The sequence below is a fragment of the Rattus rattus genome, chromosome 11 (genome assembly GCF_011064425.1).
Source record: "Rattus rattus isolate New Zealand chromosome 11, Rrattus_CSIRO_v1, whole genome shotgun sequence".
Classification (NCBI taxonomy): Eukaryota; Metazoa; Chordata; class Mammalia; order Rodentia; family Muridae; genus Rattus; species Rattus rattus.
This window is the reverse complement of record NC_046164.1, coordinates 15227790-15371968: the sequence shown is the minus strand read 5'-3', so window position 1 is coordinate 15371968 and position 144179 is coordinate 15227790. Positions and strand designations below refer to the sequence as shown.

Sequence of the window (144179 nt, the reverse complement as noted above, 5' to 3'; positions counted from 1 at the left end):
TTTCGAGAGGTTTCTTGAGGGTTGAGAGAGCTGGCTCAGCAGTTAAGAGCAATGGCTGCCCTTCCAGAGGTCCTGAGTTCAATTCCCAGCAACTACATGGTATCTCAGAACCATCTGTAATGGGATCTGGTGCCCTCTTCTGGCCTGCAGGCATTCATGAAAACAGAGCCCTTGTATACATTAAGTTAAAAAATAAAATAAAGGACTGGAGAGATGGCTCAGCAGTTAAGAACACTGACTGCTCTTCCAGAGGTCCTGAGTTCAGTTCCCAGCAACCACATGGGGGCTCACAACCATCTGTAATGGGATCTGATGCCCTCTTCTAGTGTGTCTGAAGACAGAGGAAAGTATACTCACATATGTTAAATAAATAAATAAATACATCTTTAAAACAAATAAACAAACAAAACCAAATCAAGGTGTTTCTCTTTATTTACTTCCAGCCAGAAACTCAGTTTCCCCCGGATGTCTATGAGCGCCATCCTAAATGGCTGGTGTGCGGAAGGCTGGCAAGGTCAGCCAGGTTCTGACCCTCTGACCTCAGTCTCCGTAGGTTGGTGTGGGGGACTGGAAGGTAATGCTCCAATGTGAGGCCTTCCATGTGCCTTACCTCTGGTCCTCCTGTAACCAACCTGGCAGGATAATGATCTGAAGAGAACGTTCCCTTCCCTCTGACTACTGAAACAATGAATGGTTCCTGAGAAGCAGAATTTGTCTAGGCGTCTTAGAATGGGAACAAAAGAACAGGGCTGCGGCTGAGGCCAGAGATGGAGCTCATTCCCTAGAAAGAGATTTCACACTGGTCTGGCAACTTGTGGGATCACCTTGGGGGAGAAGCTGCAGCGTAGACAATGATGCTAGGTGAGATCATATCTTCCCAGGACTGCTGAGTTACCCACACCTCTTACCCTCATTTTAAAACCTTAAGTCAGGGCTCTAAAGATGGGTGGGGAGTGGCTGGACCTCTACGGTATTGGTCAGATCCTACATTAACTTCTAGGTCTTTTAGCTATAGAACCCACTGACATAGTCAATGTACCTTGGAAAAGAGTTCCTATGTATTTTATACCTTATGCATTGTTGTGTACCCAGAACCTGACTGATTGGATTCACCGTTTCCTGGAAATCACTGTGCAAATTGTTCCGTGTTTTAAATATGCGGCGATGAGCAGCCTAATATTAGACTCCCCCAAATCTGACCCAGATTAATAAAATAAATATAAATCCCTGGGCTTTCAGTGGTAGAGGCTTGCTCATCTCAAGGCCCTTAGCAGAGTTGTTTGTACCCAGAGTTTTGGACTTTTCTGACACTGTTTGCAGGGATGCCCCCCTAACTTAGAAAATCTGACCCAGATTAATAAAGTCAATCTGCCCTGGGTTTTCACTCTCATCTCTTAGTAGAGTTTGAGTTTCTTTCTGACACTTTCAGGGATGCCCCCAACAGAAGTCTGACCCACAAGTGACCTAGGATTCTGTGGACAGGGAAGATCATCAGGAATAGAAAACCTGGGGTAGGAAAACCCCGTTCCTTTTCCCAATGTGGCTACACTGCGTAAATCCCCACACTGGGTCTGCTTTTCACTCTTACTGATCTGATTGTCCTACTGAGAATGGCAGGCCCAGTGTGGCAAGCACTGCCAGGACCCATAGACTCCCCACCCTAATAACCCCAGCAACACAGTTTCCTGCTCCCTTCCTCCCCCTTGGTAAATCACAGAAACTAGAATTTCTCATCTGCCAAGGGGCTGGAGACACCTCCACAGAGACAGTGCTTACCTAGCAAGTACACACCGTGAAATCATGGCGGTGTTCGTGTCTCTCTGCAGGTGGAGAACTTGATCGGCTACATAGTCGGCCTCAGCTGCATTCGACATTTTCTCAAAGACTGAAATAGAAAAAGGTGAATTATATGAATAAGCCTGAGACCCCTCCCCATAAAACTAATCACCTGGCTAAGACACAACGCCCTAACATGCCAGTGTCTGCCTCTTTGTCTTGGAAGTGACTGGAGAGACGTTACCCATCCACCTTTGTCCGATGAATTGCAGCATCATAAGACCAGAAGACCTCTATTTCAGAAGGGATCTGGTGTCAAACCTAGGGGGAAGGTATCACACAGAGGCCTTGAAGCAGAATTGCTAGGTTCCCCCATCAATCTGTGACAGATAAGTCCGTTTATTCTTTTGTTGTCCAATCACAGAGCTACATGTCTGTCCGAGCTTCATCTGCTTAGGAAAATGGACGACTCACCTTGAGTCCTTAGGTCTCAGTTTGAAGGCTTCCATATCAGTATCATGGGATCAAATGAACCCATTTTGTTTTTCTCTTGTTAACTTACTTGAAGAAACAGCTGATGAAGGTGAAGTCAGGTCTGTAAGGAGAGATGGGCTGGAGGCTGGTTGAGGCTCATTCAAAAGCCCAGTTGAAGAATCGTTTACGTGGTTCTGAGCCGTCTCCTCCCATGGGAACCAGGGCTGATGTCAGGGTGAGCATGACAATTGATGATAGGGGTTGCTACTGTTGGAAGGTGCTTGGCATGTGGCAGATATTGGATACATGTTAGCATGTTAGCATGTGGCAGATATTGGATACATGTTAGCATGTTAGCATGTGGCAGATATTGGATACATGTTAGCTTTGACATTAGATTGTTGGAATTGGGAGGAACGACAGATTTTATGGGGAAAATTCCTTAGCTGATCTCTGGTGTGTGTGTGTGTGTGTGTGTGTGTGTGTGTGTGTGTGTGTGTGTGTGTGTGTGCATGTGTGTGCATGTGTGTGTGTGCATGTATGCCTGTGTGTGCATGTGTGTGCACATGTGTGTGCATGCCTCAGATGAACCTCTACTAAGGTTTGTTTATTTTTGCGTGTGTGTGCATGCATGTGTGCGTGTGTGTTAAGAGTTGTCCCCAAAGGGCTTCCCTGTGGTTCTTTTCTGCCCTTTCAACCCTGAGCTGGGTTCTCTCTCTCTGTGCTTCTGGTCTGACTTCATAAAGACCCACTTTTATGGCCTCTGTTGAACTTGGCTGTAGCTGCACAGACTGCTTCCACTGTATTCACGCTCTGAAGTGTGAGGGTCTAGACATCAAGACATGTTGAGGGATGCACCATTCACCGCCTGATGCCAACCAAGTGGGACTGGTTGGACGGGAGGAGAAATGGAGTGGATCGTCACCCCGAAAGCTCACTACTGCACGGAAGTGTGTCCGGGTTTCCTCTGGAGCACCAGTAGTCATGCGATGATAGTGTCTTAGTTCTATCACTGTGACAAAACACCATGACCAAAAGCTAGTTGGGGAGTAAAGGGTTTGTTTGGCTTTCACTTCTATATTGCTGTTCACCATAGAGGGAAGTCAGTTCAGGAACTCAAACAAGACTGGAACCTGGAGGCAGGAGTTGATGAAGAGGCCCTGCTGTTTTCTGGCTTGTTCCTCATGGCTTGCTCAGCCTGCTTTCTTATAGAACCAGGACCACAGCCCAGGGGTGGCACCACCCACAAAAGGCTGGGCCTTCCCCCATCAACCCCTAATTAAGAAAATGCCTTATAGCTGGATCTTATGGAGGACTCTTCTCAATTGCTGTTCCCTTCTTTCCTGGGGATGACTTTAGCTTTTGAATCAAGTTGATGTGAGACAGTCAGAACAGATAGTATCTTAAAAATTTCAGGAAATGAAAAAGCAAAACCTCAATGATATCATCTAGTCAGGAGAGGCAGGTTACTTTAAAAATAAACGTCTGGTGGCACACGTTGGGGTGAGCCTCAAGAAAGGAGTAGTTTATTAGTAAGGAGAGTGAGCTCTCACCTGGAGAACTGTAGCTGGAGGATGACAGCATCTGGAGGGAACAACGCCTGCGGGGAGAAGCTCAGCATGAAATGTGTTCCTCCCTGGATTCCAAGGGGAACAATTTAAGACTTGGAATGCAGACAGCTCTGCTGGGCAGAGTTCTTGCTTTGCTCACACGAAGCCCTGGGTTCCAACTGCGTGTCAGTGTGCATTTTTGATCCCAGGACTCCCGAGTTGTTGGCAGGAGAGTGAGAAGTTTAAGGTGATCTATGAATTCAAGTTTGAGACCAGACTCTGCCTTAAAACCTAAAAGGGTTTTAAAAGGTCTTAAAAGACCCTGCCTTAAAACAGAGAAAGCAAAATGCAGAGAGAACAGGTAAACCTGGGGTGGAATTATCTCAGCAGAGGGCTGCAGTTCATGGTTCCCAACGAATGGCTAGAGTAGTTTTCAAATTCTGCTGGCACATCAAAGGATGAGCAAAAGGAGCCAAACATGGACAAAGCGATAGAAAGAAACCATAAACTGTCGTATGAGAATCTGAACATTCAACAGGTTTCTCACTTTTTTTTTTCTTGTAGAAATCCTGTCTTAGGCATCCTGGACCCGGCATCCTCAGCTGAAACTACTCAGCTCGCTGTTAGAGTGAGAAGCAGCCCTTGGCACTTGGAGAGTGAATAGTCATGACTGTGTTTCAATAAAACTTTATTGACCACACCTGGCAGCTAGCGAGGCATGGACGGGGCTGTGATCTGCTGTAGTGAACTGTAGCTCTCTGCACTAGTGCAGTGTGAACCTGGGGGGTGAGGGGGATGCTGCAGATATGATGTACAGTCTCTGAGGGCTGACTCCAAGGAGCCCTGTGAGCAGGAGGAAGTTACAGAAAAAGAGGGCACAATGTTGAAGTTGGGGATGTGGAGCACGGGGTGAAGGGTAGATGGAGGAGGAGTTATGGGGAGGAGTCAGGAGTGAATAAAAAACAATCGGAAACTACAGCCCACTTAGTTGGGTCCAGAATTCTGGGCAAATGACTAAGGAAGCCAGTGCCACGAGTGCTGTTGGAAGATGTTTTACACTGTTTGAGGTTTTCAGTGCTGAATCCAAAAGACCAGACCAGACCCCTTACTCTCAAGGAATTATTGGTTTCAAAGGAAAGAGAAAGAAATCTTGTAAAAGGTAGTTGCCAATGAATTAAAAGCCCTCAACAGCTCTTTGAGAGAATCAACAAGATAGATGAACCCCTAGCCAAACTAACTGAAGGGCCTGGAGGCAGGATCCACATTAACAACATCAGAAATGAAAAGGGAGACATAACAACAGAAACAAGGGAAATTAAGAAAGAGCATCAGATCCTACTACAAAAGCCTATACTCAACAAACCTGGAAATTTAGATGAAATGGATGGTTTTCTAGACAGATACCACATACCAAAGTTAAATCAAGAGCAGGTAAACTATCTAACCAGGCTCATATCCCGTAAAGAAATAGAAGTCATTAAAACCCTCCCAACCAAAAAAGCCCAGGGCCAGATGGATTTAGTGCAGAATTCTACCAGACCTTCAAAGAAGATTTAATACCAATACTCCTCAAACTATTCCATAAAATAGAATCAGAAGGAACATTGTCTAAGTCATTCTATGAAGCCACAGTTACTCTGATACCTAAACCACACAAGGACCCAACCAAAAAGGAGAACTTCAAACCAATCTTGCTTATAAATATCGATGCAAAAATACTCAATAGAGTTCTTGCAAACCAAATCCAAGAACACATCAAAACCATCATTCACCACGACCAAGTAGGCTTCATCCCAGGGATGCAAGGTTGGTTCAATATATGAAAATCCATTAACATAATCCACCATATAAACAAACTTTAAGAAAAAAATCACATGATCATCTCCTTAGATACAGAAAAAACATTTGACAAAATACAACACCTCACATTCTGACACTTCCGTTTATATCTGCCATTGTTCACAAAGGGGCAGGAAACAGGATGCTGGTGGTTCTTTGTCAGGGCGATGCCCCACCCAGGATGCCACCTGTCTGTAAGTCATGAGCAGCTTCTGCTCCTTCATCTTGCCACAGGCAGATTCAACAGGAGCTCATAAAGACTATGATAAAGGCTCCTTAACTTCTCTTCTCTTGCTTGGTGTCCCACATGACCAGACGGAAGTACAGATGAATGGACTTGGGGCAACGTGGGTCTCCCGACAGTGTTAGCCCGTGTGGTTAAACCTTGACTTTTGACTCCTTGGACCTTTGGGCTCCTACAACTAGATCAGCTCAGAGGAAGGCTAAAAGCCCGGTTCTCAGATAGTTTCACTCTAGATCTTCCCTGTTACAATTGTTTCCTTTACAAAACAAAAGTCCAAGCGAAACAGGCTGGAGAGCTGGCTCAGTGGTTAAGAACGCTTGCTGCTCTTGCAAGAAATTCAAGTCTGGCTCCCACACTGGGCATCTCACAACCATCTGTAACTCCAACCCATATGGGATTTGAAATCCTCTTCTAGCCTCTGAAAGCACATGGGCTTTTACATACATGTAAGTTAAAGTGAAAATAAATACTTTTAAAAAACATTAATATTTATATAGAACTCTACTAGTCTTTTCCACTGTGTTTATAATATCTCAAGTCCAAAGCACAGTGAAGATAGTCTGAATTCTGCCTTTCCTTTGTGTGATGTGTGATGTGTGATGTGTGATGTGTGATGTGTGATGTGTGATGTGTGGTGTGTGTGTGTGTGTGTGTGTGTGTGTGTGTGTGTGTGTGAGAGAGAGAGAGAGAGAGAGAGAGAGAGAGAGAGAGAGAGACTGACTCACTATGTAGCTTAGACTGTCCTAGAACTCAGTACATAGAGCAGTCTGACCTTGAACTCACAAAGATCTGCCTGCCTCTGTCTCAGAAGTGCTGGGATTAAAGGTATGCACCACCACTGCCCAAAAGCCTTTCCCTCTGCAGGTGAGGAAATTTATTTCCTGCTGCATGCTGTGTTGTTGCAAACAGCATTTAGAATCCCCTAGATTGGGTTAGTAGGTAAGTGTGGCAACTGGGGCTTAGGTCCCCAGCACAGGAGTAAATCCATAGATGATGGGTGGGTGGCAGCTGATTTTTAATCCCACCCAGCATGCAGAAGGTAGAGATGGGATCCCAGGGGCAAGACAGCAGCTAGCTGAATGGGTGAGTGGGCTGTAGGTTCAAGGGAGAGAACTTGCCTCTATTAGTAAGGTTGAGTGAGAATGAGGAAAATATTTCCTATCAACCTCTGTCTTCATATATGTGTGTGCACACATGTACATATGCAGTACATATTACATATACATACACATTATATATGCTAGCAAAAAACCCATCTTTATACTGATTAAGTGAATAAAGCTAGACTTGGCTTTCAGAGACAGTTGGGGTTTGGTCTGTTGCTATGCGTTGTAATGCTCAACTCTGTACCTGAAGGTCTAGGCCTTCGAGCTTTTGTTGTGCAAACCTTGTTCCTTGATTTAAAGCTATTGGCTAAATAAAACTGGCTACAGCCAATTGCTGGAGGGATTAGAAGTAGGTGGCTTTTGAGTTCCCCAGTTGGGGGCAGAGAAGAGAGAGGAGTGAGGAGAGAACCAGAGAAGGAGCTGGAACAAGAGAGGAGGAAGCTGCTATAAGGAGAGATGGACCGTGAGCATCTACAGGAGAAACAGCAAGTGTCTGGGGTACACTGGGGAGGTAGCCAGGCCAGCGGTTAGAACAGTAGATTAGGGGTGACTCCCAGTAATTGTCAAAGCCAAATAAAACAACCATAACCGGAGTCTGGTTTATTTGTAGCTAGTTGGGGAGACACTTAGATTGTACTACAGGAGACCACTGCTAAGTTCCTGGGCTAAAAACTCTGCACTTGCTTCTTCAGCATAGCCCTCTTCCGAAGTCCCTCTTCCAGCCCTCATTCTTTGGGCACGGATAAGAGGACAGCAGGAGAAAGGAGGAATAACAACGCAAGATTTCCAGTCAACTCTTTCCAAGATTCTGGCGGGCAGGATGGAATTCCCCAAGCTGGACTTGGCCCAGGCACTTGGGTAAGAAGAGAACATTAGAAAAATAAAGTTGGCCACTGACAAAATGGTTTTGTGATGTGGAAGTGAGAGACGTTCAATTTATTTTGTTTTAGAAGCGTTTTTCTAGAAGCTGTGGGGCTTTACTGAGCCAGGACCCTAAGGGGTAGCAGCAGACGGGGCAGGTAGTCTGTTTTGTTGGCAGCCATTGTGTTTAAGGACATAATAGACCAGTTGTGCTGTTTCCTTTTGCCAAAGTCTGGCTTCTCTTTTTGAAAAATCACCAACCATCGCAGCTGGCCCCGGCTTTGTCAGCTGGGGTGCCTGGATCAACACCTGTGATCACGAGAAGAGCCCATTGAATTCCTCCTTTCTCTTAACCTCCCCATGTAACATCCCCAAAGCATCGACTGTCCTTGGTTTACCATGGAGGCTGACACTGGAGGAGCTAGCGGTCCATCATACACTCCCAACAAGTTCAGTGTGACATCCTGGGACTCTGCAAAGACATATCTGTGCCATGCTGTTCTAGGGTGGTTCGTGCTATTTGCCCAATTTTTTGACTATGCAGTTGGAAGGCAGGGTGATGACAGAGAGGGCTGAAGGAGACGTGAGGAATGGAAGGGGGCTACGATGTGTCTCTGCCACCCACTCCCACCCCCCAAATCCACTCCCACCCCCATCCCCAACTCCACCCCCCATCCCCATCCCGCTTTGGTTTTATTTTTGAGGCAGAGTCTTAATTATTTTTGAGATTCTGGGGGCACTGAATTTGACATCAAGGTGTGTGTTTGTGTGTGTGTGTGTGTGTGTGTGTGTGTGTGTGTGTGTGTGTGAGAGAGAGAGAGAGAGAGAGAGAGAGAGAGAGAGAGAGAGAGAGAACACAAGGCTGCTGCTGGCTTGCAGAGCCTGTGCATTTAGGTACTGGGAGTGTGTGCTTGTCATAGCACTGGGAGCCCCATGTCTTCTGTTTTTCTCCCCCAGGCGCTGCCTTTTCGAGACCCTCAGCCCCGCTGTTGCCTCAGCCTGCTGCTCTGCTGTCTCTCCAAACCTCTGTTTGCTACCTGTTACTGATGCAGTATCCATGCTGTTGGTCAGGGATAGCTCTGGACCTGTGTCCCATGTCCTTCTAAGCATCCAGTGAAATACATTCCATTGTGTTATGCTCATGCTCAGAGCCCCCGTGGAGGTGTAACTGGCTGGTATCAGATCTCGCCCTGGGAGGCAAACCAGAAGCTGAGCTGTTGATTAGAGGGCAGCTGTCTCTTTCTGTGAAGCTTCCACAGCATGAGGACAAAGGGCCGCCATGTTGCAAGCAGCCCCCTGAGTTATTCAGAGCCTAGGGTGAAGCCGTTCACATTTCTACACCAGTATGTTTTCAACCTTCAACAAAATGTGCTATTTTTCATCCCAGCACTTGGGAGGCAGAGGCAGGTGGATCTCTGAGTTTAAGGCCAGCCTGGTCTAAAGAGTGAGTTCCAGGGACATCCAGAGCTACACAGAGAAAGTCTGCCCCCCCCCCAAAGAGCTTGTGTTAGGTGTTTGGCTTGTAAGAGACTTTATGATCCCATTAAATACCTACCAAGGACATGTTACACAATGGAAAATGTTTCCAGTGCTGTGGATACATGATAAAACATAAAATCCCGGCCCTGGTAGAGTCAGGAGATTTGATGTGGAGATGATGACAGATGTCACAGGCCAAAACAAGGGAAGGCAGTGGCAACAGGGGGATGAGGTGGGGACATCTTCGACAGGAGTGGATCCATGTAGCAGTTCCATAAAACAGTGCTCCTGCAGTGGTGTCTGGTGTCTGTAATCCCAGCACTTGGGAGGCTGAGGCAGGAGGATGGGAAGTTTGAGGTCAGTCTAAGCTACTTAGTAAGAACTTGTTTCAGCACAAAGTTGCAGACAGTGTTACTTTATTTTACAGAACCAGAGTTGCCAGTGGCTGTGAGTGCAGGACATTTGGAAGACCAGCCAACTGCTGAGCTGTCTCTCTATCCAACAAGAGATCTATTCTATATCTTATTTATCTCAGCCAACTTTATTTTTTTTTAAAAAAATAATTTATTTATGAGTACACTGTCACTGTCTTCAGACGCACAAGAAGAGAGCGTTGGATCCTATTATGAGTGGTTGTGAGCCACCATGTGGTTGCTGGGAATTGGACTCAGAACCTCTGGAAGAGCAGTCAGTGCTCCAGCCCATCAGCCAACTTTAAAAAGAGGTTATTACATAGATTGATCAATTGAGTGATTTTGTGTGTGTGTGTGTGTGTGTGTGTGTGTGTGTGTGTGTGTGTGTGTGTGTGTGTATGTGTGTGTGTGTACTCAGAGGACAACTTCCTGGAGGACTCTGTTTTCTCTTTCCACCATGTGGATCACTCAGGTTGTCAGGTCTGGAGCCAAGTGCCCTTACCTGCATCAGGCAACATCTATCTGTCTGTCTGTCTGTCTGTCTGTCTGTCTGTCTGTCTGTCTGTCATCTATCTACCTACCTATCTATCATCTATCTATCTATCACCTATCTATCTATCATCTATCTTATTACTATTACTATTATTTATTTAGTTAGTTAGTTTTTTTGAGACAGGATTTGTCTTTGTAGTCCTGGCTTTCCTAGAACTTGCTCTGTGGATCAGGCTAGCCTCAAACTCAAAGATGTCTACCTATTTCTGTCTCCTAAGTGCTGGGATTCAAGCTGTGCCTCACCATGAGGCTCACCAGCTTTTATGTTAAGTCGAATAGAACAGTTTGTACCAACACTGATCAGAAAGTAGAGGTTTCCGACATACCTGATCTCTCACACTCGCAACAACCTCCCCACCACTGATGTCTCCCAACAGCCTGTGTGCTCCTTTCTCACGAATCTGGGCTAGGGTTGCAGTAGTTTTGAGCCCTGGATTGAGTCATGCTCCCAAACCCCAGCCACCTAATATTCCATGAATCTACCATTCTCCCTTGGTAAAGGATGTCAGATGGACAACTGATGCAGACAGATGGAAGTCACAGCTCAGAGAACTGATGTCTACCTTATTTTCTTGCGGGGTCTCTTCAGCTCAAATGTGCTGAGAGCCAAGAGGAACTTGACTGTAACCCTGCCTCTGCCTCCTGAGTTGGGGTCACAGGCTTGAGGTGCTGGGAACTCTGTCTATCTATCTATCTATCTATCTATCTATCTATCTATCTATCTATCTATCTATCTATCTATCTATCTATCTATCTATCTATGCAAGGACCCCTGCATGCTAGGCATGGTTCTTTCAGGTGAGCAACATCCCAGCCCCCAGGCCACGTGTGTTTCTCTAGGATTTCCCCAGCCCTGGACTTCACCAGTGACTCTCGAGTTTCTCTCTGGGGTTGACTCAGACTGCCCTGCAGACTTTGTCTAAGAGCTCCCATTTAATGTTGAGTCTAGAATTAATTCTCATCGGTCACCACGCTGAGTCACAGGGCCTGTCACCTCGGTGGCTCATGAGCTTTCAGACCAGCAGCTTGGCCCCGTGGCTGACTGGAAGTAGCCCCAGCCAGACACTCCCACTTTAAGGCGGAGCTACGTTCTCAGAGGCTGTGGTGTGGAGGGTGGGTCATCTAGGCCTGGAGTTGGGAGCAGCTGAAGAGTGGAGGAAAGGCTCATAGGGAAGACACAGTGGGACCCGGGGAAGGTTCTCACCTCACTGCACGGATGCCATGTCTGGTTTGAGCCTTAGTAACAGGAGGTAAGATCGCTCATAGGTAGGGGATGACCTCATGTCATCAGCCTTTGTACTTTTTGGGTAAAGAATGAGACTGTGCTCTGCTTCCCATATTTTTGTTCAAGAAACAAGGGGACAGGGAACACCAAGATCAGCGTACTAGGCAATGTTCTCCGAGATGAGCAACATCCCAGTGCTCAGCTGGGGAGGTGGGGAAGTACCCAGCAGGCTTTCTGTTCTCTGCCTTGTGTGTGAGGGAGCAGATCCTCCCCAGCGTTGTGGTGCTCCCTAGCAACAAGGTGCTCCCCAGTGGCGAGATGCTCCCCAGCAGCCAGGTGCTCCCCAGTGATGAGATGCTCCCCAGTGGCGAGATGCTCCCCAATGGTGAGGTGCTCCCCAGCGACGAGATGCTCCCCAGCAGTGAGGTGCTCCCCAATGGCGAGGTGCTCCCCAGAGATGAGATGCTACCCAGTGGTGAGGTGCTCCCCAGTGGCGAGGTGCTCTCCAACCACACGATGCTCCGCTGGTTTTGCTGTTTGGGCTCAGCTGCTCAGGGCCATTCTCTTGCTTTCATGAACCCTAAAAGTTTTCACCTTTATGAGCTCTTTCCTCCAATAAAGAAAATAAAAATCTGATTTTACAACTATGTTGTTATAAGGTGAATATAAGCCAGGGTGGATTCATTATGTAAATAATATTCTTTTTCTCTTGTTTTGAGCTGGGGGGGTGTCTTAAAAAAAACCTATTTGTTTGTGTTTATGAGTGTGTTTGTGTGTGTGTGTGTGTGCGTGTGCGTGTGCGGGTGTGCACACATGTGTACCAGATGGAAGTCAGAAAAGAGTAGAGTCTTTGTCTATCACTTTCCTCCTATTCCTTTGAGACAGGTTCTCTCCCTGAACCGAGGCCTTGTGTTTTCTTCTGTAAGCTGGAAACCAGCAAGGTCCCAGTGATCCTCTAGACTCTGTCACCCATGGAGCTGAGGCTGCAGGTATTTGAGACAGGCCTGGCTTGTTGCAGGGATACACAGTCCAGTCAGCAAGCACCCTTAGTCCCTGAACACTCCCCAACCTCCTTGTCTGTGTTTTATGTAGTGCAATCTGACCCTGGACTCCTTATATATGATGTATATATGTATATATGGTGACCTTGAACTCCTGATTGTCCTGCCTCTTAAGACCTCCAGTCATGGTTTTACGAGCAGTGGTGATCACACCCAGGCTGTGTGCATGCTAAGCAAATTCTGTGTCAAATGATGCACTTCTGTAGCCTTTCCCCCTGCCCTTTCCAAAGTTGCTTTGGAAAAAAAAAAAAAGAACAAAATTTTGTTTGATGCCAGCAACATCGAGTGGGTAGGGAAACATTTTTATGGTCCCCTGAAGCTTTCTGGAGAGGCCTTCTGCACCTGTCCACTTAGTGACTACGTTGACTTGAGGTCCACTTGTGATTCTGTCTCCTTCACGTGCAGAACAGTAGCAGACACACCAGGCCTCTGTCCTTGCTTTATCTGGATGTTCTGTGAGAGACGTCCACCATGTGCTGTGTGGGAGCTGGAGGGCTATGGAGAGGCATACTTGCTGAGGACGCTCAGATTTGGGGCCTGAGGCTAACTAAGGAATTCAACAAGCAAGGCCCTCCCTGGTCACGTGTTCAGGCACAGGCAGAATACAAGGCAGGTTTGGAAAATTCAGTGTCAGATGAGTGACTGCTGAGGAAGCAACCCAAGAGGTGGAAGAGATCATGGGGGCTGTCTGCATCCATCCACTCTGTATTAGCTACTTCCCCTGTTGTTGTAACAGAACACAACTCAGTCAGCCAAAGGAAGCACAGGCTGAGGGTGCCGTCCGTCACTGAAGGGCAGTTACAGCATCAGGAGTCACACTGCATCTGTAGTCAGGAAGCAGAGACAGAGAGGCGGCTGCTGGTCTCATAGCTTTCTCCTTTTCCCCTTTAAGTTTTATTACGTATGTGCGAGCTTTTTTTGCCTACATATGTGTTTTGCACATCACATACATGACGGGAGCCTGCAGAAGCCAGAAGATGGTTGTGAGCTGTAGGATGATGTCATTATGCAGGTGAAGGCAGGTACGAGATAGAATGAGGCCTGTCATTGGACGAGAAGGAAGGATGGGCGGGAGAAAAGTTTTAGAGAGGAGGAGGAAACTGGAGCGAGTGGGAGAGGCAGCTGAGAGAACATGGAGGCTGATGTTAAGATTCCTCTCTGCATATTTACAGGTTGTTATGAATATTCTTAAGGGATGGATGTGTACAGGGCTTTGTATGTCTAGGTGGGCAATTATGTCTTATCAATTGGATGAGAGGTTATTGTGTTGTGTGTTCTTTCATGTGGCGATTTAATTGAATTCAAGACTATGTGGTGGGTGGAGACACTGGGCCGCCATGGAATTGGATTGTGTATGTCTGGCATGGTGGCAACCTGCCTTGAGAACTAGATGGGTAGAGAGATTGTTGCCAGGCTCAGAGAGTAGCCATTGGCAGTGTGATATGGGATGGAGCAGAGCGGGTGAGAGGCTTTGCTGACTGAGATGATGTCATGGGGCACTATGGTGCTAGACCTAGTGTGGGATAAAGAAAGCATTTTTATTTTAATTTTACCAAAACAGTGAGCCGCCACATGGGTGCTGGGAACTGAGCCCTGGTTCTCTGCAAGAGCGACAAGTGCTCGTAACCTCTAAGCCAGCTCTCCAGCAAGCTTCCTCCTTTTTATTCAGGCTGGGACCACAGCTCACGGAATGGCACTGCCCACATTCAGGCTGAGTTTCCCCCTACCCATTGCTCATTTGACTTCCTAAGGTGTCTATTTATCACCACCGAGAAGTTAAGGAGAAGAGGAAGGCAAAAATGAGCTATTGGGAACCTGTCATGTGACATGCAAGGATCCTTCACATGCCCTCTTAAAGTTCCTTCTCTGCTATGAGTTAGCACGACCTCTACAATTAACAACTTTAATTCTGAACTCTATTCTTGTTAAAATAGCACACATTTCCATTGTAAAGACATAGACTTTAAGAACTATAGGGAAGAATAAAAAACTCCATGATTTAACAACTGGGGTGCCTGTCACCTTTGGGCACCTGAAGGTTCAAGAATTCATGACCACGTGACTCAAAAAGGGAAGTGGTTCATTATTCTAAAGTGGAAGGTTTCCTTCCCCTTTCTCTTTACTTGTTTTATTAGTCCATGTTTTAAAAAAAAATATTTATTTATTTATTATGTATATGTCATACAGCTTTCTGCCTGCATGTGTGAAGAGGCATCAGACCTCATTACAGATGTTGTGAGCCACCATGTGGTTGCTGGGATTTGAACTCAGGACCTCTGGAAGAGCAGTCAGTGCTCTTAACCACTGAGCCATCTCTCAGCCCACTTTTACATTTTTATTCTTATCATTGTGGTTGTGTAAGGATCCATGATTTGCAGAAGAATGTTACTCTGGACTCAAATAGTATGTAAAAGCAAAGAGCATTTTATTCTGCAGAACTCCAGCATGCTGGGGTCTCCCATTACCAAGAAAGACAACCAAGTACGCTCACAGGCCTGACTTAAAGCACAATAAGGGAATTATGGGGTAGGTGACCTTTATCTTGGTCTATCTCTACAGACATTCCTTTATTAGGGTGTGGGAGCTGGAAACTGTTGGTGAGGAAGTCTGGGAACTGCCAATGACCCATTGTCCTTGTCTCAGGCCAAGTGGCATGGCAGACTCTGAGGCCTGGACTTGCCTGAACTTGCCCTGTTCTTGGAACCAGAGATTCAGGCCTTGTTTCCTGAACAGCTAATCTGAAGCCTGTCATGGAGTCAGCCTAACCTTCCCAGTTGGTTGTGTTCCCTGCAGAGGTGGGAGGACAGCTTGTAAGAGTGTTCTATCTCCTTCTACCACATGCTCTTGAGGATCCAACTGAAGCCATCAGCGTTACCTGCTCAGTCAGGGTTTCTTCTGCACAAACATCAGGACCAAGGAGCAAGTTGGGGAGGAAAGGGTTTATTCAGCTTACACTTCCACATCGCTGTTCATCACCAAAGGAAGTCAGGACTGGAACTCACACAGGGCAGGAAGCAGGAGCTGATACAGAGGCCACGGAGGGGTGTTGCTTACTGGCTTGCTTCCCCTGGCTTGCTCAGCCTGCTCTCTTATAGAACCCAGGACCACCAGCCCAGGGACGGCACCACCCACAATGGGCTGGGCCCTCCCCCCTTGATCACTAATTGAGAAAATGCCTTACAGCTGGGCCTCATGAAGGCATTTCCTCAACTGAGGCTCCTTTCTCTGTGGTAACTCCAGCTGTGTCAAGTTGACACACAGAACCAGCCAGTACAATTGACCCCTTGTCAACTTGACACACGAACACATCACTATTAAGCCTCAACCCTCACTTTCTAACTCATCCCCAAGATCTAAATAACATTGAGTCCCACAGTCTTTACAAATTCTTACGTATTCACATTTCAATCCCTCTAAAATATCCAATCTCTTTTAAAATTCAAAGTCTTTTTACAAATCAAAGTTTCTTAACTGGGGAGCTCCACTCAAATACTTTTTTCCTTCAAGAGGGAAAAATATCAGGGCACAGTCACAATCAAAAGTGAAATCAAACTAACCATCCAATGTCTGGGATCCACTCACAATCTTCTGGACTCTTCCAAGGGCTTGGGTCACTTCTCCAGCTCTGCCCTTTGTAGACGCTCCCTGTCTTCCAGGCTCCAGCTGCCTGTACTCCACTGCTGCTGCTGTCCTTGGTGCTCATCTCATGGTACGGGCATCTCCAAGATGCTGCTGTCTTGCATTGCAACTGGACTTCACCAATAGCCTCTCACAGGCTCTCTTCATGGTGCCAAGCCTCAACTCCTTTGCATGGCTTCTCAGTGCCAAGCCTCAACTCCTTTGCATGACCCCTTCAGTCCTGAGCCATCAACTGCAGCTGAGGCTACACCTTCACCAATGGCCTTCCATGGCCTCTCACAGTGCCCAGCCTCAGCTGCTCTGCTTGATCCCTTCATGCCTTCAAACCCAGTACCACCTGGGTGACTGTTACCCATTACCAAGTCTGCCACAACATGAAGTACAGCCTTAGCATCTCTGGAACACAGCTCTCAAAAACCACTTCCCAGAAGATTTCACCTCAGTGATGCTGGTCTCTTCTTAATCACCACTAATTTCTTAGCTCCAGCTGACCAGCATCAATAGTCCCAGGAATGCAAAGGTTTCGCTTTAGTAGTTCTGGGATCTTGTTAATCACAGCTGATTCTTCAGCCCCAGCTAACCAAAACCACAACATCTTCACAACCAAAGTAGCAACAGTCCTGATAAGAGTCTTTAATCGTCCCCGTGAAATTTCACAAGTCAGGCCTCCATTTTCTGCACTGTTCTCAACATTATCTTCCGAGCTCCTACAGAACATCCCACACAGCTCTTAATATCCCAATGGTAGCTCAAAGTTTCAAAGTCCTTCTACAGTCCTCCTCCAAACATGGTCAGGTTGTCACAGGAATAGCCCATTATTCTGGTACCAATTTGTCTTAGTCAGGTTTCTATTCTTGCACAAACATCATGACCAAGAAACAAGTTGGGGAGGAAAGGGTTTATTTAGCTTACACTTCCACATTGCTGTTCATCACTAAAAGAAGTCAAGACAGGAACTCAAGCAGGTCAGAAAGCAGGCGCTGATGCAGAGGTCATGGAGGGATGTTATTTAATGGTTTGCTCCCGCTGGCTTACTCAGCCTGCTCTCTTATAGAACCCAGGACCACCTGCCCAGGGATGGCACCACCCACAATGGGCTGGGTCCTCCCACCTTGATCACTAGTTGAGAAGCTGGGGTCTCATGGAGGCATTTCCTCAATTGAGGCTCCTTACTCTGTGATAACTCCAGCTTGTGTCAAGTTGACACATAAAACCAGCCAGTACAGCCACCTTATTGGCCCCATATACCGTGCTATATGAATGATAGTTTATGTTAGAGGGAAATTTAGTTTTCTCACAGATTTCTCAGTGTATGCTTACAGTGCAAGTTGGACACACCCTCTTTTAGCGCTGGTGAGGTAAATTACGTGAAAATGAAGCTAAATCATGCAGGAATGGGAAGAAATTATGCTGGGATGAGGTCCTCTTGGCCTTTCTGGGCTAGAGGGAAAGAAATGAGAACTTAGGGTCTCTGAAGTCTGGGTAGGACCAACTGCCAAAGGGGTCAGGTGGAGAGATTTAGCTTAGGAGAAAAACACACAGGTTTTTACATAGCGAGTGGAATGTGTCCGTCAGGCATGGTCCTGTGCTCTAGACAGCATTTCTGCCAAGGATGGGCCAGATAGATATATGGTGGTGGCCACCCATGTTTACAAGGCCTGGTGGCATTATACGTGTTCTAGTTTCTGTAACTTTACAATCTTTGTATAGTGATCAAATCACCCAAGGGTGCATTTCTCAGAACATATCCGCATGCCCAACTGATGGATGCACTTGCATCTATGCTGCCGCCCGAGACGCCCGCGGTCAGTCTTAGGAGTGAAGGATTGAGAGGGAAATTACTTTGTAGCGTGCACAGGGTTGTCTTCTCTGTGCTTCCGGAAGTCCACTGAAGCTCTTGGGATGTGCTTGAGAGAGGGACAGTGTGGACTGCAAACAGAAGCCAAGTTTCAGTGGGAAAATCCAACCAGGATTTTATATATATCTAATATCTAATATCTAATAAATATATAATATATATTATATAATATAAAATATAATATATAATATATAACATAGCATGTTATATATAATATATAATACGTATATTATATATTATATATATCTCCTGGACGTCTGGGATAGACTTGGAGTTTGCTGCATTTCCTCCCGGCAGGTGTCATGGATGTGGGCCTTCATGGTTCGGACACCAAGTCAGATATACTGCAGAGGCATGAATGTGGCGGGGATTCAGGCTGAGTCAGATACACTCGACTGAGACCCAGATGCAGCAGGGAGTCAGAAGCTGAGTCAGATACACGGCACGGAGGCCCGGATGCAGTAAGGACTGGTGTCTGCTCTAGAGCGAGAGGCTGGTAATGTTGACTTGTTTTGGACATTAGTTAGGGCTTGTGTTTGTGAGTGCACGTGTGTGTACATGGGCAAGTTTTCAGTGTTGGCCTCTCTGAAATGTGAATTCACTAGTTCCATAGCGCCTTTGCCACAGCATCCACAAAATGCAAACATGTAAAATCCACTTTGAGAGGGCTCAGCTCTTAAAGGTCAGGCTTATAATCAATAATATAAAATCCACCTGAGAATCATGCAAGTGTGCATTCCTCCAGCTTCTCTTTCCACTGTCTTGGCTCCCCACGTTCCCCGAGATCCACATACGGTCCAATTATGTCCCACGGAGGCTTGCTAATTTCGGCATTCATGATCTGCGGAGGCTCTTAGCTGCTAATGCATTTCTCTGCTTCAGACTCAGACCTGTCAGTCATCAAGTTACTTTAGAAGCCAAAGACTTCCTTTTAATTCTTCCCCCACTAAATAGCTGTCAGAATCAGGAGGAGAAAGGAAGCTGTTAATAAAAGTTCCAAATGCTGAGACATAAAGTTCCAATGACAAAACTCAATGTGGAGTGACATTCTGAGCAGGTTTTTCTGTTCTGCTCAGTGTCTTAGCTCACCATGGTGGACTGAGGGGAGTTCGGAAGACCTGGAGGCTGGGATGCTAGGGCGGGTGTCTTAGTCAGGGTTTCTATTCCTGCACCAAGAAGCAAGTTGGGGAGGAAAGGGTTTATTCAGCTTACACTTCCACATTGCTGTTCATCACCAAAGGAAGTCAGGACAGGACCTCAAACAGGTCAGGAAGCAGGAGCTGATGCAGAGGCCATGGGGCGGGAGGGTTACTTACTGGCTTGCTTCCCCTGGCTTGCTCAGCCTGCTCTCTTATAGAACCCAGGACCACCAGCCCAGGGATGGCACCACCCACAATGAGCCCTCTCACCCTCGATCACTTATTGAGAAAATTCCTTACAGCTGTGTCTCTTGGAGGCATTTCCTCAAGGGAGGCTCCTTTCTCTGTGATAACTCCAGCTTGTGTCAAGTCGACACACAAGACCAGCCAGTACAGTGGATGCAATGACTGCTGGTTGGGAGGATGGAGTAGGATTGTTATGGGATCCCAGAAGGCTCAGCCAGGCAAGGGGAGGAGAAGCCACGAGACAGCAGATCTCTCACTCTGAAGAAACCAAACAGAGTATGATACCGGGTCTTTAACCAGACTCACAGAGGCTCATGGGCCTTTGGTTGGCATCAGTCTTAACTAGAGTCACTCCTACCATCTTACCTTCTACCCTTTCTTTCTTTCTCTCTCTCTCTCTCTCTCTCTCTCTCTCTCTCTCTCTCTCTCTCTTTTCTTTCTTTCTTTCTTTCTCTAGGAAGCAGAGTGTGTGTGTGTGTGTGTGTGTGTGTGTGTGTGTGTGTGTGTGTGTGTAAGGCTATGTGTGCATGCAGGAGGAGGGCATTGAGTGTTCCCATCTGTCACTCTCCACCTTATTCCTTTGAGGCAGAGTCTCTCCCCGAGCCTGGAGTTCTTCTTTTATGTTTGGTTAGACTGGCAGCCAGCCAGCACCAGAGTTCCTCCTGTCCCTACCTCCTCTAGTACTGAAGTTTTGGGCAAGCACCAGCTATATCTTTCTTGTTAAGTGAGTTCCATGATCCACACTCAGGTCTCCATGGTTCACTTTGTTATTGTTTTTGTTTTGAGACAGGGTTTTTCTGTGTAACAGCCCTGGTGATCTTGCAATTTGCTTTGTAGACCAGGCTGGCCTCCAACTCATCCACCTCTGCCTCCTGAAGTGCTGGGATTAAAGGCGTGCCACCACCACCACCATCCACCACCATCCATCACCACCACCACCACCACCACCACCCACCACCCACCACCACCACCACCACCACCACCACCACCTGGACTAGTGATACTTTTCTTTTGGATGGTTGAGTTTCTAACCAATGAGCTATCTCTTCAGATGAGTCTATGTGTTTAAGTTAAACTGTTCTGTTGGTTCTGAAAAATCCTTCAACGATCAGCCTTCCTGTTAGGATAATTTTCACTATGTAGAGGGCAAACGACAGCACAGAAGCCTGGGTTCTAGTCTGTGCTGATAAAGCTTTCGAACTGACCTGGGATTTAGGGAGGAACAAATCTCTGTTTAAACTTGTTTTCTTCAGAGTTTTGCCCTCTCCCTTTCTTCTAGCAGGCAAGGCCGCAGCGTCTGGGCCCAGCTTGAGTTCCTGATGATCTGCTCTCCAATGAGAACATCTGGGCAGTCTCCTTTGTGCTTTTCCGGCGACTGGAAAGCTTCTCACAGCAACTCGCTCTAATTTTACAAACCTTGCACACATTTGGCTTCAAGATCATCTTCATTCGTGATCACCACTGGATGTCAACATTTAATCTTGATTAATTAAAACACTTGTGCAATTACTAACACAGGAAGAGTTTCTGGAAAGGATACTGAAACCACTAAGCCCCTGAGAGAGCACTGCTGTCCAGACTGTAATGCCTCGCAAATGTCTGCTGCCACTTCACTTAGAAAGGCAGAAGTGCGGCAACCGCTGGCTTTGGATTACTTCTTTGTAATGGTTTAACGCTACCTTCATAGTCAACAGCCTTAATTAGAAATGCTTTCTGTTTTTCTGTATCACAGATTTACAACGTAGGAACGGGAAGGAGAATGTCTGGGGCAATCACAGTGCAGATGAACAGCTCTTGGATGTTTAGTTAGTGTCGCCAACTCGATATGATTCAGAACTGCCAGACGAGCTTCTGCATTTTCTAAATTAGGTGCATTGGAACCCACCTTAAATGTAGGTGGCACCAATCCACGAGGGGTAGAGTGTCCTGAACTGAATAGAAACTAGAAAATGAGCTGAGAACCAGCATTCATCTCTCTCTCCTTCCTGACTATGGATGTCATGTGACCAGCTGCCTCTTGCTCCGGAGGCCATCTTTCCTCTGCCGATAGGTACTGTGTCCTGGGAACTGTGAGCCCAGTAAACCCTCCTTCTGCTATGTTGGAACAACATTGACATTTTGGTGAATATTCTTGTCTTCCTTTTTCCTACTTGTGCGGTTTAATTTATACTACTAACCTCCTACATGATGACAGATATCTTATTTTTCCAATAAAATGTGTATTCCAGGCATTTCCTCCATGAAGTACAGCATTACTGTTAAATCGTGACGAGGTCCAGTGTTTCATCATACAAAGGTATCTGTTTAGAAATCTTATGGAGAAGCACAATTAAGGCATAGGCATTTTACCTGAGTAAGACAGACCTGAACTGTCTTATACAAAGTCCTCCCCAAAGACCCCTTGCTATATCTTAAGAGAATTTCTCAGAAACGGGATGCTAGAGGCTGCAGGTGAACCAGCTCTCCCAGAACCAATTCCAGGAGGGAGGTGCCCACTTCCTCCTCTGAGAGCAGGTTAAGAGGGCAGCTGTCCATCCATTAAATACCCACCCTTCAAAGTAAAATTTTACTAATACGACAGGGGAAAAAAAAGCCCCGAGAATCTCACTTTTCTTAAAATTTCTCGGACTGCTAGAGAGGCACTATATTATGTGACTTTTAATTGACCATTTGTATGCAGGCCCTCTGGGGAATGGTGCCTGATGCTGTCTATTCTGCCTTCTGTGGAATGGTTTTCTGTGCTCTTTGGGCTGTGGGCGGCCTAATTGTTAGGCAGTTTTCATGGTCAGATCCATTCTAAAGATAACTTTTACAGCAATTGTTTGTTTTATGGGCTATTTGTCACCTTCTCTGAGTTGTTCATGGAAAGCAAATACAGGTTAAAGCTAGCCAATCTATCTTGCTTCTAAATCTGTAACTAATCTCTTCAATCTACCCATGTAATTACTCTGTTTTGCAACTTTGTAGCGACTCCTTTTCACCCCTGGAATGAAAACAAAACTAACCAGAAAAACTCCTTACTACATAAACCAGATGGCGGCTCAGAGCTTCGCTGTCTGACACAGGGGCTCCTGGGTCTACCCTGCTGTTTATTTATTTATTTTTATGTATATAAGGGTTTTGCTTGCATATACACACGCTATCACCTGCAGGCCTAGTGGCCACAGAGGGCCAGGTGAGGGCATTGGATCCCTGGAACTGGAATTACAGATGGCTGTGAGCCAATATATATGGTTGCTGGAAACCAAACCCAGGTCATCGCTAAGAGCAACCGGTGCTCTTAACCACTGATCCACCTCTCTAGGCTCTGCTGCTAAATGAAACAAGAATGAAATCGGAGCTGAGGATGTGGTTCAGGAGGTAGAATGCTTGTCTCAGATCCACTGCATCATATAAACCGAGTGTGCTGGCATATAGCCATAACCCCCTCACCTTCCTCCGAGGCGGACGGAGGCGGAAGGACTATGAATTCAAGTTCCTCCTCAACTACATAGCACGTCCAAGGCCAGTTTGGGCTACATGTTAAAAAAAAGAGAAAGAAAAGGAACCCAATTTAAAACTCCCTTCTTTGCTAGCCCTATGGCCACACGCATCCAGTGGCTACCATTTAGGGCAGCCCAGACTTGGAACTTCTTAATCATCACTGGTGTAGACAGCACCAGTCAGCAGATGTTAAATTTACCTCTGTCTTCTACCTTTCAGACCCTTCTTAGAATATACTTTAACATTTCTTTGGCTGATTCCCATCTGTCCTTCAGCATAGAGCTCATATATTATCAACTCCACCAAAACCTTTCTGGACTGTGTTCCCCGCCCGGCTCCCTACCAATACCTGACTGGATTGCACAGACTTTGGGGGTCTGTTGTGTGGTCTTAGCCACACAACACTTACTAGACACCACTGAGGACAGCCATTCAGTAGTGCTTGTCCCAGCCTGCCTGGTGTAGAGAGAGCATGTATGCTTTCACTCGGAACTCCCTACCTCCCTTACCTTCCGAGAAGCAGACAGAGTGGGTGTGTTGACTCTGCAGGCACCACCCACCCACCCACTGCCCCTGTGCAAAGCCAAACATCCTCAAAACGGGAAAAATTAGACTTCTGACTGCAAAGCCCAGGACGCTTTTTTCCTTTTTAGTTAAAAACAAAACAACACTAAATGTATTCTTTGCAAGAAGTTTTGTTGTTTTGAGTTTGCATCTCACTGTGTAGGTTACACAGTCTTCAGATTTATAAACTTCTTGCCTCTGGTTTGTAAGGACAAGGATTATACAACCGACTGGAAAACCCTTTTAAATAGTCGGACGGACAGACACACACACACAGCTCATAACCTTACCTTTAAAAATGACGACTTCTGATTACATTTAGATATTTCTCTTTTCTCATGTTTTTTATACATATATATATATATATACACACACCTATTTTTGTATCTTAAATAGAGAATATAAAAGTTTACTTAAAAACAAAACCCTGACACATTGTTATTTGTCGTGCACACTTAAGAATTCAAGAAATGTAACATTGAAAATGTTATTTCCTTTTTGTGCAGGCTGCCCCCTCTCCCCGAAACATTGCTGCAACGCTTTCCCGACATAATACTCAGAGCAGAAGCAATTCTTTCCCATGGCAGACACAAGGGGATGACCCTTTCCTGGGGCATTAGGGGTAATTGTACACCAGCCTAGCTCAACCCTGGAACAAATTAGCCAAAATTAGGCCCGAGTAGTTGGAGGATTCCCTGGAGATAGGCAGGGGCAAAGCTCACAGGGTGACAGGGTGGCTACATGAGAAGAAAGGGAAGTCCCGTGTGGTAAATGAATAGTTGATACTAAGTTGGTCTTAGCCCCATGGGAAAACACAGCCACTCCTTAGGCTAGCAGGCATCTCTAGAAGAAGAAACCAAGCCACTGAGCCTACAGTGAGCTCTAGGAGGGAGAGTTTGTTCAGAGTTTACTCTCTATTGGCTCACGTGCACCACCGCTGCCTGTTCCAGTACCTGTTACCTCTGGGCAGCCACTGCAAAGGCCAAGCTTAAGCCGAGAAGCCGGATGCTGCCTCTGCATCTGAAGAATGAGTCACGGACAGGCATGGCTCCTTCCTGCCTGGAGCTCTCTGAGGTCTTACAGAGGCCGAGGCAGAGGCTATAAAACACACTTGAAAAGGATACCAGCGGAGGAGCCATGGCATCTCTAGGTTTTCCTCTAGCGTTCTTCTCAGCTGACCCAAAGACTCTGCAGTGGTGACCCCGAGGAAACCCGAGTTCATTCTCCAGGAACAGGACAAGGATGCAGCATTGGGAAGAACAGGAAAAGAAATTAAGTTCTTGAGCAGGAAGCCGCCACCTTTCCTTTGGGGACAGGAAAAAAAAAAAAAAAAAAAAAAAAAAACAAAACAAGACCAGAAGGTCAGCTGGGGATGCATAGCTCAGTAGAGCAGGACCTTCCTGTACCGTTTGTCCTCAGCTCTGAACCCACCTCCTGAGAAGTGGGCAGCCTGGGACCAGGTGCAGACAGCACCTGGGGAACTCACCTGGGGAACTCACCTGTGTTCTGAGAACAAAGGACCTGAGTGTGGCAGGCCAGGCAGCCCCTGGGATCATCCAGGCTTGGTAGCCCCAGCAGTTGGACTTTTTATGTGAGCGCTGGGGACCTAAGCCGAGATTCTTGCGCTCTCACACAAGCACTCCACTCACTCGCACACCTCCCACACCTAGCAGGTCGGCAGGACTGCAGCAACAATGGCAACCAAGCAAGGGAAGAAATGGAAGCGGAATATGAAAGGGGACAGGAGGGACACAGAGATGGATCCACTACCTGGCTCTGTTTTTATCTCAGTGTAATTGAGGTTTCTGTTTTTTCAAGTGTTTTGTGTAATGTGCATGCGTTACCTGTGTGTGTGTGTGTGTGTGTGTGTGTGTGTGTGTGTGTGTGTGTGTGTTTAGTGGGGGTCAGAGGTTGATCCTGCATGCCTTTTCTTGATGATTCTCTATTTATGGAAGCAGGGTCTCTTGCTGGACCCAGAGCTCTCCAGGTCAGCTAGCGTAGAGCAGCTAGTCGGCTTGCTTGGGAATGCCCTGCTTCTGCCTCCTGAATTCTGTAATTACAGGTAGGCCACTGTGCCCACCCAGCTTTTATGAGTATTGGGGATTTGAACCCGAACCATCACACTTCCAAGGCAAGTTCTTTACCACTGAGCCATCTCTCTAGCAACCCTCCCTTTTAATTTTTATTTTTGTTACTGTTGTTGTTATTATTATTATCATTATTATTTTAAGAAAGGGCTCAAGGTAGCCTGAGATGGCCTTTATCTTGCTGTGTAGCCAGTAGATGGTCTTGAACTTGTGCTTCTTCTGCTTCTGCTTCCCAAGTGCTGGGGATCACAGACACGCTGCCCCATTATGTCGGCTTTTATCCTCAGGCCTGGGAATGGGATCAGGGGCTCCCTGCATGCTAGGCAGCAACTGCACCAATTCAGCTGCAGCCCTGGGCGCTCTCCTGGCTTTGTCTCTGACTAAGGATTGTACCTTCCCCGCTTCCTGATGCTGGAAAACTAAGATAAAGAATGCTATTCTAGCATATCATTTACACGATGCCCTCCGCTTGACCCTAACATTCCCCTTTCTGCTTTCTGTTCTGGTGACTCAGGAACCTTCTCTTCCTTGTCCCATGCTCTCCAGTGACATTTCAGGCTTCTGTCCCCATCTAGAAATCCTGTCCTTCTCATGTCTATAGGGGGTGTTCCCTGCATTGAGGTTTGGCCAAGGTTCCCTACTGGGGTCTTTCCTCTGGTTTAGAGTCTGGGGTTGTGGAGAGGGTCCCACCTTCCTGTGATCCAGTGTGAACAGGCTTTTGGGCTGGCTCTTATGACACACTGTAGCTATTTGACTATGCGATGGTCTTTTTCTGTTTATGGAAAGTTTGAGAACAACTTATTTTTTTTTTGAGGATGATTTTCATCCTTTCCTTTTAATATTTTCAATTTTATATAATCATAAAGCTAGCAAATTTCATGGGTGTGCGTATGTTTGTGAGGTGTGTGTGTGTGTGTGTGTGTGTGTGTGTGTGTGTGTACAAGTTCATGCAGAGGTCAGGGGTCAAAGATGAGTCCTCAGGAACCAGTCACCTTATGTTTTTGAGACAGAGTCTCACTGGGAGCTGAGCCTTGCAGATTATGCTAAACTGGCTGGCCAGTGAGCCCCAAGGATTTTCCTGTCTCCTTTACCCAGGTGCTGAAGAGTGCTTTTATGTTTGTCCTGGGATTGAGCTCAGGTCCTTGACTTGCTGGGCAGGCAGGCTATTGACTAAGCTTATTTCCCCAGCCCTTACACTTCCTGAGAGTAAGCACTGAAGTATTGGCTGCGTAAGTGTGTAAGTCACACACCTGACCCTGAGTGTCACAGCAGCTTTCAAGATGCGTCTCTGATTCCCAGATGAACAGGCTGTGGGCAGGAAACCCCGGGCTTTCCTCAGCACATGCATTCAGAAAGCAGCAGGATGTAAACTGGCCGGAGTGTAGGACAGTAACACACCACGTCATGTGGACTCCAGGCTTAGATGGTAAGGCCAGACATTTTGGCCTTACCCTTTATCATCTGTATCTCCAGCCATACAGCAACCCAACACTCTTGAGCTGTAAGGAGAGGAGGAGTCCTTTTCCCATTTCTCGTGTGCTCAGCCCAACACTCTAACTGCATCTGGACAGAGCCGACTTCCACCTGGCTGATTTACATATGCAGTTACATCGCCATTTCATCACACATTCCTGCTGTCAAAACTTAGTTACATCACTGGGAAGAAGCAGGGAGATGACCATGGGTAGAGAGTTTTCATTTAGAGTGGAAACAGGACTGGTAATAAATAAAGAGTGAGGAGAAATTTATAACTTAGGACAGAATTGGCAGTGTTCTCAGCACTAGGATACAAAGTATCTTAGTGTTGCCAGGGAAGAGCCATGTCTTAGTTCCGACTGCTGTGGTGAAACGCCATGACCAAAAGCAAGGTGGGGAGGAAAGGGTTTATTTGGTTTACACTTCCATATCAGCCTATCAATGAAGGAAGTCAGGACAGGACTCAAACTTGGCAGGAACCTGGAGGCAGGAGCTGATATGGAGTTCACAGAAGGGTGCTGCTTACAGGCTTGCTCCTCATGGCTTGCTTAGCCGCTTTAGGACCACCTACCCAGGGCAGCATCACCTACAATGAGCTGGGCCCTCCACCACCAATCACTAATTAAGAAAATGCCGTACAGGCTTGCCTGCAGCCCAATCTTATGGAGGTATCTTCTAAATTGAGCACACCCACCCCTCAGATGACTCTAGCTTGTGTCAAGTTGACATAAACTAGCCAACACAGGCCGAAATAGGGATATCCTTCCTATAAACAAAGGATAGAGAGTTAGGTCCATCTGTTCAAAGTCACAGTCAGGGAATGGCATCGTGAGCGTTGAATTTATTTGGATCCCAGGAAACACAGATCAGGCCTACTTCATGGGGGATCTGGAAAGCCAGGAAGCTGGCCGTCTGGGACAGACAAGTGTTTGGATCAGAGAACGAAGAGCAGCGATGTGTTTGTGAACCTGGAGAGGGGAGAAGAGAGCGAGAGGCCTGACAGGGAGGGAGCTTGAACTGTGTGTAGCGAGGTGGTTCTGAGGCCGTTGCACTGACAACACGTATGTTTATGATATTTGTTTTCCCGCTCCTTAAGCTTGAGGTGACAGGATTCATAGAAATGTCCAGAAGAATAGGTGGGGTAGGAGGGAGAGAAGAGGTGGCAGCAGGGGCAGAAACCTGCAAGTCACCCTAGGAAGGCCTGCACACTAACAGCCATGCCGGGCATCCAGGGCACTGAGGCCGGGAAGGAGGACAAAGGGGCACTGGAGATGGAGTGGGAAATCTAAGCTCTTGATTTCGGACGACAGGAAAGGAAGGGGAGCTCTGAGAAGACAGGAGAGAAGGAGGAGGTGCAGATCAGGCAGGGATACGGAGGGTCAGTCACAAAGCAGATACCAGATCCCTTTGGGTGGAGGAAATATCTAAGAAGGTCGACATAATGATAAGCTTTTGAAGTTCAGCTCCCAGGAGGCAAGATCTCACAAGCCCAAGTAACAGGGCACCAGATCTTAGCACAACTGACTCCATGATGGACGTACCATCCAGGCTGTAAACTCAGCACACAGACAGCACCGCCTGATCAACAACAAACAAACAAACAAACAAACAAACAAACACAGTAAATGTACTAACCTTGGTTTCGTTTTGTTTTTTTGGCTTTTGTAGTTCTGCTTCTGGCTAACTATTCTTGTTAACAGAAACACGTCAACTCAGAACACAGTTTTTGTGCTTAAAAGCTCACACCGGGGGAGGTTTGGTGCTGGACGGAGATCCTGAGCACCCAGTACAGCAGCCCACCGGCTAATCAAGACTTTCAATTGGCTTAAGCCCATGTCCGAGCAGTCTTTTCTTATAGTTACCCCACAACACCCACAAGTTCAAGACCAGCTTGAGTAACTTAGCTAGACTCTGCTTGAAAAGACTAAACAAAAAATGGGGATTTAGCTCAGTGGTAGAGCTTGCCTAGGGAAGCACAAGGCCCTGGGTTGGTCCCCAGCTCCGAAAAAAAAACCAAAAAAAAAAAAAAAAAAAAAAAAAAAAGACTAAACAAAAAATGTTTGATAAGCAGCTAACGTGACAAGAGTAAGAGAGAGTGGGGACCTGACTAGTGAGAGGTCAGGGAAGGGAGAACGTTAACTCTGCCCATGGAAGTGAAGAAGAGCAGGAGATGTGGATCTGAGGGAGAGGGAAACAAGAAGGTGGGAGGGACAGGGCTTCCATCACAACATGTGGTATAAAGGGTTTGGATTCCTCTCGTGCCCACCTTGACGTCCATCCAAACGGTCACCAGTCCCTGAAATGTACAGTAGCCTGAGGTGCAAAGACTTGCCTTTGTTGGGATAGAAAGAGATCAAAATGTTAGACCAGGGCTGGAGCCTGCAGAATAAGGAGCCAATGAACTCGAGATCTCTGTGGAAACGGGCATAGTTAGTGGCCTGAAAACAGGAGCATACCGGGAATTTCCACATCCCGAGGAAGGGGAGGAGCATTAAGGGTGTGTGTGGTATGGGGGTAGGAAGAATTTAATTTCCTCTGAATCTTAAGGGACCTGTAGACCAGCTGACACAGTCCATGCCACCTTACCCTAGATGACATGCCGTTGACTAAAGTTTGAGCCGGATATGTTGGTGAACTTTTACAAGCGTGAACATGACTGAGGGAAACCCTGAGAGAGCTGCTTTGAAGATTTGTAGGCTGGAGGCATTAGGCAGCTCTTCCAGTGGCATTACGTAATCCTAGTTTCTATCAGCCATAATTCGGCAGGCTGCCCACTGCGAGTCATCTTTAAATTGCGTGCTGGAGATCATCTCTGGGACTTTTTCTGGTCCCTTTGCTCATGAGTAATTGTTTCCTAGAAAACGTTTACAAGCCTCAAATGTTCCTACTGAGCTGGAAGGGTGTGGGCCCACTGGAAAGGCCAGTGGACGGGATCCGTGCCTTCAAGGCTTGCACTGCCTGTCTCAGTCACTGTGGAGGGTTGTCACCTTCACTGAAGTCAGGCCAGGGAGGGGGCAGCGGGCGAGGGCTCTGCACAACCTCTTGCATTGGATTAGGATAGAAAGAAGCTAACGGGCTTCGTTACTGTTACCCAGCCTCTCCTCTTCTTCTAACCATGGAAACCAATGCCGAATTTTCTCTTAGTAATTTGTGTAAGTTCCCAGGGATATGTGCATGTATGTACAATGCGCTTCCAAATGATACTGGATATTTTGGGCTTACATGAAATTTGTGAAAGTACTAGCTGAAACCCTTTAAAAAGAGGATTTTAAAAATGTGAGGGGTTGAGCCAGGTGATGGCGCACACCTTCAGTCCCAGCACTCAGGAGGCAGAGACAGGGGGATCTCTGAGGTGAGCCTTGTGTACAGATTGAGCTTCAGGAAGCCAGAGTTACACAGAGAAATCCTGTCTCAAAAAACCAAAATGGAAAAAAATAATGTAAGGGACTGGAGAGATGGCTCAGTGGTCAAGAGAACATACTGCTGCTTTTGTAAGAAGGTCTGAGTTTGGTTCCCAGCACTCATGTCAAGTGCCCTACAAAATCCTATAGCTGCAGCTTCAGGGGGTCCAACTTCCTCTGCTGGCCACTCAGGCACTATACTCATATGTAATACGCACACACACACACACACACACACACACACACACACACACACACACACACACTTTAAAAATAAAATCCTTAAAAATGAGATTTAATGAAAAAGGAACAACAGTTTTCTCCAATGTACACTTTTCAAGATATCCTACCTTGAAAAAAGAAAAAGGGTATGGAAAACAATGGCTTCCTCAATTTTCTTGTTTTCTATAATAATCAGTGTAATGAACAGAACTCATCCTCTGTGGACCTCAGACCTTTCATCTGTAAATGATAGTAACATTAAGGTAGGGGCCTCATGCGTGAAACATTGTATCATACCTGTCATCTATAAATGATAGTAACATCAGGGTAGGGTCTTCACACATGGAACATTGTAGAAGTGTTGCTCCATCTATGATAGGAAAGGTTGAGGTGAGACTGTGACAGTGACAGAATTTGTATTTCACAGTCGGCCACCATGTCTTCTGTATGTATATATGTGTATTTGTGATGGTTAGTATCGATTGTCAACTTGATGTAATCTGGAATTACCTGAGAAGAAGGTCCCAAAGAGGAACTGTCTCTACTAGGTTGGCCTGTGGGTATGTTAGGTGGCCTTAATTTCAGACACTGGGGTGAGAAGTCCAAGCCAATGTGGGTGGCATCAGTTCAGGGGCAGGGAGAATCCTACATTGTATCTGTGTATATAAAGACCAGACTAAACACAAGTAGGCATGCATTCTCTCTCTCTCTCTCTCTCTCTCTCTCTCTCTCTCTCTCTCTCTCTCTCCCCACCCCCCCTGGGTTTGACTGTGCGATTAGCTCCCCTAAGCTCTGCCCACTGATGGTCTGTAACTGGAAATTGTGAGCTGAAATAAATTCACTTCCTTTCTAAATTTCTTTTCATTAGAGTATTTGATTATGGCCCTAGGAGATGAGACTAGGACAGTGTACTTATAGTTATATATGTTTTCAGTTCTCTCTCTCTTTCCCCCTCTGACACTTAACAGAAAGGTGGGGGGGGGGTCTACGTTTTCTGTGCAGCTGTCCAAAGCTGAACAAGGTCCCCGGTGATTCCACCTACACAGCACAGCGGGAGTGACGTGAGTGATTTTCAAGACCATCCATAAAAGGCAGTCTGGCTTCCCTCCTGTGCTCAGACATCACTTTGGAGCCCTACACTATCAGAAGATGTTTCACACACTGACACTGCCATGCTGGGAAGATGCCCAGGCTGTGTGAAGAGGCTTGTTCTGGCTGGTTGTCCAAGGCAGGGTTTCAGCTTGGAAATAGAGGCAAATGCCAGACACAGGATAAAGATACCTCTGTGTGATTTTAGTGTCCAGCCACCAAGTCCCACCAGCCAAGGAGCTATCACTGAGAGCTTTAAATTTTGTCCAAAGTTCTTACTGACTCAGTATGAGGGTCATAAAATAGTTTCTTTATGCTGTGAAGTTTTAGACTGGCTTACTGTCAGGAAACAGATACACATTAGTATCTATTAATTATGACAGCTATAAAACCAGGATGCTCCTGAGTCACTCCAAAATACTTCTGTGGAAAGGTAGAGCCTTATACTTAAAATAAGATTTATTACTTATTCTTATTTATCTATATATTTTTATTTTATATGCATTGGTGTTTTGCCTACATGCATGCCCGTTTGAGGGTGTCTGATCCCCCTGGAACTCGAGTTACTAGACAGTTGTGAACCACCCTTTGGGTACTAAGAATTGAACCTGGGTCCTCTAGAAGAGCAGCCAATGCTCTTAACCACTGAGCTACCTTTCTAGCCCCTATTTTTATCTTTTAACTATGTGTAACTGTGTAGAAATATGTGCACATTAGCACAGTTGCCTAAGAAGGCCAGAAGAGAGAGTCAGATCCCTTTGAACTGGTGTTACAGGCTGTTGTGAGCTTCCGGGTCTGATGCCAGAACCGAAAGTGGTATATACTTTGTAGAGCCATAACACTACTTGAAAACATTTGGACTAGCCAATCTTCAAGGATCTAACTTCTGTTCCTAATAAGCCCAGATCATGATAGCTTTGTCTATATAGAAAAGTATCTTATCCGGTTTCATAGATTCAGTTTTCGTCTGTGCATCTCCCAGGTGTTGAAGCCTAGGCTTTCCTTACCAGAAAGGGTGGAGATCTAGTCTAAGATCCTATATGAGAACAGTGTTTGCAGAAATCTTATACCATCATGTGTGACGCTTAATTTTATTGTCAAGCAGACTTCATAGAGAGTCACTGGTGAAGTAATTCCCAGTGAAGGATGGCTTATATCAGGTTGGCATATGCCTGTAAGGGATTGTCTTGATTACCTTAGTTAATGTGGGGAGACTCAGTCCACTGTGGGAAGCACAATTCCCTAGGCAGAAGGTCAGAACTGTGTAAGAGAACAAAGCAAGCTGTTGGGCATCATCTGTGGAGTGACTTCTCTCTGCTCTTGAGCATGGATGTGACATGACTATTTTAGGTTCCTACTGCCTAGCTGGAGTCAAGATAAACACTTTTCCTCTTAGTCTCTTTTAAACAGTTAATTAATTTATCTTTTTAATCTAGCATCTCATTATGTAACCCTGGCAGGTCTGGAACTCTCTGTGTAGACTACATAAAGATCTGCCCACCTCTGCTTCCAGAGTGCTAGAATTTTCAGCATGCCTGGCCCCTGGGATGCTTTTGTTGGGCATATTTCACAGAAAGGACATTAGTACAATATATCCTTGCAGAAAGGGAACATTTGGACATGGATGTTGATGCCTACAGAAGCCATAGGAAAGAGGAAGTAGAGACCCCAGAGTGATCCATTTATGGGTCAAGGGTCACCAAGGGCTTCTTGCAAAGCACCACACCCTCACAACCCTCAGAAACACATCCGGATTGCCAATGCTCCTATGCAGAACTGAAAAGCTGGGAGTGGTAGTGCTCTTCTCCACAGCCCCTGAAGTTAGAAAGCTAAGTCAGGAGTTTAAAGCTGAGCTTAAGGCTGGGGGTGTCGTGGGGTGGGGTGGGGTGGGGTGATACAGGCAGACTTTCAGTCTCTGGGAGCCCACGGGAGCCCTGCTTAGTTTGGTTCAGTGGGCTGAGTTCTCCTGGTGTCCTCCATCCCCTCTGACTCCTACAATCTTTCCACCTCTTCTTCTGAGGGGTTCCCCAATCTCTGAGCGAGACCCCCGACGGAAACCCCCGATTTAGGCTCTCTCTATTTCTGCCTCCTAGTTTGTGTTCCTTTTCTGTGGCAGCTTTAAGAACCCCGGGGTTGGGGATTTAGCTGAGTGGTAGAGCTCTTGCCTAGCAAACGCAAAGGCCCTGGGTTGGTCCCCAGCTCTGGAAAAAAAAAAAAAAAAAAAAAAAAAAAAAAAAAAAAAGGAAAGAACCCCACTGGAGAGGGAGCTTGAGCAGGACGGGTGGCCATTTTAGATAGAGGACCATTCAGGCCTCTTGGCTGAGGGAGCAGAACTGATGGATTTGTCAAGGAGCCCACCAGGTAGGAGCTGTGATGGTGACCACCGGCAGCCACCTCAGGTAGCTTTAGGTTTGGTTTCTGCACCCACTGGACCTCTGGTGTGGAAATAGGATGGGTCCTGAAATCACCTCAATAAGCCAAGAGCGGCCCAATTGATGGTGCAGATTTAAATTGTTAGAAAGAAATTTAAATAAGTCTTAAACCCCTTAAAAATGTATCTCAGGTTCCATAGGCTCTCGGCCAGTTCATTTGTATCCATTCCTGGTCACCCAAGCAGCTACACAGTATTGGATACATTTTTGTACTTTTTCTTTCTCTCTCTGTACCCCAGAAATACATGGACTTCAAAGAGTTTAAAACCACTTTGAGGTGAGTCCGGTAACTGTCCGGGGCAGTGTGGCCAGTGCTGCTGAAAATCGTAACTGACATCACAAAGCTTTTAGAGTTCCTTTTAGGTGATTTTTTTTTTTGAGACAAGGTTTTGCTATATAGCTCAGGCTGGTTTCAAACTTGACATTCTCCTGCCTCTCTTTTCTGAGTGCTGAGTTTAGAGGTATGAACCGTCATGCCCAGCTTTTTAATTTTATAGCTTTATCTTACTTGTTTATTGGACTTTTCATTTTTGATACAGAATCTTGATCAGATCTGAAACTGAAGCGGTGAGTAGAAGTTTCTCAGATTATGGGATCTTCTCTAGCTGGTTTACTGTGCTGGAGACTAGTTTTCGTCTAAAGATTGACAGAATTTAAGTATCAGGAAATCACCTAATAGCAAGTGGCAGCCACAGTTCCCTCAACCTACGCCAAAGCTTATTTAGTTAAATTAGCTATTTAACTCCTCTGGTAGCGTTTACTATACCATTTGATACTATTGTTTCCTCAACGCTTCTTAGACTGAAACATTCATGCAGGCAGGTGTTCCGATGGAGTTGTGACCAAAGTTGAAAAATCTAACTTTCATTTTTAGTGTGGATGCACAGATTCAAGGGCCGCCAGCATCCTGCTGTTCCTTGATGTGTAAACAATGAGGCCCATTGCCAGGCTGCCTCTGTTGCTGAGGCTCCCAGGGCTACTACCCGGAAAGGTTCTGAGTCACACCTCAGAGTAGGGGTCCTGGAGAGAGCTGATCAAAACAGCCTTCTGCTTCCGAACAAATTGGTTTTCTGCTACAAACTTTCACAGAGAGGCCCTGCCGACATAAACGTTTTAAGATTACTCTACAGGGCTTTTTACATATTTGTTGAGATTGACTACTCCAGGGAGGAGTTTTCATCAAGAAGTTTAAATTACTAAGGAATTGTGCTGATTACGTCTCTCATTGCTGTGATGAAACACCCAGTAAAAACAACTGGGGGAGTGGTGGTGGTTAGGCTTTACACTTCCAGGGGGTGCAGTTTGCCACAGCAGGGAAGTCCCAGCCACCAGAACATGAGGTGCAGGGGGTTGTGCATCCAGTCAGGGAGCAGAGGGAATGTGTGCTGGCCCTCAGCTCACCTTATCCTTTTGTTCAGTCCAGCCCTCCAGCCCATAGATTGGTTCTGTACAGCTTTAGGGTAAATCTTCCTGCCCCAATTAGCCTCATCTGGAAAACTACTCACAGTCAGGTCCAAGGATTTGTTTCCACGATGATTCTAAACCCAGACAGATAGATATCAAGACTCTTGTAGAATCACAACCAAGGCAGGCGACTCAGTGCTACAAATGACGAGTTGGCAACTCTTTCCCAAACGTTTTACTACTTACGGCTCAATGTATTAATTAGTATCAGAGTTAATCCTTGAGTTAACTCAGCCTAAGAAAGATGCCGGAAGCCACCCAAGCGTCACTGAGAATATAATATTAACAAAATCACCCCATGCTGTCTGTGTGAAGTTATAACAGAAGTCACAAACCCCTCACAACTCAGGGAAGGAAAGGCGTCTGCTCTATCAGAATCACTTCCTGGAAGCTCAGCTTTTGGATTGTAACTGTGGATTAAATACAGAACCCAAAACATACACGTCAATCTTTCTTCTCAAGATCTATATTCCTGAAACTTGTAGTATGATCCAAACACTTACTTTTAAATTTATTCGCTTATTTAATTTTGAGAAAGGGTCTTGCTCTGAAGCTGTACCTGGCCTTGAACTCATAACCTCTTGTCTTAATTTTCCAAGTCAGATCACATAGGTAAGCCACAATGTCTGGTTTCAAACAGTAATAGTGTATGTCTGGATGTAAGTTGATTTGAAATAAAATGAATTCTACAAGGAATAAGAAAGAGACAGTCCATGTTTTGCTTGTTTCCAGAATCTTTGGACCAATCAGAATGGCCCACTTGGTGTAGCTATTTGATAGTATTGTTGCTTACTTGTATACTGTATATAAACTATAAAAAGTAAAAACAAAAGAAACCAAAAAACCCAAAAAAAACCCTCACGCTCATTTATGCCATGCTGGTTCATACATGTGCTTATTTGCACATTGCTGGGTTCAAATAGGTTTATTTAAATTTATATTTACTTATTTTTATCTTATGCTGTAGCCTAGGCTGGACCGGAATTCACTTAGAGAGCCCAGGCTAGCGTCAAACTTGAAGCAACTTTCTTTCAGGTTCCTGAATGCTGGGCCTTTCAAGAATTTTCAAGTATGGAAGCCAACGTATAATCTGTATTCATAGATTGACGTGCGAAGAATAATGTGCCTCGTGAAAAGTGTTTTACTTTCTTGTGTAGGATGACATTCAAACTTACACTGTGGAAGTACCTTGTGGCAGTTTGCATGAGACGTTTCCCCTAAGTCTTGGGCATCTGAATGTTCGATTCCCAGTCAGTGACTGTTTGGGGGAGGATTAGGAGTGTGGCCTTACTGGAAGAAGTATGTCCCCGGGGGCCAGGGGGAGGCCTTTGAGGTTTCAAAAGACTACCATTTCTGCCTCCTGCTTGCAGTCTGAGCTGTGAACTCTTGACTACTGCCATCCAGCCAGCATGCTGGCTGCGGGATACAATGCTTCTCCCATGCGGATTGTGGCTACAATGTTTCCCTACCATGATGTCTTCCTAACCCCTGGAACATAACCAAATAACCCTTCCTTTTGTAAACTGCCCGGGTTATGGTATTTTATCACAGCAACAGCAAACAAAGCCACAAGCCGGATGCTTCTCAGATTCACTTTGGTGACTTTCCACTTGCACACTTACCTTGCCTGTGAATGCAATATCACCCAACAATTGTGACAAGCCATGTTATTTGCTTAGCCTCAGCTTATCTGGATATTCCATGGGAAAGAAAGTTCTGGAAGACGATGGAACAGAGGAGGGCAGACGCTGGCCATCTTTTTCACGAGTGCACGGCTAAAAAAGCCATACCATATTCAATCTACACTCTTCCGTTTTGCCTCCTAAAGCAGTCTCAGAGTTACGTCTGTTTCTGAAACATAACTCCTTCAGCTCCCACACCACCCTGTCCTTCCTCATCACAATCATCCTTTCCCAGACGTGATTACCAGCAACATAATTCTACGTAGAAAGTACGTGTGGTGACAGCTTAGCTTTGACCGTAATACTAGTCACGGAATTTTTACGCCTATGCAACAGTACGTAAGATTGTCTAGTAGTGTGTTCTGTGGGGTGTGTTTACTTGGGGCAGTGTTTCTCAACCTTGCTAATGCTGCGACCCTTTAGTACAGTCCATCATGTTGCGGTGACCCCCGACCATAGAATTAATTTCATTGCTACGTCATAACGGCAATAGTGCTGCTGTTGTGAATTGTAACATAAATAGTTTTGGAGATAGAGGTTTGCCAAAAGATCGGAGACCCACGGGCTGAGAACTGCTGAGTTAGAGGACCCCTGCCTGCCTGCAGAGAATGGTTCTTAGTCCTTTAACTCCCGCTATTGTCATAAGGATGTGTAATGAAGGTTGAGCTGGACGGCCATTGTACAATCTGACTTGGCAAAGGTACAAAACCGTCGGGGCTGGGGATTTAGCTCAGTGGTAGAGCGCTACCTAGGAAGCGCAAGGCCCTGGTTTCAACCCCCAGCTCCAAAAAAAAAAACCAAAAAAAAAAAAAACCGTCCTCGGGATTATACATTAACTCAGTAATTACACAAATGGACTCCAGGGACACCTTAGGGAGATGCCGGGCAGTGAATCCAGGAAGGAAACAATTCGTTACAATGATAAAAACTAACTCCAATGGTAAAGGGTGACTGAATCTATTTCCCGTAGCTCAGAGAACCTCGGTAATGGCTTAGCAACAAAAGAGATGCATGATTTCTAAACATAAGTAAGAAAGGATAGATCCCCAAGTTACGTTACAAAAACGACTTTATTTATTTTTGTTCCTGTACACTACATAGCGAAGTAACAGTAAGACAGTTTCTTTCATGAACATGTATTCTGACAAACCAACCATCAGTCCTTTCTCTCGGCAGTCCAAGAAGTTTGCCAGCCCTCGACGATCTGAACGCACATGAACATAGCAAACAGACTCGAACCAAACACGAGCAAGTACGTAAGGCGTGGGGCGTCAACCCCAAAGAGCCGTGTGGCAGGGGAATGAAGACACAAACGAATGCACTAGAAACCACACGGGCCAGGTGTGCAGTAAACACTTGTAATCCAGTGTCCAGGAAGCCGAGGCAAGAGGCTCTCAAGTTTAAGGTCAGCCTGGGTTAAAAAGCAAGGCCCTGGCTCAAAAACAAACAAACAAACAACAAACAAACCAAACCCTGAACACATAGTGGCTGCTATCTGGTCAGTAAGTCAAGCTGTCCAATGTTCTACATCTCTCTGATTAAAATATAATTCCTTGAGGGCAGAGACTCTCTTCTCTCTCCCTCGGATAATCCTAAGAATGTCATCTTTGTTAGTGGGTGACTTTGGGGAGGGGGATGGGAGCAGATACTTGCTCGGGGGGGGGGGCTGATATAATAATTATCATTGAAGACTGAGAGATAAACCTGAAAACTCACGGCTGCTCTAGGTAAGACTGGGATTTCTTACTATGTCTCTAAACCGAAAAGGTGCAAACATCCCATAGACTCTTCCAGAAGTCTCCTCAGTGGTAGCAATTTTTATCCACTTGGGTATGAAGCCCTGTTCTTGAGACTGTGCCCCAGAGTGAACTCTTTAATGTAGTCCTCACTAACGCTCTGAAAGACCGAAATGACATCAACAAGACTCACAAAGAGTAGCGCTAACAGATTTTTTTGTATCGATGAAATGCCAATACTGTTGATCAGGTATTTGGTGTGAAAATTGGATTAGAGAGTGAGATAAATTAAAGCCAGAAACCAGCATACTGGAAAAACAAAACAAAACAAAACAAAACAAAACAAAACAAGTGGGCTTTTTTTGTTGAGGAAACCCAAGGAAGAGTCCATGTTTCAGACCTTTCAGAGAAGGGTCTATGATTAAAATGAACACCATCTTTGGGGCAGGGACATTTCCAAAGAGCCTGAAGGGCAGGCTTGCTTGCTGTTTAGGACGCCCATGGAGACGGTTGGAGCTCATTATAACACCAGGCAAAGACTGAGTGGGCCATGCAAAGGACCTCATGTACATCACAGATTTTATCCCATCGAGAGTTCTGATATTCAAAACGAGATCAAATCACATAATAAGAAAACACAATTCTGTTCTGAGGTGTTACATTCTTGGGTGTAAAATTTTCATTAATTGGTTTGTGCACGTTTTGTGTAGGGGCTCGTGCCGTGGCACCTGTCAGAGGACGACTTATGGGAGTTGGTTCTCTCCTTCCACTGTGTGGATCTTGGAGAGCAAGCTCAGGACCTCAGGTGGATGGCCAGTGCCATTCCCCCACAGAGCCATCTTGCTGGTCCCTTAGGTGGGGTTCTATTAGAACCTTCCAACCACAGCACCACCAGACGGCTGTTCTGTACTCTGTTATTAAACCTCACTGTGCAGCGTGGCCACCTTGAGCTTGAAGCCAGCCCCGGAGTTGAGAGTACAGATGGCACATTTGTGATTTATACAGCAGTTTGTTGTGAGTCGGAGGTCGGACAGAGCTGATCCTTCTCAGGAAGAGCACTTGGAAAACACAGAGAGAGGAGGCAGACGGCCTCTCTGCGCTGAGTTAGATCAGAGAACATTAGAGAAGCCAGCAGTTCAGGTACCTGAGTTTCCCGTGGGAAGGCTGGACAGTAACTGAAAGCGAGAACGCGAACAAAAGCTTACTGTGTTAAAAAGGACAGGAGTCAGAAAATCCAAACTCTTCAGAGTTTGAGGCTTGGAAGTTTTTATAAAATCTAATAGAAAGATCTACGAACATTTCCCTTTTAGTCTTGGGATTATACTGGTTTATTGAATGATATTTACAACCTAGGTTGGGAGCGAGCCTGCAAAAAAAAAAAATCACTATGAAAACAAATCAAATTATTTGGAAGCTTGATAAAACTGAATTATTGGCGATTTGCTTCAGTTAGGGACCCCTATGGGTTAATTTTCAGTTAATGCCAGAGAAAGACTTCAGTTTAGCTATGGTGTTTAACTCGAATAGGTCCCCTTGGAAGGGGAAATAATCACAAGTCTTAACAATCAACACAGTGCATTCATTGGTTCAATTTACATTTCCACAACAGGCTACCCATGCTCAATAACAGACAATCTGCCCGTAAGTCCTTTAAGACAGAGCTTTTCTGAACATGGCACGTGATTCATATGATTTAATATTCTGAAACTGAATATTTCTTCATATAAGACGTATAAGCCGTAATAGTACTTCAAAATATTATTATCTTAATTCCAGGTTTAAAGAAATCATGACTGAAACTTTAAGCAGAAGACAGAAGCGCTTGCACATGGCTGGCCCCTTGCACGATTGTTCACTGCTCTTCCTCCACCCACCGCCATGAATCCCGTCCCCTAGGTCACTAAACTCAGACTCCGGGCACAGCGCTGGACAAGTGCTTCGTCACTGAGCTACACCCTCACAGCTCTCTGTCCTAACTCAGACGAGGAGGACCATGCGCTTCCCAGGCCTTGTCCACATCTACGCGTCACAAAAAAACAGGTCTAGGCAAGGTCATGCGGGCCAAGAAAACGATCTTCAAAACAGGGTTTCGGAAGTCAAATCATCTTCCCACTGTCGGTGTTAAATTTTTCCCTAGGCCACAGTCGGTGGACTGTGTCACTCATGTCTCCACACGAAAGCTTTGCCCGCTACTAGGCGGGAACTATTGCTAAGCGAGAACACTGAGAGGTTAGGGTTAGGGTTTCAGCTCTAAGTGAGGTGCATCCTTAAGCAGAGAGCCGAGGAGTTCCCATGCTTGCTGCACTGGCATCGGCCTCGAGGGCAGGCTTGCGGGAAGCTGATGGCTGTGCTTCTGTATACAGTGGGCTGTTTTGTTCTGCAGGCAGAAAGTGAACTGATATCTCGGCACAGGGTCCGGGGAGGGGGTGGGGCGGGATCTGTGCGGAATACATCAGCTTTCTAACGGAGTGCCTTAGTAGCAAGATTGTTTTCCATCGGAGGCATCCACACATCAAGGCATCAAAAATGATTAAATTACTCAAAACAGGGCTTCTAATTCTATGATTTAAAATTTAATTATCTGCCAGAATATTGAAATAAATCTAATTTCCCCAAGGTTGTTCAACAGTACCATATGGCAATACTGAGGCGGATGGGGGTGGCGGTGGTTGTATTTAATGTTTGATGACATATTTTAGGATGGTGGTAAAAACACGAATCAGTTAGACAGCAAACAATGCACGCACGCGCGCAAGGACGGCAACCACAGGGGGTTCCTTTCTTCACCCACTTACAAAGCCGGGCCGAGGTTAACTGAAACTGTTTAGGAAATAATACAATTAACGGTGTCAGAGGCAGGGGATTTCTCAGGGTAATACTCTGTGACAGTGCACTTGTGTGAGCTCACAGTCTAGGGTTTCCTACAGAGTAGCACCACCTGACCCGTGAAGGCGGGGGCTCACAGTAAAACAGCCGGCCCAGACTCCTCACCTCAGTGCACACGGTGAAACACGCCAAGGGCTCTGACGGGTAGAAAGAACTAAGGGTGGTGTTGGCGGAGTATCTCTACCCATTCAGACTATGCCGAAATGCACGCGACCTACAATCCCTTTCCTCTTACAAGAATGAGCTCAAGCTCTCAAGCAAAACCCAAGGCCAGTTGGAACTACCCATCCCTGCTGGCGGAAAGCAGTAACAGATGCGTCAGCTTCCAGGATAAATAAAACTTTAAAATATTAATATTGAAAAAATACAATTAAACTTTTATTAAAAAATACATACTCCTTACTCGATCTTTGTGTACATGTCTTGGTGTGGAAAAGGAAAAAAAAATAATATAGGAAAGGCATTAGGACTACCTAATTCTTTATATTGTATTTGGTAGAAGCATGTTTCAGTCATATTTTGATGAAAAATAAGTTAGTCTGCTTTCATTTGCTCCCGGACATCTGAGGGCAGAGTCTCAAACAGAGCGTCTTCCACAACCAGCCCAGCTCGTTTCAGAGCCCGGCAGTCTCCCAGCTCGGGAGGGAGGACTTCGAAGTGATTGCCTTTGATGTCTAAGTAGGAAAGAAACAGTAAGTTTCCAATTTTTGGTGAAAGTACAGAGAGGCTGTTTTTCCCGATCTTCAACGTTTTAAGTTTCTTGCAGAAGTAGAGTTCATCCGGGAGGCTCTCCACTTTGTTACAGGTGATGGAGAAATACTGTAAACTTTGCAGAACCCCGATTTCGGGAGGGATGAAGCGAATGTCGTTATAGGACAGGTCCAGGTATCTGATTTTGTTGCACAGGAAGAGGTGGGAGGGAAGCACTTCTACCTTATTGTGGCTGAAAAACAGTCGCTCCAGGCTGGTCAGTTTCTTGATGTGCTCTGGGATGTAAGCGATGCTGTTATACCACAGTTTGAGCACGGTTAGCTTTCTCAAGTGCTGGAAACTCACGATCTCCTCTATGGACTTCAGGTTGTTCTCCTTCAGGTCCAGCTCCTGGAGACTGAGCAGGCTGAACACGGCGTGGGGAATGCGCTCCAGGTCGCAGTGGACCAGCTCCAGCTCGGTCAGGTTGGTCATCTTCTTCAGGTTGTTGAGCATTACCAGCTTGGTGCCGTCGTTGTGAACGCACATCTTCTGGAGGTGGCTGGACACATCCACCACGGCCTGAGGGATCTTGGAGACGTTGCTCTTGATGGAAAGGATTTTAAGGCTTTTGAGGTCCCGCAGGGACTCCAGGGTGACGTTTTTGGAGATGTCGTGACTCAGAGAGCCAACCAGATAGAGCTCTTCCAGATTCCGGAGGCCGTACATCCAGGGGGGCAGCTCCCTCATGTCATCGAACTTGACGCTCAAGACCTTGAGATTCTCCTTCAGGAAGGAGAGCGCCGCGCTGTGGATCTTGACGGAGCACTGGTGGAGGGAGAGCTCCTGAAGGTTGTCCAGCTGGGCGATGGTGGCGGGTATCATGACGTTCTTAATGATCTCCAGCTTCAGGGACTGTAACTCCGTGATCTCGAACACGGTGTCTGGGAGGCCAGACAGCATGATGAGAGGCAGCTCCAGGCGGTTGTGGGCATTCGTCTGCAGCTTCTGCCGCAGCTTGTCGGGGGTCCACTCGTTATTTAAGTTGAGCTGCTTTAACTTGTTCTCGCTGACCTCAGAGAGGAACACCGCAAACCTCTTGGAATAGAGAGGGTCATACTGGTCTATCATATGGAGCATAAAGGCAAAGTCATTTTTCACGTCCGGAATGTCATCGATTCCAGTCTCCTGCCGGACATACTCAAAAGAGTACTCCCTCAGAGAACGGTAGAACAGCCAGTACAAGGTATAAAGGCACGTCAGGCCATAGATGCTTACAAAGCACAGGTAGCAAAAGGAGAGTTTGGAGAACAAATGAGCCATGGTGTGATTGCAGGAAAAGTTCTTATAGCCCGTCATGTCCTGGATGTCCACATTGCAGTCCACGGTGAACTGGACTTTGGAAACCAGAGCACTGTTGTAGGCGATGATGATCAGGAACTTGATGACCTTAAGCACAGTCTGCCGCACATACATGGCGTACAGGATGTCACCTTCCTCCACGTGCAGCCTGAACTTCTTAACCTTCTCGAACAAGGCCTTGGCCTGCTCACCTTCCTTCTTGTCCAGAGCCCCCGCAGTGGATTTGTCAACCACGAACTTCTCAGGAATTGACTTGAGAGACTGGGACTTGACCAGGCTGCCTTCCGGACCGGACTGGATGGTGCTGGACCTGTTCATGTTGTTCTTCCTATTGTCCTTCTCTTCGGAGTCCTCGCCAGACACCTCAGAGAGAGCCCGCGTGGTCCACGGGGAGTCGAAGCACTTCCCCAGGATGGAGATGAAATGTTCTATTTTGGAACTAGATCCGGGGAACTTGAACCAGAAGTTGCTGCAGAGCATGAAGACCAGGGTGTGGATGAGCACGAGGTACGGGAAGTACTTGGCATACCAGTGGAGGGCTCGCTCGTAGCACATCTGGTTGATGAAACTGTACTGCTGGAGGTCCAGGTCTGTCTTCAGTCCCTTCATCTCCACGGTCGCCGGGTTGGTCGGAGAGGGTTTAGGTGGGGGCAGCGGGGTGGTACTGATCATGGTCTGGGAGACGTTGGAGAGGGAAGAGTGGTTCTGAGCAGGCTGCACTCTTTTTGGGAGGCAGATGATCTTGTCTTGCATGACCTAAAAGACAGAAATAATAGTTTCAAATTATATTACCCAAAGAGCTCTTAGTAATGTCATTAGTGCCAAGAAAGTAGCAATAACATCCAATAAATGTCCATTTCCTCTGCCTGGAGAACATAACCTCCGACTCCAGGACCAAGACTTTATTCTTAGCTCATGTTATGGGAGAACGAAATATCTGATTTTGTTTACTGCATCAAGAATCGGCACAAAGTAGCAGCAGCAGCAGCAAAGCCAGGACACGGAACAGGTCATAGCAACGTTGAGTATTTAGGGAACATTCAACATTTTTTAATCTCTGTATTTCTTCACTGCGGCGAGAATCAGTACACGCCCTTAAGGGAAACTGCTGGCTCTGGATGTGGTCTTCACTTGTGAGAGACGTGTAAGGGTTGGAAAGAAGAAATGTGGAAGTAATTCCTGGTCCTCCTGTTTACCCCTCTCCTCCGCCCACGTTGTGCACTGCACTACACGCATGATTAACATAACTGGCTTTGATGTAACGGGGCTCTCACGGAAGCATTCCCACGTTCTTTAGAGATGAGAGAACTTAAACCAGGCCCGACAGCAGTGCATCCATGCGTTCATTCTCTGCCTTGGAGGACAACCTCGAGCCCTGCGGCTGTCCTGCCAGGCTCTGCTGGGGACACTATCAAGTGAGAGCATCACGCAGCTCTGAGGAGTGCGATAAGGAAGAGGCAGGGCGAGACCTGTCTGGGACGAGGCAGGATACTGCTTGAATTAAATTAGACAAGTCACGCTCACAAAGAGGGTCAGAAACCTGGAAAAATATGGAAAACAAGCAATCACCCAGAGGACAAATAGCAACCAAAAGGCACAGAGTATCGTGGATGAAATTAATGAGTACTAGTGAATGAAATGATACATTTTGATGAATTAAATTAATAATGAGGCAAAGTTTTTTTTGGCCCTTGCTGGTAAGCCCGGTGTCTGGAGCTTGAGCCCAGAGACCCACATAGTGGGAGGAGAGAACCGGTCTTCACGTGTGCACATAAATAAATACATGTAAAAAGGGGAGAACAGAGCAAATCAGTTTGTATCTCTAGGAGCCCAGTGTCTGGTGGTTCTGCAAGAACAAGGGCCTCGTGACAGCCCAGGTCTTTGCACTGATTACAGGGGTAGAAACTAAACACACTGCAAAGTGGCCCCTGCAGCACAGTGTGTGACTATGATCAGGTGACACGGACAGCCCACGAGACAGACACTCAACGCCGAAATCCAGCTGAAGCAACCAAGGCTTCGTGAAGCGCACGCTGCCCACGTGTTTACTGGCTGAGACGCACTCAGGGCCACCGCCTGTCCTCCTACGTCTGGTGCTATCGGTGTGGGCATGAAGAACGCCTCTTCCACCTCTTCTAGCGGTGAGGATGACGACGACGGTGGTGGTGGTGGTGGTAGGGAAGATGGTAATGGCTGCAGCAGCACATGCTAATGTGCTCAACTCGCATCTGTCCTTATTTCGGAATCAGTATTCATTCTGAATTGTCACCTTTAAATTTTTATTTTATTAGACGGGATACCGTGTCACCCAGGCTGGCTTCAAACACCCCATGTAGCCAAGAATGACCCTGAATTCCTCTTCTTGATTCTACCCCGAGAAAGGGCTGGAGTTAGTAGCGTGTGTCGCCATGCCTGGTTTAATCATCACCTTAGTCCGATAAGGCAGTGGCGGGCTTATGATTTCCATTATATAGTTCTAGAGACTGAGGCATTAAATCAAGTGACTAGACTGATGTCACATAGTTCAAGACCTCTCTTCTTACTTTATGTAACTGGTATGTCTGAAAAGATCTTTCTTGATTTTGTTCATTAAAAAAACATTTTTAAGGCTATATTTAAATTTGTGTGTGTGTCTGTGTGTGTGTCTGTGTGTGTGTATGTGTGTTTGTCTGTGTGTGTCTGTGTGTGTGTGTCTGTGTGTGTGTTTCTGTGTGTGTGTGTGTGTGTGTGTGTGTGTGTGATGTGTGTGTGTATGTGTGTGTGTGTGTCTGTGTGTGTGTGTGTATGTAGGGAGGCATCACATCCCTAGAACTACTTATAGGTGGGTGCTGGGAGACAAATTTGGGTTCTCTGAAAGAGCAACAAGTGCTCTTAGCTGCAGAATCATCTATTCAGCAACCTTTTTTTTTTTTTTAACTAAAAATTTGTTTTTATTCTTTCCCAGTGAATTTTATACATTTTCACCTCGTGCTACCCGCTGTGATCCCCCCTTCCTGCTGAAAACTTTCTTTTTCCCAACAAACGCTGACCCCAATTTAAAGTCTTTTGTGTGTGGTAGCTGGAGCACGGCGCTCTTTCCTGAGGAACAGCAGAGTACGTTGGCGAGTTTTATAATTCTGGGTAGAAAGTAATTTCCCCTCCACATTTGAAAACACGATTCCATTTTCTCCTGCTTATTTGCGGGCAAGATGCCTGCTGCCAATTAATTGAGTTGTTTATTAGGCAACCTCTCTCTCTCTCTCCTCCCCCTCCCCTTCTCGAAGCTGTTAAGACTTCCTGGATTTTCTCTTGACTTTTTAGTTTTGGATCCATGCACATTATCCCTGCTCCGAATTTGGCTCAAAGGACTTTTTAGAAAATATCTTCCAAAGCTACACCACACAGCTCCATTTTCTTCTTCCCAGGGACACGTGCTCCTGTCTTTTAGTCCCTCCTCCCCTGCGAGGCTGCATGCTGAAATCCTCCCCTCTCCCTTTTGAGATCTGGGGGAACACAGAACTAACTCACTGCTAACAAACCGTTTGTCTGGGCAGTTGGGTGCAGGACGCATGCTTTATTAGTTTTTTTTTAATTAATTTTTATTTTATGGGTATGTGTGTTTTGCCTGCCTGCATGTTTGTGCATTGTTTGTGTCTGGTGTCTAAGGAAGCCAGAAGGTGGCACTGGATTGCCTGGAACAGACAGTTGTGAGCCACCCTGTGGGTGCCAGGGATTGAACCCTGGCCCTTTGAATGTGCTCTCAAAACTACTGAGCCATATCTCCAGCCTTCAGCTAATGTTTCGCAGATCACATTTGTAGGTGTTGATCTGGGGGCTGTGGGTTGAAGGCAGCCCCCCACCATCTCACCTCCCATTCTCCACTAACTTTCTGTTCCCAAGATTTCTACGAGTCTCCTATCTATTCACTCCCGTCACAGCAACACAATAGCTTTTGTTGCCATTGCCTTTATAACACTGTCTCTTTGGCCATTCTGAACAGAATCATTTAAAAATCCACAGTCCATTGTTTCAGATCATGATCTGACCTTGACAGCATCAGTGTTCTGTTAATTTTAATGTTAGCTTTCCTTAAAATTTTTCTTCCCATTTCATTTTGAGGCGAGGTGTCACTATTCAGTGCAAGCTAATCTCAAACTCATGGTAATCCTCCTGCCTTGGCCATCTGGGACCACGTGTGTAACCAACCCAGCTTAATCTCAGCATTTTTGTTTGTTTGTTTTTGTGGTTTTCTTCACCCATTCTGGGGAATTTGCATTTGCATTGGGAGGTGGGTTTCCATGTATGACTGTGCTCTTGTGATTTCTGCATCTACCCAGCCCTGGGGCCATCCCTGGGCTTTCTCACAGAGGGTTGGTCGTTCAGGGGGTGTTGTCAGCTGCCAGGGCTGTGCTGGAGAGGAGAGCAGGCTGACTGGAGCTGGCCGGGAGGAACCCTAGGGCGGTCGGTCCCTTGAGGCACCAGCTTTAGTATCTGGTCAGTTACTGTTCTTTCCAGATCCTTCTGGAAATAGGGGCTTTGGCTTCAAAGAGTGACCAGACTCCAGGCTCTTATCTTGCTTGGAGCCTTTCTAGTTCCCTTTCCTGGCAGGAGTCAAGGTCCTGTCTGGTGTGTTCAGTTTTGGAAGAAAGCCTGGTGGTTGATTTAGCCCACTCAGTGTTCTGATCCTGCTCCAAGGACAGGCTTGTCTGGGTTTGCAGCCCACCTGTGGGTTTTGCTATCTTATCCATTATGACTCTGCACATAAATGGGGTGTTTTGAAGTCCAGCATTTTTACAAGGTTTTCCACAACCATGTGTGTATATTACTAACAAAGTTAGACAAGATACAGCATTCACTCTCAATTGGAATGTATTCTTTAGTCTGTGGCTTCTGGCCTGAAAAGACAGGGTAACATTGGCTACAATGTTGCTGCTCCATTTGGTTAAGGTAGGTTTTCTTTCTTTCCTTTTTCAAGACAGTTTCTCTGTATAATAGCACTGACTGTCCCAGAACTCCCTCTGCAGACCAAGCTAGTCTCAAATTCAGAGACCCACCTACTTTTGCCTCCTGAGTTCTGTGCCGCCCTAAGGCAGATTAAAAAAGAATATTTTTTAAATTCATTCTTTGCTAATGTCATACACATACATACACAATGTATCTTAATCGCGTCCAACACAATCCTCTCTCTCACTCCCCTGGACCCCTCCCAATTCTCCTCCCTTCCCCACTATTATGTCTCTTTTTATTTAAAATAACATTCTGGGTCCAATTAGTGATGCCCGAATGCCCTTAGGTGTGGGATATCCCGTGGAGCATGACAACTGACTGGTCGGGCACATCCCTGAAGAAAAATATCTTCCTTCCTTGAGTAGACACCAATTACCAACAGCTTCTCAGCGAGGGGTGGGTCTGCATGAGCCCACCTGCCTTTCACACTGGAGCTTTTCCCATGCAGCTGCTACTCGTTTATGAATGCCACGGCCATGGCATGGTTGGCAGACAGCATCTCCAGACCCCCTCCCTATCCTTTAGCTCTTTGATTCTTCCTACCCCTTCTCATTTTGTAATCTCCAAGCTGTTGGTCAGGAAGCCCCATTTAGGACTGAACATTCAGTCACTTACTCTCAGCCCCGGAGCAAGTTATGAGTCTCAAGTTATGAAACAAGTTACCGACTGTTGCCACCGAGTACATATTTCTTTTGAGAAAGGGTCGCATTGTGTCCCAGATACATGGCGTTGGACTTGCAAAGTAGCTGACGGTGACCTTGAACTCACCATCCTCCTATCTCTTCCAAGTGCTGAGGCATGTGCGACAGTACTTGGTTTGGCCAAAGCTAAGGACTGAACCTTGGGCTCTGTGCTTGCTGGGTAAGGACTCTACCAACTGAGCTACAATCCAGTGCAGCTGTGGCAGGCTCGATTCAAACTGGTGGAACAGACCAATAAAAAAGCAGGCGAAGTAGCTGAAGATACTCCGCCTTTTATGGGAAGAGGTGACTTGGCAGTGCAAGCTCAATTTTGGCGAGAGCCAAGCAACACAGATTCATTATAATGTGAGTGTCTTCACAAACCTTGATTTTAAACACACACCCATGCTTTAACTGCCTCTTCATCCTCCACTTGCTTCACAGAGATGCATTAGCTGGGACTACATGCTATATACCCTAGGGCATTTATAGCCAGAGCTGCCCTAAATCAGACAGAGCAAATCAAGTTCTTCCTGCTGTGGTAAGATGCAGAGCAAACTGTTTCCCCAAGCTGTATTCTCCACCGGTCATTCAGAGACACTGAGGAAGCGCCTTCATTATCTAAAGGCTACCAAGTATCTGCTCTATGATACAATGTAGCAGAAGCAAAGAGGCAGGAGAAATGGTTGCTGCAGCCTGGCTAGAGATGTAAAAGGCCATATGGAGTCAGTAAGGATACAAACGAGGCAGCGTGGCCTCCACGGAGGGGGCACAGGAGGCGCAGTAAGCTCCTGGGCATGGAGGAGGCAGGGGAGGCTCCAGGAGGAGGTACAGCTACGCTGATTGGGTCTTGAAGCCTCTAGCCTTGGATAGGGCATTGGGGAACGGACGGTGGGAACCTACACACAGGTTCCAGAGACAGGAACTAAAGGCGGCACCGTGAGAGTGAGAACCACCAGGGAGACAGACTGCCTGACTTTACTCACTTCTCCTGGGCAGAGGGAAAAACCAGGAGGGAAGTAACTCTCAAGCCACTGAGGCATCAGCCAATGGACAAACTTGGGTTCCTTGAAGCCAGACCCCGGAGGATGAAGAACCATGGCCAACAGGCACCTGTTTGGTTTTTGTGATGGAAGGATTAATCCAGAAACCTTTGTTTCAAGGTTACCAGAAATGTTAAGTACCATAAAACCTTTCAGGGAATGAGAAGAAACTAAAAAGTCAGGGCAGACAGTGCTGAAGAAATGAACGCTCTGGGGCTTCGCAAACATCCCATTCACGAGCCTGCTATCCTTCAAGCCCAGCCCTGTGTGTCTGGGGACAATTACCCCAGAGTGCAAAAATAGACATCCGTGAGAACCGCACACTGCATCACAGTCGCCAGGACAAACAAGGTCTTTGTCTCCAGGGGAAATAGGAAAGCAAAACTGTGGCGACATTGCTTCCTGCCTGTGTGCACGTATATCCCCTCTGTTATTTAAATGACTTGATTCTTTAAAAGAGAAGTTTTAGATTGATAGCAGGATGGAGAGGAAGGTTCAGAGATGTCCCATAGGCACACATAGGTACACACACTCCTTTGCCAGCACCTCTAACGGTGGTAACATTGTAACTATGTACAAGATGACATATATTGACACACGTTATTACCCAAAGTCCACAGTCACCTTAGAGGGCTCACTTGGTCTTTAGAATCTACCGGTCTGGCCAAACTCTACAACATATTCATCACTATGATATCCTGCAGGGCTCGCTGCCCTCTAAGCCTGCTGTGCTTAGCCTATCCATTCCCGGCCTTTCCAGAATTTTGCCCTCAATCCCTGTCATGGTTTGAATATGTTTAGCCCAGGGAGTGGCCCTGTTGGAAGGTGTGGCCTTGTTGGAGTAGGTGTGTCACTGTGGGCGTGGGCTTTAAGACTCATCCTAGCTGCCTGGAAGTCAGTCTTCCACTAGCCGCCTTCAGATGAAGATGAAGAACTCTTGGCTCCTCACCATGCCTGCCTGGATGCTCCCATGTTCCTGCCTTGATGATAATGGACTAAACCTCTGAACGTGTAAGGTAGCCCCAATCACATGTCGTTGTTATAAGAGTTGCCTTGGTGACGGTGTCTGCTCACAGCAGTGAAACCCTAAGGCAATCTGACTTAGTACTTTCTTCAGGTGCCTCTCGCACGTTTCCTCAGTTTGCTCAGTCTCTCCCTGACCGCACTGCATAACAACCAGTTCTCTGGATTCCCTCTTGACGATGGCGTTTAAAACTCATGGAATGGTCAGGAAACAGCACAAAAATACATGGAGAAAACTTAGGCCCCTAGCATCCAATGAGGGGGAAAAAGTCTCAAGCAGATTGTTGAGAGTTTAACTGGTTACTTAAGTGTACACACCAGCCAGGGCTCAAGCACACTGTCAGAGCCCCTATTTATCAGCATGCACGAGCTCATGGCTGTGGTATTTTGGAACACACATGCACACACCCACAAGAACTGAGCAAAAGGTTTGTCTTCATGGGTTGTAAGAAGAAACAAGGCAAAACACACCCCTGCCCTGGGCACCGGACAATAAACACTCTGTTGTCTGGGTTGTGTCTTTTTGGTGAGGACGCTCAAAACTTACAAAATGGTCAGTAAGTAATGAGCGGGGATGAAGTTTCATGTGTAGAGAATCAAAAGAAAGGAAAACCAAAGACGCGGGGTTACCAACTTAACATCGCGCACGCCCCCTCCCCCAAGTTATCAGCATCACAGGGTGGTGCGTTGCTTACAAGTGATGGACCCGCAACCCACACCGATCGGGTCAAGGAGTCTGTGTCCTTGAGGATGGAGAGCGCTCCAGGAAGGACTGTACAGAAACCGGGATCTTTCTCAGTGTGAGGAAGATAACATACATACTGTACACGTGTGAACCCCCTCAACGGTAGAAGACAATGGTTGTACATATTCTATATGTTCCGCAGAAACCAGACACCAGGCACAGCTTGTGAACGTAAGTCAACAGAAAGTCTTTTTATTTCTTTTTCTTTTTCTTGTGGCTTGAGGAATTATGAGACGCCACTGGCGTCATTATTATACAGACCAAGCGAATGCCTAAACGCTGTAACAAGTCCTCAGACACAGGCACCACGGCCTGACCTCAAGGTGGCACACATTAGGGACAGTGAACATCAGATCAGATAGACACTGTCTCTCTCCAAGAATGACAAGTCCCAGAAGTACATGCATGCCTACAATCAGCTGCCATTAAGATCTGGGAGCATCTGGCCCATGACTACCTTCTTCTGAGATGAAACGATTTCTTATGCGCATTCTCCGAATCGACAGAACTCAGTGCTGGCTGTTGCAGACCCTGGGATTGACGGAGTGGGGAGGCCATTACAGTTACATTAAACCTGTCTGTTTTGATATTTGGGTCCATAAACACATTTCTTCCACCACCACCACCACAGGCGATGCTTCTGAGAGAGAGACAACAGGATGACGATGTGTCTACCATTATCGTCTGATGCTGTTAACTCCTGGTTGACCTGGCACTTCCCAAACACCTGGGACGGTTTGTTTCCTGTATTTTCGTTACACTGATACAGTCCGTTTCCTTCTGCTAAAGAACAGGGCTCCACAGCAAGCAAGAATTAGAGGGACTGAAAACTGAGGGTAGGTACAGTACAGGAATTTGAGGGACTGAAGGCATTTTCCAAGCAGATCAGTGGGTTATCAGGTCTATGAAAAAGTAAGATTTTAGTGGGAAGCGTCTATTTCAATGTTAAAAACACATGAGAAAACGCAGTGAATATGAAAACCTCTGGATGTACATTAGGGATACACGCTGTCTAACAGTTTATTTGGTTTATGTCCTTGATAAACCTGAGATCGTTATCTACAACTATGCCCTTGAAATTATACAGGAAAAGCTATTTCTGATGTGATGTGCAAGGGCAAGCGCCCTCTGACTTCTTATTCAACATCTAGGAGTTGCTGATACATCAATGAGTAGGAAAACAACCAGAGAAACTGGAAATGGTTTAAAGGGAAAAAAAAAACCCACAAATCTTCTGGCTTAGCAACAATGTATCAGCAGCATCAAGAACTCAATGCCAGGAACATCCAAATAAATAAGAAAACCACTCTAAGAGAATTTTTTCAAAACTGCAGATTATTCTAGAAATTTGCCATAATAACGCAAGAACAGCACTCTGTAGCTCTCAGGGAGTGTGACGATGCTAACTGCCAGGCCCAGTCTGTTGGAAGAACAGAGCATAGTATTCTTAAGGAGTTTAGCTGCCGTCACAAGGCCCACCCTTCGATGGGAGCTGCTGCAAGTGTTGGGCAGCGGTCGATGAGCAGAGCCAAGACTCTTTTTGGTTCTGTCTTGGGAGGACCAGGGTCATAGAGATGGTCATTATTAAGGAAAAGTGCTGGACCTTCCAAGGATTAGTAGGATCAGGTCTGAGGCCTGGATATGCTACTCTTCCTTGAAGTCAGCTCACATGATGCTCTCTTTAAGGCTTCTCCTCGGAGTCTTTCTCTGTGGGTAAGGCTGTGCACTACTACAGTGTTGGGGGCAGCTCACGAGCACTGAACCACACCCTCCACACACGAGTCATCACTTGGACAATTCTCCTTTCTCAGAGCTGATGTAACAGGACGGGCCAAGGAGTGTTTCTGTCTTAGCACCCTAAGTGGCCTGGGAGAACAGCTCAGATTCGGACACCAGTCTTTCTCTGCCTGCTTCACTTCCCTTTTTTACTTTCCCTAATTCACCAGCTCTTTCCTGACCCTTACTTGTATGATTACTGCTGCTGCTGTTGCTTTCAGTTAAACGGTTTTCTCTCCTGGCCTTCCCTCTGTGCCTACACATCTTCTGCAATAATTCCCTGAAGGAGAAGTCCAGGAGGCAGGCGCCTGCGTTGGTTATCGGGTAGGCGTTTAGCCTTGGGTCTGAGTCTCCCTCAATCGTGTGGCTGACCTAATACCCCTGCGTCAGTCACATGGAAATGTCCCAAAGGCAGTGAAGGTACAGTGACAATTATGGATAAAGAGGTCGAATGAAACATATTTCTATTGTACCATAATTAATTTTTTAGAATGAAACGGAAGTAAGGGTTGGGGAGATACCAAGTGGGTGAAGTGCTTTCCTCACAAGCACGAGGGTCTAAGTTCCGATCTCTGGAACCCGTAAGGAAGCAGGCACAGTGTCACGTCTGAAACCCAGCACTAGGAGGCAGAAGCAGGTGGAGCTCTCGAGTTCAGGGCCAGCTTGGCATAAACAGGGAGTTCTAGCACAGCTTGGGCTACGTAGACCTTGTGTACATACTAACATGAAGAAGTGATTGAGGAAGACACCTGACGTCGGCCTCTGGCCTCTGCTTGCGCTGACACGGATGAGTGTACCTAAAATCCTGTCAGAAGCATGCCCAGCCTACATTTCCTATTGAAAGTTTTAAGGAAAGATTTTTTTTCCCCTTAAAACTGACCTAACTGACGTCATACAAATGCTCACATTGTGTATTTCTTGAGAACACTTGCAGTTTCTTACAAAATGAAATGCTGACATTGCTTATGATCTGCTTGGGGGGGGTGAAGGATTTGGGGTTGGGCTTGCAGAAACTCTAAAAATATGGAAGTATCTAGCTTAGTGTCCAGTGAGTTTCAGAAAAGAAACCATCGCTCAGCCTCATACTGTGGTAGGCAATATATTCTGAGAGGAGCACGTAACACCACCAACATTACAGCACTAGACACCACATCTGACCGCAACATTCATGGCTCCAGGTCTGGGTTTCCCTACAGAAACTCCCCAGCTTTTGAGGAGACCTGAGCAGGAAGATGCCACCTCTGCTTTAAAATAGAAGTCCTTCATAGTGCCAACATTCCACACTCCCTAGAGAGCAAATGTCCTCAGCTTGTGTCACATGGAAAGAAGGATCTCTTAAGTCTTCATGCCTTATTCTTTCAATCAGGAAGTGCTTAACTGTGTGTGTCTGTCTGCCTCCATCTGTCCATCTGTCCATCTGTCTGTCCATCCATTCATCCATCCATCCATCCATCCATCCATCCATCCCTTTCCCTCCAATGTCCTTATTTACAAGAATCCCCGACATGAACATTTATGTCTTACAAATCCTGCCTTTTATAACATCTTGTAACTCTACTTCAGAAATAGAATTGATTCCTCTTTTCTTCCAATCTTGCATTAAACACTAAGGGCACTGCTTTTCCAAGGCAGAATTACTCTTCTGTCTCTGGATGTAGTCACTGAAATTTATTTATAGATATCCACTGTAGAAATTATATAGTTTTATGAGTGCACACATGAATTCTTACTTGGAAGCAGTTTAAATAACTTTAGGGTCCAAATCAAGCTTGGGGTTGTCAGAACTTAGCCTGTAGCTATAGACTAAACTGATATGATGAATGGACAGTGTGCTGCTCCGTGTCTAACTGTTACATACAACCTTTTGGGGCAGAGATGGAGTCTTAAATTATTCTGTATTCCCCATAATTCCTAACACAGTCCTGGGAACTCAGTCAACATTCCATAAATGTGCACTAATTTATCTGTGCTTTCAGAGTGCAAGTTTCACAGGGCTCTCCTGCCCCCAGACAGTCTCGAGGAAAAGTATCCACGTGTCAAGGATAAATGATCTCTGTTGAACTTTCACTAAACATCTTTTAAACTCTCTTCCAGTTCTGATAAAGTTACTCTGTAGGAAGAAATGCAACTAGTTCATGACGATGGCCTTCGCGGGTAACAGTAACCCAGTGTCGTGAAGATACCAGCATTACTGAAGACTAGCAGACCGTTACATGAATTATCATTCAAGCCGTGATGGGCAGAGTATCGTCCAAAGCGAACAGAAGCAAGCCCTGGACGTTCATTTAAGGCCTGAGTTAGAAGAGGGACTGGACGGTGCTGGGAGCTAAGAGTGCTGGCTGCTCCTCCAGGCGACCTGATTTGGTTCTCAGCACCCCTGTCAGGCAGCTCACAACCACCATAGCTACAGCCCCAGAGAATCTCATCCCTTCTGTGGCCTCCTAGGGGAGATGCCCATTTGTGGCACCCGCTCATACGAACACATAAATAAAAGTAAAATTCTTTTAAAAACTGGTTTAGAATAAAAAGAATGTTTTTCCATGGAAAGAGATGAAAGTTTTAAGACTCAGGTCAGCTCGTAACATCTAAACCAAGGAGACAAGGCTAAGTTAACTAGACTGATATAGACAATGTCTACCTGGAGATAATGTCACATAACATCTGGGTAGTGGTAGCATCGGGCCAGCCAATGTCCTTGTATTCCCTCTCTAGAGCTAACTCCATGGTCGTCCTGTTTTACTTTCCTAGTTGCTATGGTTACTGCAGGTCATATACTCACATACTAAAATTCAGAGCTGGATCCACACATTCGAGAGCACATACATACATACATAATACATACATACACACAAGCAACACTAAACTCATTCATCAGGTTCTAGTTATATGTGTGTGCACGTGTGTGTGCAACAACCAAGTACAGGAAGGGATTTGAGAAGTGGGAAGGACACGGGAAGAGCTGGACCATGGAGAGGGTGGGTAGAAACGACATACGCACAGTCCTTGTAGGGACAGAGCAAGCTATATTTGCACGCAGTAAATGAAAACAGGTCACGAATTTAAAGGAGGGTGGGAGGGTTGTATGGGAGATCTTGGAGGGAGGAAAAGGAGGGGGAGAAATGTAATTATACTAACCTTAAAAAATTTAAGAACCTTTGGAAATAACAAACTGACGTTTAAAAAGGTACTCGTGCAAGAAATTTCAAATAAAATAAAATAATTTTATTTAAAAAAAAGGAATACGGACACTAGATAAAAATCTGATTTCATTCTGACAGCTAAGATGTTTTATTAAATTGCCACAGATAACTAAAGTAAAACAAATCTATAGTTGTAAAAACAGCCCACTGAGATGACACACACTTAAGTCACAAGACGTGGAGATTCAAGATAGCACCAATCTCTTGTTAACTTGGGCAGAGTGGGAGGACGCTATGCATACTATCAGGGAGAAAAGCCATCAACGGCAACACCTAGCTCCTAACCCTGCAAGCTGTAGTCATGACTGGGTTGGCGTGCTATGTTTCACCGGGGCAACAGTGGCTTGGCTGTGCACGGGAGCAACCAGCCAGTTTCTGATTGGCTCTTGTCATCTGATAGAACTCGTGCCTGAGACGGTCAGAGACCCCGGGGAGAAGCCACCATTTCTATTCTGCTAAACATAGTATTAAACTGCCCACTGTGTACTTCTCTTTATACCCATAGGTTAGTACATCGTATAACTATTGTCATGGAAGCTCGTTCTGGCAGTAGACAGTGATTAATACAGAGACTCACAGTCGGTCATTGTGCAGAGAATAAGGGCCTGGGGAGTGCTCAGCCTGACCTGTGATGTCTACATCACCCCTGCGCCCCCAGGCTCAAGGACCATAGTGGAAGAGGTGTCAGAGTCAGAAGCAGTAGATGATCGCAGCATAAGAGTATTGTTCCAAGTCTAAGAACCACACCACACACAACCAGTCCCGCAAATGGCACAGAAATGACATGAAGAAACTCTGGTCACAAAGATACGAATCTCTTAAGGGGGTTGGCCTCGAGTTCCTGGGAAGCATGTGCTTTGCCAAGAAGCACAACAAGAAAGGCCTGAAGAAGGTGCGAGCTAACAATGTGAAGGCAGTTAGTACTCGAGCAGAGGCCCCTGTGAAGCCTCAGGCCACTGCCTGAGCCCAAGATGCCAAAGGGCCCCAGCCGCAAACTCAGCCATCTGGCTTTCATCGCTCACCCCAAACTTGAGAAGTGGATTCAAAGCTACATGGCCAAGGGTCATAGGCTCTGCCAACCAAAGCCCAAGGTTCAAACCAAGGCAGAGGCCAAAGCTCCAGCTAAGGCCCAGGCTTCAGCTGCAGCCCAGGCTCCCAAAGGCCCCATAGAAAAGGCTCCTGCCAGTGTGAAGACAGGGACTGCTGTGACACACCTACCTACACACTATTTGCAGATGACCAGTGTCCTATGCTGTTTTTACAAATAAACTTGAGGCAAGAAAAGAAGCATTTTCCAGACAGGATGTGGCTGTTGCACACATGGCTATATCTGTATGCACAAGACCTTCACTAGATCAATCCGAAAAAATCCTTGCATGGATTGGGAAAAGGATCACCAGGTCTCTCCTCATTTGAGGAGCTACTGTTAAATGATGGTTGCCAGGGGAAGGGAAAAAGTCAGTTTTTCCAGGAATGCGTGTCAGTGGCCCCTCAAGGATGACCATGCTTAAACTGACAGCCCTTATACCCATCACATACTGGGAGTACTAAATGGACTCAGTGGATTTAAAAAAAGACATGAAGTTAGGAGGATGGGGTGGAAGGCAAGGATTGGGAAGTCATTACACACACATGAAATTCCCAATAAAATAAGAAAATCTTTAAAGAAACCTTCTACTGCTGCCAAATTTTTATGACTCCCAACATTCGGTACTATGATCCCATATGGGTCACAGCCACTGTTTGAGAAGCAGCGATCTAAGGCACCAGGTGGGCACAAAATGAAACACACCTGAGTCTTGCCTGTAGGCAACATGGCTCCTCTAGAAACAATGTAACATTGCTCTTGTTCCGAACTGTGGTTGGCCAAGAGTTACAGAAGAGGATGATAATTGATCTTGGTTATCTGTGTGGTCCAAGCTTCTGACCGTGGGCAGCAACTCTTGGTCGTGATTCCCAGAAGTCCGATGTAAAGGTAGCATTCATCAGAACCATAGCACTTGGGGACACTAGACTGTGAAAGCCCAGTGTGGGTCAGTGCTTGTCCTAGGCTCCCTGTAGTGCCCACTCTTGAGAAACATACAGGGGCCTCTCTGCTGCGTGCTCCTGTTCCTCGACATCTCTCTTTGGATCTCTGTGCAGAGTGTTCCCCTCGGCAGACACCAACAAACCTCCTCAGGCCCTTTGTTCTGTGCTACCGCTCTGCATGTCCTGCAGTCTCCCCTTACATGGCTTCATTTGTTTCAAGGAACTTAGGCCAGAAGTTCTATTTCAAATGAATCTGCTGCTTTCACCCTATGAACTGGATATTTTAAAAAATCTTTGTGTATGTGTGTATGAATGTCTGTGTATGTGTTTGAACATGCATGTGCATGAGCAGGTAAACACGTGTATGTATGAATGAGAGTATATTGTGTATCTACATATGTGTGTGATCATGTGCGTGTGCCCGTGTATATGTGTGTGTCTTGTATGTATGTGTATGAGTGTAACTGCATATGGGAGTGTGTATGTGTATATATTGTGTATGTAAATATGTACATGTGTGGTTTGAATGCACGAGTATATATGAATGTGCATACATGTGTGCATGTATGTGTGCATGTGTGTAGTATGTGTTTTGTGTGTTTGGTGTGTGTATGTGTGTACATGTGTATGTGTTGTGTGTGTTTTTGTGAGTATGCATGTATGTGTGTATGTGTGTAATGTGTGTGTTTATGTGTTGTGTGTATTTGTGTGCATGTATATGTGTTATGTGTGTGTGCATGTGTATGTGTTGTGTGTAGGCGTACACACAGTTGCTATGGTGCTCATGCTGAGGTCAGAGGGCCATCTCTGGTGTCATTCCACACCAGATCTCTTCAGGATCTTTCTTGTCCCTGAAGCCAGGCTGGGTGGCCCTTGAGCTTCTGGAGCCTGCCCTGTCTCCACCACCTATGTGACTATGGGAGCACGGGACTTGAGACAAATGCAGCCGTGCCAGGCTTTGCTTGGATTCTTTAGTCTCAGGTCTTCACGTGTGTATAGCAAGTGTTCTACCCACTGAGCCATCTCCCCATTTCCCCAGCGTGGAATTAGATGTGTTTGCTACTACCGAACTCCACTTACATTACAACTATATGCCACGAACAGAGGTCTCACAACACGTGGATTCTTCTTACAGCTCTCTCCACACCCCTCCCCCACCCTCCTGAAAGGGAACACCAATACATTCTTGACCTAACAGCATTTCAGAAGGGTCTTGAAGTCACAAGCCACAACATTCCTCCCTAAAATCCCCATTCTAGGAAGCCTGAGAGAGACTTAAGCCAGTGATATTTTCCTCATGGAAGTCTGTTACAGTTTGGGCTTTAAATAGCCCCACCCCTGGTCCCACGTGTGGAGGGCTTGGTCCCCAGTGCAGCAGTGTTCAGAGGCAGGGTGTTTGAGAGGGACTGGGTCATTAGGGCTCTAAAGCTCATCAACATTGTAATCAAGTGTTGGGTTAATAGGCTATGGGGGCACAGGAAACTTGAGTGAGTCTGTTAGAGCAAGTAGAGGTCACAAGAGCACGCGTGTAACAGCATTCTGCCCCTTTCCCGGCTATCATATGCTTCCTGTCAGTAGATGGCCAACGTGCCATTTGTAACACTCTGCTTCCTGAAACCCACTCTTTTGAGCAGTTACATGTGCTTACTACCGATTTCCTTTCTGAGGGCACAGGGATGAACCCCACGGATGAGGACCGGCTTTATGAAGCTCACAATCTTAGACACGGGATACAAATTCTTACAACTGGACTCCTGCTTCTATCAAGGGATGATTTATCTTCCCTCTTGAGAAAATCCGTGCTAATGAATTCTCTATTTGCGGAGACCAAGGGAAAACGCTTATAAGGTCATTTCCAAGACCACATCTGAAGAGACAGATAAGATTCGGAAGAGCGAGTGATACAGTTTAAGGAAAGCAGAGGAATCCTTTCTAAAGGGGGTCACTTTGAGTGCGTGTGTGTGTATGTGCAGGTGCATTTGTGATTGGCTGACATGTATCAAGAACCTTAGCAAAGGGGGCTGTGCACGTTCCCGGATGAAAGTGTGCACATCGTGTTATGTGACCCATCTTCTCTTCCACTGCCTCCTCCTTTGGTCTTTTCATTCCTCATACCATTTTTTTTCTCCATGAACAAAATAAATTCATAGTTGTAGACCAAACACAACACTTCCAGGTTACCTAAAATGTGTAACATCTTTCCATTTTTTTTTCAAATTACCATTTGTATTATTTACATTTTAGTTAAGTGTGTCCTGTGAGGGCTGTGTCTGTTGCTGGTTGGCTTATTCCTAGGAGAAACTTTCTCCTGTGCTTTTCAATAGCTTTAAGCTTTTTAGTTTGTATATATCTTTCCCACTGGTAGTGCTTAATTAATTAAAATTAAGCAAATAACCAATGCATTCATTTATCTCATTTCTGAGAAAGGTTCCCACAATAGTCCAGGTTGGCCCTGACGGTCTCAGTAGGCAAGGCTGCTCCTGAAATCCTCATCCCTTGTTTCAGCTTTCTCGGCACTGGGATTATAGACGTGCCTGACTCGTATGTATGTATGATGTGCTGTGAGACCCTGGCCCTACGGATGATGGGAATTGCCTTTACCCCTCTTCAGGGTTTGACAGAGAACAGGAGCCCTGGTGCTATTCTTAGCCTGTCTGGGACCATGCAATGCCATGTATCACATCACATATGAATGCTAGATATTCCAAAAGGATAGGAATTACAAAACACATATAATAAATTTTATGGTTTCACCAAAGAAAGCTAAAGAGGAAACAGCCGCAGCTGCATGGACTGTAGGAGCTGACATGCTGCAGACACAAGCTAGAAAAATCCAGGCTGTCAACTAAAGTGAGGTTCAACTTTAGCCTCAGCACTGCAGGACCTCTGACTCCTGAGGGAGATACAAGAGTCACTAGAGTTTTGGGGTGGGCAGATTGGGGGTCGGGAAACATGGAGGAACACAGTCACGGTGACGAGGAACAGTGGATCTGATGTGAGAAGACCGGGATCTCAGTCACCACCTTGAGGAGAAATAAATAGAAGGCCACCTCCTCCCGTGCTAAAGTAAACAACTCCCTCTCCTCCAATCTTCCTTTTATTTGCTATCCGTCCCTGGCTGGCCTGAAACTCACTATGTAGCCCAGGCTAGCTTGTAGCTCGTACAAGTCCTCCTATTTCTGCCTTCCAAGTGCTGGGCTGACCGGCATGCACCATCACGCCAGCTGATCAAGACCTTTAAATATTAGTTTTGAAGGGTTTACACACACATCAACAGCAGCTGGGACTAAACATGTGATGAATCTCCTTGGAAAGCACAGTGTTCAGTCAGCACGTTGTGATCTGAGGGAAAAGTTGAGAAGAAACGGGTGACAAAGCAGTATTCAATCCCTAAAAGTGAGGGAAAAGGAGGTGTCCCCACTCACTGATCAGCAATGGATGTCAGAGGATTGGGATAGCCCCAATTCCTGCCCAAACTTGGGAGAGAGGGGCAAAAGGTGACTCACATTATTCTCGGTGCCAGGGATGCACTGCACTTTAAATTGTCAGAACATGAGAAGCAGAGTCCCAGGTAAGAGCACACTTGAAAGCACCTGATGACAGAAGGCTCATGAAAGATGACAGACCTCAGAAAGCTCTCTATCGAGGGAGAGCGAGACTCTGAAATCATGTCGCTCTCGGAGTCTCCCATTGCCGCTGCAGAGGAGACCAGCCAGCTGTACTATTTTCACAGCTGAAACAATGTATAATTGACACTCCCCAAGGCCCCAGTAGGATGGTAACACAGATGTGGGTAAAAGAGAAACTTTCTATCTTAGATGAAGTCTTTGTTTTTTTTCTTGGCGAGAGGGTCTCAGCAGCCCAGGCTGCTAGGGATGTAGTCTAGGCTAGTGTCAAGTTTATGGTATCCCACCTGCCTTAGCTTCTAAAGCATGATCGCAGCCTGAGCCACCACTGAGCCAAGACCAACTGAGGTCTTCTTTTCAATCTGCTCACTGGTGCCTTCACTGTTCCCCCAGGATATTGAATTTCAGCTTAAACTAAGGCGGCCTAAGGACTTCTGGCCTCACCTATAGTAGAAGGGAGGTCCAGAGTATACCATGCCAATGAAGCCCTCTGAAATCACTCTGAAGTTTGCGCTTTTTCCTGCCTAGACTCTCTGTGAGCTGCCTACAGGCTGTCTGCCATGGCTCTACAGAGAAGTAGAGACGAGTTTCCATGTGCAGCAGAAACCAAAGCGTCCTCCAGCAAGCTCAGCCATGCAAGCTAATAATACATGAACCTGTCGGCCAGTTTGCCCTGGCGCTTGGGCTAAACCCACCAAGACATTTTTTTTTTTTTGGTAAGTCATCTCAAGTCATTGAAATGATTCTCTTGTGGCTCCCACCCCACTCAGAGAGCAGGAAATATTTTCCCCTTGTAACAATCACAGGGCAGGTCCCCAGGGCTTCCAGGGACCTTGCATCCCCCAGTTCCTGTTTCTGGTTCTTGACTGCCCCTCTATATTTATAGCAGGCTGCCCGTAGGCTGTTGTGGATTTGGTTATAAGATAACCTGGAGTCACTGAGCAGAAATCTGAAACAATCTGATTTTTTTTCCAGGAAGCGGCATGTTGACCTTTCAGGATTCGGTCTGTTTTACAGAGTATGTTGAGTTTTTGAATAGTGCTGTTTATAGCACAAGGCTTGGGTGTTTACTCTGTGGGTCCTTGAGGGTGCGTAACTGTACGGGAATAGGATACACACACTCCTGGGCTCTCGGGGCTTACAAAGAATTGATACTTGTTTCTTTTGTGGCCTGGCGTCACGTAAGGAATGCTCTTTACGTGTGTTTTTTCCTGCCATGGTAGTTTTGAAATAGTCACTTGCTTAGAAATGAATAAATATTTGTCGGATGAATGAGACAAGAAAGTTGATTCTAACTTTTGCACTTTGGGGCCAAGAAAGAGCCTAACCAATACCCATTTTATAACAACTTCCCCCCCAGTGCCTTCAAAGCTGCACTGCGTTACACTCTATGAATGGTACATTGTAGGATAGACAGATAAGCAATCGTGACTGGCCACCCACAGGGGAGGCAGTTTTCAAGGTACTCAGGCCTCTGGGTTAGCATTCCATCGCCGACCAATGGCCTGGCCACTGTCATTTTACCTCCTGTGTTTTCAAACCTAGGAATGAACTTGCTTGGTAACTAAGGTCAAAGAACGACTGCACTTCCCTTTACAAAGTGGAATATCCCGGCGTGAAGCATATTTTAGCCATTTTAATGTCGCTGCGGAGATGGGAAAGGAATGCGAGCTTTACAGAGGGCTCTTTGTAGCTCAGAAGTTGTCAGCCACCAGGCCAGCTTCAGAGGACTCCCGTAGCAGAGCGGAATAGGAGCTTAAACTCCTCTCTCAAGGAACGGTATGCTCACTGTAGTGTGGCAACTGGGTGTGTTTAAATTGTTCTTTAATAATTTACAGCAGATCCTCCCCCTCCCCCTCGTTTCTTCAACAGAGAAGCTGTTATCTTGTCGCAGGCAATGGTGGGCAGCTTTAGAAAAACTGAATCTGTATGGTTGACACTCTGTGACTTCATATCCCCCCACTGTCCATAAATCCCCCACTATCGCTCTGCACTTGTTTTTAATACAGTTTTATACACTAACGTCTGGACGTGTGCACCCTCTCCCCCATGGTCTACAACAGTGTCTGTGGCGTGAGAGGCAGAGGCTAGAGCATCCGTTCTCAAGCTGTTGGCTGGGATCCCTTTGAGGGGTCGCATATCAGATATTGACATTATGATTTACAACAGTAGCAATATTACAGTTATGAAGTAGCAATGAAATAATTTCATGGTTGGGGATTTCACGGGTCCCACAACACGAGGAACTGTATCACAGGGTCACAGCATGAGGGAGGTTGAGGACACTGGGCTAGAGACAGGGGGCTAGCTGGTCTGCTGCTGCCTACACTCACCCCTTAGCTTTAGGACAAGCTACCCCAACTCCTATCTTTCCAAGTCCTTATCTGGAAATCAGGATTTGTCTTGCCACAGGCTCGCTCGTTCTGGGAAGTAATGAAAGCCCACATCTATTCCAACACAGGTTGTCTCCTTACATGATACTCAACGGCAGTGCAGTTCGCATTCTGACTAAGGGGACTCTTCTACTGGATGCCACAAGCAGGATTCAGGCTCTTCCCGACTCTGCCCTCCAAGCCTCGGTCATGGTGGGTCCTGGGAGGCTTGTTAAACGTTCAGACAATCTTCTGCTTATGCTGATATTTATTTCCATTCCCATTGTCTGAGAATCCACGTAATCATCTTGTCTTCGGGTTCTTAACTTCCAGTGACTGATATGCCAGCACCACCGTGAATATTCTCACGAGTCAGCGAGGGTCACACTGCAAAGCAGCATTTGATGCTCAAGCTCCTCAGACTGTGCTGTACTTTCCATTCCGTGTCCACAGCCCCACAGGGTGCCTGACCATTGCTGTCATGCAGACGCCGGTGAATTGGACACCCTGTCGAGTATGAGTTGAGAGCCCTGCAGACTTGGTGACTTGATACAATGTTCTCACTTCTCGGAATTGTAGCATCTCGGACTACATTTCTGTATCTAGACCACTGGCATCGGATTCCTTCTCAAGGGCTGTAAAGGTGGAGCAGCATGTAGGAAAGATCCAGGGTAGTCAGGCTGTCTGATGTGAATCATGAAAGCAGAGTAGGTGATTGTGGGGTGCAGGGTGGGTGGTCCTGGGGGTCCTCCGACGGCTTCCACAGAGACAGGGTGTGCTACAGGCATGACTAATTCTGTGAGAAGGAGGAGGCATAAAGTGTGCTTGACATCCTGCCCCCTCCCCCACCTCCATCACTTCAGACACCTCTCCTGATTGACATCCACTAGACAGACTACTTTTATTTTCTTTGTTGAGAAAGGTTTTCCTACAGCTCAGGCTGGCCTTGTACTTGTTCCATAGCCGTGGGTGATCTTGAACTTCTGATCCTTCTGCCTCCATCTTCCAGGTGCTTGGGTGAAAACTGTGTTCCTGCACGCCTGGTTTATGGGGTGCTGGGGATGGAAGCCACTGCTTTGTGGGGCTAGACTAGCACACTGCCAAATGAGCTAATCTGCAGCTGCACTGCAGACACCTGGGTGGACGTAAGTTAAATCTACTTCCCCTGGCTTCCCAGACCCGCCTTGCTCTCCTTTCTGCAGTCTGTCCAGCCCTGGAATATGGGATTGTTGGGGAGTTCCTGCCCAGTGTCAGAGCTCTGCACACTCAAGAGGAGACATGCGGTCTTCCTGCTGACCCAGGCACCTTCATCTGACGGCTATTGTTAATCTGTCCCCTTCCTTAAAGCCCTCATGACACTACTTCCTTTGGTACCATTTCCTGTTGTCCACAAACATGTCTCTCTGCTGACACATCTCCTTCTATACCATGGGGAAACTAAGCTACAAAGGCTCACCTTTTAGTGTCCCTTCCAAAGAAAAGCTTTATTGCCCCCAGCTGAGAGGGGTCCTGTCCCAGTCAGTCAAGGGAGTTCCTCCCCCTGTCAGTCAAAGGAGTTTCTCCTCTGGTCAAGGGGGGGTTTCCTCCTCCAGTCAGTCAAGGGGGTCCTTCCCCAGTCAGTCAAAGGGCCTCCTTCTACCAGATCCACTATGTCCTTCCATCTGGAGATCAGTGTTCCCTACTTCCTAAGCACTCAATATCATAATCTGGGTGGTTAACATTTATCTCAAGCCTAACTTGCTCAAAAGAAACCTCTTCAGTTGCCCAGGTCTAAAATCCTCAGACAAGGCCATTGCCTTTTCTCTCACATTTAGCATTCAATCATCCAGAGGCTCTTGGTACTCTTCCCTAAATACATCCAGGGCTGCTGTTTCCAAGCAGGTCCAAGGCACCAGATTAATCTCAAGACTACTGGCTTTCCCAATAATCAAGCCATAGGCGTTCCTGTCCTTTACACTTGTACTGTACATTCCTTCTGTCTCCCCTGGGAGCTATATCTAGACCAATGGAACCTGTACAGCCAGTACTAAATTTCTGAGACAGACTTTCACCATGTAGCTCAGGCTTGTCTCGAACTTGCTACTTGGGCAAGGTCCTTCTGCCTCCTGGGTGCTGGGATTGTAAGCACACCATCTTGCCTGGCCTTTCTCTGATTTTCCAAGCTGGAGTGGTCATGCCAGGCATGGCGGTGCATGCCTTTAATCCTAGCACTTAGGAGGTAGAGGCAGGTGGATCTCTATGAGTTCAATGGCAGCCTGGTCTAAAGAGTAAGTTCCACGGCAGCTAGAGTTATATAGTGAAACCCTGTCTTGAAAGGACCAAAACAAATAAATAAAATAAAGTATATGCCCCCTCATGAAATCCCTCTGCTCAGAATGGTCCACGTGGATCATGTCTCATTTGAGCAAAGTCACCTTCCAGAGATTAACAAAGCTCTACATGGGCTGGCTACTGCCTCCGCTCAGGCGCCAATTTTACCTTTAGCCTGCCAGGGAAACCCTTGTTTGCTTGGGTCACTATCAGTTCACCTCGTATCCAAACTCATAAGACATAAACCTCACACGGTACTGGAAGCCTTGACACAGTGCTAGAAGGCCGTGTGCGCGCACAGCTGCACTGAGCTTTGCCCTGGTGGGAGAATCTTCGCCGCTGCAGGCGGAGTTGTCCACTCTGCTTTCTTTCTTTTCTTTTTTTTTTTTTTTCCGGAGCTGGGGACTGAACCCAGGGCCTTGCACTTGCTAGACAAGTGCTCTACCACTGAGCTAAATCCCCAACCCCCCACTCTGCTTTCTGTGCACTTCTCCCAGCCATCTTGTCAGGCGTACATGACAGAATGGAAGCTGCACCTCTTGGAAGCCAGCAGACACAAGGCCATGCTTACACACAAACGCTTCCCCAAATCACACAAGTCCATCTATATGGCTCGTGACCAGGCAATTATTGCTGTCTCAGCTCAGACAAAGCTGGCCAATCAGTGCTCATTTAAGTAATAAGCCATGTTCCCCGGTAACCATTAAAGCCCTCGCTGTACCTGGTCTCCAGGGGAAGGCAAGAATGAAAAGAAGTGTCGTAAAACTGCCGGAAGTGAAGGGCCTAGCCACCCACATCCCTACACCCTTGTTCTAGCTTTTAGCCTGGAGTGCTCCTTCCAGCCTGTTCCTGCCCAACCCCTTGGCCCAGAGCCACACTTCCTGACTTCCCCTGGCGTCTCCTCCCACCTGAGTGTTTCAGTTTTCCTTTTTCTATTGTCTTTCTTGCATTCTAACATTTTTAAGAGTTCCCTTTTATCCGTCATTTATTTCATTGCCTGCGGTTTTGGTTGCCCACAGTCGATTATGGTCCTAAAGTATTAAGTGGAAAGTTTCTAGTAATATGTGATTCATACATTTTTAAATTGCTCTTCGTGCTGAGTGGTGTGATATTCGTCACTTAGTAATTGTCTTGGTTTGCAAGGTGGCTGTGGGGGCATCTCGGCACTTGCCTTCCCACAACGGTGGCCCCAAGCACCAAGAGTGGTGATTTGGACAGACTGACAGCCCCAAGAGAAGCCCCGATTTAACAGGGAAAGAAGAAGAGCTCTGCGGAGTAATGTAAGAATAGACAGAGAAGCATCGGCATTGGTAAGCATCCTTTCCGAACACTGGTAGTCTTGGGGTGGTTCTGTCCCCCTCTCTGTACAATACTCACTGATTTTACTTGTTTTGTTCCTTCCTTTCCCTGTATTGTTTCACATTGTAACTTTTTTTCTTAAGCTTGCGTGCTCTGGCATGCGCTGCAGGCACGGGCAGTCTTCTGAAATCACTACTCTTCCTCGTCATGTGGCTTCTTAGGATCCAGCTCAGGTGGTCCGACTTGATAGCAAGTGCCTTTGTGTGCTGAGCTGTCTGGGGTTTTTTTTGTCTTTTATTTTTACTTCCTTCATTGGTAATTCTTAGTAGAGCGGAGCCTGGTACACGGTGTTGTGTTCTTCAAGGGTTATTTTATTTATGAATATGAGTCATTTTATTTATGAATACATCTATATTTCCCCCCTCTGGTTTACACTTTAGCTTCTTGATGGTATTCTTTTCTGAGTGGGTGGGGAGGAGGGAAGCATGTTTTGTTCTGAGACAGGGTTTCATGTAGATCAGGCTAGCCTGGAATTCATTTTGTTGCTGAGGAGAACCTTGACTCTGCTCCTCCTGGTTCCAATTTCCAAGTGCTGGACTCCACCAGGCTAGATAGCAAAAATGTGCTTTTTGGGTTTTTTTTGTTTTTGTTTTTTTTGCACCAGTGAAGCACAAGTGTGGTGTCAGGGACCAGGAGCAAGGACACTGGATCCAAATAGTTTGGGTTAAAACAAGGGCTATGCTTCCCACTGGGAAACCAGCTTCCATCTTAGAGTTGTCAGGAAGAAGGATTGAGCTCATCCCAGGAGTGAAGTGTTCAGAGGGATTGGCCGGCACACAGGACACACGTTAGTGATGGGCGATACCAATCCTCAGGAAGCCTTTATTTTTACACTGTACCGTTGGAGATTTTTCTTCCTTCCCACTTCCTCCAGGTGTTCTCCCTGAGGTCCCACCCAACCACAGCCTCTAACTCCTATCCACTTATCCGACCACTGAAACTGAGATTTCTTTTTTTTTTCTTTAAAGATTTATTTATCTTATGTATCCGAGTGCTCCATTTGCATGTACACCTGAATGCCTGAAGAAAGCATCAGATCCCCATTGCAGATGGCCGTGCATCCCCAAGCAGTTGTTGGGAATTGAACTCTGGAAGAGCAGCCAGTGCTCTTATCTGCTGAGCCATCTCTCCAGCCCTGAAACTAAGATTTCTAAGACTCCAGATGTTACTATCTCCTTAGTCAGCGAGTTAGTGGAGAGCTGCCCGCTGTTGCTATTCACCACTTCCCTGAGCTTGGGCCGCCTGTTCTCCACATGGCCTTACAGTACCCATCTTCTTTCCCTCAGGGCCTTCCCCCTGGGTGATCGCACTCACCAGAACATCCACCCCAATGATACCCGATTTGAGACTTTCCCAGCAATGCTCTATTCTTTCTCACAGATTAGACTCCTCTCCTCTCCTAGTACCTTCTCTCTCTGCTCCAGCCCTGGTTTTTAATGCAACTATTACCTTCTCGCTTCTAGGCTAAGCTGAGTTCTTCTGCACTTCTGACCCGTGGAGCCAGCATCATGCCAAGTCTTGTCTGCTTGCCTGACAGCTTAGCTTCCCTCAGCAATTAGCTACAGACAGTCCTCGAGGCCCTTCAAGTGTGGTGCCTGGCCCAGTAATAGGTATGAAGATCTGTCTGGATTTGATATATGTACACACAGCTTCTATACAAAATGCTCCTGTGATCGAGTTACATTTTAATTCAGTACTAAACACTGAGTACATCTTGGCATCTCACCAAAATATTAATTCTCCCAGAAAAACTTTGGCTCAGGCATGCTCTCATGAAAAAAGCAAAAGCGTATTGGACAACGGAGGCGGCGCTGTGAATGCACGCTGTCGCATCCTTCCTGAAGGTAACGAAAGACGAGGAACCCGTTTTGATCCTAACGGCATCAACTATCACTTGAGCAAGTGGCTTCCCTGAATTCTTCTAAGCACAGCACCATCTTGACAGGCAACTTAAGTAAATGAGTTTTCAGGCTCCCTGTCATGATTACCAATACCACACAGAGATGGAACAGAGATGGAGAAGACCGCTCAATGCCCCCACCATCCAATCAGCTCTCTTGTCTCCTCCCTCCTCGCGCCTTTTCTACAGAACGCTGGGGATCAAACCCAGGGTCTCACGTGTTCACCAACAAGATGCATCCTCAGCCCAGAAGAGCCAGACCTTAAGCCGCACTGCTCAGACTTCAGTCCTGCGTGGGTAGAGCACTTACTTGTAAAGTACATCCAAACACCCCGATCATCAGCATGGCCACCGAGAGGTAGTCCGTGAACACATCCCACCACGGTTTCAGCACCCGGAACGCAGGCTGCTGCTCGGAGAACTGCCGGAACTCGGTCACTGGAATCATGTTTCTGAGAAAGGACAGAACGCTGTGAATTAACTTTTTTTTTTTTTTTTGGCTATCACATAGGGCGTGTGTGTGTGTGTGTGTGTGTGTGTGGGTGTGTGTGTGTGTGTGTGTTTTCCTTTTTAAAGCAACACTTGAGAAGCTTTTGTGAACCCTCAGGAGAAGATCTTCCGGCCAGAGGGCTCCCAAGATACAGTGTTCCCCACTGGTGATGGACCAGCAGTCGGAAATGAAGTGAACCACATATAATTGGGTGACTGGTACCCAAGCTCCCTCTGTGCTCCTTGAACTTAGTCCCACCCAGGTATTTCCTGGATCCTCAGTTCCCTCGAGTAGAGCATGAAGATGCCACAGAGACCGAGTCCATCTTTTGAAACGTCTTTGCTATTTCTGGCCTTCCCAGGCTGGGCTTTAGTGTACATGCTATTTCTGTAGTCTTTGTAGTCACTGCTTTACTGAAACATATTCATGGGTTCTTCACTTACTCCTTAGAGAAGAGAAAGCATGTGGCTACATGGCTACTGTTTTTTTTTTTTTTTTTTAGTAGATGGTGTGCCTCTGTGTGTGTGTGTGTGTGTGTGTGTGTGTGTGTGTGTGTGTGTGATTTTATCCCTTTTTGTCTAAATGCATTTGTTTCAATTCCTTTCTCACATGCCACGTGAATCTCTAACATATCCAGATTTTCTCTTCTGAGAAGTCAATTCGCTACAAACCTGCAAACTTGCTACAGTTTGGATAAGTGTTCCCCAGAGGCCAGCGTTGAGGCAGGTACAGCCACCGGGCTGCGGTGCTTCTGAGAGAAGGAAGACCTTTAGGAGGTCGGGCCCAGGAGAAGGAAATTAGGTCACTGGGAGCATCCCTTGAAGGAAACACCTGGAGATCAGTGCTTGCTTCTCTCTCAGCTCTTCAGCTGTCACAGGACGAGTGGGTATTGCAGGCCATGTATCCTTGCCTAGATGCAATTCCATGCGAAGACCCGAAAGGTGCAGGCAAACACACATGGGTCCAAGTGTTGAAGACCACGAACCTAAAGAAACCTTGGGCTTTCGATGTTGGTTCACCCCGGGTGTTTGTTACAGTGACACAAAATGAACGTGAAAGACCTAACTATAAAAGTCACAGCTGAGCACCCAGCACTGAATGGGACATTATTCTGCCCCTCCCAAAGCCCAGGGACTGTGGGAGAGGAGGCGGAGAGATGGGAGGAGTGCTGTCAAGTGCTGCTTTCTTGATAGACATGGAGTTTACAACCATGAACACATGGATACCTGCACATGAGCTGCACAAGACTGAGCCCTACAGCATTCCACTATGTATTGAGACTGAGGCCCACATCTCCCTGGGGGGGCTTTAGGAGGTAGTGATTGCTGGAGAGGAACACTAAACCAAGGTCCTCCGTAAGAAAAGCAAGTGCGCTCGAGTGCCAAGACAGCTCTCCAGTGACTCCCCCAGGTATTTTAAAAGCTATGGCTACATAGATGACAGCAGCTGGATGCACAGGGCACAGCTGAGGCTCTGGGGAAGAGACATGTTCTCACAGAGAGATATGTTCAGTGTGACCCGGGACGCCTGTGAATTGGTTGGTGGTCATAGCTTTGGAAAGTATCGTAATGTTCTGGCTTGGCGACTGCTCTGTTTTGCTGCTTTACAACTCTTGTTTTATTTAAGTGGTTTTTGTTTTTGTTTTTGTTGTTTTTATTTATTTACTTTTTTGAGACAGGGTCTCTCTACATACCCCCGGCTGTCCTGGAATTCACTATATAGACCAGGCTGGCCTTATACTCACAGAGATTTGCCTGCCTTTGCCTTCTCAGACCTGAGACTAAAGATGTGCTCCACCACAGCCAGCTACAACTGTTTCTTGACAATAATTTGGGCTTCACTATTGAATTTATTCTTTAATAGCGTTGGACGTTTCAGCCCTCGGCTCTTACGGTCTGTCTCCTTACAAGCGGGCAGCATTTGGTGAGTTTTTTCCATCTTACCAAAACAATCCCATGCTTGGGCTGCCCCCAGCAGCATCTTCTTGAGAGCCAAGCCTATTATGTCATGCATGTCTGTCTGTCCTAGCCTGCCTTCTACAGCTCTGAGAAACATCAGAAGCAAAGGTGACTTGGGGAGAAAAGGGCTTATTTGTCTGACATGGCCTGATCACAGCCCATCTTTGATGGAAGCTAAGGCAGAAACTGAAGCAGGGCAAGACCCTGGAGGAAACAATTGGTAAAGTCCATGGAGGAAGCCTGGTTGCAGGTTTGCTCCTTTAGACAACCCATGACCACCAGCCCAAGGGTGATGACAACCCTAGTGTGTCGCCTTCCCCACTAATCATTAATCAAGAAGATGCACCACAAACCAGCCTATGGGGCAGGCTGATGGGGGTAGCCCCTCAGCTGATAGTCTCTCCTCTTCCATGACTCTAGCTTGTATCCCATGGACAGAAACTAAGCCTCAGTGCCCATGTTCCAGGCAGATCCCTCAAGCTCACCCGATCACGTCAGTCATTCTAGAACACAGGGCTAGCTCACACCTTTTGGCCTTTTCCTCAACAAATCATGACAGTCTCAACCACCCTCAATATGCCGTCAGCTGTTGGACACAGCTGCCGACAGGCTGTGATTTCCAGGTTCTGGTTCAGAGGTGGCTAGTTCTGTGTGGCACTCCTGCGAGCGCCATCATTCCTGCACACCGAGGAGCTCTGAGGCATCGCTGGAGAGATGAACAGATTCGGATGTTCGTTCACCTGGGGTAGCGCAGTCAGCTTCGTGGACGGGGTCACTGTGCTGTGAGAGGCCACTGTTCTTTTGTGAGTTTGGTTGTCTCACAAGTTACTCAAAGAACTGGGCTCGCTCACTCAGCAGCAGGCAATTTCAGTTAGAAAAGAAACCGGACTGTGGCTCTCAGTCCTCATGTTCTCCCTCAGAACAATGGGGGGGGGGTCTCCCAAAGTGTGTGTCATGCTCTCAAATATCTAACCTTAGAAATGGAAAGCAAGAGCACCAGTGGAAGGGGAAGCCCTTGGTTCTGCCAAGACTGAACCGCCAGTGCATGTGATTGTTGGGGGAAGGGCGGTAATGGGGGTAGGATGGGGAGGGGAACACCCATACAGAAGGGGAGGGCAAGGGATTAGGGGATGAAAGGGAATAACAATTGAAATGTAAATAAGAAATACCCAAGTTAATAAAGATGGAGAAAAAAAAGTGGAAAAAAAAAGAAATGGAAAAGAAGTTTTTAAAAAGTCCATCCATTTATGAAAACGAGTAAACCCATGATATAAAAATGTCGGTGGCACATAAACAAATGTTTCTCACGAGAATCAAAAGGCCATAAACTCAAAATTGAAATAAAACGATTACACTTTAACATAGATGATGAAAAAAATCAGACCTTCAAAACACAAAGAGAAGACATTATTTTACACTTCTGCAGATCTCCCCAATATCCAAATAGAACCGATGTCTGGATTCTCAGGTCCGGTTCTGAACTCAGGGCTGTAACATGCTGTTTGGATTAGGGTATATGAAACTAAACAAGATTCACAAAGGTATGAGGTAAGAAATGCAAAGACTGTGAACCGGCCTTCATGTCATGTGGATGTTTATTTCTGAGACCCTGACTAGTTAGTTACAGTGTGGACAATCAATACAGAGGTAGCAATGAGCCTCACTGTGAACGCTTCTCTGGGGCTTCCCAAGCATATCTAAGGCAAGGGCTATGAGCTGGTGGATAGGGGGCTAGCACAGTAGACAGAAAGGCTTAAGCTTGACTATGGGTGAGTTGCTGTCCCTCCTGGAGTTCACCTAGATGCAGGCCCTTTCAACAGCCAGATGTGGCCAGTGGAGAGACATCAGATGATCTGCAGCCACCCAGATCACCAGGCATAATTGCCAGGTAGGCAGCAGCCCTGACTGATAAGCTGGTGTTGCCAAGGAGGCAGACAGCATCCTTCCCTCGCTTTAAGCCAAGCCAGCTCCACTGAGCTCCTCAGCGGTGAGGAAACGCAGAGGCTCCCTGGGTGCTCATGATGAGGAAGCTGGCTATCAACAGGAACATATGGAGTGTTTTCATGTTCAGTTAAACCTAGGTAATGTTTGACTTTAGTATCTTCTTAGTTACAGACCTCTGAGACCCACTGACGCTTGACTGGCATAAACAGCGATGGACTGTTGGGAATTCCATTGATGTTATCTTTACAACTGCACTGTGTTTCACGGGATGGTGACCCAGGACCTTGCTTTGTTATTCTGCCAATCTTACAAAAAAGGTTTCATTGTGAGACTGGAGAGAATGGCTTGGCTGTCAGGAGCAGAGCTGGTCTTCCAGAGGACAGTTCCCATCACTCACAGGGTAGCTCCCAACTGTTAACTCCAATTCTAAAGGAATCTGATGCCACCTTCTGGCCTCCCAGGGCACTGCACACATGTGGTGCATATACACACTTGCAGGTTGAAAACTCCATACCACACAATAGGCAAGAAATGGTTGTTATATAGAGGGCACAATGCTAACTTCCAAGCATTTTAGAGGTCTAGAAGTTCCTTGAGGGATATGCAATGTGTACCCAAAGGAGAAAAGTTGAGAAGACACCTCACAAAGCGGGGAGGACTAGATACAACTGTGAAGTGAAGTTCTTGGGAACCTTATGGTGGGTTAGGCCCAGATGAAACTCACCAAGGTGATTGGAGAATCCTGTGACATCCTGTGACTGTCGATATTAAAGACGGAGCAAACATTTTCTGTGTGGGCGGGAAAGGATTCTCCCTTACGCCACAGGGTTGTTGACTGAGGGTCCCAGTGCTAGAACTGGACTGTGTTATTTTCCTAAGAGTTGTTGGCCAATGAGACCATAGAGGCTCTCAAATGATAACGTCCACCTACACTGCCAATGGTGCCGTTAGTCACATGCCATAACTGGACCCTATTGCTAAAGACATCACATGCTTCGGTTGCAAACTTGGAGAAATCCAGCTGGGACTGAACCCTCCCTTGAGGTTAGCTTTATTGTGCCAGGATATGCTATTCAGGTGTCTGGGGACATAATAGCCCAAAGCACTAGTCAACTGGATGCTTAGAGACATTGAAAGCTGCCTGAGAGGCACACACACGTACCCACCCAAAGGAGCAAGGTTGGGAAGTCACCTGAGACAGTGAAAGGGTGCTGGGCCCAGGAGCCATGGTTAGTGCAACCGTCTCAGGTGCTACGGATGTCATAACATTGGACTTAATCCCCATTCTACAGGGGGAAATTCATACCTGGTACTGCGAGCTCTGAGGAAGTCACGGTTGTCTTGTTAGAAGGATATGATGTACTGCCTAAGGTGCTTCGCAAACATTTTTGTTTATGCTCGTGGGTTATTTCCCGTGTCAGTTTCCATTTCTCATTTCCCGCCTTCCTATGTTCTGTAGGGGAAGGACTTCCTTTGAGATTTACTACCAGCCTCGATCTGGAGATGGGAGACACAGGGCAGGGCGGTTGGGTATCCAACCAGGGTTGGAGAATAGATCTGTGTCATCCCTCCAAGGCTCAGGGACTGTCATGGAGGAGAGGGGTGGAAACTGAGATTACAGTCACTAAGTCAGGTTCCAGCTCCAATACCTCAGAGTCCTGCATCCTTCCATGTCATGACACTGTCATTGATACAGGAGTCAGAGACGGACAGTAACTTCTACTCAGTCAAAAGGAGTGTATGAAGCTTCTTACAAAACCAAAACAAAACACTAAGTTTGTTAGAGTGTACTTATGAAGGCTGTACAACCCCCACCCAAGTCTGAAGCCTTGATCTTGCTTTATGAAAGGCACCCTACACATCACTGATTTTATTATGGGTGACAAAGGCAAAAGAAAAAGACACGTTAGCATTACAAAGTGTTAACCTTGTGGGGGTCACTTACAAAGGTTTGAGCTAGTGGAGTTCCATGGGCCACCAAGCTCGATGGTCCTTATCACTGGTTTCCTTAAAGAGGCAAGGGTCTGGAACCCCCAGCAGGTGGGATTCCCTGGGCCTGCTGAGCTGTCTCTTGGACATCATGCTTTACTCTGGGGAATAAAACAACCAAAGAACCGAAGGTGAACTAAAGAGTCAAAACATACTGTGAGGCAGGTGCCTTCCTTGCTGGGCCATCTCCTTCTCTCCAAAGGAAGATTTTTAAATGATTCATAAGAGTCGGATACGCTAATTTTAGACACACGTCTGCCTCTCTTTCACAGACGCCCGTGCTTGTTCCCTTTGACGATTTGGCACAATGTGGGCGCTGTGCGGTGCTGGAGGAAGTGCTTAGCCTGCGTGAGGTTTTAAACGCCGCTTTGCTCATTCTGTATCGCACTCAGTGTTCACCTCTTGAGGATGCCATTCAATCCTTTGCTTCAACACTGCTAAGTGGGGCTGCGGTGAGAACTCAGTCCGTGTGGTGTTGGCTTTGCAAGCGTAAGGACCTGCATCCCACCCCCAGAAGCCCCGTGGGAAGCCCTTGTGCTGAGGTGCACTGTGACTCCCAGTTTTAGGCAACTGGAAACAGACAGAACCCTGGGGCTAACTTAACTGGCCAATTAACCAAGCCTCCTCAAAGAGCTCCAGACCAGTGAGATCTAATTTGAAAATCAAGGTAGACAATGCCTCAAATATAAAATCTGAGTTTGGCCATGTTACACCTGCACACATGTGAGCACGTGCAATACACACAGATATATACACAGACATATACACATAGAGACATATACACACAGACATGTACACACAGAGACATATACACACATATACACACAGACATATACACACAGACATATATACAGACATATACATATAGACATATACACACAGACATACACACAGACATATACACAGACATACATATAGACATACACACATAGACATATACACACAGACATATACACACAGACATATACACACAGACATATACACACAGACATATACATACAGAGGCATATACACACAAAGACATATACACACAGAGACATACACACATAAAAAATACTGGCACTAGGAAATGCGAATGTAGCCTCTTCTGTGGCTTTTCCCAACGCAGTGCATCCTCACCAGCACAGAACTGCCTCCAGGAGAATGTTAACACTTTCTTATCTAGAGTTAATTAAGCAGAACACGTTCTTTATTAACTATGGCTCAAAGAATACCAAACTTGGTCTAGAATTTGGATCCCAACCTGACTGCTAACACTGCCGGTTAGGACGGGCGAGCCTCACGTTTTACGTTTTCTCAGCATGGATGATAATGGTAATGAAATGTGTACTGAGCGAGCACAGCCATACCATTCAGGGAAACACGGGTCGACTCTGGACAGCAAATGGCTCCTTAGCAGAATAAATGAGAAGCAGGCAAACGTTCCCAAGTCCAAGACACACAAATATGGCAGGAAAGAAGCGTAACGTGTACCTCTTATCTCTTGTCTCTTAAACTGTTTTCAGTTTAAAACATTACCCTTTGAAAGTTTTATTCATGAATGCAAAATATGTTGGTCCTCTCTCAATATAACCCACTCAACTGAGTCTGATTATTGATGCCTCCGTGTGGATGGAATGGGCCATCCCCTGGGGCCTGGACAACCCACCAGTGGCAACAGCTTCAAAGTGGTTCTCCCTCTCAGCCACCAGCACTTCCAATAGCTTTCTGGCCAAGGGGGGGGGGCACCCCATGAGCACACTCCCTCACCTCCATCCATGCTGGGATTTTAACTGGCTTGATCTCGTGCATGTTGTACATAAGTGACAACTGTTTGGGAGGCTGTATGTGCTGTGTCATGTCTGAAAGAATTCACAGCGTTCTTCATTTCCCAGCTCTTACATTCTTTCTGCATTATCTTCAATGATTTTTGCCAGAACTTTTAGGCATGTGCACATGTGTGCATGCATGTGTGTGTGTGTGTGTGTGTGTCTGTGTGTACCTGTGTGTGCCTCTGTGTGGGGTGTGTACTTATATGTGTGTGCCTGTGTGTGTGCTCCTGTGTGTGCCCCTGTGTGTGCTCCTGTGTGCGCCTCTGTGAGTCTGTGTGCATCCATGTGTGTATCTGTATGTGTGTATGTGTGTGTGTGAGCTGTGTATGTCTATGTGCTCCTGTATGTGTGCACTTGTGTGTGTGCACCTGTGTGTCTGCATGTATGTGTGTGCGTGTGCCTGTATGTGTGCATGTATGAGTGTGTGCACCTGTGTGTGTACCTATGTTGGCACCCATGTTGTGTGTGTGTGAGTGCACACGTGTACACCAGTGTGATGATATAGATGTCTCAGTTATGGCTTGGTACTCAGTCACATATTCTCTGGATTTACTGTGGGAGCAGGAGGATGGGAAAAAGGAATTATGTGTGTGTGTAGGTAACTAATCAAAACTAAAAATATGAAGAGGTTTTATAAGAACCCACTAGTTTGTAAGCTTATTAAAAATACTCCCCCTGCCAAAGAAGTTTGAACAGAAATACCCTGAGTGTGTGGGCAGTGCTGCTCTCAGAAGATGAGTTGTTCTTTTTTAAAAGTTATGTGTATGTGTGTGCATGAGTATGAGTGCACACAAGTGCAGGTGCCTGCAGTGGTCGGTGACACCAACAGACTTTATGACGCCATCAGACCTGACGACGCCATCAGACTTGATGATGCCATCAGACCCTTGGGAGCTGAAGCTATGAGGCTCCTGATGTACAAAGCCATCTTTTGAGCCCCATAAATTATTAAATGGAGATCTTAGTGCCAGGTTTGGGCTATCTCTCCTTCCTAGCTACCAGTCAGTGACACCCTAGAGGCACTTAAAATGACACCAGCTACTGTTATTGCTTGTGGTTGCTCATTATTGTAAGACCCTGTTACTGAAGACACCACACACTTGGTTTCAGAACAGAGAGAAGTCAGCTTCAGTTGTTCAGGAAACTCTCCAGCTAGCTAGCTTTCAAACTGCAGGAAGGCGCCATGCAGGCTGCTGGGTGAGAAAAGGCACCCATGGTCCTACCCAGTACTGGGTCCTGCATGCTATGACAACCTGTCATGAAAGACTTGTCTGCTGGTGCAACGGCGGCATGACGGTCCCAGGGGTAACCAAGTATGTTCTGACTGGATCTGAGATCTTCTGCACAGGAGGGATTTATGCCTGATACCGTAAACCTATGGGGATCCATGGATTTCTGACCCCATGGTAACCTGCTGCAGTAGATTTGCTAAATGGTCCTCCTGTCAAACTGCCTCCTAATTATTTATTTTCCTATCCACGGATTTGTGCTGCTCTCAACCTTGGTCAGAGTTTTTGTTGTCGATGTGGTTACTTTGTTTGCTTGTGTTGCAGTGGGGCGGGATTAGCGTTCTTCTTATACCTCAGTGGCGTCTGGCAACCTGGGACCATTTATTCTTCTTTTGGCTTCAGTTTGCTTCTGACTTCCCAGGCTGTCTCCCCTGCTCTTTTTCATCTTCTCCTTCTCTCTGTCCTTTTATCTGAGGGACCACTGTGAAGTCTTCCTTAACTCCTTTACTCCTTGGATGAATGGCTACATCACGGTGTTCAGTCTCATCCCCATCAAATCTACCACAGCACTGCACCCCCGTCTGGATTCAGATATCCAGCTTCCCGATGACATCTCGGTCACCAAACCCGGTTTTCCAAAATCCATCCATCTCCACCCCTTTCTCCTGCCCCTCCTGGCAAAGCCCTGCTTCCTATGTAACTCTCCTAGCTCATGACGATGATTCTATCCTCCCAGTTACCAAGGATCCAAATCTGAGTCACGCTTCACTCCGCTTGTCTCTTATATCCATAGCTGATCTCTCGAAATAAAAACTTGACGCTATTCTTTTTTACTTTGCTGTTTGCTGCTTTCCTTCCATGAAAATCTCAGCAGCTCAGATCCAGTCAGAACATACCTGGTTACCCCTAGGACCGTCATGCTGTGGTTGCACCAGCAGACAAGCCTTTCATGGAGGGCTGTCATAGCGTGCAGCTCTTTTCCCCTGGGTTCTACCTTGTTCATAGGTGTATTACAAAGATGTGGAAAATGGTGCTTAGTAAATGAGACAGAACTCGATGAAATTAACAAATCTGTAGTCGGGGAGATAGCTCTGTGGGTTTGAGTGCTTCCTGCTTTGCATGAACGAGGGAGCGTCCAAGTTTGCCTAGCACTGGGTTCAGTGAGAGGGAAATGGGGTAGAGAGTCACAGGACAGGGTACCTGATATTCTTCTCCTCTTGACTTTACGAGCATGTGCAGGTGCACTCCATGACACATGCATGTGTGTACACTGCACAAACAGCCCACACACACACATAAAATAATGAGTAATTCGTAATTTCAGTAAGGAGGAAGGTTGAAGTGTTTTCCATGTTAGAACAGTCGTGCAGAATCAACATGTGTCTGGGTGACATCACAGGCAGACAGTCCCTCTGTGCAGGGCCAGGGCATGAACACAATGGAGATCGGTATGAAGGAGGCACACGAGAAGGCACACACTATTTTACACTCACAGACCCTTCCCAAAGGGTGCACACGTCAAAGGAGGTCATCAGTGTTCTCTCAAAGTATCAGCCATAAACAAAATGCTTTTCTTCAGCATCGTGAAGAGGATGAACAAGGCCCACTTTCTCAATTGCGCAAATGATATGTCTTTCTTCCTTGGGAGGGCATGACCCTGGAGAGCGTTTACTGTATGGTACATATGACAACATAGCCTAGAAAAAAATCCACTGAAGAAGTTAGGATGATGGAATGTTAGGAAGAAACTTTATTAAAAGAGAAAAGTTATGGGCTGGGGATTTAGCTCAGTGGTAGAGCGCTTACCTAGGAAGCGCAAGGCCCTGGGTTGGTCCCCAGCTCCGAAAAAAAAACCAAAAAAAAAAAAAAAAAAAAAGAGAAAAGTTGCAAAGTGCATTACTAAATTTAGAACTGAGGTGGACCAGGAGGTTGGCTATCCTGTTCGTTCCGTCATTTTAGGGCTGAGAAATCTGAGTCCAGGGAAACCAGATGCTTGACTAAGGACTGTAGCTTGTGGAGACCAGAACTTCCAGTTCAAGTTTTCACCCTGCTTTAGAGCTCTTTGATGAAGTCACAGGATGTTAACAGGTGTTCAAAGGACCTAGAGAGTTCTAAACAAAGAGTTGCAGGAGAACTTCTCCTGGGTTCAGTCTGTCGTCATGTCCCTCGTTTGACTGTAAGCAATAAAGATCATAAGGTGCTATTAAAGTTTCAGTGATTTTTAGAGAATCATTACACTGCGCCCTCAAGCCAGCCTAAAATGAAAGCATTTGACTCAGAGGAAGCTTTAGGGCAAAGTTGACCTCGTGACCCAAAAGGTTCGTCTGTACTAGTCTCCTCTGGCCTCCCTGTGTTCAGCTGATAGCCCAATTATCTCATTTGAAAAGTCTTCAATTTGAGTTTCCCATGATCTCCAAGGGTAGTGACGGCAAGAGATAAAAATTACTCCCAGTCGGCAATGTTGGTTTTGTCTTATCCAAGGAGGTGATTGCTTTTTTTTTTTTCCTTTCTGGCTATTTCCTTCAAATATTTAACTACGATCCTTTGGTGAATGTTTCTGATTAGAAAGAAAGAGACTCTATGTCTCTATGGTAGCTCAGGCCTGGGGCTACTGAGAATATGTCACAGACTTGGTCAGGAGCTGTTTTGGATCCCTGTCAATAGCTTGGTTCCCTTTCATTAACCAGCTTGCTATAAATTAACTTTGAGAACAGATTATGTTTGGCATCGTACAAGGGGCTCAGAGAGAACACAGCAGACCAGGTACCAGTTCCTGCCCACGGATCATCTCAGGGAAGGGGGTGCCCACGAAGGCTGGTGCTACAACACTCTTCTTTCTAGCTAGTGTTGACTCGCTTGTGTGTCTGTACTGATGCCAGAGAGATTCTTTTATTTCAAACGAGACAAAATTTATAGCTTGCTTATCTAAGAATCTTCTAGAAAACAGCAGGGGGCTTGGACGTTATCAGTGCATACTCGTCACACAGATAATATACACATCTAACTAAGCAATTTGTAATTAAAGCCAAATCTTTCTATTACGTTACTGTCTTTAAAAAAAAAAAATCGAAACTGCAATGAAGAAAATGGGAAGTGTTAACACACAGACGTGCACTGTAAAAAGTGGTTAATCAAAAACACACCTGTATTAAGAGAGTGCCTGAGAAGAGCAAAGGAGTCAGGGGCTGTGTATGAAGCCAAAGCTGAGGACCAGTGACGTGTAGTGCCTGTCGCTGGTGCTGACTGAATGCTTTCTCCCAGCTCTGGGAGCCAAGGAAAGGGCCAGTGTGCCTTGCCTGTCTGGATGTTATAAAGACAGGACAGAACCGGCACTGAGCCTGGATTTCGACATTTCTACATCCTGCTGGGGTTTGAGAAATCCCCGTTTCCTGGGGATTTTGTTAAATAGCTTTAGGGAGGTCACCATGGCACCAACCATACAATGCTCACTCCACACACTTCAAGTCCACTTGCACTCAGAAAACCCTAGCAGAGTGGGGCTAAGTGGGCGGCTAATGCCCTTTTAATTAAGTTTGTTTCTATAGCATTGCACCACCCTAACTTTCTCGGTGGGTTTCTCTAGACGATGTTGTCATATGTACCACACAGTAAACGCTCTCCAGGGTCATGCCCTCCCAAGGAAGAAAGACATCATTTGTGTGATTGAGAAAGTGGGCCTTGTTCATCCTCTTCACGATGCTGATGGAAAGCAGCTTGTTTATGGCTGATACTTTGAGCGCACACTGATGACCTCCTTTGACGTGTGTACCCTTTGGGACACATGGGAAGGGTCTGTGAGTGTAAAATAGTGTGTGCCTTCTCGTGTGCCTCCTTCCTACCGACCAATACTGTGCTCATGGCCCTGCACAGAGGGACCGTCTGCCTGTGATGTCATCCAGACACATGTTGATTCTGCATGACTATTCTAACATGGAAAACATAAATTCCTGGGCTCTGGGTCTGATTTACCTACAGGCTGTCTGTACCACAGCGACTGGCCTCTATTCCACTTGTTTATTTGTTTGAGAGAGGGTCTCCTGTAGCTTTGAACCCACTAAGTAGCAACAGGTTAACCTTGAGCTTTTTACCTTCTTGCCTCACCTCCCTAGTGCTTTAGCATCTCCTGTTTAGTCAATGCTGGGGAGCAAATCTAGGGCTGTGTGCATGGCAGATGGGCATCCCACAAACCCAGCTACATTCTACTTCTCACAATGGCTTCTGCATTCATTTTCTAATTCTATCATTCAAACTAGAGCCATGTTTCAGGAGGTCAGCGTGCACCCATGTCCTGACCAAGAGTAATCCCACCCTGACAGCACACTGTGCTTCAAACACTCCCTATGTGGTTTTGACGACGTCTTGGGGTACCTTATCCAGCTCAACATATAAAAACCAAGTGTAAAATTCAGACGTAAGTCACTAATGCTTATTCTGAAGACTTACCCCCCTCAACAGACACAAGTGTTCCTTCAAGGCTGACGGGTGCCTGATGCACATTGTCAGTTCTAAGCAGTCACACAGGGCCACACAGTGCAGGAAAGTCCAGGACAAACCAGCCAGGCTGTCCCTTTAGAAGGGCCCAATCATTCAAGGCAGAGGAAACTGGAGAAGCCCAGAGCCGCTGTCTTCCAGAGTATTAAAACTCACACTTCCTGCTTTCCTGTTTCTTAACTTCTGTAGTTTAGAGAAGTCCAGGAAGGCAGGACCCTCCATGTGCAGGCATATGCCTCACCCAGAACGCTGAATGGGAGTAAGAAATGAGGCTGGACTACACTGTGAATGATTCTACGGGGACCGTTGCCACTTCCTTTCCAAGGGGAACTTTACCTTGTTTATCAGACAACTTTCTCACAACTGTTCATGGAGAATGGTGAGGACCAGTCAATCCAGGTGGAGCAGGGAGGCTAAGGCAATTCCTGGCCCAAACTCTTCCGTTACCCCTCCCTCCAACCTGCATTTACTTATTTGGCAGGGGATCCAATGAAAGGCCTTGTGCATACAAGTAAGGGTCTCAAAAAATAAAAATGAAACTCAAACTTTCCCAACAAAGCGAAATTACTCAGGGCACAAGAGGCCGGTGGGGAGACAGGGGGTTGATTGACAGGCCAGTGGATTCACAGTAATATCCCTTTAAGTAATTATTTTAAAATTCTTATTTTGTGTGCATGGGTGTTTATCTGCACGAATGTCCGTGTACCACGCGCATGCCTGGAGCTCACAGAGGCAGGGAGAAAGCAATGGAGTTACAGAGAGTTGTGAGTTGCTGGCGTGGTGGGAATTGAACCTGGGTCCTTATGGAGGAGCAGCTAGTGCTCTTAACTGCTGAGCCATCTCTCTAAACCCTTAATACACTAATCTTAATGAGAATCTCCTATTTGAAATTCTCTCCTCTGCCCAGGGTTCCTGGGAATCGCTGCCCCCTGAGTGCACAGCGAGCCTGCTTTTATCTCACGCCAGCCCTTGATGAGTTTCTTCGGTTGGACACGTTCAGTCAAGTCCACGTGCGAAGGGAGGGGCTCAGGCTCTCTAATCTCTACAGAAAGGCACAGCTCAGGAGACCAAGTGTGGAACTCACCAGAATACTCAAGTATTAATGGGTCAGAAAGGTAGAACATTAAGTATCTGGCTATGTATGTATGTATGTACACACACACACACACACACACACACACACACACACACACACACACACGAAAGATAAAACTTTGTGGTACAGGACGAGTAACAGGTTAGGGTGGAACATGTCTTCTGAATTTAACAGCACAAGAGCTCCTGCTCCCGAGTGTTCCTCCCACACAGTGAAGCTAACAGCAATCAAATGTGAAGGCATTTACCACTCTTAGGGTTATCAACTCCAACACCTGGGAGAGACCGTCAAAGACGGTTTCAATGAAAGGTCTAGACTGAAGGCTGTGGCCATAGCCAGATCATATCAAAGATCTATAAAGAAAGACGCTATCTAATTAAAATGATCCTGGTTGTATAGATGCATGCATTTTTCAATTCAGAAAAGATAACCACTCATTCCCAAACCAGGGTCCGTGTGGCTCTCAGACCTCAGAGGAGTTCCGTTTTGCAGTGGACAGAGGTTAGTGCAGAAAACTCCAAGCTGGAGAAAGTACAAAAAGTTAACAGGCCCCGTGCTCTACCATGAATGGGACATGAATATCACAGGCTCTCCCCAAGGCTCAGGGCCCGTCCTGGAAGAGGGGGTGGGAAGATGTACTCAGAATTGGGGGAGGGTCAGAGTGAAACGGATCCCTCTGGACGTGACAGGATTCTGCACTTATGGGCTCAGAGGCTGCGCTCATCAGACCCACATATGACCAAACCAGTCTATATTCTGACACGGAATGGGAAGGGGCTCGGGAGCGCCCGCCCCTGACTGATGAGCTGTAGGCACTTGATGGCTTCTACGGGAGGGAGAGTGAGGTTTCTTCAAGGGTCTGGTTCAGGTGGGTTGACTACACTGCACGGTGGGTCCTCGCATCCAAAAATATGTGAACAGTGCGAATTGAGTCACTGGATAATTATGCTAAAAACAAAAAGGGTATAAACTTGTAAACGCATCGCAGTTCTGAATTCCGGCATCACAGTTCCGACATCAGAGCCCTGGGAGCTGAGGAAGGACTGCAATAAACCGGACTCCTCACCCTCCTCGACATTGTGAACGAGGCGGGATAGAGTACATGACTGCAAATGCTGAATAATTCACACGGAGCCTGGAAAGTCACTAGGAAGAAAAGGTGTGTGTAGTAGGGTCATTGTGGTAGCAGCCCTACGAGTGTGAAACTTGGTTCTGGCACACGTCAGCTAGTACCTCAGTCCCTCACAGCGCCGTGGGCGTCACTCCACCACGGGCACCATCTGTCACTCATTCATCTCCTTGTTTCCTAAATTAATATCACGTCCCATGGATAGAATGCGGGTGTCACAAAAGTAGGAGTGAGTTCCGTCTGCTCATTACTCTATCTTACACCAGTGTCTGCCACATAATAGAGGTTTAATATATATCACTATTAGCCACACGTGTCCAATATATATTATGTGTGTGTGTGAACAAATGAGTACACACGTGTGCACACGCGGAATGAGTGGCTGATAAATTAAATCAAAACTTCGATCGAGGTCAGTGTCTTAGTGTTCCTGTTGCTGGGAAGAAACACCATGACCAAGGTCACTCTTATAAAATAAAGCATTTAACTGAGGGCTGGTGCACAGTTTCAGAGAATTAGTCCATTATCTTCATGGCAGGAAGCATAGAAGCAGACAGACAGTCAAGCACAAGCAGACAGACAGTCAAGCACAGGGCTGAGAGCTACATCCTGATTCACAGGCAGCAAACACAGGGAGGGAGACTGGGCCTGGCTGGGCTTTTGAAATCTCAACATCCACTCCCAGCAACACACTTCCTCTCAGAACTACTCCAACTAGGCCACACCTCCTAATCCTTCCCAAAGGGTTCCACTCTTCCGTGACTAAACATTCATGTATAAGAGCCTAGGGGGGCATTCTCATTCAAACAACCACAGTCAGTACAAGCAGGAGTTGGTAGGGCTTTTTTTTTTATATTTGAATCCTTTGTCAATGAAAATAAAACAGAAGGAAAAGAATTAGGACAATTCTGAATGAGACCCAACGTAATTCCACTTCATCTAAATTTTTTTTTAGATTTTTATTTATTTATATAGTATGAGTGTTTTGCCTGCATGTATGTGTGTACACTACAGGCTGGTTTTGTGTGTCACCTTGACACAGGCTGGAGTTACCACAGAGAAAGGAGCCTCCCTTGAGGAAATGCCTCCATGAGAACCAGCTGTAAGGCATTTTCTCAATTAGTGATCAAGGTGGGAGGCCCCGCCTATTGTGGGTGGTGCCATCCCTGGGCTGGTGGTCCTGGGTTCTATAAGAGAGCAAGCTGAGCAAGCCAGGGGAAGCAAGCCAGTAAGTAACATCCCTCCATGGCCTCTGCATCAGCTCCTGCTTCCTGCCCTGCTTGAGTTCCAGTCCTGACTTCCTTCGGTGATGAACAGCAATGTGGAAATGTAAGCTGAATAAACCCTTTCCTCCCCAACTTGCTTCTTGGTCACGATGTTTGTGCAGGAATAGAAACCCTGACTAAGACAGCTACATATTTGAATGCTTCATCCTCATTTGGTGTTAGTAGGATTAGGAGGTGTGGTCTTGCTGGAGGAGGTGTGAAACTGAGGGGTGGGTTTTAAGGCTTCAGAACCTCTCTCTCGGTCTCTCTCGGTCTCTCCTTCCTTCCCACTTACAGGTCAGGATGTCTACTCCCAGCTCCTGCTGCAGCACCATGCCTATCTGCCTGCAGCCACGAATGATCATGGGCTCGCCTCCTGCGACTGTCGGCAAGCCGACAATTAAATGCTTTTGTAAAAGTTGCCTTGACAGTAGTGTTTCCTCACAGCATTAGAACAGTGGCTAAGACACGGGCCTTTTGCTTTTTACTGGTGGTACTGGGCGCTGAACACAAGGCCTCTCTCACACACTCCTCTGATACTCTATCGCTGAGTTACATCCACAGCCACAGCCCCGCTTTAATTTCTAAACGTTTTAGGCCATCTACGTGCTGCCCAAGCTGACCTTGAATGCACTCTTTAGCTCAGTCGGGGCTTGGCCTTATAATCACCCTGCCTAGTCTACCAAGTCACTGGGGCTCCAGGCCTCTCTGACCACTCCTGGCATCCTGCCATCTTCATAAAAAAAAATCTGCATACTATTTTGAAAGGAGTTATTTGCCAGGTGCTATTATTAGTAAAAAAAAATCTTGGGTTGGAACTAAAAGAGGCTTTCCTTTGAAAAACCCATTTCAGAACTGCCTTGCCAGACGTATTTTAAAAAGTAGTTGGAAGAGCTAGAAAACAAGAGAGATAAGCCCAGTGCTGTCTCGGCTTGACTGGTGGCATCTGAAGGTGGCTTCGGATCTGATTTTCTACAGCTAATGCCATCAGCTGGATGGGAAGTGCGTTGGGAGGGGACAAGACTGGCTCAAGGCTTGTTACCCTGGACTAGCCTATGAGGTGTGTCTGTGAAACCAGCAACTCCTGAGGCAGAGGCAAGAGTATGGGAGTTCAAGGTTATCCTGGGATACGTAGCTACTTTGAACTCAGCCTGGGCTCCATGAGACTCTGTCTCAAAACAATAACCAAGAGTTGTTAAACGGAGATGCTTAAAATATTAAACCTAGGGGGCGTGTGGTGCTCACCTTTAATTCCGGTATTCAGGAGAAAGGCGGGCAGATCTGCGAGCTCAAACCCAATCATGTCTATATAGTGAGTTTGAGACCAGCCAGGGCTGGAGGGAGGCCCCGACACACTAAACAAACAAACAAACAAACAAACAAACAAACACACCAACCAACTACCCAACCCAATTCCATACAAAAAAAAAAAGCATAGAGAAGCCTGAGTAATTCAGTTAAAATCTAAAACTTCATAGAAAAATAAAAAAGGCATAAACAAGAAAAAGAGATTACTTCTAAGAGCAAAAGATTACTGCAAAGACGAGAGACCTTTCGGAGCTCTGAAGAGGAACTGGGGAATTTAACGGATGATCTGGGTGGTGGAAAACAGGCCCAGCGCCAAGAGAAAGGGCAGTTGATGGGACAACTGGACGCATTTGTTTTTATTTGTTCTGTCCCCTCCGTTCCGATGACCCATCCCCAAAAGTTAACAGAGATCACTCTTCCGACGGCCTAGACAGGATTACATGGATGCAAAAGTTACAGCGAAGTAAATAACAATGGCGGAATGGCAGTCTGTTGAAAGATAGGTCAGTTCGTTTGTATCACAGGCGTTGGACGCGAGCTTGTATCCTATGATTCCAGAGAGACTGAGAATTCCTTGGATTCCTAGGGCCCAGGGTCTCACTGACTTCATTTCCCCTCCCTGAAGGTTGCGGGGCTCAGCTTATCAATGGACAATAATAAGCTCGTTCCCAGTAATGAACGAGAAGCTTCTCCAGGGCAGATCGATGACATCTCCATGCCCAACAATGACCTTGACCCTCGACCTGGCAGGCAGCTCTTCACAGGTACTAGCCTAGCTTCCGTCAGTCGCACATTGAACTCATTCTGTGGAGAAGGCAGTGATCGAGAAACACAACGACTCCTGTCCTCCTTGTGCACCTTGCCCTGGGATACAAAGACAGACTGGACAGTCACGCACATCTAACTACAGCTGTGGGAAACACAACGGGCCGGACACATCCACGACGCTTCCTACGCACACAGGTGCCTGAACCACTGAGGGGTAAAGAGCTACCTTCTACGGGTGGTTCACATCGCTCTCCGTGGAGCCGGTATGAAATTTGTTTCTGATTCTGTAGAATAAGATAAATTTAGCAATGTCTACTCCAGAGACAAGGACAGGACTGAGCTGGTTGAGATGTCCCAACAGAGGACAACACATGACAAATTGCCAGACTAAACTGACCAAAAAAAGTCACTAAGACCCAATCACCAAACATCAGTGACCCAGCAGAAACTGAGCTGTTTCTTCATCTTCCAACTGTCTGTTGAACGAGCCCAACTGTCCTCAGATGTGCCAATGTCATTGACTTTATACTGGGCCATCTTCCACCCAACACCTCTGGTTGCTCATGCAAGGTACTGAGTTCATCCCAACCAGCAAACATGCCTTGGCCTCTTAGGAGTCAGCCAGCATCTTCTCGAGCAGAAGTGGCAATGAAGGGGTCAAAGGCCACCTCTGCCTCCTGCCTCTGTGCAGATGCACTCATCTGTCCTAATCTCCTCACTCCGTCTGCCCATGTATATCTAGGAACTCAGTGCGTGGAGGTCTACTCTCTGGCCAGGGGATGAGCCCTTAGACCTGTTTAGCGACAACTTTAATTGGTAGGTATAGACTCATGGGCTCCAGGTCCTCAGACTTTTGACTTTTGGTGGTACTTGGGCTCGAACCCAAGACATTGGGCATGTTAGGCAAGTGCTTTACTACTGTGCTACACTGCTGGCCTAGCATAGGCAAATTTTATGACAGGGCCAACCTCTTCGCTTTCTTCCGTTAGTTACTGAGACATGTAAATTGTTGTAGACTAGTTATGCTAACAGGCTATAGAAGTCAAGGGCAAATTCTTTTACTAGACTAGTTCTGTTTTACTAGACTAGTTCTGTTACCTAACTTCTCCAGATCTCCCATCCTCCCTACCGTGCTAGACTGCAGGGACTGTGCTAGCTCCCTTCCTCCATGAGACTAGGCTTTTGAGGTTCACGTGTGTGAGGGCGTGAAGCACCTTTCATGTTGCTTCTCTTTATTGGGAAGTTTTGCAGGTTTTATCCATGTTGCCGGTCATTTCTCCTTTTCTCCTTTCCTTCCTCACTCCCCCTTTTCAGCATCTTAAGACCGCCTGACATTGTTCATCACTGAGAATCAAAGCAGAATCAAATCAAGAAGTCAGGGCAGAAATGTGGCCCACACATCCAAGAGAGGAAGCTTAAGAGCCTTGGTTTTGTTTCTCAGCTCTTCATACCAATTCAAACTCAAAGGTTTACTGAGCCAGACCAGCTCTCGTGAGAGGTGTGGCAACGAGTCCTCAGCTTCCTCCAGAAGGATGAGATCTGCAGCCGTGAGGCAGGTGTGATGGACCCCTGGAATCCTGGCCCTGGAGGGATCGCGGTGGAAGGAACGGGGTTGGGAGTTCAAGTGCAGACTCAGCTCCATACAGAGTTTGAGTGCAGCTTGGGTTATGTGAGTTTGTCTCAAAACCAAAATGAAAATCCAACAATCGAAAAAATAAAACCAGGCATGTGATTGCCCGGGAATGAGGAAATGAGTTAGAAACAAGCATGTGTCAGGGTTTCACAATCGGGGGCTTTCACAGCTGGGGGTTTTCACAGCTGGGACTTAGAATTGGAATAGACTCAGATTCAGATCCCTCGCCAAATTTCTCGCCACACTTCTTAAGTGATTTCGGTTTTGAGGGTCTCACGTAGCACAGGCTGGCCTCTAGCTATGTAGTTGAGCATGACCTGACCCTCTGATCTTCCTGTGCCCGGCTGTGCGTGGCACCAATACTGCAGGTAGGTGCCACTGTTTACAGCTTTTTGCCGGGTTGTGATCCCAGCCGTCAGCACATACGAGGCTGCTTGATGCATCCACTGAGCTGCAGCCCAACCCCGATGGAAACTCCTGCAACTTGCGATCCAAGTCTCCGGAACCAAATAGATCTGGACGGGGGATGCCTCGGTATGCTAGAGATTCAATACTTCTGTCCACCACGGCTTAACCCGGTGAGAAGGCCCATAGCTCTTTTGTAACCAGCAATGAGATATGTAATGTCCTCCAACATTTAACCACGACACCAACAGTGACCAGCCCGGTGGTTGTAGAAGGAGAGCAGAGAGCATCTGCATAGGGAAAGAGGCTGATTGAACCGGAGAAAAACCCTGTCGGAGAATAAATGAGTCAGTTCGAGGTGGACCAGCCTTCCAGGCTCCAACTTCAAAGAGAAAATGAAATTATTTGGGTTGCCCTGGTAACACCGAGATGAAATGTGGAAACGGGAGTTGCAGGCTCTAACGTTCACAAACCCTTCCCCAGCAGGAAGGTCTCTCACATCACGGAATGAGCTTTACCATGGCAACATGTAAAAACCCCACATACACTGCTCCAGCAGAGAATACCCAAGGGCCGGAAGCCTGGCAATGCAGATCATACTGACACACTGCCAACTCGGTACCTCACAAAGGCTTGCTGGGATCGAGCGAGACGTCCTTTAAAATCTTAGCCAGTTTTCAAAGTGAGGTGTCAGGTATTAACTCTTTCACTCACGTTTCTCCAAATCTCCACTCCCTCTAGAGCATTGGTTTTATTCAGGAGAGAAAAATATAGGAAAACAAACAGGAAGGCCAGAAACCCCGTGGTGGTTTAAATAAGAAATGTCCCTCAGCCTCTCAGGTATTTGAACATTTGGCCTCTGGTTGGTAGCACTGTTTGGGAAGGCTCACGGGATGTGGCCTTGCTGGAGGGCCTATGTCCCTAGGGCTGGGCTTTGAGCTCATCATCCCACTTGCAGTTTGCTCTCTCTGCTTCGTGCTCTCAGCACACTGCTTCCTGCCGCACTTGCTGCCATCATGGAGTCACCCCTCTGGAACCAGGGGCCCAAGTGAACTCCCTTTGCCCTGAGTAGCCCTGGCTGTGGTGTTTTATCACAGTGACATAAAAGTAACCAATGCAAACACCATCTGAGGTTATATGTTCCAGGTCTGATGTGTGCCTTTGTAGGGGAAATAATGGCCCCCCCCCAGTTAGGAAGGCAGTCAGTAGACCTCACTGATAATCACACTATTATAGTTCCACAGTATTGCTATTATTATTTGATTCTGGTTGTTGTTATTAATAATAATTATTATTATTAAAATTAATATAATAAATTATATTAATACAATTAAATAATTATATAATTTATATTAATAATAATTATTGTTATTATTATTTGATTCTGGCAAAAGAACCCATGGACTTGAACGTGCTAAGAATTTACTCTATGATACAACAACACTCTCAGTTCCAGGGTTAGTCAGGGAAGACCCTGGAATCAAACTGGGTGACAGGAAGACCCTCAAGTGGAAATACCGGGGCCAGAATCCTGCCTCTTCCTCTGCCAGGTGACTGGGTTAGTTAATCCATTTGCTTCTTCATCCTTAAGAGGTGGAAGAGAACGGTTATTCTCCTCCGTAAGTGTTAGGAAGCGTGTGAGAGAGAGCTACGGTACGTGCCAAGCGGTAAGTGAGCGGTAAGCGGCAGGAGGGAAGACAATTAGCTTTGGTAAGTAGGCTAGGGAGCTTACAATTGGAAAAAAAAACCTGTCATTGTGGTAAGAAAACGTCATATAAGGTCTACCTTCTCAGCGAGTGTTTTAGCTGCGCAGCGTGATTCTGCTGAACGCAGCTGCCAAGTTCTACGGCAGGCGCCGAGGATTTGTTTATCTTGACAACTGAAACGCTCTACCCACTTGTGGTCTGGTTGAGAATGGCCCCTATAAGGCGCCTGTGTTTGAACACTTGGACCTCAATTGATGGGACTGTTTGGGAAGGATCAGGTGTGGCCTTGTGGGAAGAGGCGTGCTACTGGGAGGGGGGATTTGAGATTTTAAAGGACTCAGCCACTCCCACACTCTCTTTGCCTCTTCCTGTTTATGGATCCGGAGGTGAGGTCTCAACTGTGGTTCCAGCACCATGCCAGCTGTCATGCTCCCTGCCACAGACTCACCCCCTGAAACCATAAGCCCCAAATAAACTCTTTTATAAGTTGTCTTGGTCACGGTGTCGTACCACAGCAATAACTAAGACACCAAGAGCAGTTGACTCCCACTGGTCCCATCTCCTTCTCAAAACCGCCAGCATGCTCTCTGACGCAGGGACTCTGACTACCGTAGACGCACCACACAACTGGGGTCATGCAGTATTTATCACTGTGTGCCTGGCCCATTTCTCTTCACATAATCTTTTCAGCATTTACTGGCGCCATCACACAATGAAGGACTCACTTCTTTTTCAAGGCAAAAAAGTATTCCATGGCAAGTATTTTAATTGACACACTAGAAGGGGGACGCCAGGGCCCCACCCCTCCCTGAGGAGCTATAGGCAGATGATTGTTTCTGGAGGAGAGACATTTTCTTCAGTGGTGTGGCCACTGCTCAGCTGTCCCTGCCCCTGAGCCTTGTCAGCAGCCCTAATTAAACTAGCTGGTTCGCTAACGAAATTGATATATTCATCTGTTGAGAAGCTATTATAAGGAAATTAATATTAATAATAGGAGGCTTCACATTAAGGGGAAAAATGCCTTACGAAACAAAACAAAAACCTTGAATCAGATTTCTCATTTTCCTAAGTGAGAATCGCAGGTCTAACAACTGACAGTGCTCCTGTGCCTGCCGACTGCCGGGCGTCAAGCACGGCATTATCCTTTTGCTCTGCAGTAAGTCAACCAGGTAGGCCCTGCCTTGCTTCATAGAAGATGAAACCTACGTACAAGTTAAACAAGTTACAAAGTCCGTGGAAGACAGAGCGAAACCTCCAACTTCTATCTGTGCGACTCCATCACCGGTGCTCTCCCACTTCACTATCTCCTTCATGGGACAGGCAGCCTGGATACCTGCTGACAAAGGCACCCGCGTGGGAAGCTCGCTGTCTCTGGACGGAATTCATGGCAGTTGTGTTTGTGAGTTGAACACACAGCCCACAGCTCTGGCAAAGGAAGACCCAGTCTAAGAAAAGGGCTTTCAGGTGGCTCAGAGGACTCAGCTTCGTCCACGGAGTCGCTAACTCGGAACCTGCTCACCACTCATTCACAGGAAAAATGGAGTTTTACAGGGTATTAAACTACTTGGTTCACTAAAAAAATTTTTACATATTCATCTGTTGAGAAGTTATTGTGGCTATTGTAAGAAGGTTAATGTTAATAATTAGAGTTTTGCCTTACAAAACAAAACGCTTCTATCAACGCATTGCCCTCTTAGTTATACTCGCTTCTATTTGGGCGGAGAGCACAGTTCCCAAATCCTGTCCTGTTCCAGTCTCCTAATTTAGGGGTATCTGGGTGTAATTCCAGGAACTCAGTGGCCAAACAGCAAGTACCTTCTGTACCGAGAATTGAATACTGGGAAACTTACACCAAATTAAAATACAAGGACACTGACTACATACTTCCCCCCTCATTGTTCTTGTTCAGATTAATTAGGTTAGGCTACTCATTAACCATCTCTTGCCCCAAGAAGATTACCAGGATCTCCCTTCCCGCCTCTGTCAGTCAAGTGTTCTGTGTAATTACAGAACACATACAAATACCACACACACACGACAGATTTCTAAACCGGCTAATTTATATGGCAATCCTATGTATAATTATGACATTGACAGTTGTCACTCCTGAAAAGGTGGACTTTCTTTCATTGCAGATACGTTCACAGAAAGGGCTGGCTTTCTATGACTGGTTTCGATGTCTGATTTAAAAGTAAAACTGGATGACGAATTCTGGCTCCCCTGTTCAGCTCAGAATATTTCCAGGGCTGGAGGTTTTTGAGGTATATTTTATGTATGCTAATCCATAAGTGCGGATAACTCCTCCCAAAGCACGGGCTGCAGCCTTCATCCTGCAACAAGCTCTGATGGAAAGACCCTCGGGCACGATGGTGGCTGTTCCTGGTTGTCAACTTGACTATATCTGGAGTGAGCTACAATCCAGAATTGGAGGGCTCACCTGTGATCCAGATCTTTAGGCTGGAAGATACAGGCTTCTGACCTGGATCTTGGCATGGAGATCTTGAGGCACGTTGGCCATGAAAAGCTTAGGCACAGGCAAGGTAGCGCATACCTTTAATCCCAGGAGACTGAGGCAAGGAGATCTCTGAGCTCAAGGTCAGCCTGGGACTAAACAAGTCATAGATCCAGGCGTGGTGGTACAGACCTTTAATGTGGGCCACACCTTCTGTTGGAGGCCTACATAAGGACATTGGAAGATGGAAGATTCGTTCTTCTTCACCTGCTTGCACTTATTTGCCAGTGCAATTGAGTTGGAACTCAATTCTACAGAAGACCAGCTGGAACAACCAGCCTTGTGGGACTGAGCGACTACTAGATTCTTGCCCTTCCATTCACAGCTGACCATTGTTAGGGAGATGGACTAAATGCTGTAGGTTATCATAATAAGTTCCCTCAATATAGAAGGACATGCCATACGTTCTGTGACTGTAGAGGACCCTGACTAATACAGACACAGAGAGGAGCTCTCTGGAGCCATAGCTCCTTTAGCAGATGTCACACTACCAGGATGCTCACACACCCTTAGCTCTGGCTTAATTGTTCTACCAAAAAATATTCCATGCAGGCCCCTCTGTCAGCATCACTCAGATTTCTATTTTACGTCTTTTTTTTTTCCTTTTTAAAACCTATGTGCTCCAAATTTACCTCTTAAAAAATTCCGAATATACATAACCCAGGCTTTAGCTGATGGACTTGTTAATGGAGTTTAGAGAAGTCAAGACAAGTCCAAGATTCGTACTTATTTCTGTAAAACTGAAAAGAGTGGAGTCATTTCTGACCAACAGAAGACTTAGACTGTAGGGAAAGCGAGTTTGCAGAGCACTCCGGGGGCTTCGCTAGAGAAACGCGTGCTAGGTGTCCAAGAAGATGGATTTCATAAGCAGCTGGATATGCTAGACTGGAATCAGAAACTCTCAGCTAGGGGAACCAACTCAGGGGTGTTTAGGACATAGAAGTGTTACCATGGAGCGCATGCAGAGAGGAACGCTGTCTAAGGACTTCCTGAAACAAAGAACATTTTGCTCCAGATATGGTGCGTCCTTCCTTTTCAGGAAGACCACTTCTGGAGATGTTTGCTTGGTTGCCCTTTGAGAATATTAATACTAGCGGCTGGGGGATGGGTCAGTGGGTAAAGTTCTCGCTGCACAAACACGAGTACCTGAGTTTCAACTCTAAGCATCCACGTGAGAGCCAGGCATGCTATACACGGGGGAGTTGAGAATAGGTGGACTCTCTGGGATTTGTTGGCCAGCGGAGCTGAGTCAGTGAGTTCCATGCTCAGTGAGAGACCCGTCTCAAAGAATAAAGAGCCAACATAGAAGAGAGACAACATCAGCATCTGGTTCCCACATGTACATATATAAGTACAAACCACAAGAACATGTATATATGCCATATACATGCATGGACATGCACCCCACACCAATTCTTGCACATCAGTACACTATACCACGTACCCCCCATAATAACTCTTGCACAGAACTACACTATCACACACACACACACACACACACACACACAAACTCTTGCACAGCACTACATTAACACACATGTGCATGCACACACACACACTAACTACTAAACACCACTACATTATCACACATACACAAACTCTTGCACAGCAGTATACTACCCCACCCACAAACATACTAACTCTTGCATAGTACACTATCACATATATACACACTAACTCTCACACAGTACTACACTAACACACACACACACTTGCACAGCATTATGCTGTCCCAATATTGTGAACCCTTTCACTGCCATGCCCTCTTCCTGGTGTTATCTTCGCTCCCTGTGCTGTGCATCTGTGTTCTTCACTTGTGTTTCGTCTGCCTCCTTTATGCAAGGTAAACTCCTTAAGAACCTCCTGTCTGGCCTTCACTCCTTCCTTCCTTTGAATGCCCAGGCACGTACATGCACTCACTAGGTAACTGATGAAGGATTGAGTGAAAATCAGTGTAAGCACGACTGGAAATCCTCTCTGCTGTAGTTGTCAGAAACGCACAACAGAAGGGCTGCAGGGACGGCTCAGTCACTACGAGCATTTGCTTTACTTGTAGAGGAGCCAAGTTTGCCTCCCAGTCCCACACACGGTCTCCCAACCACCTGTACACAACTCTAGTTCCAGACAGAGGCTCTGACGGCCTCTTCTTGACTCTGGACACCAGGCAATGTGGCACAAAGACATACATGCAGGCACTCGCGCATGACATAGAAATAAATAAATCTTTATGAAAAGTGAATATAAGAAATATCCGTTGACTCTCAGAGTTTAGAGTGGGTGGACTTAGTTTTGAGAAGAGGGAGCAGACAAGAGGCACTCTTGTACTGGGCTCTCCTGAAGCACGGGTTCCCTTACAGTGTACCTAGCAGTGGTATGTTCACTCCATGGCTCTAAGACCCGCCCACTCCACGAGCGGAAGTGCAGGCCTTCACTAAGCAATGGTTCTTTCTCGGCGACAGTTTAGGTCACAATCCCTAAGGGTACGTGGCCGGTAATGAACAGGCACAGAACAGTGTGATGGCTTCAGGATCGTGTAGGTGAGGCGGGAACAGGTTCACACTGATGATCCTCTTTCAAGGAGATACTGTCTGAGTCCTACTCAAGTGACATAAAGGGAGCGAATGCTGTAAGCAGCCACGGTTGGCTTCCTCATCAGAGTGTCGAGGGCTCTTATTTTAAAGAAGAAGGTGGAAAAACTATATATTCCAGCCATTTATTTACCACCTCCACCTTTGGAAATAAATGCCAGGGCCCTGAATATTCCAGATATGCCCTTTACCGCTGGTCTATGCCTGCAGCCTCTATTTCTGACCAATCTATACCATTACCATGATCCACATCATGATCATAGCACAACTGGATGACCACAGGAGCCTCTTAATTGATTTCCATTCTTCTACCATAGATTGGTCTCCACTGAGCAGCTAGAAGGAAAGCCTTAAAATTCTCGACTTCTCCTGTGAACCAACTCTCCCAACAGCTCTCCGTCTCATTCAGGGAAAAGCTCCTTCGCTCCTGCCTTTAGCTAGTCAGCTCTGTCCTGCTCATTCTGTCTGCTGTGGCCACGGTGGCCCTTCTAGACGGCCTTAGAACATTCCACATCTACCCCCAATTCAGGACCTTCATAAGTTCAACTCCTCTGCTCAGAATTCTCCCCTTCCTGGTAATAGCACACTAGCACCTCTCACCTTCTTTTGGGGCTTCTTGAATCTGACTCAGATCTCAACCACTTTTGACCCTCTCTCTCTCACCGCATGGTGGTGTACGTCATCGCCACCTCTTATCTGGACAGTGACACCGCAAAGCCGATTTAACGTTAGACCCCACGGCGCACACTTCCTTTGCTCTTCCACACCAGCCATCCCAGTTAAATATGCTGCAGATTTCAACTGGATGTGTGTTTCCTTTCCTGTCTTCGTCCGTTTGGAGTCCCACCAAAGCAGGAATTTCTTTTGCTTAATTTGGGAGTTATTTTTGTCCCAACTGTTTAGGACAGCATCTGCCCGTGTGGCCTGTGTTCCTTACTGAATGCAGAGAACTGGATAAAGAAGGAATAAAGAAGTAGAAAGAGGGTGCACAAAGAAATGGCACGGGAGTGAAGAGAGGCAAAGGAATACGGGCGGCGAACAGATGTCAAGGGCCTGGTAGTGTGCGTGCACACTCCAGCGTGTGCAAACGCAAAACGCTCCGGTGCACCGCACTGTGCCGGGACTCCATTTGTCGAATAGAAAGTTTAGGAAGGACTGGTTGTTAAATGACCTCCATAACAGATTTTAAACAAGATCCAAACACTGTTAGAGGAAAAACATGGGGAAAATATCTCAAGTTAGAGGCACAGGCAAGAACTTCACAACAGAACTCCAGGTGCTGAGAAAAAAGGCCAATGATCAGCAAAGGGGGCCTCATCCGACCAAACAAACAGCTAATCCAGCGAAGAAGTCTACAGAAGGAGGAAAAAAGGATCTTTGCTTGTGTGTCTGACGGAGGATTAGTAGCTAGAATATACAAAGAACACAAGAAGCTTAACAAGAAATGAAATAACCAGGTCAGTACCTGGACTAATGAGACGAACAGTTCCCCAGAGATGGACCAGAAACAATAACTGTGAGAAATGTCCAGTTCCACAAGGGACTAAAAGCGCTTTAAATGCTGCGTTGAGGTTCTATCTTACCCTCATTAGAATGGCAGTCGTTAAGGAAATGAACCAGGTAAGGCACTCCGTACCTTCAATCCCAGCCCTCAGGAGGCTGAGGGCAAGCATGTCCACATTCCAATACCCAGTACAGCGTGCTTTGTGACCACGAGGGCCGCTAAGCCAGGGCTATATATAGTGAGACACGTTCTCAAGACAAAAATAAAACAAAACCCCCAAGGGGGTCTAGAGCAAGCCTGTAGGTCGGTTAGCCCACGACAACATGAAAAATGGGTACTGTGTAGAAAGGTCCCTGGGGCCCGGTTAGGAGTCCTCGTGACCCTTTGGGAGCTACTTTTGAAACCTGGGCAGCGTTTCGTGTTTGAGTACATCTGTGTAAGTATGCACCAGGAACCACCCAGTGAAGAATCTACTGCTAGAACCCTGGCTGAGCTAGGATTGCAGGATTTACTGGAAATCCTGGGATTGGGGGGGGGGGCAGGGGACCCATGCAAGGTGTGAGAGGTCTCTCATTGTTGGCCACAGGGCAGAGCCATCATTCCTGAGTGAGTTAGACTAGAGTGTCTGGTGTAGGACCCAGCCGTGAGGTGTTTTATTTTAGTTTGTGCACCAGGGTTTTCCTTTCTAGATAGAGGTGGTTTTGTTAAAGCAAGATCGATATTTTTAGCTTCTGTTTATCAAGCAAACACAGGAGTAGGACCCTGGGTTTGGACCAGTTTTCCAAGAAACATCTTAAATAAAAGTAAAGTAACACATCGGAAGGCCTTACGGGAAGACCAGAGCTATGCGCTACTCTAACAAATGTAGAGTTTGCTTACATAGAATGGTTTCAGTACGCCATGATGGATTAAATGATTGATTGATCGATTACAGCTAGGGATTGAACAGATCCCTGAACATGCTGCACATATGCTGTACCACTGAGCGACACCCTCAGCCCTGTATTTATTAATTTTTGACACAGGGTATTACTATGTAGCTCTGGCTGGCTTGGGACTTGCTATGTAGATGGGGTTGGCTTTGAACTCATAAAAGATCCCTTAACTCGATCTCTCAAGTTGCTGAGATTAAAGGCAAATGCCACCATGCCTGGCTGGGCCCATTTTAAGATAACATCTTTAGCTTATATTTTCCTTCAGATTACAGCAGGACTGACAGATGCTCCATGAACTCAACTTTGGAGAAAAGCAGCCTGCTTGAATACTACTGAAGGGTGCTCGGGCCATAGCTACAGAGCCCTATTTTGAGAGCCTGTGGCTGAGTGTTTCCATACATAATCCAAGGCCAACACTTCCTACCTGCTGTGGACACTCCTTCAGTGCCTGGGCTATTTATATACTGTCTCATCTATCTCTCCTCCCACACGGCAAAGAGTAAGGGCAGAGTCTAAGAGCCTTATTCAGGCACTCCCAGATCCTGACCTAGTTGCCTGGGCAGTAACGGTTCACACCACACGGAACTGTACATGCCTATGGTTTAGCTCCACCACCTAGTTTCTGAACCCGGATAACGCTTTGAGCAGAAAAGTTAAGATGGGGTCTGTGTTTGATAAATGGAAGATAATAATACTGACCTTATTTGACCAAGGTGCCCCACTATGTATAAAGGAGAACCCTAGAACGCAAACTAAGGCTTAAAGTGTTACCAAGAAGGCACAGACACCTCACGTGAGCTGCATTATTTAACTCCTCCATATCCCAAGACTCAAGGTCCTACATGCCTACGTGTGTGGGAGAAGTTGAGGTTTCAGTTAACTATTTTGTCTGGGGTTTTACAGGGGAAGTCCTGAATGTCGCCCAGGAGAGCCAGTTCACAGTGCTGTGAAGTGACATTCTATAGACAACACTGCACTTCTTCCTGGTCTTTCTCAGAAGAACTCATCGGCCAGGAGGCTGCTCTCTCTTCTCCCACTGTTTATTCAGACCAACGTCAAAGGGGCTCTTACCTGGACTAATAGGAATTGGACCACATGAGCTCCCTGTGACATTTATATAAGCACAGGGCATGATTGGATCCATTGACCGCCATTGTCCGCTATTGGCATTCTAGGCACTGTCCTCTGCAGGACTATGTGAAACCCAGGGGCTCTCACTACCTCTCATTTCCTAGAGCGGACAACACAGACGTGTTTTGTTTGTTCTCTCCCTGGTTTCTCGCTCTGGGTGTCAATTTTGAGCTCTCTAGCCTTCGGTCCTTAATAACATCACAGAACTTAAAAGCAGCCTCTGCTTCACTCAGGGCTTGGATGAGTCCGTTCTCTGGTCTGCAGACAGCTCACAGCATATTTATATTAAAAACGTGTCATTATCACTCCCTTCAAGAAATAACAACCCACAGGTTCAATTTTTAAATCTATTGATTCATTTTAGGGAGACAAAAAATGAGGACTTGCTCAGTCTTGCCCATACGTGAGCCTAATATTAAACCAGAGACAGCACCCAGGAGAATCTTTCCTAGACTGAGGACATGGATGTATATTTTTAAATCATGGCCATCCTGCCTCCCTCGCCACTTCTGAGTAAAATGCCACAGAGAGCGAAATGTTTGAGATAAGCAGAAGGGACTATCTGAAAATGTTCACGAGGTGAAGAATTCTCTCGTCCTTTCAGATAACGTTCTACAAACACAATGTATCTCAAACGGCTTCTTTCCACGTTTCCAAGCAAACACACTCAAACAGATTAATTAATTAATCAGTCTCCGGCTGTCCTCAGATGCCATACTTAACGCTGAGTATGATGTCACGCAAATGATTCTCATTCAGTGAGAATGTCAACAGGAAGAGGTCTCACGGAAACAGAAAGCCTCAGAGCAAACGAATCTTGAGATTCAGATGAGTCTCTTACCAGAGAGGCTGGTTAAACCAAACAGCTGAGGGGCCGAGGCCATCAAGGAAAGCCTCTGTTCTCGGGCTTGATGCTCTCCTCCTGTGAGACATCAATTATGCATCTGGGTGTGGTCCGAGGGGACTTTTGGGAAGCATCATAAGCTTCAACAAAAAAATTGCAGTTGAGGGAATGTAAAGACACCCCAGGCACACCCCATTCCCGAGGGGCTTCTAGGAACATGCCTGCTCCTCGTATGAGTGACATTATTGTCCCCCCTTCCAAATAATTTTGCTTTGACTTCTAAAATTCTCTTCAGGGTGAATCTCAGTTGGTAGAGCGCTTGCCTGGCATGCATGAAGTCCTGGAGTCCATCCCAGCACTGCCTAAACTGGGTGTGGTTCCCCAAACCTGTAATCCTAGCACTAGGTGGCAGGAAGATCAGAAGTTCAAGGTCATCTTTAGCTACAGTGTTCTCTGCCAGCCTGGGATACACAGGACTCAACAAAACAAAACAAACAAAACCCAAACCCAAACCAAACCAAAGAGCTAATAATATAACGTACAGATACTCATATAGTATAGGATAGTATGCATTGTTTCGTTTGAGTCGAATTTTTTCTCTCTGGTGTTAAAAAGGAGCCCATCCCCAATTTCTGCAGAAGCAAACTGCGATCATGGTAAGTACCTTTCAAACGACAGTGGCCCTTGATTACTGAAGTCACTGTCACAGCTAGACACACTATAACAAAGACATCACATGCTTGCAGTAACAACATTACATCCATAGCATTTAATCCAGAACTCAAAGGTGATTTGTGCATATCTGCTCTTTATGAGCTGAACACAGTTTCTTTGTATGTGAAGACTGGTTAAAAAGCCCTTAGAACAATCTATGTTAGCAGTGAAATTAATTAGAAACACTCCTGTTATTACCTTATATGTATATGTTACTTCTCTGAACATCTGTGGTCCCAGAATTCTTAGTCATAAGCAGCCACATTAATCTAAAAAATAAAAATAAATATAGGTCATCTTGACTCCATCTTGCACAGCTCGTTCTGTTCGGTATAGCATCCACAGTGTAAGCTTTACTGGCAGCAAGGTCTAGGCTCGCAACAGGACTCTACTGGATGGCTTTTAACCTCTTTAAATTATGCACAATTAGAAAAAAAGTCCTGGCAATAAATGTAACAATTATGATTATTTTAAAAGGCCAAATAGAAAAGCTCAGCTTCTGTCTTGGGATCTTCTGGTGTTGCCTACGTGCGCCTTTACCTGCATGGAAAGTTCATGGAAAATGCCCGTAAGAGTTCTCAAAGTGTGGTGCCTTCTTAAAACATTTGCATTGTGTAATTTCTCCCATGCCTTGACATGAGTCTTCAGATCACCCATCTTTAATCCATAGGTACCAGACAAAACCCCACGAACATCAGTCCTCTCTACCCGAGAGGCCCCAGATGAGCAATCTAGGTTCTCCAGGTTCAGTGTTTCAGTGCCTACTTGGCACTGGGTACCTCTGGAGCATGACTAAAAGTTTTCAGGAAGCTTCTATAGCCCAAACCAACAATGATATCAACTGAGGGGTTCCCTAAGAACAAGGGTTCGTGGGTGGAGAACACATTACCACTGTTTCCCTAGAAGAATCTGCTGTTAGACTGCCTCCCAACAACTTACGCTTATACCCAGACATGTGCTGCTCTCTTGCTCCATTTAACAGGGCGGCAGTTAATGCTGACTCCTATCTGGTCAAGGTGCTGAGAATACGTGACTGATGAACGCTTCATCCTAAATCCTAAACGATGTGGATCCTAAATCCGCATCATCACCCCCTCAAGGCCCAAGGAACATGGCAGAGGATGGGACAGAAAGAATGTAAACGCTGGAGGATATGGCAGTGTCATGAAATACTGCCATCCGGATATCACATCGCCATTGCAAACACACATGCTTTTATGCACGTAGGCGCGTGCTCGCACATACAGACACACTCACCACACAGACATACATACACACATGCATGCACCACACATACAGACACACATACATGCACCACACAGACATACATACACACATGCACGCACCACAGACATGTACTACAGAGACACCACAGAGACACAGACACATACCACAGATATATATATACACACATACCATACAGACACACATGCACCACAGACACACACCACACAGACATACACCACATACCACACAGGCACAGACACACACACACACACACACACACACACACACACACACACACACACACACACACACACACACACACACACGGCAGCTAAGAACACCTGCACAAGCCCATCCCTTTTAACCCATCATTGGATGGAGGAGGTATAGATGCCCCATCCCTTTCCAAGAGCTAATGACTGGTAACAGCTGCTGGAGGTGGGAGTATCATTTTCTCTAGCAGTGAGACCAGTAGGGGATAGGCAAGATGAAGATGCTCACAGGCAAAGGAAGGGGGCTAGCGGTGGGTTAATTCTAACGCATTGCATACACATCTGAATCTGTCAGGTGCACAACAGCAGCAAGGGCCAATCCACACAGTTAGACCTGCTGGTGTGACCATAAGTCACTCTGAGAACACAGCTGCACCTATGGGGGTCTACTAGGTGTCATCAAACCGAGCCTAAGGAATTCAGCTATGGTTTATAGGGTTGAATGTCTCCTGAAGACGGATTTCCTGGGAGCTAAATCCTGTGCTCCCCAGGAATGGTCGATGCCGCTAGTCTTACTCTACGGATCAGTTCCAGTGTCCAGTTCTCCCCTCCAACTCAGGGAGGCTGGCATTCCAGTGCCCTGCCGGTGGGTATGGGCATGTGACTCAGTGTTAGCCAATTAAATGCCAATGGAGGTGACTTGCTTAACCGCCTAAGGAACTCGCCTACTGCCAACCTTTCTCCCTGTTTCTGACACGGGATTGCAGGCCTTGTAGTAACTATCTTAATTTGACCAGCTATGGATACATGTTAGCCATGGGAGGACATCAAGAAATAAGCAAGGCAAGCCCTAAATGTCCTATGACCATGTCTAGAGTATTATAAGGGAGGAAAAGCAATGTCCTTGGTGTTTACACCACAACTATGTGTGGGTGGGTGGTGGTTGTGGTGCCAAGGTCAAAAGGAGGATGAGGGGCAGATCCGCAGGGCCAATTTTCATGGTCATTTATTCCCGATGACTTTTGGCTTTGGAAGAAATGTTCTGTTGAAAATTTCTTGTAGAAAGGATGTAGACTCAGCCGTAAAGTTCACACGCTTTTTGATATATTTGCTTTGTTGACATGGGGTAGGGTGTACGCATGTCGCTGCACACGTGGTGGTCAGAGGACGATTTCCAAATATCCATTTTTCTCCTTCCACCATATGTGTTCTAAGGATTCATTTAACTCAAGTCGTAAGGCATGGCGGCAAGCACCTTTCTCCACTGAGCCATCTGACCGTGTCTCAGCTTTTAGGAGTTAAGATATAAGATAGTAAGTGAGATTTGGTCCTTTAAGCTGAAGGCTTTTATCTCTGCTCTCAGATTTCTGAAGTAGGAAAAGAATCTTTTCTGCAACGAGTGGGGCACCCATGGATGGAAACATGAGCGTACTACGTGAAGAACACTCGACAAGAAGCCCAAGGTCCAAACCCATCGCAGCGATAAACAGAGCCACATATGGAAACACAGCGTCAGTATTCTTGATTTCTCTCTCCTCACTCACACTTTTGAGCTGTGTCAGGATAAAGATGACTCAGGCCCATCAGGTATTGAGATTCAAGTAGTTCACCCCCGCCCCCAGCAACGACGTCAAATTGGAGGTCATAACAGAGAGAGGCTGTTGTGGCATACACATTGTGGTGATTCGTGTATGCTTTATTTCCAATACTATGACATGTAGTGATTTTTAATAGTGCCCAAGGAGTGGCTCTATTAGAGGGCGTGGCCCTGTTGGAGTAGGTGTGGCCTTGTTGGAGTAGGTGTGTCACTGCGGGTGTAGGCTTTAATACTCTCCTCCTACCTGCCTGGGAGTCAGTGTTCTGCTAGCAGCCTTCAGATGAAGATGTAGATCTCTCAGCTCCTCTTGCACCATGCCTGCCTGGATGCTGCCATGTTCCCACCTTGATGATAATGGACTGAACCTGTAAGCCAGCCCCAATTAAATGTTGTCCTTATAAGAATTGCCTTGGTCATGGTGTCTGCTCACCAAACTAAGACACGCATGTACTAGGAAGGCCTGCAGATGCTGGTCCCTTGATATCGGACTTCCCAATCCACACTGTGAGCCAAGAAATTTCTGTTCACTGTAAGTGTCCCAGACTCTGATAATTTGTTACAATTGCACAAAAATGAAATACAAAGCATTTGGGCATGAGCAGAAAAAAAACCCAAAACCCCCACAACCGTCATAGTAACAAATACATAGGAAAATTAAATGTTAGGGAAACGAAAGTGGAGAGGAGATCAGGGCTAGGATGGAGCTCAGTTGGGAGTGTGTCTGCTTAGCATGCACCAAGCTCCGGGTCAATCCCCAGGACTGCGTAAGCTAGATGTGGTGACGTATACCTCAGATCCCAGCCCCTGAGAGGCAGAGGCAGGAAGACACAAACCAAAGTTTCCTGGGGGAAAAGGTGCCTCAGTTGAGGAATTGTCTTCATCAGACTGGGCTGTGGGGCATTTTCTTGATTAATAATAGATGGAGGAGGGCTCCAAGCACTGTGGGTGGTGATCCTAGGTTTTATAAGAAGGGTAGCTGTCCAAGTCACGGGAAGCAAGTCAGCACACAGCACTCCTCACTGACTCTGCTTCACCTTCTGACTCCAGGTTCCTGCCTTAAACTCCTGCCCTGGCTTCCCTCAGTGAATATAAGTTGTGATTAAGTCCTCTCCTTCCCAAGATGGTTTTGGTTGGTTTAATACAAAGGTCAATGCAAGTTCAAGGTCAATGTGATCAAGCTACAGAATAAAACTCTGCTTCAAGACTCATGTGATGATGATGATGATACATAAATATACTACTATATTGCCCACTGTCCAAACCTACGTGCCTGATGCTACTTACAACCTCCTCCCAGAAGAAATCAATATTTCCTGGAGAAAAATGCTTAGTTGTTTGATGCTTATGAGCGTCAGTGACAAAAGACATACTCTGGGCAAGCAATTACCACCCAGAGCTGACCATCTGACAACCAAGTTAGTGATCTTTCCTGATATTTCAATGTCAAATCTAATGATTTTTTGCCATGGTCTTTGCTATAAAATACTCTTACCCAACGGAAGTCTTTGGGGTTGAGATGTAGCTCAGTCAGTGGTTCAATTCTCCAAAGTGATAGATAGATAGATAGATAGATAGATAGATAGATAGATAGATAGATAGATAGATAGATAGATAGATAGATAGACAGACAGACAGACAGACAGACAGATGGATGGACAGACAAACAGATGGACGGATGGGCAGGTGGATGGATGGATGGATGGATGGATGTATGGATGGATGGATGGATGATGGGTGGGTGGACGGATGGGTGGATGGATGGATGGATGGATGGATGGATAGATGGATGAACATGTGGGTGGATGGATAGTTGGATAGATAGACAGACACACAGATAGATGAGCAAGCCAATCTTTGAATTCTAATAGAGCTTTCTCTTTATAGCAAACTAGCTACAACATTTTTGAAAAATAAGTTGTCCACTTACTGTCTTAATTTCAGGGAATGGGAGCTTTTTCCCTTAAGGCAGAGAGGGATCGTACAATGCCCAGGTTTTACAGGTCATGTGCTCTGTTTTTATATACTGCCTTTAAAGCATGTAAAATCTATGTCAGAAGCGGATGGCATAAAAGCAGGCTGAGGATCCAGGCCGCATGAACCCTACGTCGTCATGCCTGTTCAGGGTTCTGAGAAGTCCCAGACAGGCTCACTCTGAGAGGCATAGAGCTGCAGTTATTGGCTTCAAGGCTGAGACACGACAGTTGGAACAGTCCAGTGTAAAGATGTAAAGGCCATTTGAAAAGAGTCAGTCTATGGGGCTTAAGATGACGTACCATCTAAACTGGGAGCAGGCTTGAGAACTGGGCTGAGTGGGAGCTCCTCCTCAGGGCATGATTCGAAGAGAGTTGTGCCTCACGAGTGACGTAAGTCTAGAAATGAGGTGATGAGCCTTAATGTCTCTCCCATGTTTGAAGTTTGAGGACGCTCATTGCCAGTCTTTTATTCTGATCAACAATGCATGTCTATTATATTAGAGACAAAGACCTTTAAATAAAGCTTAGGATGGATAAGGATGTGCAGTCTAAAACCCTGAAATAAAAAATGAATAGTATAGGAGCTTTTTCCGAGCTACCAAAGGGCAATTTAAGTGGCCTCCTCAGTGATTAAGGGAGTACGTCTTGTTTTGATTTTCTGAATAGTTTTGGCTAAACTCCAGAGTTGTACTTGGGTCCAGAAGAAAACACCTAATGGCATTTGTTTCTTTAAAGCACATTTCCTAGTTGTAGATGTAACTGGGCAATGATACTGTAACATTTTTTTTTTTAAAGATGTTTATATTTTACCTGTGTCACATGAGTAAGCTACCCTCAAAGGGGAGACATGAGAGTATCAGATCCCCTGGAGCTGCAGTTACAGGGTTGGGGGCCACCATGTAGGTGCTGGGAACCAAACTCTGGTCCTCTGAAGGGCAGCTCATCACAGCTGAGGCATCTCCCCATCCTAAGAATCCCTTCGAGGAGCCCCTGAGAATCTGGGAAACAGTTTTGGCCATTCTGAGTTTGGCAAACTTTTCGCGTGTTTGACTCTATAGTAAAGTCAGGTTTCAATTTTTGAAAAAGTATCCTTTGACAACATTCAGAAAATGTTGGTGTTATTTCCTGCTGTGGTTTGCCCCCGGTGCATTTTGTGTGGATTTGCATCTGTCGAACAGTTAAAGCTGTAGCCCAGAGGTCATCCGCCTGTCAGCCAGAGGCTATGTTCAGTGTCCCATCTGTTTTGACAATGGACTCTTGATGTATTTAACAGGTCAGCACCTTCCCATTGGACTGGAACACAAGGAGGGAAGGCTCCACGGCCATACGAGTTTGTGTCTAAGGAGAGCACCTACCTTGTACACATCAGCTATGTTGACATTCGCAGAGTCAGGGAAGCTGGGATAGGTGATTTCACAGGCAAGAAGACAAAGGCTAAAAGGAAACGTGTGCAGCTGGCCGTGAAATGAAATAGCACCTCCCAGCAGACCCGGATGGATGAATTCCAGCACAGAAAGCCTCCAGGCCCAAACGCACAGCAGCTGAGGATATGACATCACCTTTCCTAGTTGCCAACAAGCACTTCATACATTTGGAGCATGTACATTTGAAAGCTCCCCCTTTCTCAATATGTGACACCGAGGGAAAGCAGTGCAAGTTATGGAAGCAAACTGAGTGGAGGAGCTGGTGGATTGTGCGCACATTGCTAAGGATGAGGAACCAGACATCTGCAGGCGTCCACCTGGTGATCTTTCAGACCCCTCCTCTCTGCCTATGGCGCTGGAGATGCAACCCATGGTGCATGTGAGACCAGCACTCTACTCTTTGGCCTCAGGTCTGTGAGACGGGGTCTCGCTGTGCAACTGGGGTGTCTCGCTGAAAAACGGAGGTGGCCTCCAAATCCCAGTCCCTCCTCCACTTTTTAGTCAGAACTTGCACCTAAAATGTAGAGATCGTTAGCAATACTTTGCCAACCACCGTGACTGAAATACGAAAGCTTTTATGCTCTTAGGGTGGCACTTGCTCCATGCTGGGACTTTCATAGTCCAGGAAGGTGCTCTGTGGCTGCTGGGGGAGTAAGCGGTTTACCCAGCTTTGAACTTTGAATTACAAGACCAACCTTCTGAGAATATTGTGCCTACTTGTGTAATAGCACGACCATTACGGTTTCCTGTGGAGGCCTGCTCCACAGGAAAGAATCCATACCTGCTACTATAAAAGTCTCGCCAAAACCCTGTGGCTTGTGAGATCTGAAGTCCTGGGATAACTGAATGCTACCGTCCAAATCTGCTGACACAGCATCAAAACCCATGTTAATGAACATGGTGGTGGTCTGAACATGCTTGGCTGGTAGGAAGTGTAGGAGGTGTGGTCCTGTTGGAGTAGGTGTAGCCTTGTTGGAGGAAGTGCATCGCTATGGGTGTGGGCTTTGACACTCCACCCAGTGTCAGTTTCTCTTAGCCTCAGTGAGATCAAGATGTAGAACTCTCAGTTCCCCCATCACCAGGTGTGCCTGGATGCTGCCATGCTTACTGCCATGATTATAATGGACTGAACCTCTGAACTTGTATGCTAGCCCCAATTAAATGTTGGCCTTTGTAAGAGTTGCCTTGGTCACGGTGTCTCTTCACAGCAGTAAAACCCTAACTAAGATAGAAGTGGGTACCAGGGACTGGGGGTATTGCTGTGATAGCCTGACCATGCTTTGGAATGTGGATTTTGGGACTTTGGATTTGGAAATGCTTTAGGTGTGGCTTAATGGGCCATCCTAGTAGAAATGGAAGACATTGTTGCTGAGGGTGATTTGAACTGTGGGGCCCTAGCTCAAGAGGTTTCAGAGAGGAAGAATTTTAGTGTATGACCTAGAGACGAATGTTCTTGTAATATTTTGGTGAAGAGTGTGGCCGCTTTTGGTCCATGTTTAAAGAGTATCTGAGGCTAAGAGATTTTGATGAATTGCATTGACACAGGAAGTTTCAGAAAAGCCCAGCATAGACTTTGTCCTCTGGTTTACCCTCATGAGGTGCATTTTGATCAAGCACAGCAAGCTTGGAAAAGAAACAAACAAACTGTATGGTTCGAGTAATAAAAGGGCAGCAGGAAGTGCAGTAGAGCTGAATCCGTGTTCGAGAAGATAAGCAGATTGAGGGAGTGGTAAGCTCATTTTTTTATGCATTTGCCATTGAACAAGGAATAGTTATATCATGGTAGGTGTTATTAGTAATTGGTTGTTTTCATTTGGACTTTTAATCTGGAATGAACTACGATCCAGAAATGGAAGATACAGGCTTTTTTGATCTGGATATTGAAGCATGGTGTCCATGAAAAACTTAGGCTCAGACACGGTGGTACACGTCTTTAATCCCAGGAGACGGAGGCAAGCAGATCTCTGAGTTCAAGGCCAGCCTGGAACAGAGCAAGTTCCAGGTAAATAAAAGCTTAGGTTCACACACTCAGATCTCTGAGTTCAAGGTCTGACTACAGAGCAAAGTCCTGGACAGCCAGACTTAGGCAGTGACGGAGATAGAAAACAAACAGAAAGCTGGTGATGTAATAGAAAAGGTGGCCATGTTCCAGTCCCAGCAAGCGGCAGAACTCAAAGCTTCAGCCATGTGACTCTGGCTTTAAGGTCAAGAACGGAAGGGGAAGGTGTAGCCTCAGTTGCAGCTAATGAGTCAGGACTGAAGGGGTCATGCATAAAGGCACCATAAAGGGAGCCTGTGGAAGGCTATTGGTGAGTCCTAGTTGCAGTGAAAGACCTCAGTGTGTTAGAAATGCCAGCACCACGGGATGAGCACTAAGAACAGAAACAGCCGTGGAATGAAGTCAACCGAGCCTAGAGTGGTGCAGAGGGCAGAGCTGGAGAGGTGACCTAAGCCCTTTGGAGGAGCCCAGAAGATCATGTGTGGATCCCAGACATTAGAACAAGAAGCTGTAACATTGAAGTTGCCTCGGAGGCCCCAAGATGTTCTAGATGCCAGAGCCATGGGATACCTGTTGGAAAGCTAATAACAGGGAGTGGAACCAGCCCAGGGGAAAAAAAAAACTGTGCTGCAGTTAACCAAGATGAACGGAGCTGGAGAGATCTGAAGACCGCTTTGACATTACACGTGCAGATGCAGAGTTTGTCGTGTGTCCAGATGATTGGTTTGGTCTTGCTTTGGTCCAGTATCTCCTCACTATGACGTTCTGGAATGGTAATGCACATCCTGTGTTGTTGGAAGTGTGTGATCTGCCTTTTGATCTTATAGGGGATTACAGGTAAGCGATGGGATGAATCTCAGAAGAGACTTCCAACACTGGACTTTTAACATGGTTGAGGTCGTTATAGACTGTGGGTACTTTTAAAATTGGACTAAACGTATTTTTTATTATGCTATGTTTAGGTATGGCCCCCATAGACTCCTGTGTTTGAAAAAGCCTGTGGGGCCAGGGAGTGGAATGTGATGGTTTGAATATGTTTGTGCCATGGGAAGGGGTACTATTAGGAGGTGTGGTCTTACTGGAGGAGGTGTGGCCTTATTGGAGGAAGTGCGCCGCTGTAGGAGTGGGCGTTGAAGCAGAAGAATCCATTTCTCCTGGCTGCAGTTGGATCAAGATATAGACCTCTCAGTTCCTCCAAGCACCATCCCTGCCTAGATATCCTGCACCAAGTCTACCTGCACGCTGCCATGCTTCCTGCCATGATGATTATGGACTGACCCTCTGAACCTGTAAGCCAGCCCATTTAAACGTTGTCCTTTATAAGAGCTGCCTTGGTCATGGTGTCTCCTCGCAGCATTGGAAAGCCTAACAAAGACACATTTATATTCTCAGGGGATTCTCTTCCCCCCAACAGTGGTGGATGTGGAGAACTGAGAGAACGGATGCTCAGGTATAGACAAGACTTGCATACCATCCCTTCAAACATTTGCTCAGGGACACCAAGAAATAGTTCATAGAAAGACTGCAAGAGTCGGAAGACAGCTGCCAACGCCATCTTTTGGGCCAGACGCAGCCATTTATAATCAGAAACTCAGCAGGGAGCTGTGCTTCTGCTATAGCATAAAAATGAGGCCATCAACAGTCAGGCTTGGATAAAGAAGGGGCTGATTCACTAGATTCAGGGACATAAAAGACATTATTGCCTCCAACCAGCACAATGGCCACACAGATGGCCCTGATTAAACTAAAAGCCACAAAAACAAAACAAGGGGTCACGAATCTAGGAAAGGACTAGGTCAGGTATGAATCTGCCAAAGGACAAAATCATTAACAAAACCTTGAAGTTCAGTTGATATTCCCGATAAGGAATAGCTGATCAGGATTAATTATTTTCGTTCAACCCCATCAACATGACTAGTATCTCAGCACTGACTCAAAGAACAAATATCTGACCTACCCGATCTAAAGCCATTTTAATTTAAGTTTTAAGTACATTTAAATTTTTTAATTTTAAACTTAATTTTGAAACTGTTTTCCAAGCCCCCAATTTTGTCATCATTTCTGTTATTTCCCTCTATATTCTGGGATTTGATTTACTTTCTCGTATATGTGTATAAGCAAGATGATTGACAGGAAGCTTTTTGTGTTGTTTTCTATTGCTTTTATTTTGGTTGCACCTTTTAGCAGTGACAGAATAAACCCAGAGCTTTGTGCACACCAGGCAAGACCTCTGCCACTAAGATACACACCAACCCTGTATGTTTTTTCACACATCAAGCTCTGTGAAGCTCCTTTACCCCACACATTTACCTCTCTCTTACTGTTTACCCACCGGCCTATGCATGCATGCACACACACATACATGATACATACACACACGCATATACCATACATACACACCACACATACACACACACACACACACACACACACACACACACCCTACCATCTTAGCTCTGTCTCACCATTTTTCCTATTTATTTTGATGGTGTGTTTTTATCGTTCAGCTGGAAATACTTTAGCATTTTCTTGAATTTGTTGTTTTTGGCTCTAAAGGTACACTAAAGTTACTCATGTGACTTATAAATGTCACTGGCCTTTTTCTAAATGTTTTTAAACAAATATTTAAGTGCTCATACTGGAGAGATGGCTCAGCAAACAAAATTCCCAATGTGTATGTGTGTGTGTGTGTGTGTGTTTCTGTGTGTGCGTGTGTCTGTGTGTGTCTGTGTGTGTGTCTGTCTATGTGTGTGTCTGTGTGTGTGTCTTTGTGTGTGTCTGTCTGTGTCTGTGTGTGTGTGTGTTTGTGTGTGTGTCTGTGTGTGTGTCTGTGTGTGTGTATGTGTGTGTGTGTGTGTGTCTATGTGTGTGTCTGTGTGTGTGAGTGTGTGTGAGTGTGTGTGAGTGTGTGTGTGTGTGTGTGTGTGTGTGTGTGTGTTAGCTGCTACCCAAAGAGACCAGAAGGGGCTGGAATTATGATTGTTGCCAGTCCCTAGTTTTCTTTTTCTGTTTCTATTCTTTTTTTTTTTTTTTTTTTTCGAGCTGGGGACTGAACCCAGGGCCTTGCACTTGCTAGGCAAGCGCTCTACCACTGAGCCAAATCCTAGTTTTCTTTTTCTGAAGGAAAGCACACTCTTACTTCTGACTGCTGTCATTGTCAAGCAGATGTATTTCATTTTCTCTGCACACCTGTATCGGTTTCTCTTTGTATTTACTTTCTAGTCACCAGACCATGGTGACAGTCTTCGGATGGTTTTGCTATGCTCAACCCAGTTGCAGCAGTACCCACTTGATGTGTTCTCGGGATCAGTCAGTTTATGTTCCATTTTTATCTAGTATGGGCGCCTGACAGCCATTATCTGACAGTTTGTCCTTTTCCTAGTCTTCTCTTCCTTGAACATCCGCTTTTCTTTTACCATTACATTATTTTCATTTTGTGCTAAATGTAGTCCTATGCTGTAAGTTTTTCTTTATTCATTTGCTTCTGGGGTATTCTTCTGTGTGATCTATTCTATGTTCCTGCTTGGTGTGTCGGGAGCTCAGGCATGTCTCATCTGACCAGGAGTTTGATCCTTGTCCTGACACACCTTGGGTGCTTTCCTCACACTGATGTGATCAGCGGCCAGAGAAGCTGCACTGGAACACTGTAAAAAGTCAGCAGCATTTCAGCACCACAGACCAACCTACCCTACCTGCCCTACCACCATTAGCCTGCCCTACCCACCGCACCATCATAACGCCAGAATGGTGCATGCCGTGCCTTTCAGTCAACATGTGTCAGACTCTGGACTCTGGGGATGTTTGTGCTTTGAGAGCTGGGGCAGTTTCACAGAGGCTATTAAAGTGAACACAAAGATTGGGATCTCTAGCCAGACAGTGGTGGTGCACGCCTTTAATCCCAGCATGCAGGAGGCAGAGGCAGTTGGATCTTTGAGAGTTCAAGGCCAGCCTGGTCTACAGAGTGAGTTCCAGGATAGCCAGAGCTGTTACGCAGATAAAATCTGTCTCAAAAACAAAATAAAACAAACAAACAGGGGTTGGGGATTTAGCTCAGTGGTAGAGCGCTTGCCTAGGAAGCGCAAGGCCCTGGGTTCGGTCCCCAGCTCCGAAAAAAAAGAACCAGAAAACAAACAAACAAACAAACAAACAAACAAACAAAACAAGCAAAATAATCAGATGTTTGGCTAATTTTGTGTGGTTTTCTGGGTTAAGAGTAGCAAACCACTTTTATAAGTCACCGTAGGCTGCTCACAGGAAGAGACAGCTGTAGTGTTGATGCTGTTCCACGTGCCATTGTGTGTCCGTTTCTTCAGACCTTGTCCTCTTTTCTCTTTACAAAATATGTGTGTGTGTGCGTGCACACGCATATATGTGTGTTTTCACATGTTCTCTCCAGTGAGTTCTTGAGCTCCCCAAGAGGTGTTTCGTTTTAGATTTGCATTTTGTTGTCCATTTACAGTTCCCATTTCTTTGCTAAGTCCCTGTCAGTCTGTGGAGTTTTTACACTGCACGCTCGCAACAGCAGTTGTAACCTGTTATTGCCTAATCCCAGCATTTGGTCCATCTTAAGCCCATTTCTGCTGACTACTCCTTGTCTTATTATGGGTGACACTGCCCTGTGAATTTTCACACCCAATAACTGATTTTGACACTGGATATCCTGAAGATCATTACTGCTCTCCTCTGCCTCTGGAAAGCGCTGGCTTTAGTTGCAGCCACTCAATGGTGTGGTCCTAGTCAAACTTTTGAACTCGGTGTGTGGCCGCACAGTGGCAGTGGCTCAAGCATGGACTTGGGTCATCCATCTGCTCAGCCACCAATGCCCCTCAGTACTTCTGAAATCAGGCAAATACTTGGAAGGAGTCTGGATGCAGATCTGGGGACTCTCCCTTTACTGTGCAGCCACTGGAAGTCTCCCACTTGACCCTCTGTGTTCCCAAGTCTGCCGCAGGTCTGCAACATTTGCTTTAGAACTTCACAGCTTCCAAAGGTAGGAAGCACCCAGCGATTCCATGAGAAAGCTCTCCTTTGACCTCGGCTGGGGAAGTTCCCTCTCTTAGGGAGCCCCCCACTACTCCTTGCTTCCTGTTTTCTTTCAGACCCTCCTTGTCTAATTTATTTTCCGAAAGATATCTTCTAAAGCACACCCCTCTTTCAAAGAATGATTTCTAATCCTTAATTTAACATGTTATTTCAGTGTGGAGTACCTCTAATAAGCAAAACAACAAAATCAAACAAAACCCAGAAGAGTTCCACCCAAGCATCTACGATAGCTGGCTATGCCAGGTGGTTACATCATAATCCAAATCTCTATGTTGCTGGTACATTGCCAAAGAATGCCAAAAAAGTCAGAAGCCCAGCTTTAGGGGTTGAAGGGTTACATTCCTCAGACGGCTACCCAACATAAGCACACTCTAGAGTTCTGGAACGCATCCAGCTTCCAGCATCCTAACACCATGGAAGAAAACATCCCGTGAGAAACGACAACAGGAAAGAGAGCTGTGAGCGGCACCCCGTGAAGGCTGAGCAGAGCACAGCGAGAATCCTCCTTAAAACGGAACGCTTTGAAAGTAAACTCCCAAAAGCACAACTAGTTTTCGTAAAGGATCACTTGTGTGAACATTATTCTAAGCAACAAAAGCTTAATTGTAGATAAGTCCAGTATTACAGATCTATCTACGTCCCCCCAGAAAGTAAGATGTATGTTTATGCCATTCATAAAGCTATGAATTCATTACTGTGTGCAGAGACTCTTCACCGCTCCTGGTAATGTATCAATATCAAATGTTTGTTACACATCTCTGCTTCCTAATAGTTAGTGGCTGAGCAAAGCTACTTTGTAACAGGCTGTGCTGAAAATGCCACATTTGGAAGATAATTTGTTTAGCCTGACAATCCTACTAGGAAGGCTCTAGGGCTATACTCTTTATAAGTGGAACAGGACTTATAATAAACTCCCTGGACACTACTGCACGATCTTCAGAATCACACAGCTGTGTGTGCTCGTGTTTGTTTGGGCACGTTCATGTGTTTATGTGGGTGCACATGCATTTGGAGGCCAAAGATCAACAGTGTCTTCCTCAGTCGCTCTCCACATTATTATTTGAGACAGGGTCTCTCACTGAGCCGAGAGCTCATCCACTTGGCTAGGCAGGCTGCCTGGCCAAGGAGCGCCAGGAGAAGCCTTGTTCTGCTTCTCCAAGTATTGGGGTCACAGATGTACACTGCTCAGCCTGGCCTTTTTGTGGGAACTGTGGATCTGAATTTGAGTTCTCATGTGCATACAGCAGGCACTTTATCAACTGACCAAGTTCCCCAAGTCCCAGAATGTCGAAATTCTAGGAAAGAATATTTCTTTTGGGCTTGGTGATATATGTCATTAAGTCCAGCACTGGAAGGCAAAGGCAGGTGGGTTATTGTGTGTTCAAGATCAGCCTGGTCTACAATGGGAGTTCCAGGAAGTCATAGTGATCCAAAAAAAAAAAAAAAAAAAAGTTTGATTTGTTTTGAAAGATTCAAACACATTTTTAAAAGAAAGAATATAGATTTTAGAGGCCCCTTAAGAAAACAGAATACACAGAGATATGCTCACTAAGCACCTCTCACCGAACTTTTCTAAAGGAAAGAATGTTCGAGATGAGACATACAAAACACAGAGTCTAGGTAAACACACCGTGCTAAACAGTAATAGCAAAAATGGTGTTCGTTTAGATTATGCTTTGAATATATTTCTTGATATTAAATAAAAGTGTATTGTGAGTGCTGGTCATCCTAATTCGAACGGTACAATATAAATGAAGAAATCTAAAAAGTGAGTGAGCAGGTAAGAAGTTCAAACATCTTAACACAAAAATAGGATGGAGGTGAAATTTCTTTGGGCAATACAATGTGTAAAGAGTGTCTGTAGCAATAGGCTTCATTATACTTTGTCCTTGAACGCATGCAGTCGCGCACGCCATAATGCACCCAGAGCCTTTGTATTCCAACTTGATGAAACAAAACCGATCAAGAGAGTTTCAGACCCAGGGCAAAATCTATTTGTGAGGTATCATTCACAGTCTCTGGGAAGAAATTAAGACTCCTTGCCTGACAAAACGCATGAGAAAACGTAAGTGCTCTCAGTGGAGAGCAGGATTGTTCTTGCAAATGTTTCCTGGCTACCCATTTAACGCTGTCAGTCAAAGGTCTAGTAACACAGGGCATAGTGAAGAATGCTTCTATCTCAGCACTCCTGGGGCAGAAGTCCATGGATCTTAGAATGCCTGGTCTACATGAGTTCCAGGCAAATCAGGGCTACCCCATGAGACCCTGTCTCAACCCAAAAGTCTGGTAATAATCTTGAAACCACACTTTAAAACCAAGTCTTCCATCCGTCTCTCCTATCAGGTGTCCCTAAGAGTACACTTCTAGATGGATCTCCCCAAACCTCTTTACACATGAGAGTTGGGGGTGTGTACACTTCTCAAGTCACTCTTCTAGCAAGCATTTCCAGCGGTCCGCTAAGCCGGCCAGTGCCCTGGCCTTTTACGCTGACGGCACACTGCCTTTTTCTCTGTCTTGCGTTTCTTTCATTTATTTGTTCTCAGGCATTTGTCGCTCTTCAGTTCACCTGCGCTGACAACACCCACATCCAAGCGAACACCATGAGTACTGACTCAGCTCATTTTCCTCACGCTACCACCGTGCGCTTTACCCCAGTTAATTACAGACCATTCCAAATCCTCAGCAAAGGCTCTGTCTTCATGGTCTCCCATAAGCGGCAGATGACGCTTTCAAACACGCCGTCCAGAGACTTCATAAAACACCCGAAACTGCTAACATGTCCAGATCGCATCCAATGCTCCTGGGGTCACTTCCGGAATGATCTGTGCAGCTGGGCATTAGCCAGAAAGCTGAGTGTGACCTGGACAGTGTCTCCTAACATCACCGACATACACACTGTACCGGCCTCGCTAATGCTCAGGGAGGCAGAGTCATTTATCTTTACAATGTTTTCCCAATGAAGTCATTCTTCAAGGCTCGAAAACAGAAATGAATGACTAAGTGGTCTCCAACCCATTGTTCCGGAAGTTGGGTGCCAAGCTGTAGCTTTCCCATTTACCAAGGCTGGGGGACATTTCGACATGTTCTGACGTTCGTAAACCTCTGAGATGTTGGAACGTGACTACCAAAGTAATTCTTATTGATTTCTGACCAAATGCTTAAGACACATGGGGGGAGGGGAGGGCAAGAAAGTAGAATGGAGAGTAATTGGGAAGAGGAAGGGGACTGGGGGAGGGGACGAGGGAGAGGGGAGGAGGAGGGGAAGGGGAGGAAGGGGAAAGGGAGGGGAAAAGAGGGTGATGATAATGTATGATATATATGTAGAAAATGTCATAAGGCAATACATTGAATAATTACACACGCTAATGAACACATGAAAATGCACACACAGAACTCTGGGGCTCACAAACTTCAGATATTTGTCTGACCAGGTGGCCTTCACCTAGTGTTCTCTTTGATGTCTTCACTTTGTATTTACATACTCGCTGCTAGTTTATAGGTAGTTCAACCATTTCTTCCTAATTTTCCACTCCATTCAGAGATATATTTCCACGCACATATTCACCTCCATTAGGAAAGACGATTTCTTTTTTCTTTTTCTTTTTTTTTTTTTGGTTCTTTTTTTGGAGCTGGGGACCGAACCCAGGGCCTTGCACTTGCTAGGCAAGCGCTCTACCACTGAGCTAAATCCCCAACCCCGGAAAGACGATTTCTTAATGACACTTAATGACACATTGCCGGAATTGAAGCAGAAGGGTGTTAGTGGGTGTGGTGGCGCGTGCCTTTGATCCCAGCAGAACTCTGTGAACCAGCAGAACCCAGCTTGATCTGCCTAGCAAGACCCAGGTCAGCCAGGGCTGCACAGTGAGACCCTGTCCAGCTAGGAGGTGAGAAGTCTCACCACAAACAGGTCACCATCAATAGTCCCAAGCACCCATGTCCCGGAGCCTCTGAGTGACCAAAAAGAACAGACAAGGCTCTGGCTACCCTGGATGTTTTCTTGTCACCAAACATGTTTTTGGATGTGTGAGGTCTTGTCACAAAGCTGGGGGAGAAGAGGGGTGTGTTGTTTGTGGAGATGATATGTGCCAGAGATGCCAGCCACCAGATGCGGGAAACTGCAGGGAAAACACAGCCTCCTCACTGCTCCAGAGAATGCACCAGAAGGCCAGGCTATTGCCCCCCAGGGGACTTGTACAAGAAACCAGGAAGCCAAGAGCAACCCTGGAAACCCCACCCTCCCCAAGTATCTGCACGCCAAAATCTTTTTTAATAAGGAACAGTGTGTTGTAATTATGAGCAAGTGTGAATTCTTTGATATACACAAACTTTACCTTATCCCCAATAAACAACTGGCCCAGGTGCCAAGAAGAAACAGCTGGTGTCGGAACGTCGGTAGCATGAGAACGGTTGAAAGGTGTTAACTGTGGGATGACTAAGGGGGACGTCTCATCAGAAAGCAAAAGGATGTCCAGTAGAGGAGGGTTAGGGAGATGACTTTAGGGGTGTATTAATTTTGCCAGTGTAAACTTCAGGTAATCATCTTAATTCTTTACAAGTAAACTTCAGTTTGAAACAACGGGCTGGAGAAATAGCTGTCAGTCTTGAGTGTGATTTGAATTATTAGCCAGATAACTGGCACCCAAGTTTTCTTTTTAAAAGCCAGTCACTGGGTCACGAGCTTGTATTCTTAGCAGTGAAGAGGCAGGAGGAGGCAGAGCTCTGGAGCTGGCTGGTGAGCCAGCCTCGCTGTAAGACACCTTATCTCGAAACCAAGGTGGATGGTTCTAGGCGAATGACCCCCAGCTGACCTCTGCCTTCCACACAGACCCATGCACACACATACACACACTACCATGCTCCATACAGAGTGAATAAAGTATGCTTCTTTCTTGTTTTGTCTTGGGTTTGTTTGTTAAAACAGGGTCTCTATGCACTTTGGCTGTTCACTCACTGTGTAGACCAAACTGACTTCTAACTCAGAGATCCACCTGCCTCTGCCTCCTGAACGCAGGCATTAAAAGCATGTGCCACCATGTCTAGCATACACCAAGCATGCTTCTCGTAACTACAAAATAACAGTATAATTGTAGAGGGTTTTTAAATTAAGACATCATATACATTTATAAAAACATATTAATACATTGTCTATTCTGTATGCCTTCTAGTTTCAAATGGCTCTTCCATGACTTCGGAATGTAACAAAGAATCAAGACAGGGGTCATCTTGCCCCAGCAAAAACTGGTTGGGTAGAAAGAAGGGGGAGGGGGTAGGGAGACAAACAACTTGACCAAGGGCCACAGTCCACAGAAACATAATAGACCTATTAAGCTTCGGTGGTCTAAGGCTTCTGGGTGTCTCAGCTTAGCCAGGTTAACTCTCCCCATGCTCTACCTTGCTGCTTTCTCTGGTTTGGTAATAACTTTCCTTTCCTGGGTCTTCAGAAAGACTCCTTAAGGAACACACAGCAATCCTGGATCGCTCTAACTCAAACTTCCAGCATCTGAAACGTTTTCAATGACTTTCTTAAGCTATGTGTGTGTGTGTGTGTGTGTGTGTGTGTGTGTGTGTGTGTGTGTGTGTGTGTGTAAAATCTGGGCTCATGGCTGAGTTCAAGGCCAGCCACAGCTACACAGAGAAACTCTGTCTCAACTGCTCCCCTCCCCAATCTTTCTGACAGCTGATTTCTGAATTTTGCTAAACTTTTCTGAGCCCGCACTACATATTTTTTTCTACCACCAGCTCTTTGGTAAGATATCACAGGCTATAGAATCATCCACATGTATCTTTTAAATCTAAGAGCTGGCACCGGGAAAGTGAGTGGGGGGTGTGGCTCGGTAGGAGCATTCGATGCACTTAGCTTGTAAAAGGCCACAAATTTAATCCCATGCTTATGTTTGCATGCACGCACCCCCCCAAAAAAAACAACATTCCCACATCAGAGAATGTTCCTTGATTTCCTTGTAAAGTTTATGATGAGTAGCAGCTCTTCTAAGTAAATGGTTCAGCATTTTCCATGTCTGATAACTAGAAGGGCTTAGTCACTCTCCACCTCTTGACCTTGGGCTCTCTCCACAGAGTCTCAACAAACTAAGGAACCCCTCTTGCCTTGTCACTAGCCACTGGATCTAGTGGGCAGGAAGAGGTACTTTCACTTCCACGATAGCTGTTTAAGGCCACGTAAGCTTCTCTGCGTCTTCCTTCACTTGATCCCAGCATCTTTTCCCCATTCTTTTACAATCCATAGGCAGGCGGCCTCCAGCACACAGCATTGTGTCTGGGCCTCCCTTTTTCACTCCCTTGTATCAGTGGTGGGATGGCCCAGGCTTTCACCTGGGATAATTCTATCCTAAAAGTGGCTTCTGACTGCAGTACCACAATGGAGGTCTGAACTCTTCCTTGCTCACAACCTCAAAAATCTCCTGAGATTGGCATACCTTGTTCTGTGGTAAAAAGACATTCCTAAATAAAGACAGCCCTCTTGACTATCTGATGCTAACACTCCCCTGAACTATCTATTTGATGTTAACAGTCCCCTGGGCTATCTGATGCTAATAACCTCCTGGGCTCTCTGATGCTAACAGACCCCTGGGCTGTCTAATACTAATGTACTCAATGGGGTTATCATCCAATGATGTTTATTTGTCCTGGGAGCAATTTATTAATGAAGTGCACTTTTCTTATCTGGCATCGAAAGGTCAGGCTTTGTTTAAGAACTGTGACCTTCTAGTAGATATAAGACTAGTTAAATGAGTGAAGGAAGGTGCTGGGTAGGGGTGAGATTGCCCTGTACGGGAGGAACTGAGTCAGATCCTCAGACCTTATGTGGGTGTCAGGTGGATTCCATAGCCTGCCTGTCATGCCAGGGCTCAGAAGTAGAGAAAGAGAATCCCAGAAGCGAACTAGCTAGCTGGACTGGGAGTGAGCTCCTGGTTCAAGTAAGAGACTCCACTTCAGTGGATAAAAGGCAGAGTGTTCAAGGAAGGCTTCTAACATCAGCCACGGGTCTCCCCAGGAACACAGACATGTGGGTGTGCAGGTAGCTTCATATACATAAGCCCCACACATGAAACACACACACACACACACACACACACACACACACACACACACACACACACACAGATGCTTGAGATGAATCTCAAGACAAAGGTGCCACCAACTCTATGGTAAGCCAGCGCTGTGGTGTTTTTCTTAGCTGCTGGGAGGACCACTTAAAAATACATGACTTGCCTTTCATTTAGGATATAAGAACCATTGAGGCGCTGTCCTAACTGAGCAAAGAAAAACAAAATAGAAAAATGTCTACTACCTCAAACAACTTACTGCCTTCCGTCGTACATTTCCTGGAAACATACTACGAACATGAAAAGATTAAAGCATTACCGTGCTTGTCTGAAGTCTAACGGGACCATCAGAAGGGTTGGGGGGAGGTTCAGGGCCAGAGGGGAGGGGGCATTTAGCCTAGAGTTGTCTACTGTTGAGGGCGGGGTGTGTGCCCGGGAGATACCGGCACTGTCACAGGCCTTGAGAGATAAGCAAGGTTGAGAGACCTGGAGCGGCAGACACAGGAAAGTCTGTCTGCCAAAGCACACACATTCCAAGCCACTGAAACAGCTCCGGTAAATTCTCTAAAATGTGCGGCTCAGAACAAAGAAACATACTCAAAAAGGTGAGTGCATGTTTCTAACGCAAGCCTTCGAGAAAGGATGTGATTCAAAAGTTAGATATGTTAAACACAAAACAACAACAGAAAAACCAAAAAAACCCCACATTTAACCCAACGGTAGCCGTGGGAGGACTGAGCCTGTGACCTTCCAGTAAATGACACCAAAACCGAAGGCAGAGATCTCAGTCAGCTCCAGACAGCCTGCAGTGATGGAATCCTTACTGTTCATCCGCTAGGAGAAGGGAGCTGTCTCTACACGCCCAGCTTCATCTAATGCACGCAGTGAGGTAGGCTCTAAAACTCCGTTACACAAGGAAACCAGGGCTCAGTGTACTTCAGTCATTTATTTGAGAGCCTTTGAACACCTATCTTTCAGTGCAGCCAGAACTCCAGGGCAACTACTCTAACCTGGGGCTACACTCTGTATGCCCTGCCAATTTAAAACAATGTATATCTTCTACTATGATATATCTTTGTGTGTGTGTGTGTGTGTGTGTGTGTGTGTGTGTGTATGTGTGTGTGTAGGCTAAGAAGTCTATGAATAGAGTAATATTCTCTATTCAATCATTTCTCTTAGTCACTTTCAATGTCCCAAAGTTTAATTAACAGAACAGGGAAGCGGCCCTGAACTGAACTCAACACTCTGGGGTTACTATGATATATCTTTATATTTTATTTACTTGTTTATTTTTGAGAAAGGCCTTCACTGTAGAGCCCAGACCACTTTGGAACTCACAATGCCAAGACCAAGCCCACCTCACACTGGTAACAATCCTCCTGCCTCTGCCTCCTGAGTGCTGGGATTTCAGGGATGTCTAGCCATGCTTGGCTACCATTATATTTAAAAGAAGAGGAGTCAAAGACACCTCCATGGCACCTGCACAGTAACGGCAAATGTGTTCACAGATGAACCAAGGTTAGAGACAGGCCAAATCCTGGGAATGTGAGGTCCATGAGACACTGTTGCCAAGAGCAGCTGATGGGAGAGGACAGAATGGCCCACTGGTTCGTTTCAAATTATTCATTTAGTTGCAATCAGTCCAAAGAACATGGGCTTCGGAAATAGAGTGTCCTTACTCAAAATCCAAACTCTGTTGCACATCAACCTGGGCATGGCAAACTCTGGAGAGGTTACTTTTAATTTCTGTTTTCTTGTGCAGGTGTTATGGTTAGTTAAAAACATATTTAGGTCAGAGGGGGGAAAAGGAGGAAGCCTTTGGATAATGTGGAGAAAAGTTAACATTGAGAACTAAAGAGAGCCAGAGGCAGTGTAATTCTATCACTCAGGAGGCTGAGGCAGGAGGATTGCCAGGACTGTGAGGCAAGGCTGGGCAGCAAAGCAAGGCAGTGCCTTAAAACAAACAAAGGCAAGCACTAAGGTGCCGTCTGCATTCATTTAGCATATTCTAGCTGCAAGGCATTTGCCAAGTCATAAACTCTGAATTCCATTCTATAAAATGGGTACAGCAGCGCCATCTCTCTTAAGATGGGAGAGATACCAGGCCAGTCAGTTTACAAAGCAGTGATGTCATCAAATCATTAAGACAAGCCTTGCTAAAGAAGTATAACTTTTATCTCATTTCTCTTTAAGCTTGGGCTTTATGACGGAGGTGCCAATGACTACAGATTAAAATACTACAGAAGATTTAAACGTCATAGGCAAGCACTGCCTTTAGTCCCAGAACTCCAGAGGCAGAAGCAAGCAGATTTCTGAGTTTGGGCTAGCCTGGTCTTACAGAGATCGAGTTCCAAGACAGCCAGTGTTATGCAAAGAAACCTTGTCTCAGTCAGTCAATCAAACATAATAATTTGATAAAAACTGGGCATTTGGAGTTAAAATATTTCTGACTCTGAATTGTTTTTAAAAGGAGAAACTCTACCCAAGCATCAAACTGTTCGTTTCTCTTAGAGTTCATACAACATTTTCTTTACTAAAAAGCCTCCCTTAAAAAAAAAAAAACAAAAACACTTCTTGAGTACGTAACTCACTTGATAGACTGTCTAGCACAGACAAAGCCTCAGACTCAATCCCTAGCTTTACTTATGAGAAATGGTTAATTACGCGTACCACCTTTTACAGACATTGAGGTGGTGGCCCCCACCTGCTGTCTAGAATATAAAAGAAGAAAATGTTTGTACTTGCAAATCACCCTCCCCCACATCTCCCAGTTGGTCTTAAGTCCTTAGAAATTCAGGTATCATAGACTAGAGACATGTAGACCTAATCTGATAGCTCTGCCCACCTATTTCTCGTGGGACGCAAATCTGAGTAAAAGTCTATTAAATTCAGGTTACAACCAGGCTTGGTGGCTTTCTACAAATCATCAGAAAATAAGGAGAAGTGTGTATAAAGCTTTGGTGCTGGCAGTGTTGCAGAACTCCATGAAACAAGCGGTTTAAAAAAAAATCACTTTTATTTCCCCTGTCACCAAGGTGGCATCTTAATACTGGTCCACTCTAAATCCTTGTCCCAGCTTCAGTAAAGCACTGCATACTCGGCAGAAATGTGACCGTTAGCTAAGGCCACACTTCTTTCGCTACTGCAGTCTGAAGAAGTGAAACAGCACCTCTAACGGGCAATAAGGCTCTCCCAGCCAAACCCGGGCACTCCCACAAAGATCAATTAGTCTTATTTTTCACTTTAAGGAGGATGGGATCCCGAAAATGTTCCCTAACTAATTTGTTGTGAGTTTAAAATGCTTAAGGAATTGGAAACTCAGTGAAGTTTTGCCCTCACCCTCTAATAAAACATCCGCATAAGCATGGGAAACTAGGTGTTGGCTGAGATGTTGCAAGGAAAGGTAACTCGAAGGGTTTTTAAATAACTGAAATCTGAGGTACACAGCCAAGTGTGGGGGGAGGGATGCATTAGCTGCTGGAAAAAGAAAGGCTTTGGCGTCTACAGAGCACACCCTAAGGCTCCCTAGGGGCTAACTCCATCCCAAACACCTCTATGCTGGGAACCAGAGAAAACCAAGAGCCTGCTAGGCTCCGTTTGGGCTGAAGGCAGAGGTCCTGGCCGCAGAGCTGGCTTAGACACCTAGCCTCCAGGGTCCTGGGATGCGGAGCAGCCCCCTCCCGCCCCTCTGGACCTGCAGGTGAGCGGACTGCTGTTCGCTGGATCCCTATGGAGACCTTCGGTTTTCCCCCTCCTTTCTCAAAAAGTGTAACTTCAGGCTTCTTCCAGGGAGGCGAGGGGGGTTGGGGAGAAGAGCAGAAAAACCAGGCCCCAGCATCTCCCGGGTTTTGAAGGTAGGGAAGGAGAATCGCCCGGGCCATCCCTGCGGCGACCGCGTTTTTCTCCTAGTGCGCCCCTCCCCCAGTACCCAGAACCTGCGGAGGCCAGGCTGTACAGGTCGCCCGGCTGGGGGGGTGGGGGGTGTCCCTGGCGCGTACACCAGGGCCCGCGTGGGCTGGGTGGGGTTGGTGTTAGCCGGATACCCCGACCGCATGCCGGGCAGGCGACCACATTGTGCCTGTCCCAGAGCTCTGGGGAGGCAGAGACGCGAACGAGGCTGGGTCCAGGCTGGGGCGCGCCCAGAGAACCGAACCTAGTGGCAGGGTGCTGGCTGTCCCTCTCCATCCCTCCATGGGTCCCCAGTCCTTACCTCTGGGGGCGAGGGTGTCCGCAAAACAGGATGCCAGGGCGCGGCGAGCTGTGTCCGGGTTGGGCTCAGCGACGGCCAGCGACCGTGGCGTCGCTGCTCATGGCTTGTCGCGACCAGAGTGCTGCGGCCACGGACGCGGCGGCGCCTCGGTCCTCGTCCTCTTCGCGGGCTCTGAGCCGGGACGCAGCTAACGCCCCAGCTCCGCAGCCCTGTTCCTCCTCCCCGGTGCCTCCCCGCCTGCGAGCGGAGCCGCCTCCAGCGCCGCCCCGCGCGCCGCCTGGCCCGCGGCAGCCAGCGCCGCCCAGCGCCCAGCCCCAGGGTCGCCGCCGGCTGCCGAGCCGCCGCCGCGGTGCCAGCCCCGCTGTGACGCAGGCAGCAGTGCCCGGGAACTTCCTCCTCTGCGGAGACCACCAGGCGTCTAGGCTGGCGGGCCTGCGCTGGGCGGGCCGCGGAACCCCACGTTCCGCACCGGGAAATCAAGCCTCTACGCCGCTGGATGGTCGCGCTGTTCGGAGCCGCCCACCTGGCTGGCACAGCAGGGAAGAGCGGTCCTCTGCCTCCTGTGTGCAACCCTAACAATGCCAAAAAGCCGGTGGCTTCTGTGAGCCGGTCATCCGCTCTTACACCGCAGCTCCTCCCCGGGCTAAGTTGAAGCAGAGCGGCCGCTGCTAAAAATAGCCCTCCTGGGACCTCCCAGAGGGTCAGGATGGAGATCACCCCTCCCCAGAGAGTGAAAGGTCCTGGAAGCGGGTGGAGAGGGGACGGTGGGATATACTGAAGGGAACAGAGGAGAACAAAAAATTATCCGATGTCCATAGTTTACAAAGCCCCAAGCCCCTGGACAATCCTGGTGTCCCGCAAGCAGGAGGGACCCTGCAAGATGGGCTTCTGGGCTCTGAGCAGCAGGTGCCATTCCGTCTGAAAACTCCGCCTACGATTTTGTATGGGCAGAGGTGGGGATGGTGTGTGTGTGTGTGTGTGTGTGTGTGTGTGTGTGTGTGTGTGTGCAAAAGAGTTAACACTGTGCCCCAAACCACCTGTTGTTTAGACGGTGTAGGGGAGGGCTTCTCTCCTACCCATTGATCTGAACTGTGGGTTTCTCCTCCTATCCCTCTGCCCAATTACAGTTCGAAAGCACAAACTGACATCTTGAAAGCTGGTGGCTCCCTAAAAAGAAAATTTGCCTATTGGGGGCGGGGCGGGGGAGGGGGGAGTGCAGACAACATAACTGTAGTAGTCATCAGAGAGTGAGTGCTTGTCAATAACCAGCTGGCTGTCCTCAGAGCACTTGGTGGATAGAGAATTACTCTGTCCTGGCAGTCTGAGAGATACAGAAGAGCAGCGGACAGACACAGGCAGCCAGCAGCCATTAACTAAATTTGTGTGCCCCTGTATGATGAGTTTAGAGAAGGCAATCATTTCCCAAGCCACGATTAAAAAAAAAGAAAAGAAAAAGAAAAGAAGCAGGGGGGTTGGGGGGGGAGAAATGCCTATCCCCTGCCCTCAGGCTCCTAACTGTTCTTCCTGCTTACAGAATAAAATACTACACTGTCTCTACTCCCAATGCAGTTGTTGGCAACCTTAAAGCCCTTGGGGCCTTAGGGGAATCACTAGTGTACCAGCCTCATTAACCTAGACAAGCCAACAACCTAGGGTGGGGTGTTCTACTGAAGAAGCAGAAGAGGTTTGTGTCTCTGGGGGAAAGGCAGAAACTGGCTTTTAGTAGTTTGCTTTAAGAAAGGGAGAGGGGTGGGAGAGATCCAAGTACCTTGTAAGGCAGCAGATAGATGCAAAAATACTCGTAACTCGAGTTAGGTCTAAACTCAAATGTTCTACCTCAGAGACTGGGGTGTGGGTATAGCTCAGGGCTCGCTCGTGTCTCAAGGCCTTGAGTTTGGATCACCAGAACAGCAAAAAGGTAGGCACACATCTCAGAAAAGCAACTCCTAAGGTTGAAAACCTCCCACACAGTGTCCTGTCCTCCAAACCTCTCCAGGGTGCTTCAGCATTCTCTGCTCTCATTAGCACCCTGACTGTGAGCTGAGATCCGGTCAGCCCACTACCAAGCATACAGCAAACCCTAGATAGTTGGTGAAGGTGCCATGGGCTTATGTCTCTGCCCTCCCTCTGTAGGTTCAAGGGTGGACTGCGCTCCTTCTTACACATCCCCATCAGTCATCTAGGTACAGTCCTGCAGGGTGCTGGGAGAGTTCTGTAATGTGTGTGAAGCGCCAAGGAGAGGAACCAAGCACTTTAGTTTGTTAGCACTCGAAGCATGAGGTCAGTTGTTGAAATTATTACTCTTTGCTACCCTGAGAAGCAAAATAGCTACCGTATTAAAGTTGGGAAATGAGCTGTGTATGTCTCCATCACATGGCTCCAGAGCTGCTGTCTGAGCTCCTCTGTGATGATCCAACAGGGTAGTCAGGACGATTCTGCAACTGTACACAGAGGGTTGATGATGCACGTTAAACATGGGGAGTTACTAGTCTAAAAGCCACAACACCATACTGCTATGGTCATAACTCCCCTTTGGCTAGCTTACAGACACCAAGTCTAGCCTTTTCACTCCAGTTACCTTAACTCACAACCACATACTTATCAAGCTCCTCATAAAAACGCGGGGTGGGGGTGGTCAGCGATCAGCCAGTCAGCATGTGAGTGCTGGATCCAGAAGGTCTCAGAAAAAGCATGAGGACTCTTTCTTTGACTCTCGGGTGTTCATAAGTCACGGATGAGGGAATCTGGCAAACACATGAAATTGGAAGTCCCCGTCTTCAAACTGGGATTCCAGCTCAGTGAGAGAAGAGGCTGCTGGTTGGTAGGTAGGCCTGGGATTCTGTGTTGTCTTTTTATCTTACCTGCAGATTGTAATAGAGAAGCAGAATGGGTGTTTCTGGACTGGACAAGGCTAAGGAACTGTACACATCTGGGCTCAAATCCTGTGTGACTAGGTATGTGGTCCTTAGCTTCTTCACCTTTGAACTTCAGCCCTTTCCCAGACCACTCTTGAGGGATAAGGTGAGGTTAGGGTGTATCTTGTAGATGGTGAGGGAACGGTAATGTTGTATCGTTTTATTGTTGGCTACAGGAAAAAAGATTCCCTAAACTGTTATTGTTCTTCCAAGGCATAATTAATCACTTTCTGCCAGGTGCCTCACCTTCCTGGAAAATATATTTCTTCTTTGTCTTCTCACAGCGTTTAGTTTTACGTATCTGCTTCACCATCAAGTCTAGGGCTGTCCTGTGCAGCGACTGTATCTTTATCTTCATGTCTGTTATCAATACTTAGCCTAGGACCTTCTATGAAATCCTAATGTGATTTCCAACTTCAGTTTATACCAAGTCCTTCAATATAACTCCAGCGTAGGCTCTGAAGTCAGAATTCTGGAGCTAGCAAATAATTTATAGTTATTAATATAATATAATAGTTATTATAATATAATAACTAAGTATGAAAGAGACACAATGACACCTGATACTTGGTATATTAACTTAATAACTTTCAGAAATCTTAATCTCACTTTAAAAGTTACACTAAAATTAAGTATTTTGTACACGTATGGCTATAACATCTGATTTTCTTCAATGCTGGAATTACTCTTCAGGGTGAACTGCTATTCTTGTTTTGTCTTGCTTTCAATGACAGTTGATCCTGTCTGGTAATAACGAAAGTAAAGTTTTAAGTTCTCAGTCAAAACCACCAGTAGGGTTTTACTCAGAATCTTCTCTCCACTCAATGTATCTGCTACCCAGGTTTTTTCTGGTTAGAGAAAGAGTCTGAGAAGGAACTGAATAGAAAACATCCTATTTTGAATTTCAGTTGTTAACATTGTTGCAACCAGGAAAGCACATTAGCGAATTCCGGCTGCATGATAAAACTCCACCTTGAGCTACAGCTTTGAAATCCCTGACTTTGCACCAGCAAACCACTAAAACAGCAGGAAGGACAGGAAGTTCCCTGGGAGGTCACGTGGTAATGGCAGCTGAATGTGCACCAGACAAGTGACCTAAAAGCAATGGGCCCAATGACCTAAAAATAAGAGACTTTAAAACTTTAGATCCAGGGCAGGAGACAGCTCAGCTGGTAAAAGTGCTGCGTAAGCCTGAGCTGGATTCCTGAAACCCACAGTGGAAGGAGTACCTACACACACGTACACACACCTACACACACACCATACATACATACACTTACAGTATACACACATTCAGACATGCACAGCAACATACTACATACATACATGCACATACTACATACATAGCATATACACTGTACATACTACATACTTATAGAGCACATATACCACATGCACACACTCAGATACACACACCACACACAGACACTCACACATTACATACACACACAGACGCATACACACACAGCACACATACTACATACATGCACATAATACTTATATAGCATATACACACACACACTACATACATATAGAGAGCACACACCATGAGCACACCCAGCACACATACCACGAGCACACACACCACATTCACACATACCACACAGACACACATACACAGACACACACAGACACATAGGGGTGGGGGATAAGAATGAAGAGAACCACTTCTAGATCAAATCCTTTTACAAGAGAATTGTTCGGCCAGTCCATGTTGTGAACTTTCCTTGGAAATGATTTTGCACTAGTATGTGTGGGATACATACTGCGGACTCAATAGAAGCTTCACATGCATTGACTTATTTAAAACCACCATGGCCACCCATGAAATAGTGTTAGCGTCTCTGAGTGACAGAGTCAAACCCCATTAAACTCTTCTAGCTAACCAAAGGTCTCACAGCCCGGAGGGAGCTAGATGTGAACCAAGACACCTCTGACTTCAAGGTTAGATGCAACCTCTCAATCCTGTAAGAAAGAAAATAGGTGTTTTAGAAGTGAACCCGTTGACTATTAGTGGTGTGACTTTTCAGTAGTTCTTTTAAGTTTTATTTTCTTTTTAAAACACAGTGCGTGTGTGTCTGTGCTTGTGTGTGTGCTTGCATGTATGTGTGTGTGTGCATGTGCACGTATGTGTGTGCGAGTGTGCTTGTGTGTGTGCTTGTGTGTATGTGTGCATGTCTGTGCGTGTGCATGTGGGTTGCACATATGTCACGGCACACATGTGGAGGTCAGAGGACAGCTTTGTGTAGCTGTTTTAGGTAGTCAGTTCCTCAGGGTCCTTGTGGATCCAGGGACTGAACTCAGGTCACAAGGCCTGTGTGACAGACAGCACCTCTGGCCACTAAGCCACCTGGGCTCATTCAGTAGTGTTTGAAATTGCATTCATTTACACTCTCCCAGTGGTGCTCACCCCAAACATGCTTGCACAGTGGTCTTACTGCTTACCCTTTAAATGTAAACCGCTGATGAGATGGGAACTTGAGAAATTTTTTAATTTAATTTTTTTACAGAAGAACATATACCCAGGTTTACAGTTCCCAAGGGATAAGAATTCTTCATGGCAGTAAGCAGCAGGAGCAGGAAGTTGACAGCTCACGTCTCCACCCACGAGCGTGAGGCCAAACCAGAGGCAAACTTGTTAATGAGGGATCCTAAGGTATGGCTCTGGGAGAGAGACTAGAATCATTGTTCAGGTGAACCAGTGATAGGTAAGCAGCTATCACATGATACAGCCACCACACCACGGTCTAAGAAACACACATTTTGATGTTCATTTATGTTTCCTGCCTTGTAACTCCCAAACCCCTCATTGCAAGTGATTAGGGATATGGGAGGTTCTTTAGATTATGGGCTTTGTCCTCAGTTCCTGAAGGCACAGGGCATCTTCTGTGACTTATAACAAGCCCTTTTCAAGGACACCTGGCCTTCTGTTGAGAGCCACACCTATGCAGACTGGCGTCCAGCTGGGGCCAAGCCTACAGTTTACCTGGTGAGACTTTCACCTCCACCCATCGGAGGTGCCAGGGGCTTCCTTAAGGCTTTGTTAGGCTTAGAGGTGTCAGGGGTCCGTTGTGGGAGGTAAGTGAGGGTGGCTCTCAGCTGTGGCAGGGAATGTGTGGCAGCCTGTGTCACTGCACTGGAATCCAGACATTAGAGATGGTTATGGATAATATAGTAATACAGTAATCGGTGGCAGAACAACAATTTTAAAAGTTAATTCTAATAAAGAGAAAGTACAGTTAACATTAGACTGGCGGCGGTGGTGTGTGTGTGTGTGTTTGTTTCTGTGTTGGGGTTGTTTCCAAAAGAAATACTTAAAAAGAAAAAGACCAGAGTCCAAATAAGATGAATCTCGTCATGTGCCGGGGGAGGGCGTGGAGCACGGCAGGAACGCAGGATCAAGCAAGTGAGTCCGAGAATGAGCGAGCAGTGGCCCTAAATAGTTGTAGCCTCTGGGTTCCTGTGCTGGTTTCCCTAATGATGAACTGTGCCTGGATTGATAAGCCATAGACACCCTTTCCTCGCCTAAATGGATGTTTCTGTCAGTGTTTCACCACAGCAACAGATGATCTTCTGGTCCTTCCGCCTCCACCCTTCCAGGGCTGGGATTGCAGACAGTCGTTCACCAGCACACCAGACTTGTGCAGTACTGAGAACAGCACCCAGGACTCTGCACACACTAGACAAGTACTCCACGAACCGAGCTACGTCTGCATTCCAAAACTCTCAGCATAAGATACACCCAAATAATCTTTGAATAACCTCCAATAAACATAGGACGGTTGTATGGTGGCTAATTTTGATGGTCAAATGATTGGATTAAGGAGATCGATAAAGCAGATTAGTAACCCAGGTCCCCAAGTGTGTCTGTTGAGTGTGTTTCCACAAATGATAGGTCACGAGGGCTCTAGCATGAGGAAGGAACAGGTCTCTCCCTTGATGGATGTGGAGGAAGTCGGTGAGTAGGGCAATGTTCCTGGCAATTGTGTTTTGCCCTGACCTCTTACTGTGTAACCCACTTGTCTTGCTTCAAGGCTGCTATGAACTGCTCTCCTCTCTCATGCCCTCATCATGGCGGACTGAGGCTTGCCCTGAAACTGGGAGAGAAAGAATTCTTTGACTCTGTTTTCACAAATGTTTTGGTCACCGAGGTGAAAACATCTGACTAATAAAACCAGGGCCGGAGAAGTGTGGTCGCTGCTGAGTGAGCCTGTCCGCACAATCCTTGGGCATTGGGGTCGTGGGAGGAATTCGGAAGAGTTTGGAGAAATGGGTGACCTCAGAAGGCTGTAGGCGATCTTACCTGGGTGCTCAGAAGGCCAGAAAGCTGGTAGACCATGGAAAGTAACGACTTTCCTCTCAGCCTGACAGCTCCATCTGGAATCCCAACTACTCAGGAAGCCGAGGCGGAATGTCACAAGGTTCAAACCCTATCTGGGTTTCTTAGGGTTTCTACTGCTGCAGTACAATGCCGTGCTCAAGAGGAGCTGGGGAGGAAAGGGTTTATTCAGCTTACACTTCCACATTGCTGTTCATCACCAAAGGAAGCCAGGACAGGAACTCACACAGGGCAGGAACCTGGAGTCAGGAGCTGACGCAGAAGCCATGGAAGGTGCTGCTTACTGGTTTGCTCCTCAGGCTTTTTCTGCCTGCTCTCTTATAGAACCAGGACCACAGCCCAGGGATGGCACCACCCCCAATGGGCTGGGTCCTCCCAATCAACCATTAAATAGCAAAATGCCCTGTAGCTGGATCTTATGGGAACATTTTCTCAATTGAGGGTCCCTCCTCTCAGATAACTGTAGCTTGTGTCAAGTTGACATAAATGTAGCGGACAACTGGCCCTTGTCAACTTGACACACTAAGCGTAACACTGTTAAGCCACAGTTTTTCCTTTTTTGTTCATCCTTGAGATCACACATGAGCATCAACAACACATTATAAAACATTTTATGAACTTTAAAAGTCTTTACAAATTCAAGCACTTTAAAACCAGTTTTTTAAAAGTCTTTACAAATTCAAGCACTTTAAAACCAGTTTTTTAAAAACATCCAAAGTCTTTTTTAGCCTAAAATCTTTTTTTTTTTAAAATTCAGTCTCTCCAATTCCTCTCTCAATTGTGGGGTCCTGGAAAATCAAAAATACATTAAATGTTTTTTTTACTTCAAGAGGGAAGAACCAGGGCATGGTCCAAATCTGCATAAATCCAAACCAAACTGGGTAATTATCTGGGATTCACTCAGGATCAGATGGGCTCCACCAGCAGGCTTGAGTCACTCCTCTGGCCCCACTATCTTCATACACAACTTGTCTTCTAGACTCTGACTGGATGGTCGTCCCACAGTATTGGCATTTCCAAAATACTGGGGCCTTTTGGTGCAACTGGGCTGTACTTTTAACAGGAGCCTGTCCTGGCTCTCTTCATGGTACGGAGCCTCAACTTCTCTGCATGGCCCCTTTAATCCTTGGATTTCAGTTCTACTAAAGCTGTACCTTCACCAGTGTCCTTTCTTGGCCTCTCACAGTGTCAAGCCTTAGCTGCTTTCTATGATTTCATGCCTTCAAAACCAGTCCACCTGGGTGACTTTTATACTACGAAGTTTGCTACAACATTGGCCGTCTCTGGAACACAGCTTCTGAAAAACAAATAAACAAACAAAAAAAAAAACAAAAACAAACAAACAAAAAAAAAACACTTCCCAGAAGATTTCACCTCAGTGATGCTGATTTTTTTCAGCTCCAGCTGACCAGACAACACAGATTCTTCACACAAATAGCCTGGTAGAGTCCTTGCTTCCTTTTGAAACTTCACAAGCCAGGCCTCCGTTGTCTGCACAGCTCTCAACATTCTTATCTTCTGAGCTCCCACAGAACAGCTCGCTGAGCTCTCAACAACCAATGGCTCTTCTAGCCCAAAGTTCCAAAGTCCTTCCACAATCCTCCCGAAAACATGGTCAAGTCTGTGACAGCAATATCGGTAATCAATCCTGGTTGATTCTTAGAGTTTCTATCGTTGCAGTGAAACATGTTGCATGACCAGAAAGCAAGCTGGGGAGGAAAGGGTTTATTTGACTTACATGTCAACACTGTAGTCCATCACTGAAGGAAGCCAGGACAGGAACTCAAGCAGGACAGGAACCTGGAGGCAGGAACTAATGCAGAAGCAATGTAGGAATGCTGCTAACTGGGTTGCTTCCCCTGGCTTGCTCAGCTTGCTTTCTTTCTTTTTTTTTTTTTTTTTTTTTTTTTTCCGGGCTGGGGATTGAACCCAGGACCTTGCGCTTCCTAGGCAAGCGCTCTACCACTGAGCCAAATCCCCAACCCCTCAGCTTGCTTTCTTATAGAACCCAGGACCACCATTCCAGGGATGGTACCACCCACAATGGGCTGGGCTCTCCCCCATCAATCACTAATTTAGATTAAATGCCCTATAGCTGGATTTTATGGAGGCGTTTACTCAGCTGAGGTTCCCGTCTTTCAGATGACTAAAGCTTGTGTCCAATTGACCTAAAACTAGCTGGGACAATGGGCTTTAGAGTGGGTTCAAGAGTAGCCCGGGCATCTCAGTGAGACCATGTCTCCCGAAACAAAGTAAAACGAGGGCTGGGGAGATAGATCAATGGCAGAGAGCTGGCCTTCAGTTTAATCTTTAAAGTTAAAAACAAGACAAAAGCTATTCTGGGGTTCTATTGAGGAGGATTCCATTGGGGAATGGACTAGAGCCTGCTCATGTTATGTTTCTGGCAAAGAGTCTGGTTATATTGTATCTATGTCTCAAGTCCTGAGACTTTGAATGGGTCCCAGTTTAAAGTTGATGGGCTCAAAAATTAGATAGAGGAATTTTCTTTTCCTTCATTTTCATCTCTCTCTCTCTCTCTCTCTCTCTCTCTCTCTCTCTCTCTCTCTCTCTCTCTCTCTCTGTTTTCTTTGTATAGACCAGGCTGGCCTTGGACTTACAGAGATTTGCCTGCCTCTGCCTCCCAAGGGCTGGCATTAAAGAGTGCTTTCTTTTTAGTTTTGAGACAGAGTTTTGTGTATCTCAGGCTGCCCTTGAACTGAGCTGAAGAGGACCCTGAACTTCTAATCCTCCTATCAATAACTTTCAAGTGCTAAGATTACAGGCAAGAGTCACCATGCTTATTTATGTTATGCTGGGGACCAAGCCCAGGGCTTCCTGTGTTCTGGGCAAGCACTCTTATCAGCTGAGCTACATTTCCAGTCCTAAAAGAGGAACTTTCAAGGCAGCGAGTACTCAGGCTTTGGATTTCTTTCTTTTTTAAAAAGATGTATTTATTTATTCCATATAAGTACACTGTCACTGTCTTCAGACACACCAGAAGAGGGCATCGGATCTCATTACAGATGGCTGTGAGCCACCATGCGGTTGCTGGGAATTGAACTCTGGACCTCTGGAAAAGTAATCAGTGCTCTTAACCGCTGAGCCATCTCTCCAGCTCCTGGCTTTGGAATTCCTAATGCTACTTCTTTTATAATCAGGACCACCAAGAGGCAGAAAAGAATTTTTAAAAAACGTACAGTCTGGCTTGAGAAGGCATTGTTTTGAAAGAGAGACAGGAGGATGTGCCTGAGGAAGTGTTTACTGCTGTTAAAGAGAGATAAGTCCCAAACGTTTGTGTGTAGCGGGACAATGGGAAAGTTATTTTGAAGCATTTCAGAGCAGATCAGGTGCAACGTGTTGTACAGTTGTAGACTGGAGCTTCAGCACTGATCTGAATCGAACCATTGCAGTATTCATGACATTAAATTGTGCATCCACCTTGACTTTGAGAAGAGAGTACCTTCGAGGCTCCTTGCTACTACAAGCCTGTCCAACGAAGTGTTTTCCAGGCCCTAAGAGGCTGCCGTCATCTAAGGATTAGGGGTAGCTACTGTCTAAACTGGCAGCCGACTATGGCATTGTTCGTATGATGCAAGCTTTGCAGGAATGCAGAATGTTGTAGTTACAGGATCATGTGGGATTCCACTAACATTTTAAAGGGAGTGTTGCAAGGTTAGGCGGTATAGGAGTGCCCTAAAAGGGCAAGATGTGAAGCCACTGGGGTGAGGCCTAAGCTGAAATGAAGACTCCAGTATGTAGAGATGCCAGGATGTGAAATAGCAAGCCTTTGTAAGAGTTGCCTTGGTCATGGTGTCTCCTCACAGCAGCGGAAACCCTGAGACACTCAGGAAAGCAGCTGTGTGGATGTCGCTGGAAGCACCACAGAGATGGGGCTGCCCGATGCCAGTGCCACTCGCATACGTGGTAATACCACACACCCTGAAACACATGGTGATACCACACGCCCCAAATATAAGACAGAGTTGCAGGGTTTAATGCTTGCCTCAGTTTGATCCAGTTGTGTGTGTGTGTGTGTGTGTTTGTGTGTGTGAGTGTGTGTGAGTGTGTGTGAGTGTGAGAGTGTGCGTGAGTGCGTGCGTGTTTGTGTGAGTGTGTATGTGTGTGTATGTGTTGGTGTGTGTGTGAGTGTGTGTATGTGTTTGTGAGTGTGTGTGAGGCGTGTGTGAGTGTGTGTGTGTGTGTGTGTGAGTGTGTGTGTGTGTGTGTGTGTGTGTGTGTGTGTGTGTGTGTGTGTGTGTGTGTATGTGTGTGTGTGTGTGTGTGTGTGTGTGAGGTGTGTGTGTGTGTGTGTGTGTGTGAGTGTGTGTGTGTATGTGTGTGAGTGTGTGTGTGTGTGAATGTGTGTGTGTGAGTGTGTGAGTGTTTGTGTGTGTGTGTGCAAACCAGAAGTTGATGTCAAATATCTTCCTCCACAGCTCTCCACCTTATTTTTTTTCAAGACAGGGTTTCTCACTGAACTTGGAACTCATAAATTTGGCAAGGCCATCTGGCCAACAAGCCTGAGGGATCCTCCTGTCTATCTCAGTGCTGGAGTTATGAGGATGTGACTCTGCACTCTGTTTCCTTCTTTCCTTCCTTCCTTCCTTCCTTCCTTCCTTCCTTCCTTCCTTCCTTCCTTTCTTTCCGTTTTGGGTGCTGCATTCAGACTCAGGCCTTTATGCTTGTACAGCAAGCTCTGTACCGACAGCCATCAGCACAGACCATCTATCCCTTCAGAAATGCTAATGTCTTACTCTGTGCCGCTGTGTGTTGGAGGTCGTTGTTGTTGTTTAGTGTTTTGTCTGCTTGTATGTCTGTGTATCTAAACATCCTTAGGAGCCAGAACAGAGAATCAGATTGTCTAGCTGGAGGTACACATGGCTGTGAGTTGACATGGGGTACTTGGAACTAATCCCAGGTCCTCCAGGAGAGCAGCTCAGCTCTAAACTACAGAGCCATCTCTCCAGACCTTGGTTTTATTTATTTTCTTATTTTAGTAGCTCATAACTAAGAGCTTGCCTCAGGTCCTAGAGAAGACTTTGGGCTTGGGCTTGTGAATGTGTTGGGATGTTAAGACTTTGGTGGACATGTGTATATGCACTGAATGCTGTGTGGTATGGTTGTGTCCCTATTTGAAGTCCCCGGGGGGAATTTTAGGGGTTAAAGTGATGTGTTTGGGTGCCAGGTTGACACGTGGTGGATTTGTGACGGTTGTGACTGTCACTTTGGATGGATTAAGAAAGGCCTAGAAGACTGGGAAGCACATCTAAGATATATCAACGGTGTCATTTCAAGAGATAATTTGACCATGAGGTCTGGGACCTAATTGTGATCGTTTCGTATGCTCAGCCCAGGGAGCAGCACTATTAGGAGGTGTGGCCTTGTTGGAGGAAGTGTGTCACTGTGAGGATGGGCTTGGAGACCCTCCTCCTAGCTGCCTGAGGATGCTCAGTCTGTTCCTGGCTTCCTTCAGATGAAGATGTAGAACTCTCTCAGCTCCTCCTGCTCCATGCCTGCCTGGATGCTGCCATGATCCTGCCTTGATGATACTGGACTGAACCTCCAAACCTGTAAACCAGCCCCAATGGCATGTCCTTTATAAACTTGCATTGGTCATGGTGTCTGTTCACAGCAATAAAACCCTAACTAAGACACTAGTCAATGTGGATTTATAATATGAAAGTGTAATTTTTAAGACGTGATGAGAGGTAGGAGTTGGGGCCTTCATGGAAGAAGTCAGTCAGTCACTGGAGCCTGTTGCTAGATCCTATGCTAAATGCTTCTGGCATTGCCTCTTTCCTTGTTTCCTGTTCACTAAGACATAAAAGAGCCCCCACCAAGTGCCTTCTGCTACTGTGATGCTCAGCTCAAACACACAGACAGGGGGGCCGGGCAGCAGGTCTACAAGCAGGAGCCAAACAAATAGCTCTTAATAGACCAATATGTAGTCCTGAAGGCTTTAGCCACCTGATGGGCAACTAAAACAGACAGGGGACACCTCGAAGTCCATCTCAACATGGGTGGAATCACCCCCATTTCATGGCAGTTAATTTTTTTTACCTGGGGAAGGTTTCATCACCAAGACTGCATTGCTGTCAGCTCTCAAATGGCCCAGATTTGCATAGCCCTCAGAAGGGTGCATTGTGACAGTGCTTAATGCTCACATCACAATGCTGCTGGTCCATCTCTTGCACAGAGGTGAAGGTGGAGGTGTGTCACACTAGGGGACTTCTGAGTGCTTCAAAATGAAAGGGCGTTACAAACCTTGGATGTCTAATGCTCACGATGACAAGGGAAATTGTTCAGTATGCAGCACTGGTTTCATGCTACTCCACCCATAAAACCCTAAAATGACTTCTAAAATCAAAACGAAACAAAAAGTTCTGGGCAATGTTGTTAGTCTAGTAATGCTGGTTACAGAGGATAAATAGCACCCAGGAGGACCAGGTATCCTGGGAGCAATCCCTGCTATCCCTTCACAGCAAACCGTGAGGGTTATCTGGTCTTTGCTGAACAGCTTTGACAGAGCCTGTTGGTACTTCATCCTCCTGAATAGAACCAGAACGTTCTCTGTAATCTGGGAAGAGCCTGGAGGGTTTTGAGAAGCCACTGCGAATGTGTTCTGACCTTAGTGAGTGCTGAACAGTTGAAAGGTATTGGCATTCCCTGATGGTATTTGGATTTATCCTTGTTTTAACCCACGTGGTGTGTCTTTAAGGTAAGTGACTTCCCAAACTCTGTGGATTTCGGAGAATCACCTTCCCGCCGTGTTAATCCTCGTCCTTGCAGCAGAAAAGCTGACAAAAGCAGTTTAATGAAGGGTTTCACTTTTGGTTCATGGTTAGAGGGGACTTGAGGCCAACTTTGGGGGGGAATCGTGGTGATAGATTCTATCCGTCCTAACCCCGACTAATGCAATTAAATACTCTGACGAAAGCAGCGGAAGAGAGAGGATTTATTTTGCTCTATGGCTCTGAGGGATACAGTCCATCATGGTAGGAAGGCACGGCAGTATGGAGGGCAGGATAAGGAAGAAGATGGCTTGTCACATTATCTCCACACTCAGAAAGTAAAGCATGCACATGAAGTGGGTGTGGGGGAAAGTGGAACTGTGTCTCCAGACAGGAAAACCGGACAGGTCGAGCAGATTAAGAAACTCCAGAAAATCTCATAATTGAGGACGGTAGGCATTTGGATCTGCTCTCTTCCGGTCCTGGAGTACGTGACCACGACACCCAACTAAGAAGACCGTGGCAACTGGTCACGTAGTATACAGCCCAGAGGTTTCCATGCTAATGAGGTATCTTGATGGGCCAGGGGTTTGACCAATTAGCTTCCCTTCCTGGACCTTCCCTCCTGCAAAAGGTATTTTAACCTCTGGTCCACCCTGAGTACCTGGTATGCATCCATTTTCCACTACGAATAAACAGTTTGGATAAGCAAGGACTCTCTCAATCACCGTATGTCTTCCGAAGAAGGTCCCTCTGGACACCTGACACTTAACCGCACTCACCCTAAACTAAGCCAGATTCTCCTTCCCCTCTGCTGAGGCTCATTGCCCTCCCACGCCCTCCCACGCTTGCCCCTTCTCAACTCCGTGCCGTTCCCAGTGGAGTCTGGGTATCTGGGAGTTTGGGAA

The 144179-nt window shown here is 46.3% G+C and overlaps 1 protein-coding gene and 1 non-coding gene across 4 annotated transcripts; both read right to left on the bottom strand.

Annotated features, from left to right (window-relative positions):
- Positions 1–42334: 42334 nt before the first annotated feature.
- Positions 42335–129517, bottom strand: Lrrc8c (leucine rich repeat containing 8 VRAC subunit C). Of its 3 annotated transcripts, XM_032916213.1 has the most exons (4): positions 129287–129517; positions 104733–104803; positions 71395–71536; positions 42335–44792 (listed from the first exon to the last, which is right to left on the bottom strand). In XM_032916213.1, exons 3-4 carry the CDS (start codon positions 71530–71532, stop codon positions 42519–42521), a joined length of 2412 nt encoding a protein of 803 aa, XP_032772104.1. In that variant the 5' UTR covers positions 71533–71536; positions 104733–104803; positions 129287–129517; the 3' UTR covers positions 42335–42518. The 3 variants fall into 3 exon arrangements, with proteins under 3 accessions (XP_032772104.1, XP_032772106.1, XP_032772105.1); XM_032916215.1 differs by lacking the exon at positions 104733–104803; XM_032916214.1 differs by lacking the exon at positions 129287–129517 and having other exon boundaries at positions 104733–105825.
- On the bottom strand, positions 126196–126327 carry LOC116912955. Its single transcript, XR_004389522.1, has one exon. It is a non-coding gene; the product is annotated as a small nucleolar RNA SNORA36 family (small nucleolar RNA).
- Positions 129518–144179: the final 14662 nt, after the last annotated feature.

What these genes read in the sequence shown, in the direction of transcription:
- Lrrc8c (XM_032916213.1), bottom strand. Translation starts at nt 71,532, where the DNA reads ATGATTCCAGTGACCGAGTTCCGGCAGTTCTCCGAGCAGCAGCCTGCG. An exon ending in TGTTTGGATGTACTTTACAA is followed by an intron (nt 44,793 to 71,394) that starts GTAAGTGCTCTA and finishes TCTGTCTTTTAG; the next exon opens with GTCATGCAAGACAAGATCAT.